We start from the raw sequence: 134546 nt of genomic DNA on the forward strand, positions 1-134546 counted from the left end.
AGGTGCAATAAATCTCTGAAGTAAGGGGAAAATTCCTACAAATAATAACTCTCTGAATGTACTTATTGCACACAATTGGTGCCCTTATAAAAGAAAGGGTAATAGGGTCGTTGGTTCAAAAATCGAAAAGGCACCACTCTTCGAATTCCGAAGAAGCACCACTTTCCACACGCAACATCAGCTCCTCGGGTACCACAGATAACTTTCCCAAAGATCTCTGACAAAGTTTAGACACATAAATTTTGAAGGTCCAGCTACCCTACTATTACTCACAAGGGTAAAGAAACAGCACCACTGCTTGATAACTAGAAAGTCCCAATGTGTGTCAACCTCAGTGCTCCGTGGTAAGGCAGACTGGCAAAAATGCCCAACCTTTACTCACATTCGAGAAAACACTCCCAACAAGATTGCTTGCTCAAAAATCGAAGAGGCACCGCTTTTCGAATCTTGAGAGCCAGACTCCCAACAGGATTACAAGCTCAAAAATCGAAGAGGCACTGCCCTCCGAATCTCAAGAGCCAGACTCCCAACATGATTACTTTCTCAAAAATCAAAGAGACAATGTTCTTCAAATCTCAAGAGTCAGACTCCTAACATGATTGCTTTCTCAAAAATCGAAGAGGCACCGCTCTCCAAATCTCAAAAGTCAGACTCCCAACAGGATTGCTTTTTCAAAAATCGAAGAGGCACCGTTCTCTGAATCTCGAGAGCCAGATCCCCAACATGATTGCTTGTTCGAAAACCGAAGAGGCACCGCTCTCCGAACTTCGAAAGTCAGATTTCCTTGGATAAAGCTTGTCTGCAATCTTCACACGCAACATCAGCTTTCCAGATACCACAGACCACTTTTTCAAAGTGCTATGACAAAGTTAAAACACGTGAAGCTTGCAGCTCCCACTACATTGCTATGACCAAGAAGGGTAAAGGAATAACACTACTACTTGTTGTTAGGGAGACTCCTATATATGTCGACCTCCATCCTCCACAACCAGGCAGACCTACAAATAAAAAAAAATTCTCAACTTTTCTTCACATTCGAGAGGGCACTCTCAGCAGAGTCTCTCGAAATACTCAGTTTCTTTTCTTCCCGATAATACCTCTGCAAACAAGCCACACCAGAGCAAAAGTATCTCATATCATCAGGGTTAAAAGCAAGAGTATCACATATCATGTTTTTTCCCTGTCTTTTCCTTTGGCCTTGTTCTTACTTGCAAGACAATGAGAAATAGAGCAATCAATCAACACTTGGAATCAAGCTTCCAGTCAGGAACTGATTGCCTGGAACCTTTTGCCTGATTACTTACCTGGCATTGCTCTCGAGTACTCATCTTCAACATCTTATGCTTCTAGAGAAGATACCACATATGTTTGAGGAACAGATAGGGCAAGTGAGAAGGATACAAGAAAGCATGTGGAGACAAACATAACAGAACACGTGCTGATACATCCACTATTTTGTCAACAGCAAAAGTATCACATATCATCAGGGTCGAACGTACTCTAGATTTGATGGACTTGTTTTGACCCTCAAATTCTTGAGTCGGCCTTATACTCTGGAGGAATCCAGAAAACCCTCCAGCCCAGTTCAATAATAAGCCTGTGGAAAGTTACTTCTTCAAAAGCAAAAGTATGTCATATCATCTCTTCTCCATTTGATTCTCCTTATCCTTGTTGCTTTCTTGGAAGTCGAACCTCCGATCTAGGTTGCTTTCTTGGTAGTTTGATTACTTACCTTGTCTGTTACCTCCTTCGGAAAATCTCCTAGCTCGGCGACTTGGGAAACTCATACTATAGGGTTTGTATCATACTTGACCAAGCCCGAAACTACAAGTAAGCTTCAAGTGAAATTGATACATTACCTTGTGCATCTTCATATGTTAAAGATACCACCCCTGGATGGAGGAAAAGTACTTCCAGAGAAGATACCACATCTACATATGAGACAGATAAGGCAAGTGAAAATGATACCACACTTCGGTACTTTGAAGTTTCGTGATTACTCAATGGCTTGGATCTTGCAAGTCCCTAACCGAGGAGCTTCCCTCACTCGGGAACTTAGAGGAGCACTGTTTGTACCATACTTGACCAATCCCGAAACTACTGAGCACCGGTCAAGGTTACACCATTAAGGACCCAGAAGAGTTTCCCTCCAACCAGAAGGCTAATCACAGCGCGACACGTGTCGACATCAGAAGCCAATCATAGCGTGACACGTGTCAACATCAGAAGCCAATCACAACACGACACGTGTCAATGTCAGAATGAAACTAGAAACTCTCTTCTATAAATAGAGATCATTCTCTCACAATATTTCCTAATGTCATTTGTACTAAATCATTCACTAGTACTCACTAAAGGAAAGCTTGAACCTATGTACTTGTGTAAACCCTTCACAATTAATGAGAACTCCTCTACTCCGTGGACGTAGCCAATCTGGGTGAACCACGTACATCTTGTGTTTGCTTCCATATCCCTATCCATTTACATATTTATCCACACTAGTGACCGGAGCAATCTAGCAAATGTCACAAACTTGACACTTTCTATTGTACCAAAGTTCTTACCGATTTTGTGCATCAACATATATAATCTTGAATAAATGATTTATTCAGTTGTTTGATAAATGACATGCTGCATAAATCAATAATATATTAAGCATATAATATATATATAGATATATATATATACACCAACGGTAATTTTTTAAAGTGGTAGGTAAGTGGCAACTCTAAACCCTATATATATATATAGACACACACATGGCAGTCAATTTTTTTTTAAGTGGCAGATAACATAATGGGATATTAAAGGAGAGCATCTTATCTTTCTTTTGAATTTGGTGGTCTATAGCTTTTGATAAACCTTTTTGCACGTTCTAGCCTTGAGAAGGTTGGGAAGGTTGCTTTTAGTAGCTAGTAGACGTCGAAGAATGGACTCACTATAGGACCGGACCACTTCTTTCCACTTTCCTCATCGGCTTTTCTCCATCTCCAGACATCATTTTCCTTTTTCTATTCTTTTCCTCCTTTTTTTTTTTTTTTTTTGCTGTATTGCAGGTTTACAACATGTTGCTTTGCCAGCTCATCAATTATGGGGTGGAACAATTGGAAATGATTTCTTTCCTTGCTTTTAGTGAAGGCTTTTTCAGCAAAGTAGGAACATGCACTCCCCCTCATCTGCACGCTAGCAATGGCATGTGAACGCCTTCCAAGTTCAAGACCCTATTGCAGGGTATGAAGTCCTTTAAAGCATCGGTGCCTTCCTCAACTGCCAGATCAGCTATACTGATCTCCTGCGCCTTCGTTTTTCCTTCTCCACTAATGCAGCGTCAGCACTCTCTATAGTAATTGCAGGAACCAGAAGGACGTAACGACTTTCTATTTATGTAACTGTTTCGCGGCTTTCAACAGACGGCAATAGCACCACTGCATTTTTAGACTCCTCATCTACCTTTGACTCTGTTTCTGGAAAAGACGGCATCTTCTCTGTTTCTAAACACACACCGCTATTATCTTCACCATTGGCGACGACGCTCCAGCAATACACTTTGTTGACGGCGAACTCCTCATATACATCCGGTGATCGGGGGATTCTTCGTCGTGTTGGCAGGCCAGAGCATAAATGGCTGCGAGGAACGCCATGATGAGCGAGAAAACGTAAAACTGGTTGTCAAAGACGGCGTGAACTTGGCAGGAAATGTTGGAGAGTTGGAAGGCGGATGGAAGAGAACAGAAGAAGGTGAAGATGAAAGGAGAGACGACGAAGCACGCCTTAGAACGGATTTGAACTTCTAATGGCGGTGATACTTACGCATGGCAATGGCTTTCTCGATCGCCACATAATCGAACGCCGCCTTGTATCCATGTTTTGGAGAGAAAAAAATGAAATGATCTAGGCGATGGTCGCGATGGTTATGCATTTTATGTGAACGCTTGATGGAGACCGGTGTGGCGATGGTCACGGTGCACATGGCGCTCACAGTACTTCTGACCCACCACCACATCTCTCGAGCACCGTCATTTCTTACCATCTGTCCTCCTGCACCTCGTCGGTTCCGGATCCATGGCAGCTCCCAATACCCTGAATATCAAAGCCTGCAGCTCCAGCTCCTGCCACTGTGACAAGCTAAAATAGCTTTCCATTTTGGGAAATCTGGAGGTGGCAGGTGAGGAATCAGAAAATGTTGACAGGATTTTGGTGTTGGGTTCAGATACAAACAGAAGGAGAAAGTAACGGTGTTTTCCTTCTGCTTATGTTTGTTCCTGTTTAAAATATGGAGATGAGAAAATAGAGAGCATATGAGGCTTCATTTCTGCATTTTTGAGAGATGGGTTTTGCAGTGACTCTGCATGTGTTTGGTTCTTGGGTTTCTGCAGATTCACGGTGGAGTGTGGTGAGGTTTCACAGTGGTGAGATGAAAAAAATGAAAGAGAACCGACATAGTTTTTCGTGTCGTTTCCCACAGACGGCGCCAAATGTTAATGCATAAAACCGGAAGGTTTTGGAACAACGTAAATCCAACCGTGAATCATGCAAACGCCCAAGAACACAAAGATGTATCGTGGTTCACCCCAATGTTTGGGCTACGTCCACATTGATGTTGATTGTATTTCTCTGTATGAATGTATGGATTGCAAGTGTGAGGGGGAGTCCCCTAGAGAAAGAGAGAGTTTGAGAGAGTTTCTCTATTTGTGAGCCTTGTGGCTTTTGTATGTGAGGATGTGACCTCTGGATTGTGAGGGTGATTAGGCCCTTTTATAGACTAAGGGCTCCTCCCCTTTTACATAAATCATAGGCTCAATGTCTGGAAGCCCAACTAACGAGGCCCAATATAATATGGTACCAACAAATTGCATAAACGGTTATACCCATACCCATTGTGAAATCCCATTCCCGGATTTCACTGTTATAATCTACGCATTGTTATTATTGAAATTTTATGTTATTTTCAGGAATTTATATTAATTTATTTAAATTTAGATTTTAATTAAACTAATTACGAAGTTTGAAGTTTGGAAATTAATTATTTAAAATTCATAGATCTTTCGAGGTCACAATTTATATTTCTGAATAGAGTTTGATCTCACGAACGCGTAGGCACAAACCGTTCGTGAAACGAAGTTATAATGAAAGAGTTATTAACGTTTGAAATTAGGGATATTTTTGTAATTTTGCCCTCATTTAAAAGGCTCTAGAAAATCTGGAGCAAAGGATGTGCCACGTGTGTGGCTAGGATGAAAGCAAAAGAAGAGATGGACGACCAGGATAGAAAGGAGAAAAGAGATTATGAGAGAAATGAGGGAAAGGATGGGGGAAGAAGGACCAATCGAAAACAGAAGCAAGGAAGGAAAAGGAGAGATGGGAGAATGAGGGGAACCAGACCCCCTTCGACCCGGTTCTATTTTTCCGACCGATCCGGCTTTCTTCACTTTCTCCGGTGGTTTTTCGTTGGTTTTTCCAGCGAACTATTTTAGTAAATCACCTCAAAAATGTTCCATGGCCTTCCCTCTACCTATTCCACCATAAATTAGATGAAAATTGGCCTTGAAATTGTGCAAATTGCACCGGTGGGTACGCGAGTTCATAGGTGTCGATCCACCAAATCTGAAACAAATTCCTTCGATCACCACCACCTATAGCATCCTCTTGAGACCTGGAACAAAGCCCAAACAAGTTTGGGGGCGGTGGAGTTGTTAAGGAGTCGAATTGAGGACACCCAAATTCTAGGGTTCCGGTGGGTTTATGGCGATTTGAGGCTTTTCCCAGCCAAATTAGACTTGGCCATAGGTATAAAACTTGTTCCCCTCATTGAGACCTACTTTCTTGTAAAATTTGGTAATTTTTGGAAATAGTTGAATTTTCCGACGAGTCGGGGCGGCCGACCGCCACCTGCAGAGGCGCGTGGCCAGTTGGCCAAATATGTCTTTCTAAATCCAATTAGATGCCCTGAATTCATAATTGATATCCGTATGAAGTGGTTTGATTGTTTGAACTTAGTTTCATTATGATACATCACTTGGTCAAAATTTGAATCGACAATCCGACTGTTGGATCGTCACCAAACTTTAATACATTGTAGAACGTAATATTTGAGGATAGCTGGAACTAATGGATCAGGAATCCGATGTATGGATCTTCCCGAATTAGATTTCTAAGTTAGTAAAATTAATTGTTAACCGCCACCTAATTCTAGCAATTAGTGGAGATCCGACCGTCGGATCGCGATGAGATTTTAATATGTTGTTCTTTGAGCATAATGTGGACCTTAGGAAGTTACAGATCTAGATTATGATGTGTAGATCTTTCAGATTAAATTGCTAGGGTGTGGACCCCACCAATGATTTTTGGTCAACAGGTCTTGAACCATTTAAATTACTAAAATTAGTATTACTAAAGACTCAGTGAAGTTTTGTGGACTTGTCTCGATGAGTGACTTTAATAAATGGGATATGGTGATTACCCGATTCTTTATATTAATATCCTTTGTGGATATGACATGGTTTTATAAATGTGTTTTCTGTTAAAATGTGATTCTTTTATAATTGGCCATAAATCTATTTTTATTAAATGTGATTTGATTCATGGATTGGTAATATTTGTGAAAAAGTGATTCGAATTGCATATTGAAATGTTTTGTAAATTAAGGGCTAGTAGGGTCTGTGAACCTGCTTGGTTAATCCGCATTGGGGGATCACTAGTGATCATGCTTGGTTAATCCGCACTGGGGGACCATACTATATATGGATCACACTTGGTTAATCTGCGTTGGGCGATCCTTATGGCCATTTATACTTAGGGGTGATCATGCTTGGTTAATCCGCATTGGTAATCATTGCCTAACAGTTCTGTAGGTGTGACTCTGCTTGGTTAATCCACGTTGGGGGGTCACTAATGGTCCTGCTTGGTTAATCCACATTGGGGGGTCACTAGTGGTCCTGCTTGGTTAATTCGCATTGAGGGACCATATTATATGTGGATCGTGCTTGGTTAATCCACGTTAGGCGATCCTTATGGCCATGTATGCTTAGAAGTGATCATGCTTGGTTAATCCGCATTAGGTGATCACTTCCTAAAAGTTGTAGGAGTGACTATGTTTGGTTAATCCGCATTGGGGGGGTCACTGCCTACTTGGTTACTTTCTCAGGGGTGGCTCTGCTTGGTTAATCCGCTTTGGGGGGCCACTTCGTGTTTGGTTACTTATGTAGGTTTCGGCCGAACTACGTCCCTCTAGCCCTAGTTTTTAATGCACATATGAACAATGGTTTTTGGGAATCTTGTGGTTTGAATTAGAAAAAGCATTGGATGTCTAGGTGACTTCTTCGGAGTTTTCAGCGACTTGATTATGATTTCATAAAGCATGATTCTATACTTAATGTTTATAAATTGTGATCGATGGTCTGTTTTTATTGAATATCACATACTTGTATTATTGTCACTCACCCAAGCCTCACAACTTATCTGAGTGCCTGATTTGCCCAGTGTACCATTCCTATAATATAGGCATCGATTTTACATGTGACAGGTCTAGGTAGATTACGAGAAACAACTTGATATTTTGGTTCCGTTAAGTGGTTCGGAACCCGATGTTGTTGGATTCCGTTGAGTGGTCCGGAATCCTTGCTCTTGCTCATTTCCATAAGGTTATCTTAGAATCCTAGATTCGAGTGAATGGGAATTACCACAATAGATCTTGTGAATACAAATTAGAATTACCATGTTATAATTCATAATCCAAGTAAGGAATTATATAGAGTTCCTTGGTTAAATTCGTGAAATGATAAGTTATCGCATTGTTTGATTAACGTAATTAAATGCTAAGATTGTGCATCTTTGATTCATGAATTGATTAATTGACGGAATTGTGGAATGACGCTGGATATGAGTGTTGTTATTATGATTATTTTAGTTGATAGAGAATAATATTGTGCATTGTTGATTCTTTAAGATGTTACACGCTATGAATTGTGATTTTATGTGGGAAACATGATGATTTATGTGATTGATGAAGTGGAAATGTCAATCGTCATGTGGGATTGTTACATTGGATATTATTGTTATTGTTATGATTAGACTTGTTGATAAATATGGCTAGAGAATATGATTGTGCTTCGTCGTTTGTTCTTTGAAATATTGCATGATATGCATTGTGGTATATTGTTAGGACATAACGATTTATGTGATGAATATTCAAGTGTAGTGAAATAATGAACTATGAATGGCTTGATCCCTATTTAGGGTACGTAGGCAGTCTAACGAGGATGTTAGATGCAACCATAAAGTCTACGAAGAATTATTGCGCTGTTGGATCTTAAGTTATGTTTTGCCATTTCCCGAAGTTAGGGTATGTTAGAGATACGGGTATTTGGTGACGTCACGTGTTGATCCTGGACATATGTCGGGATCGGGGCGTGACACCAATAACCGTTTATAAACGGTTAACCATAGTCATAACCGTGTACCCATTTAACCATAAACATTTACCCGTTTATCCTTTTTTTACCCATTTACCCCTTTTTTTCATCCGTCTACATGTTTTATTTTTTTAAACAACTTGAAAATTACAAAAGAATTTTTTTTTCATAATTTTTGTTTTCTAACAATTAAACACTGTTATAGGTACATTTTAGCATGCATTTCCCTATTTTAATCATTTAGGTCCTCATTCAATTCCAATAATTGAAATAATAGTTTACGAACGATATTTTTCTGCTACACCCAAGCAAGTCTTTAATTATAATCCATATGATTACAAAGTAAAGCTTCTAAAAACAAAAAGTAGTCATTATCTTGAATACTAGATTATTCAAAGCTCCAAAATTTTCTAAAACTAAACACTTTCGAACACTAATGCTTTAGCATGTTCAATCACAAAATCTCATCGACTCGTTGTCACCAAAAGAGGCCTACAAAAGAAATGTATAAATTGAATTAGTATCCCATTTAGTATAACTGTTATAACATTTCCGACAGCTTCCAAATGATCCCAACAAATGTTCTTGAAATCTACTTACACTTCCAAATGAACCCAACAAATGTTCTTTAAATCTACTTACATTTCCGACAGCTTTGTAAAGAAGCTAAAATTAAATGGGTAAATGGATACCCGTTATAACCGTAGGTAATACCCACAATCGTCCATTTAAATTTCACGGATAAACGGTTATACCCATAACCATTTGTTCGTCTAAACGGTTACCCATAACCGTAACCGTGAACTTTAAATGGGCGGGTAACCGCGATTACCCAAACCCATGGGTATTTTGCCCATCCCTATTTGTCACACCCATTGTGGCCCGTGCATGACACATGGTTTACAAACAACAACAAAAATTGTCACTTAATTGACATGACAAAACTAACATGCATGCAAAAGATGGTTCATATGGAATGTGTTTGTACCATACTTGATCAATCCCGAAACTACCAAGCGCCGGTCAACTTCATACCTTCAAGGACCCACTGAAGAGTTCATGTTGAGGCACCCATGCCGAAGCACAAGAGTTTCCCTCCACCCAGGAGGTCAATCACAATACGTGCGTGTCAACGTCAGAATAAAGCTCCTACAGTCCCACATCGAGTGCAGATGAAAGTCAGAGACTCTCCTCAAATATAAAAGAAGACAACTCTCCTACAATTAAGGGGGAATGCTATTACTGTACTTAAACTCATCATTAGAACTCATTAATGATGATTATGCTTGAACATATGTGTTGTGTAAATCTTTCACTATTAATGAGAACTCCTTTACTATGTGGACATAGCCAAATTTAGGGTGAACCACGTACATCTTGTGTTTGCTTCCCCATCTCTATCTCTTTACATATAATCATCACTAGGTGACCGGAGTAATCATGTCAAGGTCACAAACTTGACACTTTATGTTGTTCCAAAGTCTCACTAATTTTGTATATCAACAAAATGTTAAAGAGACGAAGATCTATGAGCTTGAAATCTCAAGTCTTTCTCTAGCTAGAGGACTTGTGTTTCCTAAAAGTGACATGAAAAAAACCGATTGAAATCGTTGGATAGATCATACGGGTCAAGGGTGGACCTGCCACAAGGGCTATATGGGACGTATCCCAACCAGCTTGTATGTTTTGCTATACTACACTAGCAATCTCATACATGCTATGCATAATATGAAAGATAGAGGAAGCTAGGAGAAGTAGGTGGAAGAATTTTATTCTATTTTTAAATCAGTACAATTATTTTTATGGGATTTTTTAGTTTAAATATCTTAAGAATTTTTTAGCTAAAATATTATATTTTAGTTTATGTACTAATGGAAAAGCCAACCAAAAATATTATCTTTTATTTGGATGTCGGATATCTAGACAACTTTGGAGGTGATTAGTATGTCAATTTGGTACCTTTTTGCTTCTTTTAGGTTCTTTGGCTGTTTTTTTTTTTTATGTTTATGTCCGTAAACCCTTTTTTCAAACAGTTGCACAATCTATGGATTTTTGCGAGTCTTTATACTATTTCAGCTATTTGGAAGGCTCAAAATAAGTTTATTTTTTTAGGGTCGTCCAATCTATTTTCATTGTCTTTGCATGTCTATTAATTCAGCAATTGTTCATGCTGGGCAGTTTATTCATGGTTATTCTCAGGGTTTTGACACTTGAATCATTTGGGGATCCGACCTATCCCTCGTAAGGCACCTACCATTCTTCTTGTATTTTCCCCTTGGTTTCCTTGGGTTAAGCTTAATACAGACGGTTTGTCTAAAAGAAATCCTGGTCTTGCTGCTTGTGGAAGAGTTTTCAGGAATTACCATGGTCGTTTTTCTTGGAGGTTTCAATCAATGGATTGGTCATCGCAACTTTTTTTTTTTTTTTGCATAGTTATCAACAATTATTATTGGTGTAGAGTTTGCGTATCAGCGGGGTTGGTATTGTCTTTGGTTGGAAAGTGATAGTTCTAGTGTTATTTCTGCTCTTCAATCTTCTAATTTTGATTCTCCTTGGCCTCTTTGTACACAATGATCTATTTGTTTGGATCGCATTTGGAAAATGACTTTCTATGCATTTCACATAAATCATGAAGGAAATCTTGTTGCGGACAATTTTGTTAACATGGGCTTGTCTTCTCCATCTATAACATGGCATGATTCTCCTCCAATGGTGGCTCGTACTACTTTGTTTTCAACTTTGTTGACTTGTTTGGCTACCGCTTCTCAAATTAATGTGCATGTCGGCATCCAAGTTTGTCTCACTCTTTTTTTTTTCTCCAAACTTTATGGTGGTGTTTGACTTGTTTTGCAGGTTTAGATTTTTAGGTTTGGTTTTAGAGGGGTTAGGTTTCATGCCCCCCCCTCATTTTTCTTTGTATCATTCTTGTTTTTAATTTTAAAAGGGTAAGAATTATGTCCCCCTTCTTTTTCGTGTATTCATTTTGTTGTTTTTGTTTTTTGAGGGGTAAGGTTTATGTCACCCCCTTCTTTTTCGTGTATTCCTTTTTGTTGTTTTTGTTTTTTGAGTGGTAAGGTTTATATCCTTCCTTGACTAGGTGTAACTTATTTTTTTCGTTATCAATAAATTTTCTCTCGTACCGTCACGGTTTCTATAAAAAAATTAAAAAAAAATACTAATAATTCAAAATAATTACTTTATTGTCACTCCATACCAACTTTTTTCGGCCACCGGTGATCTATTAGCCAATTTTTTTGGGCGACTAGCCACTTCATTTCATAGATAAATGATTTCAAAAATGTCTTCAATAGAGTATAAACCCAAAATCTCAAATTGAAAGTAACAACTACGCCAATAAATACCGCTTGTGATATGTATTACCTTAATTAATATTTATACCAAATAAACATATGATGCAAAATAAAAAATATCTTTCCCCTTAATATATTTTTCTTGTTTCAAAAAATAAAAATAAACATATGATGTAATTTGTTTGCTGAATATAGTCAACTCTCAGGTCACTGTCTAACATTGACTTCCAAAAGATCACGTAAGTGTAAAAGTTTTTTATTTTTTGGAGTTTTAACGAAACACTTTCGGTACTGTTTACTTTAACGAAAAATGATATTTTTACTCTAAAGTTACTCCTGGTACTATTCACTTACAACACATTTTGTTATTTTGATTAAAACTCAAAATTTTCAAACACTTTTAATTAGTTTTCCTTTTATTTTTTGGTGCATATACATGTGAAAAGCAAGAATTTGTACCCCTACACCAAACAACCACCTGTGATATGAATACCTTCATGAAGAAATAATATAAACTGAAAGATTGTAGTTAATTTGGTAAGTTGACATGGTTTCACTAGTGAGGTCACGGCCCACGGGTTCAATTCTCCCAACTGAGATGTTCATATACAAGCCACCGCCGATGCTGGTATCCGGAAATAAAAATGTCTTGGGTTGACGGTTGGTAGAAGAAAAAAAAGGCGAAATTTCGAATAGGAAAACTAATGAAAATGGTTTGAAAACTTTGAGTTTTAACGATAAGGACAAAATAAAGGGTAAAGTGAATAGTATCAGGATTGACTTTTTAGTGTAAAAATGTGGTTTTTTGTTAAATTGAACAGTAACGGAAGATTTTTGTTAAAGTTCCCAAAAATAATCGGTGACCATTCAGTGAACTTTCCGACGACTGTGCTGGTGGTTTATGGCTTATGTCCAATGAGGGAAAATGTGAATGTATTTATGCTTATCAATGTCTTGGCCCACAAAATGTGGCTTAACCCAATTAGAATGGGTTGTGCTTGGTAGTTTTCCTCAAAATTGATAATTTTTTTTTCTTAAAATTAATGTGCAACTTGGTATTCAATCTTAATTTACCTGTATTAAAATGAAAATAATATAAATATAAATATGAAATAAATTTCATAAAAATCTATGTGCGTGTTCAGATGCTAGCCATCTATACAGAAAAACCTTTATAAAATCATAAAGTTAGGGACATGTTATAAATAAGCCACCATCGATGCTGGTGACCGAAAGTAAAAATGTCTTGTGTTGACGGTTGGTGGAAAAAAAATATTCGACTAGATTTTGAACAACTAAAATTTTTTTGGTGACCGTTCGATGAAACTTTCTAGTGACTGTGCTTGTGGTCAATGGGTCATGTTATATGAATGTATTTATGCTTATCAATGTCTTGGCCCACAAAGTGTGGCTTAATCCAAATAGAATGGGTTGTGGTAAGGGTAGGTAAACGGGTATTAGAACCGCGAGTCGAGGCGGGTAATCACGGTTCAGGGCGGGTACAAGCTGGTTCCTAATATTTTAGAGAACAAACAGGGTAGGCCGGGCTGGGCCCTTTTCATTTATGGGGTGGGCCGAGTCCAGATACTTAGAAAAACGGGTACCCGAAACCCGTTTCTAATTATAATGAACAGCCGAGATTAAATGATAACCTATCATCCAATCTCAACCATACCCGAGTCCAAGGTTCCATAATTCAGTTCACTCTCTCAATCTCAACTGCCTTTCTATCTCCCACGGTTTCTCTTCTCTCTCTCCCTGAACCTTCTTCTTCTTCAAGATCTTAATCCCAGTTGGGTTTTCCACAAATCATGCATTTTTAGCTTTTAGCCCAAAACCCCAATCTGGGTTTTGCTAGTTTTCTCTGCATTTTCACTGCAAGGACTAGACCTGTGAGAGCGTCATTTTCTCGACGCTGAGGAGGTAAAGGCTTTTGTCGAGGATCGGTTTGGGTTTCGATCTCTGCATATCCTTGTTGTGTCTGCATAATTGAACCAAACGGAAAATGGTTTGGGTTTCGATGATGTTCTGTTTAGGAAATTTCTGCCAATTCAAGGGTTATTGTGTTCTTGTTTTTGAAATTCAATTGATTTCGCGGGCATGCATGAGTCAAAAAGGGATTCGATTTTTGGGTTTTAGTTTTCTGGATATAGGGAAAATTAACCCAGAAACAGATAAATCTCGGTTTTGGGTTTTGGTTTTCTGGTTTTCGAATTGCAACGATGAGGAAGTAAACGATCCCTTTCATTCTGCTTCTGCTCTACCTTCTCTCACTCTTCCCCGATCAAGGTACACCTAGGGTTTCTACAAATCTCAATTAGTTGATTGTGAATGATGCATTGTTATGAGTAAATATTTCTGAATTCGAAGTTTGTATCAGAGATTTAATATTGATTAGGGTTTTTTGGCGATCTGTGTTTGTTCATGTCGGAAATTACAGGCCAATGCGGAGGATAATTCCAATGAGTTTATGGAGGTTGAGGAGCAGATTGGCACCGTTCAAAACCGAAAAAAAAAAAGTAATTAGACTCGTGGACCCATCCCGAACCGGCCAATTTGAAACGGATCGGGCTAGGTCCGGTTCCCAAACTCAAAATCCTTATACATGGCCCGTTACATTTTAAAGCAAATAGGGCCAGGTTCTTCCAAATTTAGACCTGGCCTGGCCCGTGCCCAGCCCTAGGTTGTGGGGTTGTGCTTGGCAATTTTCCTTAAAAATTGATTTTTTTTCTTCTTAAAACTCATGTTCAACTTGGTATTTAATCTTAATTTACCTCTATTAAAATAAAATAATTTCATAAAAATCAATGTGTGTGTTGAGATGCTAGCCATCTATATTATTGTTGTAAAACCATTACAAAATCTTAAAGTTTGGACTAAACCAATTTTATAACTTTACGGAGGTTATTACTTAATAAAGATGTAGTTAAAAATATTATTCATTGACTTATTTACCCTTAATGAATGTTGTATTTCTTGGATTCCTTGGGCGCTAAGTATTTTACTTCTTGCTTAGATTTATCCACAAGCTCAAAAACATGACATCAATTCAAAAAATTAAAGCATTGTCCCAAATAACTTTTGAAAAATATTATAGTTTTTATCCTAAATTTTTATTTGTGATATTGCATATTTTTGTTCTCATTGATAATTATTATGTGGAGACGTGTTTCCTTAACATGAGACTAGGAAAAATTATAACTTATTATTGTGGAGTTTATTCTTATACATAACTAGTCCCAAGTTGGGGCTAGAATTTTTTATGACTGGAGGTTTTATAAAGTATTACTTTAGGGAGGTTTTACTGTGTCAAGAGAAAGGTTGTTTCTGAATTGGATCCAAATCCTTGTTCAAGACTTTTAAGTTTTGATAAATTCTATTTAAATTTACACTAAAATAAAAGATAAATTAATCATCTAAGGGAAAAATTGTAAGGTTATTTTGCAAAAGGTCAATAGAATCTTTACTAATTAGTCATAAGTCAATGAAGCACGTCACATGTGTTTAGGCTATTTAGAAAATAACTATTCTACCTTTCTCTCACTTCAATTTATTGTTTTTCTTCTCTCCTCCTCACTCTCTTTTTCTTATCTACTCTCTTCTATCTTGGCTTTCTCTGATATCTCTTTATCCCATTCTTTCCTTACTCTCTCTTGTCCTTCTCTCCTCCCATCTCTCCCATCTTCTCTCCAATGAAGAGGAAGAGGTTGTTGGCGACGACGAGTAGCACCAGTGTCACATCCCAGTCTCGGCTGGCCATAACACGATATTATCTGCTTTGGGCCGTGTGGTGCGAGTGTGCCGACGAGGACGTTGGGCCTCTAAGGGGGTGGATTGTAACATCCCACATTGACCAACGGAGAGAGGGCAATGTGCCTTATATGTACATACCCATCTCCATATAGCACGAGGCTTTTTGGGAACTCACTGGCTTCGGATTCCATTAGAACTCCGAAGTTAAGCGAGTTTGAGCGAGAGTATTCCCAAGATAGGTGACCCACTGGGAAGTTCTCGTGTGAGTTCCCAGAAACAAAACAGTGAGGGTGTGGCCGGGGCCCAAAGCGGACAATTTGTGCTACGACGGAGCCGAGACTAGGATGTGACAAAATGATTCCATCAGAACTCCGAAGTTAAGCAAGTTCGGGCGAGAGCATTCCCAGGATGGGTGACCCACTGGGAAGTTCTCATGTGAGTTCCAAGAAACAAAACCGTGAGGGTGTGGTCGGGGCCCAAAGCGGACAATATCGCGCAGGATGTGACATAATGGTATCAAAGCATCTGACAAGCCCCGACCCTGATTTTCTCCGTACACCAAGGTGGTTACGTGATAGCCGACACCCGTAGGTGACACAAACCATTTATGAATGCAAAAACCAAGAATATATGGCAACAAACATGCAAATTTTCATAGAAATACTAATATCATAAAATAATATTCAAAAGCCATCAACAATTAATATATATCAGTAACAGTATCAGAACCCTTCATTTGCCAAACAGGCACATCTATCACTTACCAAACAGGCATAACAGTATCATTTGCCAAATAGGCATGTATATCATTTGCCAAACAGGCATATCAGTATCATTTGCCAAACAGGCATATCTGTATCAATTGCCAAACAGGCATATAGTGACCACTAGGTACACACAAAAAGTTGAACATAATCTTTCTAAAACATAGGTACTGATATCTCAAAATCATCTTCATAGTATAAAGTCATCCATCATCTATACTATAAAGAAGTGTGTGAAAACATGTTCTAAATAATATATCGTCATCCATCAGATATTCTATAAAGAACATGGTTTTGATAGAAAATATGGTATTCCAAAATAAGTTCAGTATAGTATGATAATCAATTTCTCATAAAACGTAATCATTAAATCATGTTTTTCATGTATGCATTTCTACTATTAAAACATGCATTTTAGAAGGGGTCCACTCACAGTACTTTGCCATCGAAATGTTGTGCAACTAAAGAAAACAGGACTTAGAATCGAGGTGTACAAACCCGACGTCAAGGCATTTCCGCACCGGCATCTTCGAATCCTCTTGGCGTAGGATCTATTCTTTTTTTCATTCAATTTTATATTATTTTCTTTAGTGTTCTAGTTAGTCGTATGCTCTTAACATGTTCCTTACTTGCATAATATTTATAATTAAATTTCTATTATCTTATTCGTATTTTTAATTCTCACGTATCCAAAATGGCTTGCGTCACCTTTGGGTGTCAGCCAGCACGTGCCTACCCTGGTGTACGAAGAAAATCAGGGTCGGAGCGTGTCAACCAGATCCCAACACCTCAGTTGATCCGTTACCATGACATCATGATTAACACGATTCCTTCCAGAACCTTCAATGACCTTCACGAGATCATGAAGTGGATGGTGGCGGTGGGGTCTAGGAAGGACTAGTCACACATTGGTTGCTGAAGAGATTTTCTAGAAGAAAGCTTGTTGAGGCTAGGGTTATAGATATTAAACCTAAGTATCGATGAGGTTTAGAAGGAACTGAGCGGTTGATCAAATATGCAAAATTCGTGCTTTGAACTTTAGGCCCTTTTTGTTATTTAATTTTATAATTGAATTTGTGTTTAGAATGGTGGAAGGCAATGCTTGTATCTCTTGGAAACTAGAAGAAAATCCATAGGAAAATAGATTTACAAAAATAGACACGATATTACAGAGTATGAGTCCAAATGTAAAAGCAGAATAAAAAAAAAACAGACAGTACATTGCAATAATTTGAATCCAAATGTAAAAGCAGAACAACAAACAGAGAGTACTGCATCTCAGTCTGAATCCAAATGTAAAAGCATAACAAAAAACAGAGACTGCAACGCATAATCTGAATCCAAATGTAGAAGATAAATGAGAAAGAAATGGATTTTTTTTTCTTGCGCGGCTCAATCATCATTATACTTTAGAAGTCACAATAAATTAAAAGAATTGTTATTGATACTCCACAATACTCATTTTGCACTCTAAATTTTCTATATGTGGGAAGAAAAATACACTTATGAGGAGTGCAAAATGAAAATTTTGAAGTGCAAATAATAGTTCCATGAATTAAAATGTGACAAATGACAATTAAAAGTAGGTATTTTTTTTTTTGGAAGAGTACGCATGTTACATGAACTTGTTAGAAACGCCATAGGAAAAGTATATATAAAAGTATCTGCAAATTGGGTATCAGGTAAAGTATTTTCCATGAATACTAAAAGAACGAATCTATGCGTGTTAAACTAAAGCAACAAATCCGCGGGCGCACATCGACTAAATGATATTAATGTACGTAAGAACAAGTTGCAGGAGAATTTATGCTAAAATTTTCTGTCTATTTTCCCATTAATTAACATTGTGTACTTTAGAAAGAAGCCAACTAGCTACAGCCTTCAAGAACCTTCTTCTGTAGACTGTATCATCCACAGTAAAGGATCAATGCCCAAGTATTTATAGATAAGCCGGATTAACTCAAAGAAAGAAAGGTTAATTAGAGGAGAGAGAGAGATCTAGAGAGAGAAAGGAAGTTGAGATCGATGGGGAAGGCTCGCAGTGTAGGAGTTGGAATGGATTATTCAGCAACAAGCAAATTAGCCCTAAGATGGGCAGTCGATAATCTCATCGAACAAGGAGATCGCATCGTATTAATCCACGTTGAGCCAACCAAAGCAGCTACTACAAGCAGGAAACAGCTGTTTGAGAACACTGGATCACGTACGCATGTCTCTCTCTCTCTCTCTCTACATACATATACTTGTTAGTTATCATTAGTTACCTTAATAATTTAAATTTATGAATTACATATAATTTCTTTTGTTTTTTTTGTGTTTTTTATTGCAGCTTTGATTCCTCTAGAAGAACTTGTGGAGACTAATGTCTCAAAGCACTATGGACTTACTAATGATCCAGAGGTGCTTGATATTCTTGACAAAGTGTCAAAAACTAAAGGGGTATGATAATTTGTTATATATTAATCTCATCTCTAATATTAATTATTTTGTATATATACATAGAAGTATAGATTTATAGGATTTGCACAACTGCACAGATAGATGGTAGAACGGTCATGATATATATATATAGTTATCTATCTAGCGATCATCTAGCAACGAGTATCGATTTACAGAAGTTTAATATACTATCAATGCACTCAATATAATGTTGATATTAATACTGTATATCATACACTGTAGATTGGTAGTCGCCACTCTTCACAAATTAGTTTGTGTGCATAGAGACATGAATTATTAGATTATAAATTAGAGTATAATTAATGTGTGTTGATTCGATTATGAACAGGCTGAGGCTGTGGCAAAGGTGTACTGGGGGGATCCAAGAGAGAAGTTGTGTGATGCAGTGCAAGATCTTAAGCTTGATTCGCTTGTCGTCGGAAGCAGGGGCTTAGGCCCTATCAAAAGGTGACCATTATTCGACCAATATTTCCACTAATTCACCTTCTCATAAAAACACAAAAGAAACGAAAGAAAATAAAAGTTTTTGTGTTTGATTAAATATTTTTCCTGCAAAATGGTTGATTAATATGTGCGATGAATTTGCAGGGTGTTGCTGGGCAGTGTAAGCATCTATGTGGTGACAAATGCTTCATGTCCGGTTACTGTTGTCAAGGGCGCACACAATCATCCAAACCATAAAATCTCAAAGAAACTATCTTTCAAATGATAATTAGTACTTTGAATTATAATGTGTTGAAATTAAAGGAATCAGGCCTTGGGGATATTGTGGTTTTTCCTTTTTTTTTTCTTTTTCTAATTAGGATGGTATTATCCAGACGATTTTTGTCTCTTACACACCTCTTGTTAATTTATATCCTTTGAACTTATTCAATTCATTAGATCTAATAGTCGGATATTGACAGGCGGTGTGTAAGAAGTAAAAAATGGTGTGTAGATATCACTACCCTTCTAATTATTATTATTATTTTTATTACCATATGGAATCTTATTCTGCAGGCTTTGGTTTGATGGGTACTTGTACGGTTGTTGAAACTTATTATCATTAATATAATATGTGCTGTTTGGCAAATATATTCTTTGTTTTTGGGTAAAAGCAAAGATATTCAGTTTAATACTTTAATATCTATGGGAAAGTAAAATATCTCGACCAATAGAAATGTTTTGTGTATACAACTTTTCAAATATGATTACTTTGCCCTTAACGGAATATGTAGATCATTAGTCAAATTATAACGGGTTAAAAGGGCACATTCTTTAAGAAAGTCCTAGAAGCACACATCAATAGACCCTGAGCCCAATTCATTGCAAACAATTCTAGTCAATTGCCACACAACATATGCACAGATCACCCTAACATGCAGTGGGTTTGCGTATCAATTTCTTAGTATGATAAGACTTTTGAAAACATATTTTTGGAATTTCAGAGGGATATAGCTCAGTGTCGGTATCCTTATCGGATTCAACTTTTTCTTTTGAAAAATTATGAATGTAGCTCAGTTACTTAGTACTCACTAGTTTCAAAAATAAAAAATAAAAAAAATTGAATCCAATGAATGATAACAAATAGTTTCTTATGATTTTTTAGTACATCGATATTTTTACACTAAGGGGAGAGGGAGTTCGGTTAAGCCACACAATGGGCAGCCTAATTTGATATCGAATTCTTCATCCACGAGATTCAGAGTTAAGACCTTTAACTTTCAAGTGAAGAAGAATACAATCATATACACCGTAGTATTGAGTGAGAGAAGCCACCCGACGGGCTTTGTTTTCTAAACTAGAGTTCATGGGCTTACCTCTAATATTGGGCCTTAGGGTAACTATCACGCTACGGCGCCGTATTGTCATTACTTGGACCGCGCCTAAAACACCCGATGAAATTAGGGTTTCCAAGTGCAGGACGGGTGCCTATATAATTGAATCGCCTCCTTCAACTCTCCCACTCTATCTCCTCTCCTCCCCGACGCTTCACCTTCCTCGTCACAGTGTCTGGTTATTTTTAGGGTTCTAATTCGGGGCTCCATAGCCGTTCTTTTTCTGTCAACCGCAGATTTTATTCGTCTCTCTGTTTTTGATTTTCTGTGGTTGTGTTATGTGTTGTTTGAAATTAGGGTTTATGTTTTTGGAGGTGGATTTGGGATTGAAGTGATGCTACTTTCCCCATATGATCGAAGCTGATTCAAACTTGCGCTATTTTTAATTTCCAAGCCAGAACTCTGATCTTTCTCAAATCCCCAAAATCCACTGTCTTTATTTATTTTTTGTTTATTAATTTTTTTTTAAAAAATTTCTTCAGGGTGTTTGAATTTTATGTTTTGTTTTTATATTTCAATATTTATGTTTTTGAATTTTGGGGTTTTTTTTTAAAAAAAAAAAGAAAGAAAAGATGGAAGTGATGATTATTTCCCCAAATGATCGAAGCTGAAATAACTGAGCGAATTGTATCTCTGTATTACACAGAGACCACCAAGCCAGGTGTATCTGATCCATCTTTCTGCACAATATATCAAAAAAAAAATTTATGATTTTTATGTACGTTTTGGGTCTCAAATACTGATACATTATGAATTAGAATCATATCTTAATTCTGTTCGGCCTTCACCTTCGCCGCGGTTAATACCGCAGTGATCGGCGGTGACATAATGCTTCTTTACGGAACTCTCAAGCACCATAACCATTTATTTCAGAATTTATTTGGGACGTTCAGATGTCTACATTTACGAAAAACATTCAAAGACAATGCGGAAGCAAATTGCAATGACGAATTTTTACCTCGCCACCCACAAAAACCAATGTAAGTGCTTGAATTGCGCTTGAAACTGGATCGAATTTGGGATTTTAGGGTTTGCGATGAGAGTGCTTGTAATTGATTAGTCCCGTACGAAAACAGAACAACTTGAATGGGGTTTAACATTGCGATGGTCACGTGAGTTATTGACAACGAACGTTATGTAACGGTGTACCTGTGTAATAAAAAACCTTCTCATGGAACAGGGTGGTACATGGTAGGTGTCAAATAAAAGGCAAATTAAGAAAAATAAAAGGCAAATTAAGAAAAATAAAAGCCAACCTACTCTTCCTATCAGAGTTTTGGCGCCGCTGGGGATGACACAACTTCAGAAAAACATGTAGGGTGAAACATTTAGGTTCAACTAGAAATGTCAAAACTGTAGTGAGAGCTTTAACATATGCATGCGCATGTGGTGAAAGAAAAATTTACGATCGATGAAATCTTGTGACGTACTTGCTCTAAAAGCGTTTGTTTATACTCGATATTGCACTCTCGGCCCATACATTTTAATGATCAATAGGGCGTTGATATGAAAAAATCAAGTTACTCGTCAAACAGTTGGAGGAAGAGAATTGGTGTCCGTTGCATCTTAAAAAACACACTTACTTCAAAGGAAGACAGCAAACGCGAAGAAATTTTTGGAAAACCACGGCAATTCTAACTTTTGGAATGCTGAGAAATAAGAGAAATTTTCATCAATTTTCTTCAGTTCTTCGCATGCTTCCGCCAGTCCCATTGAAACTATGGTTTTTGGTCTGGTTTTTCGTATTGGTTGATCTAGAACGAGAGGGAGATGGAGTTTTAGATTAAGAAAGTTTTAGTGTATTCACGCGGAGAGAGTATTATTACTTACAGATTTTTGAATTTTATTTAGAAGTTTTCATATACGTGAGTTTATGTCTAAAGTTTTAAGACTTGTAGCGGTCAAACTCTAAAAGACACTAAGAGTATCTTCAAATGAGATGTCAAAATGTTCACATAAGCTATAACAGTAAAAAAACCACACTAATGTTCTCCAACTGAAATGTCAAATTCTATGTGGTGATGACATGGATTGGTAGCAAGAGAATTGCTGTCAAATTTGACAGCAGTTTCAAAATTAATTATTAATGCTTTTTATTAGTTTTTTGTTGGTTTAATCATCATTGCAATTAATGTTGTTGTTGACCCGTTTCCCTTTTGTTCAATCGAGATAAGTGAACGGTCCCCTTTTGTTAAAAAGAAATAGTGAACGGTCTGGATTTCATAATTATTAAATGCCTTTTATTAATTTAATCATTTATTTTATAATATAATAAAATAATAATTTAATTTGACATATCAGTTGGACAATAAAATTTTAAAAGATATCAAAATGCCATATAAGCAGTCAAATTTAAATTTTATGTTCAAAACCTTAATTGCTAACAAATAAACTTCAACATGCCACATAGACAATAAACCTTTGGAGATGCTGTAAAACATTTTGGTTATAATGATGATTGTGGCTTCTTTGCGCCCTAAAAACAGTTCAACTTCAATATTTGTCACATCATCAATTTTATAGATAATTAAACGGTCAAACAAACTGAATTCTTTCTAAAATATCTACTATTTTTTTGTGAAAAAAAAATCCAAATTAGTACCTAATCTAAACTTACTCCAAAATCTTTTGAATTCTAAATAGAATATACACCAATTTGATCTACTGTATAAAAAAATTAAAAAAAATAAAAACCAACTTACGTAAACAAATTCATCATAACTATAACGTTTCTATTTAATAATAGGGTTTTTATCTAAAATGGTTTTTGAGATCTGCATAACTCCTTACTTTGATCATGAGATTTAAAATCAATAAAATTGTTCCCTGAGTTTGTCCATATCAATAATTTTGATCATTCATTGAAAAATCTCCATTACATAAGAATAGAATGATCAAAATACCTTTAAGTTTTATTAAATCATTTTGGTCAATTGTTTATTAATTAAGAGTATATTTGTCATTTTGATCTTTATTTAACATAATTTTGCATTAAAAGATCAAAATAATTGATGATGAACAATCTCAAAAACGAATTATATTGATTTTAAATTTTAGAACCACAAAATAATGTATTATTCAAATCTCAACTATCATTTTCGTTAAGAAGCCTCAATAATATCATGAAATGTGAAGCGGAAACCGCTTCAATATAATTCACATGTGAATTTTCACCATTTAGATTGATCCTGAACTTGATTTCCGTTAGTCCGTGTCGGTCAGGTGGACATGCGGTTTTTGATGGTTGATTGAATAGCTGCGAGTCCAGAAACAAATTAAAGTCTCAAAAGAAATGCGGAGGGCCAAAACCCCTGTCCTCCTTGTCGCCGCAACTGGCCTCACCTTCCACGCCTTCAACTCTGATTTCCTCTCGTCCTCCTCCGCCGATATCCTCCCATCATTCCCAGAACACCTCCGCACACCAATTCACGGCGTCGTTCGGTCTTCCCGTGCAATCTCCACCGTCTGTTTCCTCCCTCCCTCACATTCTCCAGTTTATTTGTCTATCAATTGCATTTTGTTAGAAATATGTTTCCGGAAATTGCAGATTGCGTTGACTGCCGTTGACTACAAGCTTACTCTGCGTGGAATCCCAGAGGACTCCGATGAGTACCGTCAGAAGCTATCCCAGGTTATTATGTTATCTTGCTTTTCTTTTGATATGAATGTTCAATTAATTTGCAGAAGAAATGGAATTTTAATTAAATTGTTAAATTAATTTGCAGAAGAAATAGAATTTTATGTTTGCTTGTAGCCTGATAAGTGAGAATCATATGAAAGAGGTTCACTTCAGTTGTATTGTATGTCTTATGATGGTGGCATTTAGGTTCATAGTCGTTCCGCTTCGAGAATTCTGAAGCTGTGTGAGGCCAATAGAGGATTTTATGTGAAAGCCGGTCAATTTGTGGCCGCTCTGCGACAGGTTCCGAAAGAGTACTCATCAACCCTTTCCTCATTGCAGGATCAGGTATGAATGAACAATGTGGTTGTATCTATATTTTGATGCGTATACTTGTATGGTTGTATAGGTGGAAATTAATCTAACCCTTATGAAATGGTAACTATCTGGTAACTCATCGGCTTAGGCAGTTCCTTGTCATTTGAAAGCAATTAAAGAAGTGCTGATCCGCAATCTGGGACACAAGCTGTCAGATGTGTAAGTACTTCATCGTGTTACAAGCATTACATCACATTGCAGTAGTGGGAACCCAGATAAAATCATAAAATTAAAATAAAAATAAAACATAAACTCTTAAGACGGGTTCTTAATTACAGGTGAGTTTTTCTGTACCGTAAGGGATTATGAAGGATAGATATAAACTTTGGCATTATATTGGGGTTTCTTAGTTTGTAAACGGGGGGAGACGGAGGGTAAATGGCATATGGCTTCTTCCTTATTTGTTTTTCCTCATTTGTTATAGCATGTTTGCTGCTGCCATTTTCCTGGTTTGTATATTTCTTTAAAAATTACTGCACCTTCCTTGTGTGATTCTTCAATGGAACTCTAAACTTGAATAAAAATGCCAGGATGTATGATTTTGGGATCACAATGTTTGATGAACCACAATATTTGTCCTAAAGTCATACATCATGGCCCTTTTTTTGTCTTATTGTTACTGTTACTCCTTTTTCCTAACTTGGTGAACCACAATATTTGTCTAGGGTGTGCTATCTACACACCTCTTTTTACTTCTCACACATCATTTGTTAATTTCTGTCCGTTGATCTTCTTCAATTCATCTGATCCAACGACCAAAAATTAAAAGGGTGTGTGAGAAGTAAAAAGGGGTGTGTGGATATCACACCCCTATTTGTCTTATTGTTACTCCTTTTTCTCTCCCAACTGCTTATCAAGCATTGTCCTAGTCATTTATTTTTTTGTAACATGTACCTAAAAACCTTTTGCATCTTAATGTGTTGTGCCATGGAACTCTGTAATTCAATGTTGAAATACAATTATTTTACTGACTTCGGCATTTACCTCAGGTTTCTGTCACTTGATGAGCTTCCCATAGCCGCTGCATCTATTGCTCAAGTACACAGGGGAGTTCTTAAGGATCATCAAGAAGTAGCAGTTAAGGTTGGTGAGCAGAGAAACTTCTGTTTTAGTAATTTGCATTTGATTTCAAAACAAATTAACTTGTAATTGTAATTGTAATTGGTTAATGGACCAGAAACTCTTATGCAGTGCTATCTGTACTTTAATTTGAATTCATTAGGAGAATATAAAAAACAGAAAGGAATGTGTAGTGGTCTCTTGAGAATTCTGGATGGAACTTGTTAATTCTCAGGAAGTGAGAAAAGCTTGGTGGGTAGCTTGACCAAATTCCTGAAGTTTTAGTTCCTTTAGACATTCAAACTTCCTTGAAGCGTGGGAATATAACTTCAATCTCTAACATTAACATATGTGATTATCATTTAGTCGAATTACATTTATAATACCCAAATTTTCATGTATTTTACCAATATAAGAACATGACTTTATGATATCCCTTTTGGCATTTCCTATACAACACACTGTTGAGCACAAGTTTAAAACTACCCAAGTTGAGATATAAACTGTCCACCTAGATAAAGAAACTTGCAAAGACACCAAAATACCAAATAAAAAGGACACAAAAGTTGGCTGTACAGTAAGTTTAGCTCATTAGTGTCAAAAGGGAAAGCAAGGTAAGGAATCTAGTTGCAATGGTCAAGGCAGGCGGACAAGAAAGACAGGTCAAGTAAACTCTTTCAATCTTGAAATGCTGTGTTGAAGATCAAAGTATAAAAAATAACAGCATGCCACAAATATTGAAGCTTGCTTGTGAACAGTAAAACATAATCATCGTCAAGAAACAAGTATCCCATGACAATATACTCTCACCCTGAACCAGCCAAAACAAGGACGAGATGGATAAAATGGTTGGACAATAGCTTAATTTTATTTTTAAAGAGGAAACTTCTTGGAGGCAAAACAAAGGTGAGAAGTGATTTAAGTTTAAAATAGTTTCACAAAAAGATTATTTACCTGAATTTCATGACATCTGATAAAATTTTCCATTCCTCAACCATTTCTTATACTTGAAAAAATGAACATATGCTTGTCTTTTCTGTGATCACTACTACTTTTTTTGGCATCTGAAGTTTTTCCTTCTCAAGAAAACAGATTTATACGGCTGCAGTGATTATTAATTTGTTTTATCATTTGGATAATAGGTGCAGTACCCAGGTCTGGAGCAGCACATGAAAATAGATACAGCAACCATGTATTTCCTTTCAAAATCCCTTACATTGGTACACACTGAATCTCATGACACTTTTAAATTCATATTTGCTTGCAGATTGATATTGTAGTTGCAATGATTTTGTCGGTCCTAAAAAGTCGTTCAAGTTTCTAAATAGTAATACTTGACAGAGATGTGATTTGTGGAGTTTCTGTGCAATTGTAGTCAATCAAGAACCTTATGCTTGTTCAAGGATTGTTATTCCTTGACCTTCAATTTTGGAGTTGACAATTTGCATGTTTAAACAAACCAGTTTTGCAGGCCAAGCCAAACTAATTTGTTTGATCCCTCGAGTGTGTAGGCTTATTTGCAGCCTTGGTTTTATGATATTATGCCTAGTGCTATGTTCTGCTATCAATGTATGTCCCAAAATGTGCTTAATTATTAGTTCTTGAGTTGGATCTGTGTATAATGTATACTATGTAAATTCATTTATGCATGTATGTGAGTTTCCACTTTCCATACATGTATTGATTTGAAGCCTTTTTATTGCTTTTAACAATAAATTTAGAATTATATTCTCAGAAATTAAAAGAAGGCCCATTTGTCCTCCTAGTTCTTTCTTTTGGTGTAACTTGGAAAGTAACATTGTGGATATTTTTCTTTTGCTAATGTTTTTACTAGGGGAAATAAGTATATTATCAGGAATAGTGAATTTCAAAAGAAAATGAGTTTGTAATTATGAAACAAACACAATGATTTCCTCGTTGTAATTATGAAACAGACACCCCCAGTTACTTAATGACCTTTCTCTTATCCATTTTACAGTTTTTCCCGGAATACAGATTTGACTGGCTGGTATCGGAGTTCGTACTTGCTATATCTCTCGAACTTGGTGAGTTGTAAGATGACATCAATAATTAGACCACTGCCATTGGATTAGACTTCATTGATTGCCTACTATTTAAATAGTCTTACTCAAGGAAGGAGCACCATAGCTATTTTCTTCATAGCATTTTATTTCTTCTCAAATTGTTGTCGAATATACTCTAGACAATGATGGTTTTCTCCTCTCTGACGGTTGCACAGACTTTATTCAGGAGGCTAGGAATTCTGAGACAACTGCCACTAACTTTGCAAACAACAAATGGGTCAAGATTCCTCGTATATTTTGGGTAATATAGCTGGGATACTCCTCTTTAATATTTATTGGGCCATCTGAAATATCTTTCATTTGTGAATACAACAAGCTGACCGCCATATATGTATCCAGGACTTGACCACTACTCAAGTGCTAACAATGGAATTCTGTACGGGCCACAAGGTATAGCCCTTTGAACTTTCTTATGTAGTACGCATCTAGGTATGCTTGTCATATTCTGGAGTTTATCAAATTTGTTGACAATTTCCAGTTCTCTCTAATTTCTGAAACTTTTTTAGAAGGAAATGGTTGGTTAGCTAATATTGCAGGAAAAAGATTGAGTGCTTGTTTGGATGTGCTTTTAAAATGACTGAAAGCGCTTTTGGAACCAATCCTTGGTAAAAATGCAGGTAAATTCCGGAAAAGCACTTAAAGTGCTTCCTAGAAGAAGCACATAACTGGTGCTTCTTGCAGAAAGCACTTTAAGTGCTTTTGGAACCAAAAAACATTTTCTCTAAAAGTGCTTTTAGCCATTTTAAAAGTACATCCAAACGAGCTCTGAAATTTTCTCTCAATCGCCATGGGACAGCCCAGTGATGGTGGATAATAGGTTAGTAGTATGCCATGTAGGTGTAGGTAAGGAAACTGGTATAGGTGTTGACCTGTTAGTTTATAACACGATAACTTTAGAATGGGCTACATGTGTTATTTAATATATAAATATGGCAATCTACCATAAATTTTCTGCAAGTAGTTCATAAATTAGTTTCTATAATGTTGGTTGTAGTGGGCCATGAATATACTTGTTATTGCCATGGACTCTATGTGATAATACACAAGTATAAAAGGGCGTAATGTAGCACTGGTTAACTTAGAGCTTGCATTCTATGATATGTTATATTGAGGCTAAACCAAGTGACAAAAAAAGAAGTTGATATGGGGTTTATTTTTTAAATTGTGTCAATAAAGATTCGTTCTGATGCCTCTGAAGTTGCTGAAACTGCAGTGATCTTACTGCAGAAAATCAAATAATGGAATAAAACAATGTAGAGTTTAGGCTTCAAAACCAAGACCATAAGTTGTTTTTTACATATAGACATGTTCTCAAACACTTCTGCATTGAATTGATGCATTTTGTCTATATTTTTGGGCTACTAGTACTAGCTCTCTTAATTCTAATTCTAACAAGACTCGAGGCTCCAAAATAAAAAAGTGTAAAACAAAATTAAAAGCCCTTAAACTATCATGAATCCTTCGAGCAAATTTTGTTTATGTTATTTTGGCTAGTCAAAAGTTTAGGGGGAGGGGAGGCTACCCCATCCCAGGGCCAAGGCATACCACAAGCCTCCAGTCATAAGAAGGATGACTCCAGTCACTTAAAATTTTATTGAAGTCAAAGAAAAGTATAACAGTTAATTTTTAATAATATTGTTAATGACAGTAACTAGCCTAAAAAGCCATAGGAAGGATGATGAGCAGATCTTATTATGAATTTGAATCACTTTTTGGTATGGTTTTCATTATTTGTTTTTGTTTTGTAAGTCTGCCTTTCATGATATTTTTAATGAACTTGAACTTGTTGCCTGTATCATTATATTATATTCTGATATCTGTGCTGCTAATTCCGCTAATAATAATTTCTTTAGAACTCAGGTTGATGATGTACAGTTTCTGGAGGAAAGGAGTATAAACCCAATGAAGGTTAGTTTTCAGGTTTACCTGCAGATTTTCTGTATATTGTAACGCCAGCACAAACAAAAACTCTGAACTTCATTATATGTTTTAAAACTCAATTTGAGCTCAGCCTATCTGATATTAGGCTGTTTAAATCATCTGAGCTGGACCTTTTTGGGTGGCTGGCTTTATAGGCGGTTGAGGCAGCAGTCTTCTATGCTTTTATCTACGCATATAACTAAATCTGATGGCCAAGATTAAACAGCAATAGCAAATGAGAATGAGCCAAGTCAAAATACGGTCGGGCATGCTAGAACGTGTTTTTGTAATCCAACTGGGATTCAGAAACTGTAGTTTATGCTAAAAATCTTATTTAAAGTGTGCATGTGTGTGCATTGTCACGTAAGGTCATACATTTGCATGCATACACATTAATGAAGCCTTGTGTAGTTACGATAATGTTTCGTCAAGTGCTTCTCTTTAGTTTGTGTGTGCTAGGCGAAAGTATGGTGGAAGTGTCAGGCCGCTCTTCCTGTTTTCTTTTCTTGTTTGAATTGTCTGATAGGTCTTAACCAGTAAAGCCAATTGCAGTTAGGAAAACTACTCTTAATTATTTGTGTTTAATTTATTGTAGGTAGCAGAAGTATTATTGGAAGCGTTTGCTGAAATGATTTTTATCCATGGTTTCCTGCATGGAGATCCACACCCTGGTAACATATTAGTTTCACCAGAAGGTCCCAATGGTTTTTCTCTGGGTATGTGCTGAAAATAAGACCAGTACGTAGTTGTTTAAGTTAAAATTGATTTTATTTTTGGGCTTACAATATGATTTACTGTTTATAAATTTGCAATGCAGTTCTTCTAGACCATGGAATATACAAACAATTAGATGAAGGATTCAGGTTGGACTACTGTCAACTCTGGAAGGCTTTAATTCTTCTAGACTCTAAAAAATTGCATCATTTGGGTGAAAGGTTTGGTGTTGGGAAGTATTCTAGATACTTTCCTGTCATTTTTACGGGAAGAACTATTGACAGGTGATTTTTTTTTCCTCTTTTGTCAGTGACGAGCCAATTCTGCTCCCAAGAAATTTATAAATTGCATTCATCTTTTCATCCTCTCATATATGCATTTGTATATATGATTGTGTCTGTTTAGAAGTGACAAAAGATACTCAGATTGTGGTTCCAGTGATACTTTTACAAGGTGCACCTCTTTTATGTGTTGATCCTTGTATAGGATGCTGGTTTTAGTTAGCAAGGAGCTATCCCAATAAAGATTTCCGCTTGATGCTGAAAGCTGAATCTATATTTTCTTTTCCTTTTTCATATCATTAATATATATCCCTCAATAAAGCATTTATGATTACGCTAACAAACTTCAATATTGAGCTAATTGCACTTTTACCATGTCTTGCAGTAAATCGGCTCTTGGGAAGACAATGTCAGTTGAAGAAAAAAGTAATCTAAAGCAAGAGTTGAAGTCCCTAAAGATGGAGGACATATCTTCATTTATGGAATCCTTGCCATCTGACTTCCTCACAATATTGCGCACTGAGTAAGTAGAAGAACGAAACCTTTCCAGATTTGAAAGCTTTTGATGTACTTCGCATTCTTTTTGCCTCTATTTTTATCTCCATATCCAGTGTGCTACTGGGTTCTGCCGTTACGAATTTGTTTGTTCAAATCCCTTATTGCTGTATTCTTATCTCCGTATCCAGCGGGCTACTTAGGTCTATCGTTAGCAAGTTGGGTGCTCCACAAAGAGTGAGGTTACTAGCCTATGGAAAATATGCATTATATGGTCTTTCTCCAAAGTTGAATCCTGAATCTGGTAAATTTTGCATATCGTACGATTTATACCTTGACAATTGCATTTCATTTTAACTTTTTCGGGGGCACTTTTAAGTTTTAGCGTTAAGATGGAAACTCGGTTGCTGACATATAACTGAATTCTAATAATTTGAAGGAAAGCTCTTTGAAAAACAACAAATTTTGTTCACAGACAAATACTGAACTTCAACTTGGGAATTTTAAACACACATGCATCATGTTAACTAGTTGTTCTGAACATTTCATGCCTAGTCCGCTATTTTAGACCACGATTCTAGAGCGAGTTTCCGACCATATCATCGTTTGATTCTGATTTCTGATTTGCTTTCAGATTTTTCTATGGAAGTGAAGTTATCCCGATTGAAGGCAAAAGTGAGCTACCTTTGGTTAAGGCTTATTCTCGGTAAGAACATTTACTCTTCCAATGCTAACAATCTAGTCAAGAAAATCGAAATGACTCGAATACTGATCAAATTTCAGGGGTAATCGAGCTCCGTTTGCAGTTGGGAAAGGTCAAGCTTCTGCTGCACATTTTGTATGAAAAGTTGGGTGGTGCTACGAGGAGAATTTTGCTTATTTCCTCTTAGCGTTATTTCAACCTACATATGTTCAAATTGTTCCAACTTTTCGCAGTGCGTCCTTGTAAAGGGTTTTTTTTTTTTTGTTTCTTTTGGAATACCCGTTTAATTTACATCTGATTGTTTTGATATAATGATATGTTTACACATTAAAGGGTGGGGGAATAAATTGGTGGTGAACTCATCATTTTCAATATTTGAACCTAAGAGCTCTTACTTACAAGTGAAAATAAATATCTCTAGGCCGTAATATATTTGATCATTAGCATCGAAATTTCCATTCACCCTAAAATTAGGTTAGAGGGGAATTTATGGAGAAATGAAAGAAATATGTGAACAAAGGCTTGAAAACAAAATTTTTAAAAAACGAGTGTTACCAAATGGAAAAGAGAGTACCACTAAACTGAAAAATAATTGGAAGATGGTCCAAGCTAGAATTTACATCCATTCCCACTGAAAAAAAATTGGGGCATTTGGTGATCACAATGATTAAGGCCAATTGAAATTTTGTAAGCTAAACCGTTCCCTGATTTAATTTAGTGAATCAAAGCCACCTACTATTCTTTGGGGGGTGTGCTATCCATACACCCCATTTTATTTTTCACACACTCCTTGTTAATTTATGTTCGTTGATCCTCTTCAATTCATCTGATCCGATGGTCGAAAAATAAAAAGGTGTGGAAGAAGTAAAAAGAGGTGTGGATATCACATTGCTTCTTTAAAGGGTAATATTAGGGAGGTCAGATTTTTAAACCAAATTTTGTAAATAAAATGAAGTAGTTGTTGATGATTGATTTATTACTCGTGTTAATTAATGTGTTTACTTTCTATAGGTGACAAATTATTTGATTTGCAAATTTGGTTTAAAATGTTAGTTTGAAACTTTGGTCTCCCTTGCATTTTCCTTTATTTGGGAACTTTAATGAAAAGCTCCCGGTATTATTCACTTTAACGAAAAAGCATATTTTTACACTAAAAAGTCAATCCTGGTACTATTCACTTTACCCTTTATTTTGTCCTTATCATTAAAACTCAAATTTTTCAAGCTATTTTCATTAGTTTTCCTTTATTTTTATATAACAATATTGAGAATGTGAGGAATTCAAATATTTTGTGCCCAAAATTCTTTATGACCTATCTCATTTGTTGACACTTGATTATTTATTTAAAACCCACTTAATAATGTTAACTCTTCAACTTATCTCATTAATAAAAAAATAAAAACTAAATATAAATTAGGAAAAATTAGTATCCGATCCCTAGTTTCTAATATTCATTAACTGAGACATTATCAGTTTTTAGATTTTGATCAAAGTTCCTAGCATTAATATATTAATGAAGTAAATGTCAGTTACATAATTTTTTAAAATAAAAATTAGTAATTGATTTAGGGTTTTAATACTCACATCCTTATTAAACTCCTAATTAATTTTCAATTCAAAACATTTCCAAAATATAAAAAATAAAATTAGATTAAGTTTGTACCCATTAATTTTTTATATGTACCATTCATATAATTATTCAATTTTTTCTAATCTTAAATGTACCATTCTTAAATATATCATTTTATTATCTGTAAAATGTACCTATTTTTACATAAAATTCATTCAATCTTTTTTCTAATCCATTTTTTTAACTTATATAGGTACATTCTTTGATTTGAGAATGTATCCATATCAAGTTTAATAGAAGAAATTTAAAAATGCTACTAAGCCTAACACACACACACACACACAGACAATATATTGGAGAATATAATTTATCTTTAATATTTTTTTATCCCATAAATTATGGGTTTTATTTAAAATTTCATTAATATAAATAACTATAAATTTCATTTTTAATTTAAAAAATTAGAAATACATTATTACATTAATGTCAGAGACTTCGATAAAAAACTGAAAACCACAAAGGTTTCATTAAAAAAACATTGATAATTAAAGATCGCATCCAAAGTCTTCCTATAAATTAAGTCAAATGAGCGTGTGTCACTCAACTAGATCGGGCAAAAAAGGCCATAAAAAGTTTTAGATACAGAAGATTTAAACTCGAATGTGAGTATTCAAGCTAAACTTCACAAAAGTCTGCATAATTAGTGAAAAATAACAGTAGATCGTAATTTAAGGCAACTAAGAATTTAATCATGAAAAGATATGGCAATTGTGATTGATGAGTCACCGTGATTGACTATATATCTAAGCCCAGTAGGATCCTCGTCGAATCCTCTTTGTAAGGATCCTCCAATCACATTCGTTCATCGTACATTGTGTGATAAAAAATTATTGTAATTTTTTTATTTAAAATTGAATATAAACAGTACCTGATAAAAGCTGATCGTATGATATACGATAAACGAATGTGATTAGAGGATTTTTGGTATCCTCACGAAGAGAATCTCCTCGCCCATCTAAGCCAACTAACCGTCTGTGTGATTTGTCTCATGAGTCATCATCCAACTTTTTTTTTTTTTTTTTTAAATAGATAAATAAATAAAAGTATCAGATTCGTAGGGTTTCGCTTCCAACAAGTACGAGAGAGAGGGATAGAGACTATCTCCATCAAGAATAATGTAAATTTGAATGAAGCCTCCTCAAAATAAATATCATCATAAGAAAGGTAGGTGTGGTTGATTTTAACCTCACTAGGTTCAACAACCTCAACTAACACTAGCATTAAACCTCAACTCATTTTTATATATTTATATATGTTGAAAATGCTGGTGGGTAGTGAATGCCCACAGTACTTTGGTAGAAGTTTTCAATGTCCATGCAGAGTGAAATGGAATTTGGAGATGCAGGAGATGGTATTGTCAAATGGGTGATGTAAATTTCAAAGTGCAGTTAATGCATTAGTTTGGAGTTGCTTTATAAATAGAGCACTCCGTATGCTTTCAAAAGATATAGAGAGAATATACAGAAGGAAAGAAAGATCAATAATATCATCTCTTCCTCCATTTTTTATTTGTTATCTTCTTGTGCTATCGTTTTAGTGTGACATTTTACACATGCCTCGCTCCATTTACTAAAAGGTTATCTGTCTAACTTTGACATATTTATAACAATATATGGATAATACAGGAGATCAAATTTATAAATTAAATATGTAAACCTGATAATGTGTTACGAATAAGAAATAAACATATTAATCCACACTTGAGTAATAATCCAATCATCGACTTTCATGTTATTTGGTTTAAAGATTTGGTCTTCCTAGCATAGCTCTTTATAAATTCTACAATAGTCTAGGTGAGTCCAATACCTATACGTAAGAAAGGCACCATGAGTTTAATTCGTATTACACTATTGATATGGGTGAGTTTTATATATTAAATGTAAGACCCATCTACTTTCTATTTTTCTTTATTTTATGATTTAGTTACATATATTTTTTGGATATGGATTGTCTGCCCTCCCATCCCATACCCTCCCCATGCCCTCCTATTTTTGTGGTCACGGTTAAACCACGTCAACATTTTATATTCCAATTACTTTTTGTCTTATTATTTTTATAAAAAAATAAATATAAAATGTTAACATGGCTTAACCGTGACCACAAAATATAGAAGGGCATGGAGAGGATATGAGATGGGAAGGACAGACGATCCAAGTCCTGTTTTTTCTCTTGTTATTTATTGTATAGGTTTGACACTCGCGAGTGCAGTATATCGAACTAAAATTATAACAATCAATCTCATAGCACTAAAACTTTCCAGCCCATTATAAGAGTTTATTCTTATATTATTGATGCTATATTTACGACATCCGGCGTATCAGTCAGGAGGCGGTTTCAGCATATCAACCGGGTTTTACATCACCCGGCATATCAGCCAAGATGTGCCTCACTGTGATCATCCATACAAACGTACTGGTCAAGCATATGTCAAGTTATCGACATATCCTTGGCGGACAGAGATCAATGGGTACGAACCATTGGCCATTATTTTTTGAAATGCATTTGCCAATGTTTGTTCAAATACTTAAACCAAGACTCGAGATAGAAACCAGGAACGAAGAATAGAAACCGGACTCGACAGTCTCCGACTCTCCGGTTAACGGACTTCAGACACTGTCTGTCCAAAGACGAACCAAACAAAAGATTATTCCTCAGTTAACTATGAAAAAAGTAGAAATTGCCGAAGCTTAGCAACTGATGTGGAGGTAAGAACATGCAAATGGGTAAGAGTCGAGAATCCAAATAGTGCACAAGAAACTAATACACTCAAGAAACAGATGAGTGTAAAATAACACCAGAAGGGAAAGTTTCCACCGCTCGTCTTCCCTTTTCCACCTCCCTGCCTTCCCCTTTTTCCGCCCTCCATTATTTCTTTCAAAATACAAGTCCACAGTTGCCTGTGCCTGAAACACAAATTAGAATCCATTAACTTCAAAAAATGAAAGAAAATGTTTGCACTAAATGAGAAAACTATTTCAATAAAACCAAAAAACGACGAGGGTAAGAATAATTTGTCAAGAAAACATTGGAATCGCAAGGAAATGAAGCAAGAAATTTAGATTGTGTATTAAAAATTCCCCTACAAACAGGCATTAGGTGACGTTACTTTCAATAAGATTATGATTATGATGTTAACTTTTAGAAACGGTGGAAAAACAGAAAGGAACTCACCTCCAATGCAAGTCTGAAAAATGCAGTGCTTCCTAGCAAGCAAGCTTAGCTTTCAGTTCCTCGGCCACAGCATCAATGAACTCTTCAGTGTTCAAGTAGTGGTTCCTAGCCAGCCTGCAGCACACGTAAGCATGTTATAAGTAAAATCACTGCTCATATAGAGGCACAGGAAAACACAACTCACATGGGCACAGAGACATAAATTATGAAGATAAAATAATCTATTAGACACTTACTTGGATCCGTGAAGAATTAGTGCAAGATCCTTGGTCATTTTCCCTGATTCCACAGTTCCAATACAAGCTTCTTCGAGTTTTTGAGTGAATTCCAAAAGTCTTGCATTGTCATCCAACTTAGCCCTATTACACAGACACATTTAAATTCAGATTTAATAACCTTTCCACGGAACACTAAGATATCAAAAAGGAGTGCTAACTTGGAAAACAATCTTTCTAATATACCTGTGTGCAAGCCCTCTTGTCCAAGCAAAGATGGAAGCAATGCTGTTTGTACTTGTTTCACCTCCCTTCTGGTGAACCCTGTAATGCCGAGTAACTGTACCGTGTGCAGCTTCAGCTTCAATAGTCTTTCCATCTGGGCACACCTGTACCCATGAAATACTCCAGTAAGTGAAGGACAAGGATTCACATGACAAAATAGGGAGCGAGGGATGGAGGGATAAATGCAAATACACATGAAACAGGTATAACATACCAGTACGGATGTCATCAATCCAAGAGATCCAAACCCTAAAATAGAACCACAAGTTAAAAACTGCAATCTCTCAGTATGCAAATCATTGATGAGACGAGACAAAAATTAGCAAAAGGGCAGTTGTACGAACCTTGAGCTAACATATCACTTTGCACATCTCCATCATAATTCTTGCATGCCCAAACATACGCACCATCACTTTTAAGTGCATAAGCCACCATATCATCAATGAGACGATGCTCATACCTTCCAATCCAATAGTATATAGTCAATAAAACAACACCATCTGACCTCAGGATATAAAATAAAATTGCCAGGCGTTTCAGTCCCTACTCCTTACCATATGCCAGCAGCATCAAACTTTGATTTCCAGTTAGCTTCATAAACTTCTTGAAATATGTCCTTGAATCTTATATCATGAACAAACAAAAATATAGATAGGTCAGAGAATGATAAGTACAAATGTTAAATCCTATTTTTTCTTTGTCGATTACAAATGTTAAATACTTAAAAACAGGGAAATTAAGAATCTGCATACCTTCCATCATACTTCTTCAGAATAGTATTTTTTGTGCTAAGATAAAGAGGCCACTTTTTCTCATAAGCAGTGGTCATGGAAGCCTCTGCAAAAGCACGGATGGACTGCATACCCAAGACCGATATACAATAAAAGGAACAGTCACTCACAGCAATCAATAAATTCTTTCAACAGAAACACGAAAGGATTAACAAACAAACCTCATCGGTGTTGTACATGGCCAATGCTACTCCCCCCTCCCCTGTAAAGTCGTACACGTCTAGCTCTGTCTTCTCATCCTTTCCTTCTGGCACTGCAAGCATTTATCAAGTAAAAACAAAGGAATTTAAGAACTATCATTTATCAAGAGAAACTTTGTACATATAATCGTACTAATCTACAGTGATGTACACAAATCTAATACTATCAAGCAAAGATAAATGTTTACCAAACACCAATTTCAGTTTCCCCGGTCCCTTAATGACTGCATCAGTTGCTCGATACTGATCACCAAAAGCATGTCTTCCAATGCATATTGGCTTTGTCCAGCCTGAAAAACAGAAAAAAAATAAGCATAGTTCTAGACCTACAAAAATATAGAACCACCATATGACATTATAATACCTGGGATAAGGCGAGGGATGTTTTTGCAAAGAATTGGTTCTCTGAAAACAGTACCTGTAGGAAAAAAAAAAACAATCAGCCATTGTAATTGCCAAAAAAAATAAAAAATTTGTTCAAAAGATGAGAATGTGAAGTTGCCAGTTCACTAACCATTCAAAATATTCCTAATGGTCCCGTTGGGACTCCTCCACATACTCTTCAAGCTAAACTCCTTCATACGAGCTTCATCTGTCAATTATGACAACAATATCATGACTTTTGTCAATCTCTCAGTGAAGACTGAAAATATTAATACAGGATCTAGAGTTCGAAAACAAATGCATGTATGATTCTTCAGTAGTGTATACCTGGAGTAATAGTCGCACACTTGATTGCTACATTATACCTAAAATACCAAGTGTTAGAGATGCGAAATGAATAGCAACATAAAATTTCCAAGCAAAAAGAGACTCTAGGCACTCATTATTCTTCTGTTTTTCCCTGGTAAAACATATATAGACACATGACGAGCATTGAATGCTCTCACCCTCCACCTCGTATTTTATAATGCATAGGAAGGAGGTGTTCATAAGGACAACAGTGTGCCATAAACAACTTTGTTTACTGCCTAATTACAATCCTGACTCACCAATACCAATGTAAAGATAAAAATAATGAATTCAGAAATAAATAGCCATCATAAGAACTTCTAAGCAGAGATGTGATAAACATACTTGAGAGTAGCCTCAGCACTTTCAACAGTAACCTTGTCATCAGTGGCATCACGATGAGGAAGGCCAAGGTCAAAGTACTTGATGTCCAATTCCACAAATGGTAAAATAAGCTGCAGATACAACAAAGAGAAAGAATCGTGTACGCAATAACCATCTTGATCAGAACAGTACGTAGTTACAAAATATAGCATAGGTGAAGCACTTAAGAGTATGATGTAGATACCTTGTCTTTAATGGATTTCCAGAAAACTCTTGTCATTTCGTCTCCTGAAACCACATATCAAAAGACAGATAGTATGAGAAAGAGTAAGGTCAAACTTCTTCGAATCTTCAACCCACGTACACAAGCGTATTAGTTTTGTAAAGTTAGATTTAAATGAAATCAACAAGTGTTTCATGCAGTGTGAGTATGAGTGTATCGTGCATTACGAGTTCTTGTGAGTATGAGTGTATCGTGCATTACGAGTTCTTCACACTTTCATGAGTTGAAAATAATTTCTTCGAATCTTTGAAACTTTTAACATATTTTCTTTACGAAAAACACTTGAAGTCTGAATCATTTATGCATCATCATAGTTCAATTCTTAAAGGCTAAAGCAATTACAGAATCTGCTAATATATAGATCAAACAAAATTCAATTTATAATACATATAAAAATTCAGCAAACAACCCTCCCAATTGAAATCAAGATTATTTTTTGTACAGATCAAATAACAAGTTAGAGCCGATTTTTTCAATTTCATGTTTTTGGGGGAAAAACAAATCATTTCTGGCAAATGCGTTTTCTTTCTGTAGCCTCAAAACAAAAGGGTTTTCGTTCTACCAACTTTTGAAGGAATAGAAAATGGAAAACAAAGGATGACAAAAATAAAAGTCACCACTTTGCGGAAGACAAGCAAACAAACATTTGGGGACGTAAAAAATTCATCTCAGAAAGTTATCAAGAAGAACCAGAACCAGAACGAAACAGAATCAGCAGATCAATCAGTTCAGTTAATCGGCGACGGAAACAAACAGATCGGAGGAAATACAATATACATATAGATGGAAGGGAAATCTCACCGTCCATCTCGACGATGGGGTTGGCAACCTTGATCTTCTGGAAAGCCATTGCTGCTTCTGTTCGTCCGGGGGTGGTTGATTGGAGTTGGAAGGGGTAGATATGTAGATAGGGAGGGAATGGAATTGGGATCGGCGACTCTTTAAAGTCACAGAGTCGCCCGCTGAGAGAGAGAAAGTGCCTTTTTTTTTTGCAAGTCTTTGAAAGTGAAAGGCAGGCAAAAACACTAAAACGAAGAAGCGTACGACACTCTCCCTTGTTGTTTTATTTATACCGGGAGTTGTGAACCAATACTCAACTGACAACTCTTGTTTTTGTTTTTTCTTATTTATTATTATTTTTAATTCTTTTGGTCACTGGTGATTGGTGATTGGTCATTGGGCTGATCCACCTACCGGCTTGACCGACATATACTGGGAGTTTGAACCAATATTCAACTGGGAACTTTTGTTTTTGTTTTTTCTTATTTATTATTATTTTTAATTCTTTTGGTCATTGGTATCCACCTACCGGCTTTACAAGAGATTTTTTATACGATCGTCGCATGAGATAGTATATAACTCGTCTTTATATAAATAGTGGGTTATATGTGTTAAAATTTTAATAATTTAAAAATTAAAAATTTTCACCACTTGCATAAAAATACGTGATGTATCATCCGTGTCCCCGTCACAACTAAAAATTTCTCTAGCTTTACCCACATATTGTACCACAAATTTTATGCTGTTTTTAAAATAATTGAAAACGTTTTTACCGAAAATAATTTTAAAACCAATCATTAATGAAAATTCAAGTTGATTTGAAAAAAACTGATTGGAGCATTACAAACTGTCTATCTATTTCTTGACAAAATGATCTTAGTTTTAATTCAATTTTTTTGTAAAGATGATCTTTATCGAGTGATTTATAATATTAACAACTTCAATCATAAGCACGAAGTATTTTTGACCTTAAGAAGCCAAGCTCTTCTTCTTTCAAAATGCACTTCAAGTGCTTTTAAAACGCCCAAACACTTTTATCAAAAACACTTCCACCCATTTTAAGTGACATCGTGGTATTAAGACTTTATGTCACGAGTTAGAATCTTTACCTTTTGGTTTCATTTTTGCGCCTTTTCGCCTCTATCTTCGTTTTTGCTTCCCAAAAGCAGAAAAGTGCTTTTGAAGGGGCATCGGTGATTACTCACAAACACGAATGCAGAAAGACTAAAACTTTGAGCTAAAAGTAGATAAACTCTGATTACCAAAGTGCTTTTTATTTCAGCAAAAGGCACTGGAAGCAGCCATGAATGATATAAATGGCTCATTTGGGAAGGGAAGTGTTACAAGATTAGGAAGTGCTGGTGGAGCCTTGGTGTACGTGCTTCTTATCTCCTTGCCATATCATATCACTGCTAATGTAGATTATCTAAAACTCTGTTGGTTTTGCAGTGAAACTTTTCCCAGTGGCTGCTTGACATTAGACCTTGCCTTAGGTGGTGGCCTTCCAAAAGGGAGAATTGTGGAGGTATGTCCCCATTGTATGCTTTCATGCTTGCTAAGTTACACTTACACTTGCATCCGGTCGGGATTGGAATTGGATGCTGTTCTTCATGCTGTTCTACGTGTGGAGAGGTTTTGTTAGGCCCAAAGACCAATTTCTGATTTTCCTTCCTTTTGCTTTTCATGATCGAAGACGGGTTTGTTTCATTAGAAAAATTGATTAGCTAACTGCTGTGCGAGATGTTTATTTGATAATTTGATATAGAATATCTGGTAATGTTCTTGTCAAACTAGTCTGCCCCTGCAGTTACTGGATCCACAAGTGTAATCAATTGGTATGTAATGCAGACCATAGAATCCTGGAAATTCAGGATCCTGTGAAAGGATTCAAGAAAACAATAGAAAAGGAAAAACGAACAACGAACAACTGTAGACAAAAAATCTGGAGTGAGGAAAGAACTAGACAATCAACGAGAGCAGAATTAATTGCTAGTAGGTCCTATACTTATGACTTTAGCACTATAAAGCCAATCAAAGAGAAGTAAACAGCTCAAAGAATACATTCATAAGTCAAGTTTTAAAATTTTGTTTTATTTTTATTTTTGTGTAAGAGCCAAAAAGATGGTTAATTTATCGACAAGTGCAACCATCATGATTACTTATAGTTTTTAATAAAGACACAATCACCCAATAAACTGCTATTCTTTAGTTAGCAAAGTTTATTTCAACTATTAAAGCATCAAGTGGTTCGTCCATATTGCTTAAGCACTATTGCAGCTCAATACTTTGGCATGATATGCGGTGGTGGGTGATCTTGACATACTACTTAAGCTTTATGGTCATGTGAAAATTTCTCCTAATGACTTTCATTGTGTTAAACGGATTGGAGTAGTGTAGGAATAGTTTTCTCAACTTTCGTCTGGAATCTTTAGTTTCTGGTTACTTTTTTTTTTTTTTTTTTTTATTTTTTTTTATTTTTTTTTTTTATTTTAGAAGAAGCTTAATTTCATAGGAAGTATCAATCATGAAACAAGCTAAAACAGAAGTTGATAGATAAGACAGGTTAAAAAACAAAAGACGGTCTAAAGAACAACTAAGACCAACCGGTAATGCCACAAAACAGGAGACAAAGTGCTTAGTCTTCCTCCTCACCCTCGTTCTCAGCAATGTTGAAGTATCTCAATTCATAAACATTGCGGTCCTTGTTGGATGCAATCACGCGAAGCCAATCCCTCACGTTGTGCTTCTTCAAGTACTTCTTTGTCAAGTATTTAAGATACCTTTTGGAAAAGTTGGAGTCGGAGGTGACGGTGATCTTGTTCTTCTCGCGGGAGACGGTGACGGAGTCACCGAGAGCACCGGCCTTGCCGCCGACCTTGATGCGCTCCTGGAGGAACTTCTCCAGTGAGGCGATGTCCATGATCTTATCCTCCACCGGCTTCGCGCAGTCTATCGTGAACGAAGCTCCCTTCTTCTTCCCTCCCTTCGTCCCTGCTGCCGCCCCACGACTCATCTTTAGTTTCTGGTTACTGAATACTGGCTTCTTTCTTCTCTGGACCAACATTTAGCTTTTTAATGGTAATATGCAGAAACTTGGAGGAAATGCTATGCTTGTTGATGCAGAACATGCTTTTGATCCAGCATATTCAAAAGCACTGGGAGTAGATGTAGAAAATCTGATTGTCTGTCAGCCTGATCATGGAGAAATGGCACTTGAGAGTAATATTTCTTTTCTTGTCTGCATGTTTGTGGGCATTTTTTTCTTTCTTTTTCTTCTGGAAAATGCTTGTTTGCGGGAACTTATGCCATTATCTTATCTGTGTTGATTCTGTCTCGGCACTCACTCCACGAGCAGAGATTGAAGTAACCTTCTCTTTATCTTGTAGTTATAAATTTTAGATATGCAATTTCACATATCTCACTTTCTGATCTTGCTACGTATAGGGTGACTTAATATTTTTAAATCAAATAAGATATAAGGTAGTTTCAATTAATTTTGTTTATATCTTCTCTTTTGTGGATGGTACATACTTGAATTCATTGAAACAAGATTGAGTGCATATGTCTAAGGAACTGAGTTTGAGCATTAAAGTTTTGACATATTGATGATGACATATATCTGGATCCATTGCAATAAATGATATTGAGTACCTTGGTCTAAGCTGCTGAGCCTGCGTCAATCATTTTTCAAATGTATATGATTGTAATTGTTTCTCAGTTTGCTTTATTAGTTGTTATTTCCCTAATCACAATTATTTGACTTTTAATTGACTAATTCCTTCATTTTGCAAGATTGGTGTATATTATGGGAATCCAGAAGTGACATCTGGAGGAATTGCATTAAAATTCTTTGCCTCAGTTCGGCTTGAAATACGTTCTACAGGGAAGATAAAGTCTGTAAGCACAATAGCCACTTTTTTTTTCATTTCATAATAGTGATTTTATAGAGTTTGATCTATATTGTTTCTCATAGAACATACTTCTGTACTGAGTAGGTAAAGGGAGATGAAGAAATTGGGGTTCGGGTTCGTGTAAGAGTGCAAAAGAGTAAGGTAACTTTGAGTACATCAGAATCACTTCTGCATCCGTAAGGCTTGTGCACCATGCATAGAAGGAACGCTTCTATTGTTAACTTAATGATTACTTGAAGCTGTTGTTGCAGTTTTACTAGAACTTTTGAACTGGTTTAAAGTATGAAAATGTGACAGTTTCTTATATATTGTTTGAAATGGTACCAGGCATATTGTTTTTTGTTGATAAAGATTGAAACTTGAATAAAGGTTTGACGAAATTTTGTGTTTGTTTTGGCTCGAGAGAAAACAGAAGAGCAAGAGTCACTTTGTATATTTTCTTGATATCCAAAAAACAAATTACAAAGACTATATCTTTTTGTTTCACAGCCGGTCTAAAAACCAGAACCTACATCTAGAGGCCTAGTACTCTTCTCCGATCATAAATGGTTATCAGAGGATATCATCCATCCACTTGGAGGAAGATGAGAATGCTCAGTACAAATAAAAGATAAAACACCAGCTGTAATCTTTCTAAAAACAGGGGAAGAAACTAGCTGTTGAAAATTAAAAAGCTCCTTCTAATTTTAGTAAGGTCTTCATTTCTTCACACTTTCCTGCTTCCTTTTGACTTCATCTGCAGGATTACCTTCTGCAGGATACCTCTAAAGCAAGGAGGCAGCTTAATTCTCAACAGCCTCTCCTAAGCTGCTTACTGGCTTTACTCCTAACTTCATCCTCAAGTAATTGAATCGATCTTTAGGCAAGGCTTTAGTAAATATGTCTGCAAGTTGTTCTTCACTTCTGCAGAACTTCACATTAATCACACCTTCTTGTAGTGCTTCCCTTATAAAATGAAACTTCCTATTTATGTGTCTGGTTTTCTGGTGAAAGACAGGATTTTTCACCATGGAGATTGCAGACATGTTGTCACAGAATAAGGGTGTTGCATCAGCTTGCATTTCTCCAAAATCATCGAGTACAAATCTTAGCCAAATAGCCTGGGCCGTGGCTTCTGCTGCTGAGACATACTCGGCCTCTGCAGTTGATAAAGCAACTGTATTTTGCTTCACAGACGCCCAAGAGAAAATCCCACTACCAAAGCTAAAAGCATATCCTGAGGTGCTCCTGCAATCATCCTCACTCCCTGCCCAGTCTGCATCACAGAATCCTACAAGGATTGCATCACTATCTTTTGCATACTCAATTCCATAGCTCAGCGTGCCTTGCACATATCTCAGAACCCTCCTTGCAACTCCAAAATGTTTCTTTGTAGGACCATTCATGAACCTTGACAACAAACTAGCAGCATACATCAAATCTGGTCTAGTTGCTGTCAAATACAAAAGACTGCCCACAATTTTCCTGTACATGGTTTCATCTGCCAATTCACTTCCATCTACCTTCTTGAGCTTCTCACCAGTAGGCAGAGGAATGGAGACAGGTTTGCAGTCTTCAAGACCAAACCTCACAAGTAATGATTTTGCATACTTGCTTTGATGAATAAATACACCATTTTCAGTTTGTAGGATTCCCATTCCTAGAAAATGATGGAGTAAGCCTAAATCCGACATCTCATACTTCTGCATCATCTCCATTTTGAACTCACTGAGTAGTGTTTTGCTGCTTCCAGTATACACAATGTCATCAACATATATTGAGACAATAAGGATACCACCTTCTTCATCGGACTTGGTGTACAAAGTAGCTTCACTTGTGCTTCTGATGAAATTGCAGCTGGTGAGATATGCATCAATCTCACTATACCAGGCTCTAGGTGCCTGTTTTAAACCATACAAGGCCTTCCTTAATTTGTAGACCTTATGACAAGCATTTTTAACTTCAAAACCTTCAGGTTGTTCAATGTATACCTCTTCTTCAAGTATGCCATTTAAAAACGCAGATTTCACATCTAGTTGGAATAGTTTCCACCCTTTTTGTGCAGCCAAAGCTATAAGGGTCCTAATTGTATCCAACCTTGCCACTGGTGCAAAGGTCTCATTGTAATCGATTCCGGGCTTTTGTGCATACCCTTTTGCCACCAGTCTAGCCTTGTGCTTCTGAACTGTTCCATCTAGATTTAATTTAGTTTTGAACACCCATCTCACCCCAATAACAGGCTTATCCGTGGGTCTATCAACTAGCTGCCAAGTGTCATTCTTTTCAATCATATCGATTTCTGCATTCATAGCTTCTTGCCATGCTTGATCCTGTGCTGCTTCTTGATAATCTTCTGGTTCAACAAAACTCATGTGACATCTAGCATATATCTCTTCTAGACTCCTTAGTTTTACAGGTGTTGAACTAGGAGTTGAGTTTTGACTTAGTGATTCACTTCGGCTAGTTGATGCACTGGTTGGGCTCGAACTTGGTTGAGAGCTTTGAGCAGTCTCAACCTGAGTCTCATTTGGACTTTCCTGCACATCACCACCATGTGTTTGATTCTCAAATACTAGGGACATCACAGGTGTTTCAACTTGCCTGTATTCCCAACTCCAACACTGATCCTCATTGAATACAACACTCCTGGAGAGGATTATTTTCTTGGACTGCAGGTCATAAACTCTATACCCTTTTTCGCAGCTTCCATACCCCATAAAGATACCTTTTCTTGCCTTTTCATCAAACTTTTTTCTTAGCTGTGAAGGTATGTGTGTATAGCATATGCATCCGAACATTCTCAAATGTTTTATGCCTGGTTTTCTACCTGTGAAGGCTTCAAATGGAGTCTTGCCCTTCACTGAGGTTGTGGGACATCTATTCTGCAAGTATACTGCAGCTCCAACTGCTTCAGCCCAAAAAACTACAGGGATATTCTTCTCGGCCATCATTGACCTTGCCATTTCACCAATGGTTCTATTCCTTCTTTCAGCAACTCCATTTTGCTGAGGGGAATATGCAACTGTTAATTGCCTCTCCATTCCAGTGTTAGAACAGAAATCTAAGAATTCATGAGATGTATATTCACCTCCCATGTCACTTCGCAGCTTCTTAATCTTGAAACCACTTTGTAGCTCCACAAAGGCTTTAAATTTTTTAAATACATTGAACACATCAGATTTGTTTCTAAGAAAGTACACCCAGCACATTCTTGAATAGTCATCGATGAATGTGATGAAGTACCTGTTCCCACCAATGGATTCATTTTGCATTGGTCCACAGACATCAGTATGTACCAATTCTAGTGGATGGCTTGCTCTCCATGCTTTCTCCTTATCAAATGGTTCTCTGTGCATTTTTCCAGCAATACAACTCTCACAGATTTCATTCATTTCTGATAGCTCGGGTAAACCAAGTACCATTCCCTCTCTTTGCAATTTTTTTAGGTTGTCAAAACTCAAGTGACCCAGCCTTTTATGCCAGATCCATGACCCTTCTTCAATTGAAGCTCTTTTAGCTACTGGATTTATAGATTCCAAGGACAATGGAAAGCACCTATTTCCAGCCATAGTTACCTTGGCTACCACATTTTCAAGATTGCTGTCATCAAAGATTATAGCCATATTACCACCAAACAGGACATAGTAACCGTGTTCCATCATTTGACCAACACTCAAGAGATTTTCATCTAATCCTGGAACTAACAGAACTTCATTAATGTATCTCTTCCCATGCTTTGTATCTACTACAAGTGTTCCCTTGCCTGTAGCTTGAACCAGATCGCCAGTCCCCATTTTAACTTTGCAGGTAATTGATCTGTCAAGATTTAGTAGCAAAGACTCTTGAGAAGTCATGTGGTTGCTGCAGGCACTATCAACAAACCACACGGATCTGTCCTGAGATGTTGATGCTGCGTGACAGGCATAGAACATTGTGCCATTGGTCACACCTTCCTCTTTTGCATAGTTAGCAACCTGTTTGTCATTGTTACAATCCTTTGCAGTGTGTCCAAATCTGCCACACTTGCCACATTTTGGTTTTCCCTTATACCTACAAATGCCAAAATGATATTTATCACAAGTTTGACATTGTGGTTTCATGACACCTTGACTACTGCTTCCTTGTTTGCTTTGAAAAGTGCTTCTATTTCCCCAACTTCCACCATTTTGATTGTTCCAACTAGAGTTACCATTGCCATTCCAGTTACTGCTTTGTGACCAATTTCTTCCTTTCTTGTTTTGTTGCCATTTATGGTTCTGTTTACTCTGTGCACCTTTATAACTTCCACTAGTACTACCATGAACACTACCTCCAATCTTTAGACTACTAAATGCCCTCTCAGTACCAGTAACCTTGTCCCTTTCATCATGCAGGTCTTCCCTTTTATCATAGACTTTAACCGAGGCCAAGACTTCCTCAACCCTTATAACATCCAGATCTCTTGTCTCCTCTATTATAGACACTATGGATTTGTATCTTCTATTTAAGCTCATTAATAGCTTCTGCACAATCCTTTTCTCAGGCACATCCTCACCTAGTGATTTCAGATTATTCACTATCTCAAAAAACCTAGCCAAGTAGTCATCTAAGGGTTCACCATCATGCATTCTCAGATATTCAAACTCAGCTCTAATGGCTTGAAGTTTAACAGCTCTTACCTTTTTGTCTCCTCTGAACTCTCTTCTCAGAATTTCCCAAGCTCCTTTAGCAGTCTTCTCATTTCTGATGCGAGGGAAGAGCTCATCAGTTATGGCTCCCTGAATGAGGCTTAACGCCTTGGCGTTTTTTATTCTGTCTTCTTTGGAGATAGTGGGTGCTTCTACTGGAGTGTGCTCAGCCTCACTTCCTTCATCTACAGAACCTTCTTCCTCCTCGGGAGTCTGCTGCGGCTGTATTCCGAGTTCTATCACATCCCATAGATCATGTGCTATGAGGATTGTTTCCATTTTGACAGCCCAAAAATCGTAGTTTGCACCATCAAACTGTGGAGTTCGTAAATCTCCACCGGAAGAACTCGATCCCACCATTTCTTAGTGAGTATCAGTGAATCAACCAACAAAGGAACCACCTTTAAGATTTTCTGGGTTTCCTTCGGAGCTAGATCTCACCCACAGTATCACGCCCTTCTTCGGAATCAGACCAAGAGCTCTGATACCATGTTTGAAATGGTACCAGGCATATTGTTTTTTGTTGATAAAGATTGAAACTTGAATAAAGGTTTGACGAAATTTTGTGTTTGTTTTGGCTCGAGAGAAAACAGAAGAGCAAGAGTCACTTTGTATATTTTCTTGATATCCAAAAAACAAATTACAAAGACTATATCTTTTTGTTTCACAGCCGGTCTAAAAACCAGAGACTACATCTAGAGGCCTAGTACTCTTCTCCGATCATAAATGGTTATCAGAGGATATCATCCATCCACTTGGAGGAAGATGAGAATGCTCAGTACAAATAAAAGATTAAACACCAGCTGTAATCTTTCTAAAAACAGGGGAAGAAACTAGCTGTTGAAAATTAAAAAGCTCCTTCTAATTTTAGTAAGGTCTTCATTTCTTCACACTTTCCTGCTTCCTTTTGACTTCATCTGCAGGATTACCTTCTGCAGGATACCTCTAAAGCAAGGAGGCAGCTTAATTCTCAACATATATTTGGTCTAATTTCTCAGATTTTATTTTTTTATTTTTTATTTTTATCAAAAAGTTAGGACAAGGAAGAGACAAAGCATTGCAGTACTTAAGAGAGAACCCTCTTCTTCTTGATGAAATAGAGAAGGTGGTCTTTCTGATTTCTCATATTAACTGAAACTTGATGCTATACTCCAGATTTTTTACTTAATCAATACATTGTTTCTGGTTGTGTATTTCGAGTGGTCAAGTAACCTGCATTGTTTGGACGGTATACTTTGCTTCGTTTTCGTTCAGTATGTGAAAGGAATAAAATGAAAATGTGGTTATCATATGCCGTCAATACTGTGAATTATGAATTTATGAACATAATATGATGGTCGAGTTCAACATATTAATGTATGTAACAAGACAAGAGGCAAGTCCTATCCCTAATTCATCATACTATGTTTTCAAATAGTCACAAAAATTTATTGAGGAAAGTTGGTGCTATTATCTGTTTTGAGGGGAACTAGGAGTAAATGTACAAAACCTCAATGTTCATACGTTTTAATGAAATATTCAATGTTGTCTTTGCGTGAATTTCATAGTTATCTTTGAAGGTGGGATATGAAATGGAGTGTGCTGTCTTTTAGGAAGAAACTCAACAGTTCTTAAACGTACATGCAGATAGTTCGCTCCATGATGATAGATGGAACCGGACAAGTAGGCTCATTTCAGACAAGTAACTTGCCAATTCCCCAACACAAAGAAGAGGATTTCGAAGATATCCAATGAGGAGAAAGGGATTCGGTGTTTTCACTGTTTTCTGTTCTGGATCAAGGTAAAAGAAGTTTCGGATATTGCAAAGGAACAGCATCAATTTGCTCCACTCTCTCCGCATCAAATGCAAGACCGGGGATTTTGACAAGTTGACATCAGTTCAGTTCCAGACCAAAAATGTTGGCAGACATAAAGGAAGTATACTCCTTTTGTAATTTTGTGAGAACATAAATTTATGGGGTAGGAGGAGATGTGGGTCGGGCGATGGGTCGTCTTTCGAACTAACAGGCTTATTTGCCAATTTGAGTTGTTATTTCGTTGGTATGATATCATTCATCAAGTATTTGCTTTCACGTTCACATAAAGCATGCGTTTGATAGATGACGTGACAAATGTAGACTCCACATATTTGTTTACGTGGCTATCAAATTTGTCACATCATCATTTAACAGTTAAATTGACAGAAAATTTAATGCAGGTTTGAAATTTCAATGGATTTGTAAGTTGATGTATGACATTACAATATTCAAAAGATGAGATTTGAGTTTTTTGTATGACCTAAAGTTGAGGTGGTAAAATGTAATTTGCCCATCTTTTTTCTTAATCATTTTCAAACTTTCGATTTCCTTGACGCCTAATTAGGTATTGGTAATGACTCAAATCGTCATAAAACTGTCAAAGTATACAGTTCATCGAGTTCCAACGTTTCCATTAGCATTTGAATCGAGGTTCGACACTGATGAATAAATTTGTTTAATATAAAAATAAGCTTGGTAAATGATAGGAGCGGACTGTTCGCTAATTGCATGAGTTACTATAAGCAAGCAAGTTGCGGTTCAACCCCCTCTCCCCCTCATGCAAGTAGCGGACTGTCCAGTGTCCTGGTTGATATGGCCTTTCTTTTTAACCTACTACATCTCGGGTTCAACCCTCTCTTTCCCTCCTCCCTTAGCATAACTTAAAGTCGTAGTATCGAACAACTTTCAAAACAAAACAATTTGATTAGTGCTAAACAGCGGCCAACAGTTTTAGTTGTCGAACCTCGGTCACTAAATGATGAAGCTGCTTATAACTTATTATTGAGCGCGAGTTAGTACTTTGGATTCGGATTAGAGTTTTAATTTTAAGAATTACTGATGAAAATCAATAAGAAATTGATAAGCTTGGTGTCTGAAGAAAGGACGAGTACGTTGCTCCTTGGATTTGATTACGCTAAGAGAGGAATGAGGGAGATGACCGTTGCAACTCCACTCGCGTCTATTACATGAGTCAACTCACGTGTACATTTTAATCCACTAAGTTGCTATAACAGCGGGCATCAATCTAGCCTATGAGCTAGTTCTAATCCTAGCCGGCCATTACAACAAGAATAAAAACATGACGCACTGATAGGGAGCTCAAGGAAGGGAGCAGTTCCTGCTTGGAAACGTTGCATGAAATAAATAAAAACCATGAACAACAACAAGAAGAAAAAACCTCAATTCCGTAGCGTAGAAGAAATCTCCACAAAGCTTATATCTCAACACGTCATCCACTCAGAAAATTACTTTTTTATCAATTGTTATACACAACCATGTTTCTATCTTTGTCATTGCGTCTTTATAACGTGACACACTAGCATGTATATTTGGCGGCTCCGTAAACGGTTTCAAAATATATATATAACCTTGATTGACGCGTGTTTTTCGGCACTTATGTAACTAGTAATTCATAAGAAAATGATAATTTTGGGAAATATATCGAGTGAAACTATGAAATTTAATGATGTTTATCCTTATAAAAAAAAAGAAAAGAAAAAAAAATCCGTTTCTCCATAAAGGTTAAACTTGTTCATAATGGTGGTCTGAGGGGATCTGAACGTGCAGCCAAGACTCTACTGTCTTCGCCATTTGGCGGGAAAGTTAGGAAAGTAATGTGTCTTCTATATTTGTTTGAAATACCTTCTGCACTTTTGGTAATTTGCTTCATAGAGCACAGAGCCCCCTCGATTCTCGTGGATCTCATCTTCTAATTTAGCAGTGAATTGGGCTTAGTTCATTACTCATTTGGTAATTTGTGTCAATTTGGTATTAATTTCATATCCTTATTTGGATTTGACCAGCCTAAGAAATTCATGTATTTTATCTGCATATTGTTTGGATGGCATCTGTAAATTAATTTTCACACTATATATGTGTATGTATGTGTTTGGGTGTGTATCTCTTCTTTGCTCTCAGAAAGAAAAGCTTTTGCTTTGTGTGATTTTGTGTGTGCTTAGTGTGGTAGAGAATGGAGCTTCAGGGAAATGGTGGAGCTTCAGGTGATGGACGTGAAGCATCGAATTCCCGCAGAGGCAACAAGAATTATTATCGTCATACTACGGAGCAGATACGACGACTTGAAGAGTAAGAAACAACCTCCAATTAATTTATCTTCTGAATGTTGTTGAATGACCAATACATGATTGTTCCTTACGTCGATATCATCTGATCTGTTCCTCCGAAAACCAAAAAAAGAAGAAATACTTACGTCGATATCATCTTTTTCATGAATTAAATGCTCACTTCGAAATCAGTTAATTAGAGACTTTTCTTTTTCAAGCAGCCATAAAATTTGCTACAGATCCCAGATCAATGCTTGTTTGAAATGTCTTGGACTTGTTTTGTATATTTTAATTTTTCGTACATAGACTAATCTGCAAGTAAGAGGTCGCACTTGGTGCGATGACAAGTGTCTTCGTCCATGAGCGGTAGGTCTTGGGTTCGAGACTTGGGAGCAGCCTCTCCATAAATGAGGGTAAGGCTAGCCGACATTCACCTCTCCTAGACCCTGCGTAAAGCGGAAGCCTTGTGCACTGGGTACGACCTTTTTTTAGACTAATCTGCAAGTAATTCTTTGTCTTATACCTTTTGCTTCAAGCTGCCAAAAGTTGTAATTGACTGCATATTGTTCTTTTATGGTTAACAGTTCAATTATCCATTGAATTTTGATGTTTTTTGACAGTAGATATTACGCCTTGATCTTTGTTTTTCTCCAATTTGATGTGGCTTTTTCTCTGCAAAAATTAAAACACGGGGTTCTCTTGGATGTAGATTTTTCAAGTACTGCTCTCACCCAGATGACAACCAACGTCAACAGCTGAGCCGGGAGTTAAGGCTTGAGCCAAGACAAATCAAGTTCTGGTTCCAAAACAAAAGAACGCAGACCCAGGTCTTCCATTTTTCCTACTCTAACGACTTGGATGTTTAGATCTTATATTTTATATTGCATATATAACATGCTTGGTAATTTTTAGGCTCAAAATGAGAGCGCAGACAACACTGTTCTTCGTAAAGACAATGAAAGGATTCAATGGGAAAACTATGCAATCATAAAGGCCTTAAAGAGTGTCCTTTGCCCAACTTGCGGTGGTCCACCATTTGGAGAAGAAGCTCGGCAGCTAAGTCTGCAGAGACTTCAGCTGGAAAATGCCTATTTGAAAGAAGAGGCAAGTATTTGGAATGTACATAATCTCTCATCCGTAGATTCGATCATTCTTAAAGATCTCTATTGTTAATTATTGTTGATTGTGTTTATATATGGATTCGCTTTAATGATGTCTTGCAGCATGATAAGGTAGCCAGCCTTCTTTCCAAATACATAGGGAAACCACCATCACAAATTGAATCTCTGGCGTCTGTAGTTGGATCGACGCTGGATTTATCATGTTCCACCAACCAAGGGATTATCGGAAGTCCGCCCCTTAATCTCAATCTTACCAGCCCTGCATTAGCTTACCAAATACAAGAAATCCCTGAAAGGGAAAAGACACTCATGGCGAACATTGCTGCCAGTGCTATGGAAGAACTGGTCTCACTTTTTCAGATTGGCGAGCCTTTGTGGGTCAAATCCACAGCTGATGGGCGATATTTTCTCAACCGTGACGACTATGATAAGTTATTTCCTAAAGCCAATCAATTCAAAACCTCTGGTGCGTGTGTTGAGTCTTCGAAAGATTCAGGAGTAGTGGCCATTAATGCAGCAACCTTGGTTGACATGTTCTTAGACTCTGTTAGTTCTATAACTCATTCTTTCATTATTTCCCAATATATACTGAGAAAGTAATATTACATTGCTGGAATGATCAAAGAAGGTCAAGAAAAACGATTTATTTTTGCAGAATAAATGGGAAGAACTCTTTCCCACAATCGTTACGAAAGCAAAGACAATTGAAGTACTTGAAAGTGGAATGATGAAAAACCGGAGTGGTTGCCTACTGCTGGTACATATGAAAGCCAATGCGTTGTTGAGTTAATTAATTATTTTCCTATAGTTTGTCACAAATACTTATACGAATCAATTTCTTTAATGCAGATGTATGAACAAATGCACATTCTCTCACCTTTGGTGGCACCACGGGATTTCTACTTTCTTCGTTATTGTCAGCAGATTGAGCTAGGCACATGGGTCATTGTTGATGTTTCCCACAACTTCCCCAAAGGAAGTTCTTCAAATCAATCACAATCTTGGAGGCTTCCTTCGGGGTGTATGATCAAAGATATTTCATGCGGCTGCTCCAGGGTGAGTAGCTTCATCTCTTTAGCATAAGCATTTATAATTGGATCTGCAGGCTTACTATTACTGAGAATACGTTTGTCAAGCCAACGGGAAAAACCAAGAGAATACCTCACATTTCCAATTTCTTTAGTTTAATACATTTTTAACAATCTTGCTCTTGTCATGCAGCAACATTTATACTTTCCCATCAATTATCAATGTTGTTCAGGCTCCGTCGACATCACAATTATTTACTTTTCACAATCGCTATCTTCATGACATTACATGCTTCATCCGATACACATTCTTATATGATATTCCTAATTTTAAAGAATTGTTTCATAAATATTGACTGCAATAATCGTAGGTAACTTGGATTGAGCATGTGGAGGTTGATAAACAAGCCCATCGGCTCTACAGAGATCTTATATGTAGAAATGTTGCATATGGAGCTGAGAGATGGATCGTTACTCTTAAGAGGATGTGTGAGAGATTGGATTGCTTGATGGTCGAAGTTGAAACTACCTGTGAGTTTGGAGGAGGCAAGTCTTCCTTAATTCCCTTTTAGAAAATAATACATTGATATTTGCCAAAATGGAAAAGAAAACTCTCTAATGTTAAGTAATCCTTTATTGTTCCCTTTTTTTGTCCGGATCATTTTGTAACGCTTTTGGATTTTGATGAGCCTTATTTCCATTGTTTAGTGGTTATTTCGTCAGAAGGCAAGAGGAGTGTAATGAAGCTCTCTCAGAGAATGGTGAAGAACTTCTGTGGAATGCTGAGCATGGCAGGTAAAATTGACTTCCCTCAGTCGTCCGAAGTGAACAATAGTGGGGTTCGAGTCTCTGTTCGTAAGAGCACAGAAACAGGACAGCCCCATGGCATGATTGTCAGCATTGCTACTTCTCTTTGGCTTCCTCTACCGTCCCAAACCGTCTTTAGCTTCTTCAGAGATGAGAGAAATAGAGTTCAGGTTTTTACCTAACAAAAAGATCCCTACTCATTTTGTTTTTATCTTCATTCCAAATAATTAGAGGTTGAAATGTGATATGATTGATACCTTAATTTGATTTCTCTTTCAGTGGGATGTTCTGTCAAATGGAAATCCAGTGCATGAGATTGCAAACATTCCAACCGGAACGCATCCCGGAAACTGTATATCTGTCATTCGGGTAGTTTCATTTCCTTCTTCCATTTTTTCTTCTTTCCGAAATATATTATTCCGGAAATATGGGGAAACTAAAGTTGAACTGATGCTACTTCAAATGCTAGAAGGATGAGAAAAATATTTTTACCTATGCTTTTGGCTTTATAAAGAGTTCAGTTTGATTTATTTCAATGGTTTCTGTGGAGCAGCCTTTCACCCCTACCGAGAATAACATGCTGATGCTTCAAGAGAGCTACACGGACCCTTTGGGATCCTTAGTCGTATATGCTCCAGTCGACATGCCAGCTCTTAACGTAGCAGTAAGTGGCAAGGACTCTTCCAACATACCTATCCTCCCATCGGGGTTTGTGATATCGGGCGATGGTCGTGCTGAAATAACTGGGGATTCAGGACATTCCAAGGAAGGTGGTTCACTTCTTACAGTGGCCTTCCAGATATTGGTTTCCAGTCCCTCAACTTCAAAGCAGATGAACATGGAGTCGGTGGCAACTGTCAACGCTCTCATCAGTTCCACCGTTCAAAAAATCAAAGTTGCTCTCAACTGCTCGAGCTTGGATTAACCTATTTGCGGTGGAATTGTAATTCTTATGCTAAGAATAAAACTAGTTTCGTTGGAGAAGGTTGTGAATTCAATCTTTGTGACTGTTTTAAGACCCCGTTTGAATTTCTTGTTGAATAATTGGCTATGTATAAGCTCCTATTTTAGTTATTTTTTTTGCTTAAGGCTGCTATTTTAGTTATTTTTTTTGCATAAGCTTTGTCATCTAATGCATATTGACCGTGGGGTATATAATTTTTGTTGCCTGAGCTACAAGCCCGTTACAATTCGCCGCATACAAGGCTGCAACTCTAACCAAGAAAATTTCATATCAAACCGTTTCCATATTCAGAATATTGTGAACCTTTTGTATTGAAATTTCTTTTAAAACTTTTTAAGTAGTTTCTAAAATAGGTTTCTAGCCTTACAGCAACAAAGAGCATGACTAGAGTATAGATGCTTTTATTCAACAGTTACCAAAGGACATAGCAATTTTAAGTACAGCAATAGAGTTGGTGGGTGAGACCATTAGTTATTAAGGGGAATGGAAATTGACCTGGATTGAACATGCACCAAGGTGCATATGCATGATTACTTTTTGTTACTGCGATAAAACGTCATCTGCAACAAAGCAACAAGTTTGACAATAACGGTCAGTTTGGGATTGTTATGTTTTATTGTTTTTTACTGTGTTTAAGAGTAATTAGTTATAACATAAAGTTGTTGAGCTTTTGTTAAACCGTATTTTTAAAAGTGTCGTGAGTATAAAAAAAGTGTAAAAATGTTTGGTAAATTTTAATATAAAAGTGATATAATTGTATATAATGATAAAATGGACACGATAATGGAGTGTTGGTGACATGGACGGTGGAGGGGGTAGTGGTTTGTAACGATGATGGTAATGGCAACAATGGGTATGATAGTGGTTCCATTAATGGGGTGTGATGGTTGGGGTGTAGGGGAAATAATGGTGATAGGAGTAGTGGCAGCGACAGTGGTGGTGGTTGTGGTGTTGGCGGTTGTGGTTTTAGTGATACTTACGGTTGTGGTGGTGGCGTTAGTGACGATTGTGGTAGTCGTGACAGTAGCAACAATGGTTGTGATAATGGTTGTGGCTGTGTAAGGTAAGTGTTTGTAGTGGTAATGGTAGTGGTCATTTGTTCTCTAACGGAATAAATTGTGTGGAAATTTAATACTCTATCAACTAGGATATTAGACTATATACAAAAATATTGAGATAACCCGAGTAAAACTTTCAAATGTAACGATGTTTATCCATGCAAAAATAAATTGCGATCCTATTCTAGCCGATATGGTGTTGGGGATTTACCCATGCATCTCGAGTTCGATAATCTCTCTTTTTTTCTAAATTAATATAACAGTTTCGAATCCTCCCTTCTACTTTAATAATATAAATATTTAAAAAAAATCCAAGCAAAAATGAAAAGAAAAGATGAATTCATTTCTCAGTCAAAAAGGTCTTGTTCATGATTAATGCAGTCTCAGAGGAATGCGAGCTTGTATCCAAGACTTTTAGTAGCTCCGCCATTTTGACAGGGAAGTTGGGAAAGTAATGTGAATTCTATATTTTGTTTGAAAAGTATTTGGTATTTTGTTTGCACCTTCATTTTCCGTTTTAGTTGTGTGTAGTTAATTACTAATTAAGTACTCTAATGTGAAACAAAAATAAATTCAAAAATTTAAGTCACACAAATTAATAAGGAAGAAAATCTAGGACAACCGAGAACCATAAAATCCAAATAAGCATAGATATCTCTTTCTTAATTGGGTTCATTTGGTATTAATTTGGTGTCCTTATTTGAACTTAACATCATTTGGTATTAATTTGGTGTCCTTATTTGAACTTAACATAAATAGATATATACATTTTTATTAATTTGTATATTGTTTGGATGAAATATATGAACTAAATATCTTACTATATATATGTCTGTGAGTTTGTGTTGTCTTCCTATATCTCTTTTACGGTCTAAGAAAGAAAAACATTTATCTTGTGCGACTGTGTTTGCTTAGTGTGGTAGAGAATGGAGCTCCCGAGAAATTATCAATCTTCCGGTGATGGACATGAAGCATCGACTTCCCGCAAGGGGAACAAGAAGCGTCAACGCCATACTTCTGAGCAGATACAACGACTGGAAGAGTAAGAACTAACCTCTAATTAATTTATGTACTTTTTACTCAACTTTATTATGTTCATGTTCTAAATCTTCAATGACCAAAACATGCATGATTGGTAAAAAAATACATATGGATATATATTTCTTTCTTCCTCCATTGAGTATGAAATTAGATCATTTTCCTTAAAAACAGTTCTACTATATGTATTTGCATATATACGAACTAGTTTGATGAATTTATATGGGATGTTGTTTAATCTCTGATAATCTCTACATGAACTTGGTTGAATTTGATTTATGAGCTCTTAACCCCTGACCGGAATCACTAACCTAACGAAGGTTCTGTCGGGTGCAGATTTTTCATGAACTGCACCCATCCAGATGAGAATGAGCGTAAACAGCTATGTAGGGAACTGGGGCTGGAGCCAAACCAAATCATGTTTTGGTTTCAAAACAAAAGAACCCAAATCAAGGTTCTCTAGCTTTCTCTATTCAAACAATCTTTACCAATTTGTTTTTCATCTCTCTTACTTTATAATGAATCTGTTCCCCTGGATTTTCTTTACATGGTATTTCTCAGGCGCAAACTGAGACAGCAGAAACCACTGCTCTCCGTCAGTTGAATGAAAATATTCGACGTGAAAACTTTGTAATGAAAGAAGCCTTAAAGAATGTCGTTTGTCCAACCTGTTTGCAGAGACTTCAACTGGAGAATTCCTATTTGAAACAAGAGGTAAATATTTGAAACATAAACTATTTCTATGACTACAATCTACCATTCTATCACATCTTTGCTGTACATGTTTCTTCACTACAATGATGTCTGATTAGGCTTATATTTTTTATGCAGCATGATAAGTTAGCCAACCTTCTACCCAAGTATAATGCAACACCTGTAGTTGGATCATCGCTAAATTTATCGCCAGGATGTTCCATGAACCAAGTGATAGCCAGACCACCTCTTAATCTCAGTCCTACGAATCCCGCATTAGCTTACCAATTAAATGAAAATGCCGAAATGGAAAAGGCACTCATGAAAGACATTGCAGCCAGTGCCATGGAAGAACTGTTCAAGCTTTTCCAGATCGAAAAGCCCATATGGATCAAATCCCCAACTAATGGCAGATATCTCCTCAACCGTGATAACTATGATAAGATGTTTCCAAAAGCCAAACACTTCAAAAACTCTCGTGCTCGGGTCGAGTCTTCGAAAGATTCAGGAGTAGTGCACATAAGTGCAGCACACTTGGTTGACATGTTTTTAGATTCCGTAAGTTCTATAACTCGTATTTTCATTATTTATTATATATACTGACGAACTAAACTTAAAATTAATGATGCAAAGAAGTTTAAGAAAAACCAACTTGGTTTTGCAGAACAAATGGGAAGAACTCTTTCCAACAATCGTAACAACAGCAAAGACAATTGAAGTACTCGAAACTGGAATGTCAAGAAATCGGAATGGTTGCTTGCAGCTGGTGCATAAAAAGCAATTGTTTGGTTAAGTTGATTGATTATTTACCTATACATTTTATCACTCCTATTCATACATTTCAAATTTCTTTAATGCAGATGTATGAACAAATACACATTCTCTCACCTTTGGTGCTGCCACGGGATTTCTACTTTCTTCGCCATTGTCAACAAACTGAGCCAGGAACTTGGGTAATCGCTGATGTCTCATATAACTCCGCAAAAGGGAGTTTTGCCAGACAGCCTCAATCTTGGAGGCTACCATCTGGATGCATGATAGAAGACATGCATAACGGATACGCCACGGTTTGCTTCATCTCTTTAACCATATAATTAGGTCTACATGATACACTAGTGCTGAGATATGCTTGTTAATCTAGTGGGGAAAAGCCAAGAGAATACCTAGAGCTATATATACTTTAGCCTCAATAATCAATGGTTAATTACATAGAATACATACATATCAACAGCAGATAGTACACGATTATTATTTTCATGGCATTACATGCTTCATAAAAAAGCATTCATGTACAATAATTCTGGTTTGTTTATAGTTGGTAGAATCGTTTTTAAAGTATTAAGTTGGAAAATAATAGATTACTTGGATTGAGCATATGGAGGTTGACGACAAGACACAAACTCATCGGCTCTATAGAGATCTAATTTGTAGTAGTGCTGCATATGGAGCTGAGAGATGGGTTGTTACTCTTCAAAGGATGTGTGAGAGATTCGATTGTTTGATGGACGATGTTGGTTCTACTTGTGTGTTTGGAGGAGGTAAGTATCATCAATCACCTCCTATGTTATTCAAAACTAGAAAATAATAATACAAAGATGGCAAGAGGAGCCTACTTTTGAGTTTTGGTGAAACATGTTTTCCTTTGTCTAGTGGTTACTTTGCCTGAAGGCAAGAAGAGCCTAATGAAGCTTTCCCAAAGGATGGTGAAGAACTTTTGCGGAATGTTGAGCATGGAGGGAAAACTTGACTTCCCCCAATTGTCAGAAGTTGAAAGCAGTGGCGTTCGAGTCTCTGTTCATAAAAGCACAGAAATTGGACAACCGCATGGCACAATCGTCAGTGTTGCTACTTCTCTCTGGCTCCCTTTGTCGTCGCAAACTATCTTTAACTTCTTAAGAGATGAGAAAACAAGAATTCAGGTTTATATCTTGATTTATCAATAATTAAAGGTTGAAATGTGACCTTACTAATACCTAATTTGATTTTTCTCTCAGTGGGATGTTCTCTCTCATGGAAACCCAGTGCAAGAGATTGCCTACATTTCAACCGGAACTCATCCCGAAAACCATATATCCATCATTCGGGTAAAACATTTCAGTCTTATGATGTTTATTTTAACAATTTTCGTTTCAACAAAGTTTAGTTTTATTGAATTAATGGTTTGTGTATTGAGCAGCCTTTCATCCCGACGGAGGACAACATGTTGATGCTTCAAGAGTGCCACATAGACCCTCTTGGATCCTTTATCATATACGCTCCAGTTGACATACAAACTCTCAATGTAGCAGTAAGTGGGGAAGACTCATCGAACATAGCTATACTCCCATCGGGGTTTTTGATATCCGGCGATGGTCGTCCTGAGATGGGGGATGCATGTGATTCACTTGTTACAGTGGCTTTCCACATATTGGTTTCCAGCCCCACAACTTCAGAGCAGATGAACATGGAGTTAGTGGCAACTGTCAATACTCTTATCAGTTCCACCGTTACAAAAATAAAAGTTGCCCTCAAATGTTCTGGCTTGGATTAACACATGCTAGGAACAAAACTAGCCTCATAAGACTAAGAAATTTAATTTTCTGACTGTTTTAAGACTCGTTTTGAAAGTTCATTTGGATATATCAACCGGCATTTTTGTAAGGAAAGAGCTGTTTTTCCTCCAAAATTTGTTTTCATTTTGTTTATATTTTTGCTAAGGTTGCTATTTTGTTTTCATTTTCCTCCAAAGCGATATTGGTCATGAGATGAATGAAGGTCATGCATAATTCTACTCGAGCTACAACTCTGTATAATTGCTAATGATGGTTTTTTCAAAGATCAAATCAATGATACAGCCCCGTTATAATTCTTAGGGATAAGTATATCCCAAAGTGCAAAAAACAAACAATTCACACAAACAAAGAAATTGCATTTACTTGGCCTTTCCCATTAGCTTGACAAGCATGTACTCCGTATTACTTAGGATTTAGATCTAATTACATGGTTGAAGAGATGAACTCACCTTGGAGTATCCATTACGCATGTCTTCAATCATACACACAGATAGAAGGCTCCAAGTTCGAGATTGACAAGCAAACTCTCTCTTTTACGAAGTTATATGAAACATCCGTGATCACCGATCTTGAAGTAATGCTTTGAGTTATCAACCCTAGTAAACATTTACTTATTTTGTCATATGTAGGCTTTGATGATTGAATGAATCAAACCAAAATCGGTTGGTTCCAATACACCCAACAACCGCAAAGAAAACTACCATATACAGCCAATTCATGAGAGAAATACTCAAAGGAGTTACACTTCTGTATGAAAATACAATTGTTGTAAGTCTCCATTAAAAAACAGAAAAGCTAATGAAAATGACTTGAAAATTTTTAATTTTAATAAAATATCATGTTATAAGTTTTGTTTAATGATTAGTACAAGACCCATATTAAAGTAGTTCAACTAAAAATAACCCAACTATAATAAATTCTGATTTGTCAATTTTACCCCTAACTTTTTTAGGTTGAGTTCCAAATTTTCATCGTTAATGGAGTTCATCGTTGTTTTGCAGGCCTTCTTCTTTTTCTTTGAAACAAAAATATAGATCCTCATGCTATTTAATTAATATTTTGTATTCTTTCGTTGAAATGTGATCGTTGTTATTATTCATGGTGTATTGGAGGTACTGTTTTTCAATTTTTCTTCGTCAGTGGAGTTCATCGTTTGTTTCTCCATAAAATAAATTGAAGATCAGCATGCTATTAATAATAACAACGGGTCATTGTTTCTGGACTGTAAAAATAAACTGTTTCTGGATTTTAAGTGACACGCCCCGATCCCGATATCCTCGGGACATCAGGATGGTCACGTGCTGGCCGACACCCGAGGGTGACGAAAGCCATTTATTAAGTGCAATTACTGAAAACAAGGAATAATTAAGACTTATAAATATAAAAAAATAATGAATATGCATTTAAGGAACGTGTTCAGAGCATACAACTAACTAGAACACTAAAGGAAATAATATAAAATTAGATGAACAAAGGAATGGATCCTGCATCGAGAGGACTCGAAGATACCGATGCGGAAGTGCCTGGATTGCCGGGATTGTACGCCTCGATCCTAAATCCTGAAGGGGGCGCAAAACAAATATGAGTGGACCAATTTGATATAAATATAATAAAACAGTTATCAACATACTAACCCCCAGGTTTATGGAAACACATATATAATGATAAACATAGGTTTTCCGAAACCTAGCATGATGTGCAGTATCTCAAATCATAACTCATATATAATAATCACTAGTGAATTGTCCGATAACCCCCAGGCCCCATGCCGGCTCCCCGTCTCTGAGCAGACAGTCAGAGGAAAATACACTACAGGCCTCTTGCCGGCTCCCCGTCCCTGGTCTTAAATGCCAGAGGAAACACACTCCAGGCCCTATGCCAACACCAAACCGTTGCCCGGGACGGACCGGAATCTATCCCTACGTCCCGTAGCGGAAAGGACCACTAGGTAAGTACAAAACCATTGAACATATATATATATTGAAAAACAACTTCATAGTATAAAGTCATCCATCATCTATACTATAAAGAGGTGTTTGAAACATGTTCTAAATATCATATCGTCATCCATCAGATATTCTATAAGAACACGGGTTATAGGAAAAATAGTAATAATTCAAAGTAGCCTCAGTAAGCATGTTATCTCACAAAACGTTTCATAAAACGTAATCATCAAATCATGTTTTTCATGTATGCATTTCTACTATAAAACATGCATTTTAGAAGGGGTCCACTCACAGTACTTCGCCGTCGAAAACTCACGCAGCTAGCGAAGACAGAAACGCCACTATAATTGCCCCTCACACGACGTCTAACTCGCCGTGGTTTGTCCGGAAAACGCCTCGAAAGCCGCCGGACTCGCCGGAAACTTGCACGCCAGCCAACTCATTGTGGTTTGGCCGGAAATTCTCTCGAAAATCGCCGGAGATGGGTGTGCCTACACCCGTGGTGGTTTCGTCATAAAAACCTAACCGGAGATTGAAAAATCTCGCCGGAGTCCCTTTTCCGGTTTTCTGGGGTCGCGGGAACGAAAGGGAGAGAGAAAGAGAGAGAGCAGGACGAGATGGTGAATGGTGATGGTTCTTCCTCGCACACTCGTGTGCCTCTGTGCGTGTGTGTGCTTGCGGTGCAGAGAAGGGAGAGAAGTGAGAGCCGAGAGGGAGAGACAGGAAGACAGAAAACGAAAAAGAAGAAGGAAGAAATGAGGGGTTCACAAGGGGGGACAGAGAGAGAAGTGAGGTAAGTGAAGGGGGTGCTGCCACGTGGCAGCTTGAGGGAGAAAGAATCCAAGATCAAATTTCAGATTGGGTAGATAAAATAGGACCAAATAGATATATTGAAAACGTTGAGGGGTTAAATACATCAATATATTTTATAAATAGGGGGTGGGTGTTACAATCTACCCCCCTTATAAAAAATTTCGTCCCCGAAATTTAAAATCACTTGCTAAACTGAAAAACTCGAAAATAGTAAGAAGAATATATGTATAAAGAGAAATCAAGTCAGAGTGGGTGCATCAAAGAGAATATGCCACACCGTCGCGAACGGGTTGCAAAATCCTCTATCATGCCTCCAAACTCTTACTTTCATCCCCATTAGTGTAAAAGTAGAAAACATACTTTAATAAGATATAAGGTCAAAAACATATATTGACATAAGGTCAAAAATAAGTACGCAAAATACTATAGCGTCAAAAATAGATATGTACTAACATATAGGTCAAAAACTCGAGCTGAATTTAAAATTGAAAACAGAAAACACTTTCCTCAAAACATTTGTAACACCAAAAACAAATAACCAAAGTAAATGAAGTTAAAATACTTATACTGAAAACCAAAACTGAAAAAATGAGAGTGGGTCTCGCCCAAGAATTCGTAACTTCATGTGCTTCGAGAAAAGATGTGTCTTTGGGTCGAATCCCAAGAATAGCTAATCTGTAACAATTGTCGTAGACGGATCTTCCTGCCCACTTGCTTAACAAACCCAACGAATAAGTTATCGATACAACAGTCGGCCGCCCGTGATATCGATCACATATTTGTTGTCTCGATAAGCAAGCAATAATTTCCTGAGGGTGCACAATTTTTTTTTTCACGTCGTAAATTCGATCCTCCGAATACCAGTTCACAATACTCATCTGCTAACCAGTGTTGCATGTACCAACTCTCGTACCATGCCACAACAAGTGCCATACTCAAACCGAACAAAATAAGAACTGTCCTTGTAAAACTTTATCCATCACCAAGCATCCTATCCTCCTCAGTTCTTCCAAATGTGACCAACTACTCCAGTGCTTCACCAGTAAAGAACCCTTTTGAAAATTGTACATTGGGATTCAAGAGAAGTGGCTACCATGTTAGTAGTAGACCCAAAAGCTCGAACCAAGCAAGCAGAAAATGAGAAGTCATCTTCCTCAACACACAGTATCTCTTGGGAGTTGTTGTAATGCTCAATCCACCTCTCCATTTTTGCTTAGTTGCAGACTTCTAGTCAAACAAGGTCAAAGTTGGTGGAAAGAAGAAGGACTCTCAAGTGATCAACGTAAAAACCCCATGAGAGCACACCCCATTCAAGAGAAGTTTAAAGATCTTCCGATTCTCACCTCGACAGCGCGGTGGTGTCATTCCAGAGTGCACCAAACAGATCTGCTATAAGTGTTTCGACATCCACCTACTCACAACAATAAGGTTCAGAAGTGAAGCAGTGGAAATATGCGTTGAGATGAACACATATCGTTGGAAAATAACCGATGTGATGCCTATGAATTCTAGTAAGATGGTGATACAATATGCTGACCTTCTGCACTAAAACCTTCAATCAACTCTTACTAAAAGACCGCTTAAACCTCATGCCCACGTGCTCTCGAACTAAAGGATCCTGGTGAGAGGTAGTGGGAAAGCTACGTTGAGGTGCGTTGAGGCGAACACATCACATCATCGAAAAGATCTACCAGAGTACGATATGATGGTGATGAATTGCAACAAGATAATGAGTGGTGACCATTCAATTCAGCATGAAGATAGTGATGCAATATGCTAATCATCCGCACCACAATCTTCACCAGTCTCTTACCAAAAGACGACTCAAACTTCACACCCACAAGGAATTCTTTCTGGTACGCCTGGTAAGTTGTAAAAAGATTATGCTCCCAACATTCCTGTCCAAAACGATAAGAATTGGGCGCACACTTCCGCCGAATCGATCGATCGTGAATTCCTTACTGATTGAGCGAGAAACCATGTCGAGAAGGCTAAAAGAACACTCAAGAATTTGAGAGTCAAAACAAGTCCATTAAAACTAGAGCACAAGATATTGCGATTTGAATGAGAAACCACGCCGAGAACAAACGTTTTTTTTTTTGTTCCGGCATGATTCAGTTTACATTGAGAAACAAACTAGCAAAGGAAAATGAAGATGCAGAAATAGAAGTCACTGTTTATGATTGTTTGGCTAATCATCACAATAAGGTTGACGGGTTTCTTAGCCAAAAGGAACAGGTCTAATCTCAAGAATAGTTAAGAACTGTTAATAAGATTTGACGAGGCCAAAGACATTTCAAAATTCACAATACTTTGTGAGAGCTGTTTCAAAGTTCAAAAATTAAACATAGAACCTCTGAATCAACAGAATGACGATGAAGAAAGATACGAAGCAGCCCGCGTATGCATGCAGTGACACGATTGGCTACCTTAAAGTGATGCCTCTGAGCAAACCAAAGCTCAATGAGTCCAGAGAAGTTTAGAGTAAGGCTCGATCTTCATACAATGATGAATATGGTAGAGTCTCAAGCCATTACACTGAAAATTACAAGGCTAAACAGTTAACGGACAAGAGCACTGGTCAGTTGGGTTACAAGCAAGAGGTTAAGTTTACCTCTACCAAAAGTACGAGGACAAGGGGCATTTTACCACCGAGTACCAGACCTAGGTGAAATTCAAGGAATTTGTTTATCCAAACAAATCTGGATTTTCATCATCTAAGTCAAACTACAGCAACAACAAGAATCGCTACTTCTTTTGGATTTTGGTGAGAATAGCGTCTGTTACCAAGAAGTTCCCAAGAAAAAATTTAATCTCTAGACGAAGTCAATTCTTAAAGGATTTGATGTGAAGTTAACGATCAAAGGTTAGTGAACTTGTCTTCGTCATTGAGTAAACAAGAAGGTAATCGATAAAACAATTGCCGAGAATTGTTATAAAGATTCACCCAAATTTCTTCGGTGGTAATGAGTCCGAGAACATTGATTTGCTCCCACTAACTACCACCTACTAACTGTTGTCACCACTAGCACTTACTCGCTTACTTAGCACGCATTTCGAATATTTCAAGCAATTTCCAAGAGATATGACTCTGCCCGCCATTCCTAGGGAACGCATGTTGCAGAGTGATATCATCGCTTCAGATCTCCAGTTGGTCTTAACCAATTCGTACCACCAAGATTTTTCCGTTTCCCAAGATTTCAATGCAAAGCCGACTCTGCTCGCAATTCCTAGGGAACGCATGTTGCAGAGTGGCATCGCCATTTCGGATTTACAGCTGGTCTTGACCAGACTTCCTCAAACTGAGATTTCTAAAACACGCCGCTTCCAGGTAACACCGACTCTACCCGTCATTCCCAGGGAATGCACGTCGCAGAGCATCGATCTGAAGTTGAAAGTCGTCCAACAATTCAAACACGTCACCGATGAGGCACAATCCCGACACAAATTCTTCTATATCAACCCGAATGTGACAATTCAAACAGAGGAAGATTCGCACGACTGCGCCGAATGGCACCAAATCCAGAAGTCCTGACATCCAAATGATGTCAAAACCGACACACTACTTTAGTAAGAGAAGATCCTAAGTATGCTCTGAACAAACTAGGCTCTGATACCAATCTGACACGCCCCGATCCCGATATCCTTGGGACATCAGGATGGTCATGTGCTGGCCGACACCCGAGGGTGACGAAAGCCATTTATTAAGTGCAATTACTGAAAACAAGGAATAATTAAGACTTATAAATATAAAAGAATAAATATGCATTTAAGGAACGTGTTCAGAGCATACAACTAACTAGAACACTAAAGGAAATAATATAAAATTAGATGAACAAAGGAATGGATCCTACATCGAGAGGACTCGAAGATACCAATGCGGAAGTGCCTGGATTGCCGGGATTGTACGCCTCGATCCTAAATCCTGAAGGGGGCGCAAAACAAACATGAGTGGACCAATTTGATATAAATATAATAAAACAGTTATCAACATACTAACCCCCAGGTTTATGGAAACACATATATAATGATAAACATAGGTTTTCCGAAACCTAGCATGATGTGCAGTATCTCAAATCATAACTCATATATAATAATCACTAGTGAATTGTCCGATAACCCCCAGGCCCCATGCCGGCTCCCCGTCTCTGAGCAGACAGTCAGAGGAAAATACACTACATGCCCCTTGCCGGCTCCCCATCCCTGGTCTTAAATGCCAGAGGAAACACACTCCAGGCCCTATGCCAACACCAAACCGTTGCCCGGGACGGACCGGAATCTATCCCTATGTCCCGTAGCGGAAAGTACCACTAGGTAAGTACAAAACCATTGAACATATATATATATTGAAAAACAACTTCATAGTATAAAGTCATCCATCATCTATACTATAAAGAGGTGTTCGAAACATGTTCTAAATATCATATCGTCATCCATCAGATATTCTATAAGAACACGGGTTATAGGAAAAATAGTAATAATTCAAAGTAGCCTCAGTAAGCATGTTATCTCACAAAACGTTTCATAAAACGTAATCATCAAATCATGTTTTTCATGTATGCATTTCTACTATAAAACATGCATTTTAGAAGGGGTCCACTCACAGTACTTCGCCGTCGAAAACTCACGCAGCTAGTGAAGACAGAAACGCCACTATAATTGCCCCTCACATGACGTCTAACTCGCCGTGGTTTGTCCGGAAAACGCCTCGAAAGCCGTCGGACTCGCCGGAAACTTGCACGTCGGCCAACTCGCCGTGGTTTGGCTGGAAATTCTCTCGAAAGTCGCCGGAGATGGGTGTGCCTACACCCGTGGTGGTTTCGTCATAAAAACCTAACCGGAGATTGAAAAATCTCGCCGGAGTCCCTTTTCCGGTTTTCTGGGGTCGCGGGAACGAAAGGGAGAGAGAAAGTGAGAGAGCAGGACGAGATGGTGAAGGGTGATGGTTCTTCCTCGCACACTCGTGTGCCTCTGTGCGTGTGTGTGCTTGCGGTGCAGAGAATGGAGAGAAGTGATAGCCGAGAAGGAGAGACAGGAAGACAGAAAACGAAAAAGAAGAAGGAAGAAATGAGGGGTTCACAAGGGGGGACAGAGAGAGAAGTGAGGTGAGTGAATGGGGTGCTGCCACGTGGCAGCTTGAGGGAGAAAGAATCCAAGATCAAATTTCAGATTGGGTAGATAAAATAGGACCAAATAGATATATTGAAAACGTTGAGGGGTTAAATACATCAATATATTTTATAAATAGGGGGTGGGTGTTACATTAAGTAACATTATTTATGGAATCTAAGTTACTATTTTTGAAATCTAAGTTACTATTTCTGAAATCTAAGTTACTGTTTCTGGAATCTAAGTCACTGTTTCTGGATCCAAATGAAATAGACACACTGTTTCTTAAATATAAGCTAGAAAAAAAATAGTGGAATTCACTGTATTTGAATTCAAAGAAAAATAAGCTCCCTGTTTCTTAAATATAATCAACTGATGCATGAAAGAAAAGAAACAGTCAAAGGTTAAATATAGTCAATTGTTTTTAAAACATAGACTGTTTCTAAAATTTAAGTCACTGTTTCTAGATTTTGGTTCTTTTCTTAACAAACACTATATCTGATATTTTTTCTTTTTAGAAACAATGTTATGTTTTGAGTTCTCCAGAAACAGTTTTATATTTTGGTTATTTTTTTCCAGACACTTTTTTGCCAGTTTTTGCCATGAAACTTTTTTGAACTTGTTTCAGCGACTTTGTTCTGTTGAATGCTTCATTTTTCAACTTTTATTTGGTTGTTCTTGAAATGAGGGAATTCAATTTGATAGGAAGACATGAAGTTATTATGACGGTTTCGTGCTAGGTTAAGGTTGGTGAAGAGTCAGGACAATATCGAATCATTTAGGGATATTTACGAAAGTGTAGATTTGTAGCGGGTTGGGCTTGTAAGTTTGACCCGTGGACAATAGTTTTGGATGATTTTTTATTAAACTTTGAGCCATTTTGGTTAAATAACATTTTGGGATGATTTTTGATTAAATATTTGTTAGCCCAAACCCTTTTCGTTAAAGCTCCCTAACAAAGAATAATTCATACAATAACTCATTGAAACCATCAATTAATATTAGTTCATTTTTCAACGCAACATAAAAACAAATGCCAAACCAAATCTTGATAAAATCATAATAGGTATGACTTAATCAATTCATAACAAACGCTAAATCAACACATTAGAAATCGTGAAAGTTTTAACCTTAACTCAGAAACTACATGTAAAGCAATTTCCTAATTTTCCCAACAATATAAAGCAAAAACTAATTAAATAAAGAAAAAAAACTACCTCGTTCCATGATAATACTCAATGAAGAAGACGATTTGAGGTAGAATAATTTTGCTCTTCAGCGGCGGCCATAGATATGTTTTGCTCCCATTTCGAAGTTCAATATATATAAGCAAAGAAATGACCGCTTTCTTAGTAACCCCAACCACGATGCTAAAATAATATGTGGGCCTCACTAATCATATGTGGGCCTCAATATATTGACGTCACCGGAGCATTTTAGAACTCGTCACCAGAGCATTTTAGAACTCATTTGGATCCAAGAAGTACTTTTAAGTACTTTTTTAGAATTTACTTTGCACTGTTACTAAAGATTGGTTCTAAATCATTTTTACCAAAAACACTTTTAGTCATTTTAAAACCACATTTAAATAAGCTTTTAGTAATTTTACTGTGTAGGATGAAAAATGAAAGTAAATAGAACAACAAAACAGGGGCAAAAGAGTCATTCGCTGTTAATAAACAATGATCATGTGTTGAGTTTTTTTTTTTTTTGAACAAACGATATTATCTATAATAGTGGGGTGGAGAGTGGGCTAAGCCTCAAAATGGGCTAGCAATAATGTGATTCAAATTCTCTTTTAACGATAATCGAACCTAAGACCTCTTACTTACAAATAAAGAGAAATACCTTGTGCTGAGTTTTAGTATAGAAGAATGTGGTGATTTTTTAGTTCTATATGTAAATAGAATTAAGCCTATTGTGTTCTAAAAAAGTAAAGATATCGTAAATCTCTTATTTACTAAACACCTAAAACGGTGTGCTCTACTATCTGCACTCAAGTTTGAATTTCTCTCCCCCCTACTTTAGATAAATTTTGTGTAACTATTATAAAAGAAATTGATTTTGGCCCTCTCATAATCATATGCAAATGCAAATTTTGCTTTAATAAGATATTAATGGCCGTGTAATTCATTGGGTGTGAGCATCTGTTACCATTTTGCGCTAAACGCCCGAAGGAGATACTTTCCCAAAAATAAATATATTACAAGCTGCTGTTCTTACCACGCTGGCAGAAAGTTCCTTCACTTCCAAGTTTTAACAACCAACTGTTTTCATTTAAAATAACAAAAAAGGCATTCGCTTCTAGTCTTCCAGACGGTTTCTGACGGGGTTTGTTCATTTTTTGGTCCGATCATCACGTCGCTCATACACGCTTCGGCGGCACGTATTGCATCTGAGCATCTTCGCACATGTTCTGCAAATAGATGAACCAAATAAGAAGATTGACCAAAGAAAAACAATGGAGACAGAAAGTGTAAAGACCCAACAGCAATTCAATTAGCGCAAGAACTTCTAAACATGCCAATACAAGCGACCTCTACGGATTTGGAAAGTGCAATCGAGTGAACAAAGCACATGGAAATCATCCGTGAATATCCTCCACACCCAGTACAAGAACTTTTAGACGATTAGATCTGTTGCACGTCTCAGGGATTGGCAAATTAAAGAACCAGCACTGGGTTCTAGCAATCTTTCTTCTAAAGATGTGAGCATATGATAATCTAGTTCAACCATGCATACACAAAACACATACAAAAGCCATCCGTATCTGAGTGGACCGCTAAACACACTCCACAAGCTGGAACGTTTCACTCCTAATGTCTTACGGCAGCCTTTTCAGGTTACTTGCAAATTGGTCACAACCCAATCAACTGAAAATTGTATATCTTACAAGAAAAGAGCAAAAGCTTAATGTTACCTTCATGTCCTCGCTAAGAGTCTCCGAAACAGCGAGCGTGTAACAACCAGGAACAAATTTTGCTGCCAAATACCAAAATACATGGGCAAATTTCACAGCCAATTTGTAAATCAATGCCACATTGTACGAATAACGTAGAGCATTTATAAGTCCGAAAAGCAAACAATTCAAGCACGGTGGGTTTCAGAAACTACAGAGTAAGCCACTACAATATCAAGTGTTAAAAGAATGCATAGGCAACTCAACAACGAAATTCAAGTGAACAAATTCCCAAAGCAAACTGAAATTGCACAAATTACAGAAAATAAAAAATTGAAAATGGTTGTCGAAAATCACTGTATAATTCAGTGGATGCAAAATCATGAAATAAACAAAATTTGTACCAATTCGGAGCCACCTCGCAGCCCAACTCCTACTCGGATCCATTACCGAGATGATCCTGAAATCCAAGCAATGCAATTTCCGATAACCAAAGAAAAAGAAACAAAAGATTCATAAAAAAAATCAAAATCGTCTCTGAGAACGAAAGTATAGACGGCGAACCCGTTGAAGTTAGGAGTGGTGCAATCGACGATGCGCTCGTTGTCGTCGTTCATGTCGAAGAAAGGGCAGTTCTCGCATCCATGTTCTCTGAACTGCATTTGCATTTGAATAATGCAATCAGCAAAAACACTAAAACCTCTGTAAATTAAAACAAAAATTAAAGAGGAAAACGAAATGTAGAACCCTAAAACCTGATCGTAGGTCTTGACGAGGCGGCAACGGAGGCAAGCCCTAAGCTCGTGGCCGAAGCTCGTCGGAATCTGGGCCGGTTCCGGTTGCGCGTTCCTCATCTTCTTTCAGCAAAAGTAACAACCACCACTGCACTCTTTTTTCGGTCGTCCAAAATAAATAAATAAAGAGAGTCCTTATTTATATAATAGGGAAATTTGCAAAAAAGGCCACTGAAGTTTTTCAGTTTTGTGCATTTATCCTTCGCCTTAAATATGTTTTCAATTAACCACATAGACTTCAAACTAATTTTTTTTTTGGTGGAAAGTATTCCGGCTTCTTTGGTGGGTTGGTTGGGATAGGTTAGACCAATTAAAATGGATTGGAGTTCAGTCTTTTATTTGTTGTGTCAAATATGAGATGGATAAGATTGAACATGATATGTTATGAATCCGTAATAAAGTGAGTTATCTAACATATCCTTATACATGAGTTACAACTTACATGTCCATGTCAACACAATTCTATTCCCAAGGCTCAATTCCATCTACCTACAAAACGAGCTGTCCAACTAAATGGCACCTTCGTTCACTTTCCAATTTTTATCCATAATTCTTTTAAAATTACTAAACGTCCCTTTTCAAGTGTGTACTGATAAACTCACAATCTTAATCCTACGGTAGGTGCTTTCGTTATAAATTATCTTTCACTGTTAGATTAAGATCGAATGCTTGGTGATCACAATTTCTTAAACCGTAAAGTCTAGCAGAACGGAACTCTTATTTTATTGATATAGTTAAGGTGCAAAAGAGTAAATTGTAGTTATAGTCTTTTAACTTTAATTCAATTGGAGCAATGGTCACTCAACTAAAAATCCATTACCATTGGTCCCTCAACTCATCAAAACGTGCAGCTATGGTCCCTTAACTAAAAAATTCATTACTATTGATCCCTCAACTTTAATTCAACTAGAGAAATGGTCTTTTAACTTTAACCCAATTGTAGCAATGGTCCTTCCAACATAACTCGTTTTGACAAAAATTTTGACGTAGTTGACAAAAAAAACCATAATTACACACTTTGATGAGTTGAGAGACATTAATTATATAAATGATTATTCCAACCTAACTTATTTTGACAAAATTTTGACGAAATTGATGAAAATGATTATAGTAACACATTTTGATAAGTTGAGGGACCAATAGTAATGGATTTTTAGTTGAGGGACCATTGCTTCAATTTAATTAAAGTTAATGGATCATTGCTACAATTTACTCAGTGCAAAAATATTAAACTTGTCGTGCACCTATATATATATATTACAATGCTCAAATTAATTACATTTCTCCAGCGCAAGTGACTAAATTGGGGGTGGAAATTGGAGGCAAGTGCTCCCCACCCTTAACTTAAGTGATGACAATGCTCACCACCTTATTATTTACCGTTAAACAAGTATAAATCTCGAGACTTATACATGGATTAAAAAAAAGAATAATTTCTTTTCAATCATACATAACACTGTGTTACGAAAAAAAAACGACTGAGAATGAAAATAGAAAAATAAAACTAAAGTTTTATTCCTTCCTTCAAAAACCATAGAGCTTAACATGGTAACCTGCAAACACTACCAAACTCATGCAGCAAAAATTCAAAAAGCTTTTATTTCGCCATCGGAGTAAACAAGCACGGCACAACCATCCCTCCCTCGACTCCAACTTTAGCACGCTCTCCTGATGCGTAATGTCGAGATCCTCAGAGCCATTGATATCCTGCACCAACAGTTAGAGTACACAATTACCACGTATAAAACAGCGACGACCATCAACATATTTTGTAACATACGACGGTCTAGATTCATTGTCTTGTTTTACCTATTCTCTAAGCGTGATGTTATCAGGAATATTTAACATCTCTTCAGAACTTACTGAGCAATGTACGTTCCCCTACATTAAGTAAAAAAACAACGGCAGACAACGTTAGTAAGACCATACAGAACAATAGTAGATAATGTGTTCGGCGAAACATGCAACAGGATTTCAAAGGTTTCTGAAACAAATGAAAAGAGATAAGCGAGCACGGGATGGTAAATAATCGATGTTGCAGTCTTGTAGTAAGGAAGATAAGACGAGGTTAATTTACGCCATCGACAAGCCAACCAAAATTCAGATATCAATATCTCACACAAACATCGAAAGACAAGAAGCTGGTGATTGAAATTTTTGCTATAAGTGCGTACCTTGAGTTTAATGCCAGATCCAAACCATATGTCACCGTCAACCCGAAGGCCATCACACTCAAGGAGGCTGGGGATTGACTTGAATCGACTCAAGAAATCGTCAACCTATACGGAAAGAAAATTATCACACTCATCATCAGGTAGTAGGAACGATAAAGAAAAAGGCAATAGATCATCACTATATTAAATATTCACCTTCTTAAATTCAGGCCCCAATTGAATAACGGGATTTTGTGGATCTCTTCTCAATTTGTTCCGGATAACGAAGCCATCTCTTACGTTATAAAGGTCAGACTGCAAAAGAAGATAAATGCGTTAGACAAGCCTCGAGTCATTGTGAAATTCAAGATCTAGTAGCGGGAAAAGAAGGCTACCTTGACAAGAAGCAAATCGGAAGTTGCCTTCACAGGAAGGAATCGAGCTCTTGCTACATTGATACCAATAGCATGATCAAAGAACTGGTCGTAGGAACGGATCATTAAAATTAGTAATAAAATTATTAAAACATCAATCTCTATAGAAATATTGCATCAAGCTTCGACTTTTGATAACTTACTAAGATGAGTTTTAAAGATTTAAGTACCTTGATTGCTGCACCAGCTGCGGTTTCTAGCTGAAGAACTTTGACCCCATCCACTTCCTATAAACAAACCTAAGCATCAGAAAACCGGAACCTCGGAACAACCAAGCTTCATATGAAAAATATATACCTTTGGGTTTGGGATAATTTCCATCTTAAGTGCATCAGCATCCACTAGCCTTTTAATTGCATTCAAGTTCACCCACCTGAATGGTACTTTTGTTGGCACACAATCGTATTCCATGAGTGTTTACAAGATTTGGGGTAACATTACTTACAAATTATTCGTGTTGAAAATTTTGAACTTCTCTATTGACTTGAATTCATCGACCTGTTTCAAAGAAAGCACCCCAAATCGTCAACTATAAACTGTACAAAAAATTTATTTTCACTAGATCCTGGGCCACTATAAAAGTGGGATTTCTGGCTACATTTTACGTAGCTGCTATCAGCAGTGAGAACAAGATGACAGCTAAATATTAAAGCAGGGGGTTGGAGGAGTGAAATAATAGAAACATGACTTACATGTTCTTCAGGGACTTGAGCAATTTCCAAGAGCTGTACAAGTACATCAGATAAGAGAAAAATGGTCACGCATTGAAAAAGTTATCGAGGATTTTGCCTCATACGGGAAAGAAGATGCATTAACATTGAATTCATGCCGTTGAAGAGGTGTGATAAAGCACACATTGAAGAGGTGTGGAGTGCCCACCAAAGTTTAGAAAAAATACAAAGTTGTCAATATATCATAACCTTGTAACTGACAGAAAAGTACTAGCAATGGATAAAAATTTCATACCTGAACCTTTCCCTCATAAGAGATAAGAGTGCCACCCTTCACATCGGCCAATGTTTTCGGTGTCACCTGCACAAATAAGAAAGATATGTAGAAACAGGTTTAAAAGAGAAAAGGTAACTAAAACTCGTAACCTTTTCATACCTCCATGATGAATTCGTTCTTGTTCTTGATCAAATGATGTAGAATTTCTGTTGCAACCAGTCAGGGATACAACAACATCCAAAAGGACTTCTTTTCTCAAACAGTATCGCGGACGAGGCAATAATATATCTTAGAAACTAAAGAACTATAGTCTAGAAAGAGATGTGCCAATCAGACAAAAAATAGGATACTCAAGTCAACAATGGCACCCAAGTTGTCCGAGTTAGAAATAAACACGTACTCCTTACCCTGCAAAATGGAGCCGAATGCAGGAAAGAATTATACCTGGGCTATGAGAAACTAATAAAATGACCACAAACGGCATCAAGAGACCGACCTGTGACAATAACAGATCAAGTTTTCCACTGTTCTTGAGGGATGGAAACACGTCACCGTGGCCAGGAGGATACCTTCATGTGCATAAAATAACCATGAGTAGAAAGCGATGCAACTTTGCATGAAATTTCACTAGATAGAAATTGGATTCCACAAACTACAAAGTAGAGGGCTTAGGTGTTTTTTATCTAGACCTCTAAACCACAGTGCCAAGCCAACAGTCACTCCCACGCCTTATAGAACGTTAAAGAAAAAAGATTAAATTATATGAGTAGGATGTAAATTAAGTAATAGCACCAAATCATAAAGAAAAAACGAGTAATATCGAAGGAAGAGAAAGGGTATAAGTTATACCATCCATCCTTGCCAGTCTGTCCTTTGGATGGCAGTGGCGTAAAATCGTCAACAACCAGACGAGGATACTGACTCTGTACATCCAAAAAACATACAGGGAAAGGTATAAGTTCGTTGGTTTAAGTATTTAATACACACACGTATAAAGTAAATAAGGTGATCAAGAATCAAGAGAGGTGCCGCAGACCTGGTTAAAAGTATGAATCTGAACATTTGCCTTGGAGTACTTCTCTACAATCTAATGGAGACAAGACCTAGTTAGTCCACGGGTAAATTTAGAGGACAAAAACAAAAAAATACGGCATTAGATTCTCAAACCTTTTGTGTATCGTCATGAGTGTTGAATGAGTTCATCAAAAGCAAGGGAACACTGCTCCCAAATTTGTCATTGAGATGCTGCAAAAGAATTAGCAGGGTAAGTGGTATAAACACACACACACACACACAGAAGAAGAAGAAGAAGAAGACAAAAAGATAACCTCAATCTGCATGACAATCAAGTCCAGAAACGTCAACCCATCTCGAACTTCAATGACAGACCTACATGACAATAAAAATGGACCTTGAATCATTGACGTTATGGAAACGAGATGGACAGTCAGCGTATATTACATTGTATGTAGCAGTATCCACTACACAATCCAAATCAGGCGGATCTAATTGAATCGTAAGAAATGAATTAAAATTTGACAATTCTAATTAAATCTTTGATATGCAGCATTAACAACCCCATTATCCAGCAATAGAGCAGTTCATCTCGGAATTTGAATTATTCCATACATTTCTGATAAGAAGAACTATTGCACTACTTAAGCAGTATAAGTGTATAACAATAAAGCAAAACAGTTCATATATTACGTGATCGCCACGAGATTTAAATGCATACTTGGGACCGGTGCAACCCATAGTTGTTCCCAAGCCTCCATTAAGCTTAAGCACAACAAGTTTGTCCAAAAGCGCCTTGATCTCCGCAGTATCTGCATCGATCAAGAATCCAATAAATCATAACGATATGCATCTTACATTCAAAAATGCACAATCGAAATCACTGATTAACCAAACAACAAAAAAACCATAATTAAGATCAAAATTACCTTTAGGAGCAGGTTCCAAGCCAGCATGAGGAACGACTACTTCGTCAGTAGGAGTCTCGATCTTACTCCAGTCCACATGCTGTGCTTCTCCACTGAAACATGCATAGTCAGATCACATTCCATCAAAGTGCCACTCAAGATACACATATTTGAGTGCCAAATTTCTCATCATTTTCTAATCAACCAAACAGAAAAATAAAAAAAACAAGAAAATTCGATTTGATTCGGTTCGGTCCAGTTCAGTTCAGTTTACCTGACGGAGCGAGCGACGAGGTTGATGAATCCGTTCTTTTCATTCTCGCTGCAAAAAGGAAGAGCTAGATCAATCAAGCAAGCTCAGATCACGTAGAAATCATGAAAATCCAGAAAATTGGACTCCAACGGGAAACTCGACCGCCATTACCTGATTTGACTCAGAGTAGCGACGTGAGACTTGAGCTTGTCGATGACACCGGTAGCCATTAGTGAAGCAGCGCGAGAGCTTCAAAATTCTTTGAGAGAGAGAGATGAATGTGATATGCGCTGTGTGAACGTTGAGGAGTGAGAGTGACACCGATATTTGAAAATTTGCTGTCTGTATTTATAAGTGAGATTTAGGCAATGAAAAAATAAATTAAATTGACGTAAATAGTGGAAATTGGTAGTAATTTTTTGAAGGGTGGAACGAACATGCAGGCGAGCATAACGTTTTGGTTGTGCTTCGTCTAATCTCAGCAAATAGTGGCGCCTTTTTCCGGCAAAGGGGAAAGCGGACACCTCAATTCCCTTCCCCCACCGCACGAGTTTTGGGTTGACGTCCGATCCGCATCTGACCAACTGTCCGAACGTCGTTGCTAATGTTTAATCCTGAGAAATTTATTACCGCGACAAACACATCATCACGTTGCATTATAAATTTATATAAAACTATTGCGCATTAGCCCATTACAGTTGTAATATCCATTAGGCCCGTTAAACTCTAGCTCTTTTTACGTGTTTAAGCAATTTTGCTCGTATGAATGAAGAACTGGATGAAGAATATTGTTATTTTATTTCTTAGTTTCTTTGTGTTTCTTTTTTTCTCCTTTGTACAAAATGGGTTCCATCATGTGCAAGGATGTTTCAACTAATCCTATTGTTTAATTAGTTGTATTATTTTTCTCCAGTAAGTGAAAAGTTTCATATTCGACTCACATAAATGATGATGACATATATTTATGTTGAGTTCAATATCAGTTAATGGATGATCATTGAATGGCTTAGCCTAGTATTGTAAAATATCGTTGTATAAAAAAATTATCAGTGAATGACATTATTGTTATAACACGAATCTTTCATATGATATTAATACATAAAATTAGATGCTATAATATTGAGTTATTGATAATAGTAAAAATATTCTCTTAATCATCAAGTGATCAAAAAATGTATACTCAGTAACTTTGAATTCGATATCAAGAGAAACAAATCATGAATATTTAATTAGTAGCTGATCAGGAAAACAGAACTCCGACGGGAACTACGGTTCTTATTCTCTCACGAGGACTTTCAATTTCAAATCAATTTTGCCGCGCCTATAGTTTAACACCTTTACTTTTGTTTTAGTTTTTCTTCTTTTCTTTTTTTTTTTTAATTCTGGTGTCTTTTCTAAGTTCGTCTTTTTCTATTTCTTGGTTACATGTATTGTATTTATCAGATATTTGGAGGCCCAAGGGAGGGGAACTTGATATGTTTGGTGTTGTCCTACTACGTAGTTGTGTGCTTGGGTCTCATCTAAGTTTGGTCATTCTGTGCTACATAGTACTACGTATTAGTAATATTTATTTTCATTGATAAGTAAAAGGTCTTAGAATCGATTCTTGTCAAATGCGATTTTGAACTACATTATTTCTAGCTTATTATGAGGCAAATTGTATAATATTGTTTGTTAAAAAAAAAATTGATCATTCCCCTTTAATTAAAAATTTGCAAATGAAATTTAAAGTTACAGATCAATATTATAAATTGTGTGATCTTTATCATAATTTTCGAAATTTGAATTTTTTTTAAATTAAAATGCTCGTAAAATTTAATTGAGATAGTTTAAACAAAAAGTATTGGAATAAAAAAAAATTAACAAAAGAAGAAAGATTGAGGCCTAAATTCGTGGTTTTTGGCGGGTGGGTCCTCTTCTTGCTGCAGCTGTTATTGGACTGCCATGAGAGCGTGGGCCGGATCACTGGGCGCCCAACGGAGGGCCTCAGACTCAAAGGTAACATTTGGAACGTCTCGATGCAGGAAAATGCTGAAAAGTGATCAATATAAAATTTAATAATTAGTTTGCGTAGATAAGCCAACATGACGTCAGCTGATAGCGAAGTAGGTTTGACAAACGGATCATTTGTATTGTTTTTGTGTTATATTTGTTATCTTAATATGTCATGTCGTATCAAATCTATTATCTTAACGGTTCTTTAATTAGTGATCTAATAAAAACTTAATTCATTATTAAGTCGTGTCTTGTTATTTCGTGTTAGATTAACAAATCACGAAAAACATTAGCATCCATTTTGTGAGCGATTCCTCTATTGTCTCCGGGTGTAAAGTTTATAGCAATAAAAATTTAAAAGTTTGTTAACGTAGTGACATCATACAAATGCCGCACAAAAAAAATGGGCGCATAAATTTCCAACTCCGATTTCAGCCACAAAGTGAATATCTAATCGAAAGATCTTGAGCCTCTCGTTGAAAGCTTCACTGGAGCCTTCCACGTTCTGCGACACATGGCAGGTCCTTATCGAATTTACCAAAACACCCTCCAAAACTTGTGGACAGAAACGATTTACTGTTATTAGCCATGGGCATGGGGCCCAGCTACACAAGAGCGGCCTAGAAGCATCGCCGCGCTCCTGCACACATGCCGGCGGACAGTAGAATTTGGGGCGGTCAGTGGAGATGACGTGGACAAAAGCGCATATAGAAAGAGAAAGTGCACCAAAACTCCTCAGTTTCAACTTTCAACCTCATCTCTTTTATTTTTATATTACTTTATTTTATTTTATTTTTTTAATTATTAATTTGGATTTTTTACGTAATCCACAACTCTTGGCCTACCTTTTTGTTTCTCTGTCCCACTCGCTTGCTATTTTGGGTGCCGGATATTTTAGCGTTTATCCCACACCACAAAATATCATTCGCAACTTTTCTCTTTTTTTTAACAAGTATTATTGACATTTCAAAAATTTCGTTCTACATTTCTTACAAGTATATTTTTCCTTCTAAATATAGAAAGTTTGGAGTGTAAAATGAGAATTTTGAAGTATCAATAACAATTCCCCTTTTTTGTATTTCGTTTTTGGAACTATCTTATATTTTATTTTATTTTGGAATTTTTTTGCCTTTTCACATGGTGATTCATGGTTGCTCCACCTTCTTGGTGCCCGTAGTGAAGTAGGGTACTCGCTTCATACAATTTCACCCTTGAAATTCATCTTTAGGATCGAGATATATTTAGATTTATGTATCCAGAGCTTATGAAATGAGAAATCTGAACCACTCAATATCAGTCATAAAAACTTGAATAGCCTGAATCTCTTTATCTATCTCTTAACCATCCAAAATCCATTTTGTTTCTAGTAAGCTAGGCCTTAGTAAGCAAATCAAAGGAGTCGTCAAGCTGGGGCAAGTTAAGTTGGTTTTTAGCAACATCGATGAAGCGGAAAAAGCACCCTACTGTTGATAATTACTTTTTAAGTAATTTATATGTTGTCTAAGGTTTTAAGATCTCTCGGTTTCCGTGCTTTGAACACAAAAATTCAGACTGGATTTCAATCTATGTTATTATAGCATTCTTTTTAACCCACAACATTCTAACTTTAAACCGTTTTCCTTTATTTTAGTATAATTTAGTGTAAAAAATCGTTTGTACTTACCAAATAAAAATGGAAGAAAGATAAGGGAATGATGATTTGGAAATTTTCATTCTCCAACTTTATCTAAAAGCTGAGTGATGATTTGGAAACTTTTGGAGAAGGAAGTGAGTTGGCTGATAAAGAAAGTGACGTGTGAGCCGTAAAAGCGCGAGTACAATAGCTCAACGTTTTCGCTGCGAGTAGAGCTTCTGGTATCCAGTGGCGTAAGTGGCCATTGGTGGCTGAATTTTCTCGCACCAAGCGGAGGAAGTCAAGACAGACGCCCGCCACGTGCCGACGGCCTCCTTCATCGACAGCCACAAGATTCAATCGAATTCCATCGAATTCTGGAGCTTTCTATTTTCTCACCAAAACAAAAAAATAATTAAAATTAAAAATACATAAAACAAATCCAAAAAGAGAAAAAAAACAACGACGATTCTGACGTGGCACCTCCTGGTTTCTTCTATTTTTCTCATCACACACACTATTCACCACCATCTCTCTAAAGCACTCTCTCCCTCTAGAGCTTTCTCTCTCCTCCTCATTTGCCTTCTCCTTCTTTATTTCTCAGTATTTTTTCACTTGGGTTTTTGCCGTTTCTGCTATCCAAGTGAAACCCGGCTCTTGTTTTCTTCTCGGAAGCAAGAAATCGACTCCAATTTTTTAGGACCGGGTAGCTGTAGGAGACATGGAGGGCTTTTTGTGAGAGTCAGGTTTTAAGAAATGGACCGGAGAGCTCACAGAACCGGGTGGTTGAACCGAAAGAGTGTAGATTTATGAGTGTTTTCCTGCTGTATGAGTGTGGGGAAGACAGAGACAAGGTTTTGCTGTGGTTTTTGCAAGCTGAAGGAGTGAGGAGAAACGGTGTCGTATCGCGGAGAGTTGAGGGAGAGGTCAACTTTGCTTGGTGGGTTGCTTAATGGGGTCTTCAGACATGGCTGCTCGAGTATGTATCCATATATTACTGGATTTATCTTATATTATAACCTGCAGACCCTGTTTCGGTGAATTTTTCTATGGGTCATCGAATTCCGTAGGGATTTGTCCTTTTTATTAAAAGCGATATTACTACTTTAAGCTACAGCAGGCGCAGGATTTGAAATCCACCAACTGCTATTGGGATTTACTTTTAGTATGGACAGTTAATTATGTATGAACTTAGGATTTGAATTTATGAATTTATTTGAATTTGGAGAATTTCTGGTATTTCTGTGAAGGGGGAGATGAATTGAAAGAACCCTTTTTCTGAATCTGTACAGTTCTTTCAGAAAGTGTGGAAATTTTTAGTGTTGAATTTTTTAATATTTATGGTAGATTTTTAATTATGTATTGCTTTTATGTAGGATGAGTTTGGTAGTACTGGTTCAGATGGTGTTGTCTCAGCTAGCAATGGGATCTCAGTGAGTGCTGGTGGGGTCCAGTTGAAGGATGATCAGTTCTCTGGTGGAAACGACTTTACTCCCAAGGTTTCAATCTTTTGCATTCTCATTGTTTCTATTTATCTTCGTTTGTTTATTTATATTTGACGAAGCGATATTTTAAACTACTTTAATCTAATCTACGGAGATGGGGATTCAAACTCGTGCAAGGGCGGACCAATTGGCCTAACGTACATCTGCATGTTATTTTGTTGTTCAAAATCATGATTAATTGTTGTGAGGCCAACTCCAATAGAGGACTTAGAACCATGACTAATTGTTCTAAGACAAGCTTTATTCACTTGCCTTTTGTTTTTGATTTTTTTGATTTTAATAGGTGAGAAAACCATACACAATCACTAAACAGAGAGAGAGATGGACTGAGGAAGAGCATAAGAAATTCCTTGAAGCTTTAAAGCTCTACGGTCGTGCCTGGCGAAAGATTGAAGGTAAATTTTGTATGAAAAGCGTCAACAAGCAATTTATTAATTAGTCTTGGCGGTAAAAAGTTGGATGAGATTGCATCTCACTTGCTGGTTTGAGCAGATTTGATTTCTTGTTTTAAGGAACATCTATGATCTATCTGCTGTCTGCTGAAATATTCTGTTTTGATGACAGAGCATGTTGGCGCAAAGACTGCGGTTCAGATTCGAAGTCATGCTCAAAAATTCTTTTCTAAGGTTTAATGCTCATATACCATAATTATCTATATCCCCATCTATTAATGTAAGTTCAATTTCGTTGACTCCAGGCATGTAAACCGTACTTGAAGGGTTCATGCTTTCCTGCTTGATGTTTATTCTGACTCCTCGGTTCTGTCTTGTAGGTTGCTCGTGACCCAAATGGTGGAAACACAGCCTCAGAAGAGCCCATTGACATACCTCCTCCACGACCAAAAAGGAAGCCAATGCGTCCTTATCCCCGAAAACTTGTACACCCTCTTAATAAAGAGACCTCTACTGTAGAGCAGTCAGCAAGGTCCGCATCTCCAAATTTATCTGTTTCGGAGCAAGAAAACCAATCTCCAAAGTCAGTATTATCTGTGATTGGCTCAGATGCAATGGGCTCAACTGATTCAAATACACCTAGTGATGGTTTATCCCCTGATTCATCTGCTGCTGGTGTCAATAGTGGGAACTTAATTCCTTCTGAGCCCAATCCACCACTCGAGGAAAGCGGATCTACAATTAACAATTGTTCACTTCCTAACAAGCAATTAAAAATGGTATATGCTTGTTCTTTGGCATATCTTTCAAATTTTCAAAAGGAATAAGCCTTTTATTTGATGTTGATACTCTACTGGTTGTGTTTGCTGAAAATGTCCAGAAGCTCGAGTTATTTCCCACAGATGATGCTGATGCTGGTGGAGGTTCAGCTGAGGAGGCATCTGCCCGAACCCTTAAGCTCTTCGGAAGGACTGTATTAGTCACAGACTCCCACAGACCATCTTCTCGAGCTGCAGGGGATTCTAAATCACTGCCTTCTGATGTGCAAGAGGAGAAACCTGTGAAGACATCATTACCATGTAACCATACGGATATGGAATCTGCATCCGGGAGTGTAGAACACGTTTGGGATAATTTTCCCTATGGCAGACATCAAGGCATCTACTTTATGCAATTTCAGAATCAAAACTCAAATGTAGTAGAATCTGGTACTAATGCTTATCCTGTACCGTGGTGGAACATATGCCCGCCTTTTATTCCATTCCATATGCAGCAGCAGCCAGCGAATGAACATGTTGATTCTAAGAAAGTTGAGGGGGAAGGTTCCTGTACCGGTTCAGATGCGGGAACAGCCAGTGATGACGAAAATCGTGACAAAGAAGTTGAGACACAGGGCGATCGACATGTTTCTGACAAAGAACGAGAGCCTAACTCGGTTCTTCAATTCAAGGTGAGTGCAAACTCCGCCTTCTCGGTATTAAGAGCAAGCACCGGAAAGTATAGAAAAGGATTTGTCCCGTACAAAAGATGTGTGGCCGAGAGAGACGCCAAGTCCTCAACAATGGCAAGTGGGGACGGGGATGGGAAAAGACTCCGCCTTTCCTTTTAGTGCCCTCCTGCCGGTATTGAGGTTCCTTGTAGAGTTTTCCGGTGTTAATCAAGACTCGAGGCCCTGCCCTTTTCTTACAGAACAAGTTAGGAACTTGTTCGTGTACCGTTAGCGTATGGTTGACGACGACGTTTATCGTTTTTGAGCTGCCGCTGGTGGATGACTCAGATTGAATGCAGCCAGTAGTAGCTTTCATTTGGCCATGGAAATTCTAATATGATAAGTAGTGGTGGTTTTGACCTCCCACTGTTTTAAAAGGCTACTTTGCCATTACTTGTATCTCCTTGTTTTACTGTTTACACCCAGGACTTGGTACTAAAGCTTTCATATTATTAATTCTCATTCATTTCCTTGTTTGTAACTGTGAATTTCTTTAAACGAGATTTTACATGACGCCCTTATCATGCCTCCCAAAACGCCTAATTGACGTGGTAAGCAGAATAACGACTCAAATTAGTTAGTCACGGACATTAATGAATCATCTTCAAACTCATACTTGCCATATCACCATCTTCGATCATGAGAATGTTAATGTTCAAAAGTTTATGCATCAAAGAGCATTTGGCAATTCAATCTGTCAAAAGTAGGCCATTGGGCTTTTCTTGGGCCTTTTTAAGCCTCATTTCTCTTAGTCTCACACCTAGTGGGCTCGGGCTCAATGAGCCTGATTAAACCTGAAATAATTTTGAGACTCATTTTAAGCACCATGACAATTAATTAAATTAATTATAGATATTAGTTGCAATCCCTATTTTAATAATGACATTAACTATTTCATTATCGCATAACTCTTGATGGACACAAGGAAACAAAAATCTCGATTGAACTATGAAAGGAGAAGTCGTTGGTATTATAATCTACTAGCCTTCATGCACGCGCGTGAAAAATCTCGATTGAACTATGAAAGGAGAAGAGTCGTTGGTATTATAATCTACTAGCCTTCATGCACGCGCTCACGCACGTGCATAAGGCATTTTTTGAATCACGGCATGCTACGCGCGACTTACACATTTTAAATCATGTTAGAAGAAAAGTCAAATATTTGAAGTAAATGAATAATCTTAGATCATGCTAGAAGAAACCCCTCATAAACCAATTAAAGCAACTGAATTCACATAATAAAACCAGTCTCTATAGAATTTACATTAAGAATAGAGAAAATAATATTTAATAAACAATTGATTGAATCACATTATTGTTAGCCAATTGTGAGGCAAAACCCACCCCCTTTCCCTTAGCGTAGATAATATCGTTTGTTAAAAAAAATCATTTGATAACTAATTTAATCACATTATTATCCGCGTGTGAAAGACTTTTTTATAACCAGCATTACAGGTCTCTTAAGATGTTTTGAACGTGTTTAAAATAGAGAGAATAATATTTAATAAACAACTAATTGAATCACATTATTATTAGCTCATTATGAGACTAAACCCACATCATTTCCCCTTAGTATAGATAATATTGTTTGTTAAAAAAAATCATTTAACAACTAATTTAATCATATTATTATCCGCGTGCGAATTTATAACCGGCATTACACGCATCTTAAGATGTTTTGAACGTGTTTAAAAATAGATAAATTGAATTACATTATTGCTAACCTATTGTGAGGTATTAATTAAAAAAAACCACAAAATCATTAAAAAAATACTATTAAAATGATAAAAATGCCCTTGCCTTATTTGATGCATTATTTTGGGATGCCCTTGAAGTTTTTTGTTTTGGGGGCATTTTTGTCCAATTCTTTTTGGTAAAACATTATGACACCAAAACACTATTCACCTTTTTGTGTTCTCTTTATATATAATAGATTGGCACATTTACGTAACTGTAATGAAATAGGAAGAATTGAATTGAGGAGGAGTTGGAATAAGGAAAAGTCATAATCGGATTCCTGTTGAAACTGTTTACTTAAATGTTCTGGAAGTCAAACGCCTAATTGACCTGGTAAGCGGAATAACGACTCAAATTAGTTAGTCACTGACATTACGCTACTTTAATGAATCATCTTCAAGCTCATACTTGCCATTATAAAGTATCAATGTCTTCGATCATGAGAATGTAAATGTTCAAAAGTTTATGCATCAGAGAGCGCTTGGCAATTCACTCTGTCAATAGTACGTTATTGGGTTTTTCTTGGGCCTTTTAAGCCTCATTTCTTTTAGTCTCACGCCTAGTGGGCTCAGGCTCAATGAATTAAATACATTACGCACCATGTTGTAAAGGGATTCAAAGTGTACGATATGGAATTTGCATCCGAGAGTGTAGATGTGACAATGTTTTCATTCGGTAAGACCATTTTGTTCAGGTGTGTCGGGACATGAGACACAATGTACAATCCTTTTTGGTGACAGAAATTTTTAAATGAATGATTAACATATTCTGGCTTTTTAGCCAAAATAGTCTCTGAGATTTGTATAACTCTCACTTTGGTCCCTGAGATTTCAAATCAATAGAAGTGGTACCTGAGATTGTCCACCATCCATCATTTTGGTCATTCCGTTAAAAACTCCGTTAAGTGTCCTGGAGCTCTTGGCCAGAAGTTTGGGTAATTTTCAAAGCTTCGTAACTCAATCGTTTCTTAACCAAATGCGACCCATAATATATCAAAATGAAGATAGGAAAATGTAGAATAAGATTACCTATTTGGAAGCCCAATTGTTGCCGGAGATGGTCTGAAAATAGCCTCAAAGTTGGCTGGTCGGAGGGAAAACTGGAAAACTCGCCGGAAACTGGGTAAACTTTAAACATTCATAACTTCTTCAATACTCAACGAAATCAAGTGATTCAAAAACAAAAATCATACTTCTCAACGATACGAAGAGAATGGTATATTTTTTACGGCTAACTTGCCGTGGTTTGGCTGAAAAACGGCTCGAAAGTGGCTAACTTGAGACCAAGATAGTCACTTTCGAGCCATTTTCCAGCCAAAACACAGAGATTTAGCCGATGAAAAAGGTACCATTCTCTTCATCTCGTCGATAAGTATGATTTTCATTTTTGAATCACTTGATTTCGTTGAGTATTGAAAAAGTTATGAACATTTAAAGTTTTCCCAGTTTTCGGCAAGTTTTTCAGTTTTCCCTCAGACCAGTCAACTTTGAAGCTATTTTCCGACCATCTCAGGCAACCATTGGGCTTCCAAATGGGTATAATCTTATTCTACACTTTCCTATCTTCATTTTGATATATTATGGGTCGAATGTGGTTAAGAAACGATTGAGTTACGAAGCTTTGAAAATTGCCCAAACTTCCGGCCAAGAGCTCCTGGACAATTAACGGAATTTTTAACGGAAGAACTAAAATGATGGATAATGGACAATCTCAGAGACCACTTCTATTGATTTGAAATCTCAGGGGCCAAAGTGAGGAGTTATGCAAATCTCAGGGACCACTTTGGCTAAAAAGCCACATATTCTTTACCACCATCCATTTGGAGAAATTTAATAGATGAATTAAATACATTACGCACCATGTTGTAAAGGGATTCAAAGTGTATGAAAACTTCCAATTTAATCCGCATAGGAAAAAGTCTAAGAATAACGACTATAATCATCCGTAAATAAAACATAATAGTGAAAACTAGAATTAGACGGAGTAACGACATCCAGACATCAAAGTGAACTAAGTAAAACGAAAAAGGAGCAATAAGTTTATTAGAAGGAAAAGATAATTTATGAGGAAAGATTGTCCTGTCACAGATGGATCAACTTGGCGAGGTTCCATTGGTCAATGCATGTATGTATATATATATATATATATATAGAGGTTGAGTCATCACAGAATGCCAAAAACCAATACATAGATTTGCGATATATATATACTTAAATTGCACGTTTTTGAGTGGCAATATATTTCTTGGCTAGCTCTTTGTTATACAAGAAGATTGTTGTCAAAGTGTATGTTCCAGTCATGGCAGCCTGCCGCCGGCGGGTGATGTTTTGTCTTTTGGATATAGGAGTGAACTTTGAAATGGTAGATGTTGATCTTGAGGCAGGAGAGCACAAGCGATCCGATTTCCTCACCTGTTCAGGATAACATTATTTTATCTGACTAATTATGTGTCACACATTTGTTTACGTTTTTGAACTGAAATTATACATTTATAATATAAAAGCTAACGAGATATCAATGGTTTACATTCACGAAAACATAAAATGCACACATAACATACATAATCGTGAACTGTAATTCAACATCAAGCGTCAGCAACATTCTGTAAACTTACGTGCTAAGACAAAGCCCGGCCTTAAAAAGGAGGTGGAGTGATGATGGAATATGACTGTTTATATAGAACCTGCAGTAATATATATTCATGTATATTGATAGATGTTTAATTGTTTTGCAGCCGTTTGGGGAAGTTCAAGATGGTGATGTCAGGATCTTTGGTGAGAACCATATATACACTTTCATGACTAATCCACAAAATTTCATGTTTATAATCAGAACCGTTCATATTATATATCATTCTATAAAAATTATCTTTCTAAAAATGAATTAAAATTAAAATCTATAGTCAATCAATTGTAACAAATAATTGATGGTATTAATAAAAACTAAAACATATTTTAAGGAGAATTTCCTCCTCAATCCTTGAGGAGCCAAATCTTTCTCATATATAAATACACACACATGCATGGTCATACGCACAAAAGGTAATTATCAATTACCATGACATGTTCATTTATGGTCTGAACCTTTGTATCTTTTTCAGACTTGGCTTCTTTGCACTTTCAGTTCTCATACACTCCTATCTCCTCCTATATGTGTGGTCACGGTTAAGCCACGTCAATATTTTATATCATTATTACTTTTTATCTTATTATCTCTATAAAAAAATCAATATAAAATGTTGACGTGACTTAACCGTGACTGCACAAAATAAAAAGGGATGAGAGTGTATGGGAACTGAGAACTGAGAACTGGGAGAGCAGAGAAGCAGGATCCATCTTTTTCCGTGGGCCATCATAAGGTACTACGCAGTTGTCGACCAACTCTGGAGGAGAAGGCAGTTGTCGGCCAATGGCTGGAAGTGGAAGGTCCACAACTTCAACACCTGGTTTGCACTCTGGTGCTCCAGTTACTTCCTGTCACTTATGGGTCAACGTGACGACGTTCCATTGGTCAATGCATGCGAAAAGAACCTGGAGAAGGTGTTCGATGTTTATGAGGACAGATTGTAAAGAGCAAATATCTAGCCGGAGAAACTTTCACTTTGGCTGATCGGAGCCATCTTCCTGGGATTAGGTATCTGATTGCCAAAGCTAAATTGCGACATTTGGTTCACTGAGAGGAAGAAAGTGAATGCCTGGTGGGAAGACATATCCAACAGGCCTTCTTGGAAGAAACTAGTGCAGCTTGCTAGTGACTACTAGATAGTCGCACTCCGGGGTTATTTTAGGGCTTTGAATTGAATAAGTTAGATGATGAGAATCAAGGACAAATATACATGGGTGTGGATATATATGTAAGAATATTTTAATATTCTAAAGTGGTCCATATGACACGGTTCATATGATATGTAGGGTTTAACGGATATTATCATTTGTAAATAATCTTATTGGTCAAATTATGAGAAATGTTTCCTATCAAATTACTGTGATGTGTGGTAATTGATTATGGGCTTTAAATGGAAACGGGTCCTCTCCCTGCCTCACATATATATTGCATATACCCATCTAATATGCACTTGACAGAAAAACACGATTAGGGTTATCACGTGCAAATAGAGGCAAGAGAGAGAACACATTTTTCCTCCCCCGCTAACAGAATCCGTTTGGGATCTCATCGCGTTCGTTGTCATGGATCAATGTACGCTTGGTTGTTTAATGTATTTCCGTAAATTAATTTGTATATGAAAATCATGAAGTTCGATGATCTTGGCTTAATTGATTTATAATTTACAATATAATCTAAAAAAAGAGGTGTGTGAAAAGATTCTCATGATATATACGTGTCCTAGAAGAAAGATTTGAAAGAAGAAGAGAAAATACATAAGAACTTCCATACACCACCCTGAAAAACGATTTTGTTTTTCAATATTATATATAATGCTATATATATTCAAGTGAAACTTTAAAGTTAGAGTTTTTTATTTTTTTTTCTTCTTGTTTAGTTGTTTAAGATTGAACTGTTTTTTATTTAAGTTATTACTTTCTAGTATTAATACATTGTTCTACTTTTTGAAAACATTTTTACAAACGATTCTTTTATAAATTTCAGACAAAACTGTTAAAATCTCAGATACAGCCCTATCACTTAATGATGTAATAATTTGAAGGCCCCTTCACTTATAAAATCCAACACGACAATTTGAGGAGCTGATGGACTTCACCGTCTTCCCATGGTGGCGTCGTACATATTCAACCATTGTCTGCCTTTTCGTTCTCGTAGGGTCTTTTTCTTTCGAATTTGTTTCAGTTGTCTGCTTGCCTTGAACTTTGGTTGCTGAATCGGTCCGATTTGAACGGAAATGACGCGGGTTTGGGTATTTTTTATTTACTTTTAAAACGAGTCGGATATGTAGGAATAGTACTACCATACCTCAATCCGAACCCGACCCGATTGAAGGTCCTATGCTATTATATGGAATGATAAACATTCAACGGATTTGAAGTTGTTAGCTATGCTATTACAATATAGTGATTTTTTTTTAATATTATTTACTATTTTTTTTAGGTCTTCTTGTTTACATATTTATACTAGTTGATTAATTTATGTTCTATGGATATACCTATATTTTTTAGACGAAACATTAATTAAGTAAATTTTCTTTTGATATGCGGGTTTAACTAAATTTTTTTTAGATTCTCAATATAAGCATCGATGTAATGAAAGCTGTACAACATACGGGTTTCAGTACACAAAACTTCATTGGATGCAGGATCATATAAAATAAAAGTTGGCTTATGCACATTTAACCTCCCAAGTATATGAAGTCTATCATTTGTTCTAATCACCAAATGCCATGATACTGATACTTGTTCTAGAATACGAATCGTGCGCTCCATTTTCATCTTTTGGTTCAAAAGATGTTGAAGAAAATGTAAATGGGGAAAAAAAAAATCCACCAAACTAGTTTTGCAAAAACTAGACTATAACTCTTTACTGTCGATGTCTAATATTCAATTCCCTGCATCCAGAAAACAAAGTTTCAGTCATGCGCATGTAACTAATCACTGTTTTACATTGCTAACAACACTAAAACACTTTTTGCCTGGAAATATTAGTTAAAAAAGGGAGCTAACTATCAAATATAAAAAACAGATGTATCAAATACAAGAGATATCTCGGTCCTCAAATCAGACTGTTCATCATCCCCTAATGTATATTCAATTCGATCAAACATATCACTGTCGTAATTGATCTGTAACATCGAAAATAGATTCTATGACACACCCCGACCGAGATCAAGGCATGCTGGCCATCACGTGAGAGTGACGTAGCCATGTGCACAATGCGGAAGCGATAAAGATAAGAATTATACGAATAATTAAAAACCGAATTACTAGAGTGCACTACTAAACATGAAGTGATAGGAGTTAGTTACAACAGTAAACACTCCTAATCAGAGCATAATAAGTCTAGGAGCAGTCCAGTAGGACAAGTACTAGTTATACAGTACCAGGAATGTCCTACTATTATTTAGATAGGTCAGAACCGCCGACGTCCTCAAGCCACCAATAGCAAGCTTACTTAAAACCTAGAGGGGCACAAAATAGAAAACGTGAGTGGGCAAAAACAAATGTTTTACAAAACCATTTCATTTATCAACATATCTAACCCCTCGCTGTAAAACATGTATAATTTTTCCCAAAATCAGAATATAAGCATATACATAATATATATATATGAAATCATATCAATCCAATTCATCCTTCACATAATCATATTCAAATATATGCCATGCCAATATATAACAGAGTAAGCAATTCAGGTAAGAATAAATTCATAGAAATATGATATGTTAGCCGGAACCCCTGTGGTAGTCTGTACGGCTGAATTCATAGCTCTAAGTCAATCTAGCCGGAGTCACTACAATGACCTATACGACAATATACTGCACATAAGTCGGAACCACTAAAAAGGTTTGTACGACAAGATTGGGTGTAATATAGTTATGCTCAATTTTACTCTCTCATAATAGCCGGGCGATAAATCGCTAGTCACCTATGAGTCGGAACCATAATTAAGGCCTGTACGACAAGACCGTGCACTTAAGTTGGATCCAATATGAGCATATAGTGCGGGAGGTGACATAAATAAACAGGCATGTACTTCATATCTCTGGCTAAATCACAATCACCTTAGGTGCAGTTTTATGAGATCAACATCAATCCCTCACATACCACATCATCGATGATTCACATAGCCAAACATAACTTACTTGAACTTACCTGTGCCTCCACAGCACCACATTTATATATATATATATATGTAACCATGAAATGCATATTCAGAATATAAAAGCATTAACATATTATTTCAAAGCATATTTTCCTTTAAAAAAATGCATTTCTGGGAATAGTATATAAATATATACTAAAAACAAAAGCCCACTCACTGGTATGTTGACGGGTTGTAACCCCCGAGTCACCCGTGGATACGCTCGTCCTCAGGATAAGTCTCACCTATATGCGAATTAACTATAAAAACGTTATTTTCAAGCACATAGACAAGACTAGCTAATAACTTCTCATACATTACTCAAAATGGGTATATGAATACACCATAGTGACCTATATAACCTCAAGATCATCCCCAAATTTTGAGATAAAATTTTCGAGCTCCCACGTGCCGCCACGCGCCAGCAAGGGTACGGCAAAACGTGCCCCCCACGCACGGCCATGTGCCAGTCACATGTAACGGAACATGAACGACATTAGGAATAGTCCTCGGAATATTCCATTAAAACCCAACGGTAACGGTCCAAACTAACTGACGGCGTTAATATATTCCGTCAAAACTGACGGAAGATTCCCCTGTCTTCTCCTGCAAGTCGCCGGTTTCTGGAAAAATATTAAAATCGTCCTAACTTCTTCATTTTTGCACCATTTTTCATGAAATTTGAACCATTGGAAAGCTAACAACATGTAGAATCATGTTATACTATTTTTAAGCCTTGAAATCCACTAGAATTTACATGAGGAAACTCGATAATCCGGTCAACTTCGAAACTAGCTATCCTGACGTCCAAATTTATCTAATGAACCACCCCGAGCCTCCTTAGGACCTCTTAAAGCTCTCTATGAGCTTGAAATTCCCTGAAACCAACATATTTACGTCCATATGAATAGTGACCAAAATCGGGGCTAGGGTTTCCACATGAAATCGAAGGTTTCCTTACCTGAAATTGATACCTTTGAACTCGTAGGGTCTTCACGAACACAATGCTACCATTTTCTTCCTCGATCTGTGAAGTTTGGGGTGTTCTTGCCCTTGTCCGTACGTATAGCAAGGTGAAAGAAAGTGAAACCGAGAGAGAGAGAGTACGGGAGAGAAAAGAGAGAGGGTAAGGATGTGTGTGGGGTCCCAAAATGCACACCAATCACAACTAAGAGAACACTTAGTTCTAATTGGATCCAATAAAAGAGGAATATAATTAATTGGTCCAAAATCTTAAGTTTAAACCACCCCATCCCATAATAATTCTTAACATCCAAGAATATTTAGGTAATTTCACACCGTTGATAACATAATTAACGTACATCTTCGGGACGGGCTGTGACATTCTACTAGATATGTGTTGAAACTAATCTTCCAAATGACTTGTATAACACTGATTCTTCCAAAAATCTTGTATAACACCGAACTCATAAGTGGAAACTCAGTTGAGTGAAATTAGATTCTCAATATAAGCATTGATGGAATACAAGTTGTACAACACACAGATTTCAGTATTCAAAGCTTCCTTTGATTCAGAATAATATTAAAAAAAAAACGTTGGCTTCTGGACATTTAATCCCCCAAGTATATGAACTCTGTCATTTGTTCTGAACCCTAAAGGCCATGGTACATATACCTATTCTGAAATATGAATCATGCGCTCCATTTTCATCTTTTGGTTAAAAATGTTGATGAAAATGTAATGGGGAAAAAACAAACATCCACAAAACTAGTTATGCCAAAAATAGACTATAATTCTAAATTTTGATATCTAATATTCAATTCATCTAGAAAACATAATTTCAGTCCTTCACATTTAACTAACCACTGTTTTCCATTGCTAACAACACTACAACACTTTTTGCTTTAGATATCTTTGTTGAAAAAACGAGCTAACTGTTAAATATCAAAAACAGAAATATCAAACACAAGAGATATCTCGGTCCTCAAATCAAACTCTTCATCATCCCCTAATGTATATTCAATTCAATCAAACATCTCACTATCGTAATTGATCTGTAACATCGAAAACAGATTCTACTACATATATGTTGAAGATAATCTTCCAAATGACTTATATAACACTGATTCTTCAAAAAATCTTGTATAACATTGAACTCAAAAGTGGAAATTCAGTCGAGTGAAATTAGATTCTCAATATAAGCATCGATGTAATGAAAGTTGTACAACATACGGGTTTCAGTATTCAAAACCTCATTCGATGCAGGATCATATAAAATAAAAGTTGGCTTTTGCACATTTAACCTCCCAAGTATATGAACTCTGGCATTTGTTCTGATCCCCAAATACCATGATACTGATACTTGTTCTGGAATATGAATCGTGCGCTCCATTTTCATCTTTTGGTTCAAAAGATGTTGAAGAAAATGTAAATAGGAAAAAAATGTGAACCCTGTATATGAACCCTGTCATTTATTCTGATCCCCAATGGCCATGGTACATACCTGTTCTGAAATACGAATCATGAGCTCCATTTTCAACTTTTGGTTAAAAAGATGTTGAAGAATATGTAACGGGAAAAAAAATGAAACATCCACAAAACTAGTTTTGCAAAAAATAGACTATAATTCTGAAATTTTGATGTCTAATATTCAATTCATCCAGAAAACAGAATTTTAGACTTTCACATTTAACTAACCACTGCTTTCCATTGCTAGCAACACTACAATACCTTTTGCTTTAGATATCTTCGTTGAAAAAGGGAGCTAGCTGTTAAATATCAAAACCAAATGTATCAAATACAAGAGATATCTCTGTCCTCATATCAAACTCTTCATCATCCCCCAATGTATATTCAATTCAATCAAACATCTCACTGTTGTAATTGATCTGTAACATCGAAAACAGATTCTACTAGATATGTGATGAAGATAATTTTCCAAATGACTTGTATAACACTAATTCTTCCAAAAATCTTGTATAACACTGAACTTAGAAGTGGAAATTCAGTTAAGTGAAATTAGATTCTCAATATAAGCATCGATGTAATGAAAGTTGTACAACATACGAGTTTCAGTATTCAAAGCTTCTTTCAATGCAGGATCATATAAAAACAAAGTTGGCTTCCGAACATTTAACCTCCTAATCATATGAACTCTATCATTTGTTCTGATCCCCAAAGGCCATGATACTGATACTTGTTCTGGAATATGGATCGTGCGCTCCATTTTAATTTTTGGTTCAAAAGATGTTGAAGAAAATGTAAATGGGAAAAAAATGAAACATCCAACAAACTAGTTCTGCTAAAAATAGACTATAGTACTTTAATTTTGATGTCTAATATTCAATTCCCTACATCCAGAAAACAAAGTTTCAGTCATTCACATGTAACTAACCACTGTTTTAAATTGCTAACAACACTAAAACGCTTTGTGATTGGAAATCCTAGTTAAAAAAGGGAGCTAACTGTTAAATATAAAAAACAGATGTATCAAATACAAGAGATATCTCGGTCCTCAAATCAAATTGTTCATCATCCCCCAATGTATATTCAATTCGATCAAACATATCATTGTCGTAAATAATTTGTAACATCGAAAACAGATTCTACTAGATATGTGTTGAAAATAATCTACCAAATGACTTGTATAACACTAATTCTTCCAAAAATCTTGTATAACACCGAACTCAGAAGTGGAAATTCAATTGAGTGAAATTAGATTCTCAATATAAGCATCGATGTAATAAAGGCTATACAAATACGGATTTCAGTATTCAAAGCTTCCTTTGATTCAAACTAATATAAAATAAAAAACGTTGGCTTCTAAACATTTAACTAGGGCTGGTTCGGTATGGGATACCGAACCGAAACCCTTGTCCCGATTCCCAAACTGAAGTTTTCGGGAATCCCAATTTCAATACCGATCCCAAACCAAATTTTCGGGAATCCCGAAATAGTTTCAAGATTTCGGGACAAATTGGGAATCCCGAAATAATTTTGGACTTTTGGGCTATTGGACTAAAATTTGACATATTGAGTTTTTTGGCTAAAATTAAACTTTTATATTGAAAATATCATCCCAATTTCATGTGCACAATAGCCCATCTCCTATTAACATAATCAATATGCCAATCCTAGAATATGCTAATCCTTGCTTGTGTAAACAATAGCCAATCTGCCTATTTGTGCACTATTGCCAATCTGCCTATTTTCTACTACACATGCATGCAACAAAATAAATTAAGTAACAACTAGCAGCTAATATTAACTAATCTATGTCACAGAGTATGAAACCTTGAACCACAGAGTATTAACAGCTAGCAACTAATATTTTATGTAGCTCATTATTCTCTTACTGCCCTATGTAAAAGCCCACAGACTACCCATAACTAACAGCTAACAACTAATATTAACTAATTTATGTCACAGAGTATGAAACCTTGAACCATTAGATTAATCTATTGTCACAGTTCCCTATAGGACCAAGGAGTATCATTTATATTCTCTCGCTGCAATGCATATCATGCCAAATGGGACTACCATCTATATAAGAATCAACAACAATTCACAAGACAAATACTAATAGCAATTCACAGGACAAATCAATCATTTTGTCTAAGGAACATGCAAATTTAGAAACTGAAGGAACATACAAACTTAGAACATCCAATGTATATTTGTCAAAGCAGATCAATGGCACTGGATGGTAACTAAATCACTTCCATGAATACGACCAAATACAATATATATTTCAAACATTCTCTGAAACTCAAATTCCTTTTACACACTTTATATACTGAAGTTTGAATCTCTAATTTTCACAAGTTTCCTATTGTTTGTCAACTGAAGGAATCAAACCAGCACAAAGAATCATATGGATCTCCCTCTCCCTCCTAAATAGATAGGTCACCGCCATTTATACGTTTTAGGTCTGGATCATGAATCATGACAGATAACGAACAGAAGTAAAAGGAGATTTAGAACTTAAACGCACTATAATACTTACTAGAACAACAATGATCTCCTATTTATAAAACATAGACACTGAAAAATTGTTTATTGGAAGATATAAAATATACAGCTCCAAGTATGAAACATCATGCATGAAAAATTTCTTAACTCGGTGTACTTATGGTAATGGGCCAAATCTGTTGGAACAGTCCACTTCTTGAAATGGCTGAGAGCCATCTTGAGATGAAATAGTTTTGGTGCCAAGCTTAGATCCGCAGCAATGACCTTCTCCCCAGCAATGTAAGGACCCTGGTTTCATTCACAACATATTACCAGTAAGGTATATTTCAACCCCTAAATTAAGTTTCAACCCCTAAACCCTAATCTAGAATTCTAACCCTAAATTAAATTTCACAAAACCTAATCTAGAATTCCAACCCTAACTTCAATTTCAAACCCTAAATTAATTCCAAAATTTACCTGATTTGGGGGAGAAGAGAATCGGTGCACAGGCTTATCTACTGTCTGTGAGGGATGAGAAGTCGAGAGAGACTAAGAGAGAGATTAGAGAGGTGATAGTCGAGAAAGAGGTGAGTCGTGACTCAAGTGAGTCACTTGTATGGCCGGAATCAGCGACGAGGGTGGTGACAGTGAGCAAGGTTTGAGTCTAAGGTGAGCAAGGGTGAGTTCGTGAGTGTGAGTGGTGAATGTGTGAGTGAGTGAGTTTTCTGTTCTTATCAGTAAGCTGGAGGTTTGATAATATTCAATGGTTGAGATTAAATCTCAACCGAATCCGACGACTAGTAAAATTCTAAATAAATAAATAAATATATATATATATATATATATTAAATAATATAAATTTTTTTATTTCGGTTCGGATCAGGATTACTGAAATCCCGAAAGCTTGAGATCGATTCCCGTACCAAAATTTCGGGATCGGTTCGGTATTGGGTACCGAAATTTTCGGGATTTCCGATTTGGTTTTGGGAAATTTTCGGTCCGGTTTGGGATTTTTAGTTTTTTTTTCCAGCCCTACATTTAACCTCCCAAGTATATGAACTATGTCATTTGTTCTGATCCCCAAAGGCCATGATACATATACCTATTCTGAAATACGAATCATGCGCTCCATTTTCAAATTTTGGTTAAAAAATGTTGATGAAAATGTAATGGGGAAAAAAGAAGCATCCACAAAACTTGTTATGCCAAAAATAGACTATAATTCTAAATTTTGATCTAATATTCAATTCATCCAGATAACAGAATTTCAGTCCTTCACATTTAATTAACCACTGTTTTCCATTGCTAACAACACCACAACACTTTTTGCTTTAGATATCTTCGTTGAAAAAGGGAGCTAACTGTTAAATATTAAAAATAGATGTATCAAACACAAAAGATATCTTGGTCCTCAAATCAAACTCTTCATCATCCCCCAATGTATATTCAATTCAATCAAACATCTCACTATCGTAATTAATCTGTAACATCGAAAACAGATTCTACTACATATGTGTTGAAGATAATCTTCCAAATGACTTGTATATCACTGATTCTTCCAAAAATCTTGTATAACATTGAACTTAGAAGTGGAATTTTAGTCGAGTGAAATTAGATTCTCAATATAAGCATCGATGTAATGAAAGTTGTACAACATACAAGTTTCAGTATTCAAAACTTTATTCGATGCAGGATCATATAAAATAAAAGTTGGCTTCTGCACATATAACCTCCCAAGTATATGAACTCTGTCATTTGTTCTGATCCCCAAAGGCCATGATACTAATACTTGTTCTAGAATACGAATCGTGCACTCCATGTTCATCTTTTGCTTCAAAAGATGTTGAAGAAAATGTAAATGGGGAAAAAAATGAAACAATCGCCAAACTAGTTCTGCAAAAAATAGACTATAACTCTTTAATTTCGATGTCTAATATTCAATTTCCTACATCCAGAAAACAAAGTTTCAGTCATTCACATGTAACTAACCACTGTTTTACATTGCTAACAACACTAAAACACTTTTTGCTTAGAAACCTTATTTAAAAAGGGAGCTAACTGTCAAATATAAAAAACAGATGTATCAAATAGAAGAGATATCTTGGTCCTCAAATCAAACTGTTCATCAACCCCCAGTGTATATTCAATTCAATCAAACATCTCACTATCATAATTGATATGTAACACCAAAAATAGATTCTACTAGATATGTGTTGAAGATAATCTTCCAAATAACTTGTATAACAATGATTCTTCCAAAAATATTGTATAACACTGAACTTAGAAGTGGAATTTTAGTCGAGTGAAATTAGATTCTCAATATAAGCATCGATGTAATGAAAGTTGTACAACATACAGATTTCAGTATTCAAAGCTTCCTTTGATGCATTATTATAAAAAAATAAAGTTGGCTTCCAAACATTTAACCTCCCAAATATATGAACTATGTCATTTGTTTTGATCCCCAAAGGCCATGGTACATATATTTGTTCTGGAATAGAAATCGTGCGCTCCATTTTCATTTTTTGGTTCAAAAGGTGTTGAAGAAAATGTAAAGGGAAAAAAAAATGAAACATCCACAAAACTGGTTCTGCAAAAAAGTAGACTATATTTATGAAATTTTGATTTCTAATATTGAATTCCCTGCATCCAGAAAACAGAGTTTCAGTCATTCACATGTAACTAACCACTGTTTTACATTGCTAACAACACTAAAACTCTTTTTGCTTAGATATCTTAGTTACAAAAGGGAGCTAACTTTCAAATATCAAAAACAGATATATCAAATACAAGATATATCTCAGTCCTCAAATCAAACTCTTCATCATCCCCCAATGTTTATTCAATTCGATCAAAAATGTCACTATCGCAATTGATCTATAACACTGAAAACAAATTCTACTACATATGTGTTGAAGATAATCTTCCAAATGAATTGTATCACACTAATTCTTCCAAAAATCTTGTATAACACCGAACTTAGAAGTGGAAATTCAGTCAAGTGAAATTAGATTCTCAATATAAGCATCGATGTAATGAAGGATGTACAACATATGGATTTCAGTATTCAAAGCTTCACTTGATGCAAGATCATATAAAAACAAAGTTGGCTTCTGGACATTTAACCTCCCAAGTATATGAACTTTGTCACTTGTTCTGATCCCCAAATGCCGAGGTACAGATACTTGTTCCGGAATACGAATCGTGCGCTCCATTTTCATCTTTTGGTTCAAAAGATGTTGAAGAAAATGTAAAGGGAAAAAATAGACTCTAATTCTAAAATTTTGATGTCTACTATTCAATTCCATACATCTAGAAAACAGAGTTTCAGTCCTTCACGTGTAACTGACCACTATTTTACATTGGTAACAACACTAAAACATTTTTTTGTTAAATATCTTAGTTAAAAAAGGAAGCTAACTTTCAAATATAAAAAACAGATGTATCAAATACAAGAGACATCTCGGTCCTCAAATCAAACTCTTCATCATCCTCGAATGTATATTCAATTCGATCAAACATTTCATTGTCGTAATTGATTTGTAACACTGATAACAGATTCTACTAGATATTTGTTGAAGATAATCTTCCAAATGACTTGTATAACACTGATTCTTCCAAAAATTTTGTAGAACACCGAACTCATAAGTGGAAATTCAGTCGAGTGAAATTAGATTCTTAATATAAGCATCGATGTAATGGACGATATACAACATACATAATTCAGTATTCAAAGCTTCCTTTGATGCAGGATCATATAAAAACAAAGTTGGCTTCTGGACATTTAACCTCCCAAGTATATGAACTCTGTCATTTGTTCTGATTCCTAAAGGCCGAGGTACAGATACTTGTTCCGGAATACGAATCGTGCACTCCATTTTCATCTTTTGGTTCAAAAGTTGTTGAAGAAAATGTAAAGGGGAAAAAATGAAGCATCAACAAAACTAGTTCTACCAAAAGTAGACTATAATTATGAAATTTTGATGTCTACTATTCAATTCCCTACATCCAGAAAACAGAGTTTTAGTCCTTCACATGTAACTAACCACTGTTTTGCATTGCTAACAACACTAAAACACTTTTTTCTTAGATATCTTAGTTAAAAAAAAGGAAATTAACTGTCAAATATCAAAAATAAATGTATCAAATACAACATATATCTCGGTCCTCAAATCAAACTCTTCATCATCCTCCAATGTATATTCAATTCAATCAAACATCTCACTATCGTAATTGATTTGTAACACCGAAAACAAATTCTAATAGATATGTGTTGAAGGTAATTTTTCAAATGACTTGTATAACACTAATTCTTCCAAAAATCTTGGATAACACCGAACTCGGAAGTGAAAATTTAGTCGAGTGAAATTAGATTCTCAATATAAGCATCGATATGATGAAAGTTGTACAACATACGGATTTCAGTATTCAAAGCTTTCTTTGATGCAGGATCATATAAAAACAAAGTTGGCTTTCAGACATTTAACCTCCCAAGTATATGAACTTTGCCATTTGTTCTGATCCCCAAAGGCCATGGTACAGATACTTGTTTTGGAATATGAATCGTGCGCTCCATTTTCATCTTTTGGTTCAAAAGATCTTGAAGAAAATGTAAAGGGGAAAAATGAAACATCAACAAAACTAGTTCTGTAAAAAATACACTATAAGTTTGAAATTTTGATGAATAATATTCAATTCCCTGCATCCAGAATGCAGAGTTTCAGTCCTTCATATGTAACTAACCACTGTGTTACATTGCTAACAACACTGAAACAGTTTTTGCTTAGAAATCGTAGTTAAAAAATAGAGTTGACTAACCATTGTTTTACGTTGCTAACTGACCACTGTTTCAGTCCTTCACATTTAATTAATTTTGTAATTCAAGGATTAGGAATTTAGTTTATTTTGTTAAATTTGTGCATGTTAGGTTTAATTTGTTAATTTGTTAATTTGTTAATATGTTAATTTACGACTTTGACAGAAAAATGGGTAGGAATGGTTGGAGGAAAGAATAGGTGTGTGCTAGACAGAGGCTAGGAAATATTTGGACTATAATCAACAGAAAGGTTGGAGGAAGGAATGGGTGTGTGCTAGACCGAGGCGAGAAACGTTAATGGAGGAGAAAGAGACTTGGCAGTGTGATTTGGGGGTTTGACAGAAAATGAGGAAGAAGCGTGTTTGGATCGGAGGTCTCTGTGAAGCGGCAATAGGTGTGAGTAATGGGGTTTGCCCCGGGGGAAGGGGTAGGGAATATTGGGCCATAGATATGGAATTCGATGAAAATATAGGGTGGGGATCTTGGAAAGAGATCGGGGTGGCAAACTTGGGGATAGTAGGAAGATATATTATGAAAGGGTTGTCATTATTTTAAGGACATGCATGGTTTGAAAGAGATGATGAATGTCCAGGTTTTGCATTTTCTTTCATTTTTCCATTTATTTAAAGATATATAGAGTTATTTAAAAGAAAATATATTAGGGTTATTTTGGGAATAATAGTGGGCGGGAAAATAATATTTTACTTTTTTAGCTTTTTATGGTGGGTGAGATTATCATGTGGATGGAAATATAGGACACTGGGGGAGGGTCTAGTAGCACTCTTTGTCAAATTAGTTAAATTTGTTCATTTTAAAATCCTAGGTTTAGGAATTTAGTTTATTTTATAATTTTAGGATTAATATTTTAGTGTTGGGGTTAAGTTTAATTATTTAGAGTTAATTTTCTATTTTTAGGATTAATATATTACTTTTAGGGTTTATTTTATATTTTTAGGATTATGATATTACGTTTAGGATTAATTTTATAAGTTTTGGATTATGTATTACTTATTGAGAAATTTGGAAAAATAGCCAAAATTTAGACTATGAATTGAATTTTAACCAACTATTATTATTTGTTATAATCCTAACCAAAATTTGACATGAAAGTACTACAATATCCTTTTTAAACTAAATTAATTACAAAAATTTATGGATCTCGATGAGTAAAACCTCCAATCGTATGGATCTCGATGGGTAGGTGCAAATGTATGGATCTCGATGACTAAAACCTCCAATCATCTATGATGATGTGTGAGCCGCCCCAAGCCTATAACTATGTTCTAGTCATTTGCTGCTCCCACCCAGTCTAACCGCCAGCCTATGATTGTTCTAGACTAAAGCCATGAATAGATAGAAAAGATATAGGTTTGCAAATATTTTAGTTAATAAAGGGTATTGTAGTATTTTCATATCAAGTTTTGGTTAGATTTATAATAATTTGTAATAGTTGACTAGAGTTCTATTTCTGATCTAAATTTTGGCTATTTTTCTAAATTTCCCTTACTTATTAGGATTAATTTTTTTAATTGTACGGATCCAATTTTAGTATTAAGGTAATTTTGTAAATTTTAGAATTAGGGCGAGAAGCTTCTCTTTGCCGCCAAAATCAGCAACTCTCTGGTGGATCTCAATTCGACCCTCCTTCAATAATTCAAAGCGGCATTGCAAAATCCAACCGAATTTTCAAGCAATAGTTTGGCGATTGTGGCGAAAATCCTGAGCCTTTCTGACAAATTTGAACTTTCTAGTTCACCAGAGGCTGCTTAGGGTCGGAGGATCCGAGATGGGTTTTTGGGGTTGGGTTAGTCCGAGGTATAGGAGGCTACTGCATGTCAACAATGCCACGGCCACCATATAGTGGTGGCGACTGGCGAATGACGGGACCGAAGATGTGAAGACGATTCAGGAGGCGATGGATGGGGTGTCGAAGAAGAGAATCTGTTGATGGAGAAGATGAAGTGATTTTTAGATTTTTTTTATTTAATATTATTTTTGAAATTAACTTTTTAATATTTAGTTAATTTTATTTGCAACATCATCACACAAATTTTGGCCATAATGTGTCACGTCATCATTTAGCGGTAAACTTAACGGATCATTTAACGGATGTATGGTATTGAAATAAAGTGTAAGTAAATGTATGAGATTGAAATGTTTTAAAAATGTTATATGAGGTTGCAATTACACTCAAACCTAAGGGGGTGAACTGTAATTTATCATATATATATATTAAATTAGTTGTGCTCATTGTGTATAAATGATATTATTGTATTAAAAATCAATTAATATAGAAAATTATTTGTGCGAGCCTCATGGAATTCAGATTGTCTCTAGATCTCGCAATTTGGAGCCGCAAACTGAGAATTTCGGACTTCAAAAAAGGTATTCAGAGATCCAGACTCTTCATTTATATGAAGTGGGTTATTTAAGTTGATATAATTGATAATGAATGGTATAGATCTTCGATTCCGTGGGCTCCAGGCACAGGAATCCAAAAAATATCTTGATTCTATCCCATGAGCCTAATGACATGTTTACGTAAGGGAATGTAATAGAGGAATGGAAATTACACACATTTCAAGTGATTTAAGAGTTTACCAAGTTACTTAGTACTATGGTCTAGTGATATTCCTCTTCACTGGTAAGTGAGAGGTCTTAGGTTCGATTCTCACCAAAGACGAGTTTGAACCACATTATTGATATGATACCCTGTCCTTAATTTTTCATATTTTATATTATCAAACATATGAAATTACCAAATTGCCCTTGTGGCATAAATGTTGACTTTCGTTGACCGTCTCAACACAACGCTTGTGACTAATTTTTTTTATTTTATTCTTATCGTACTCATCGCCATGAACACGTGGCATGAACATATTCGAATTTGGAGCTATAACGAAGTTTTTACAAATTGCGAGACGTCGAACGTTTTTTCGGATATTTTATGTTTTGTCTTTAGTGACCTTATTTGTGAGCCATTGGAACCCATAAATTATCCTTGTTCCTTGCTTTTTCCCCTATTCCCTGAGACATCTCCCCTCCCTTTTTTGCTTTCTGTCACTCATCTTTTTCCCTTTAAACTCTCTGGTTTCTCTCTCTAAGCTCTCTCTTGGTTCTTTCTATCTCAGCCCTCCTTGATGGCACCACACACAACACAATAACGACATAAACCCCCCCCCCCACCACCACCCAACAACTCTAGTTTTGAACCCAGAATCGAACAAGAACCACCCCAAACTCCTCCTTCATCACTACACAGTGCACCGTCATTGTTCACAAAACTCTTCAGCTAGTTTCCACCTACACCAGCGATGGAAACTCAAGGGGAAAGCTTTCCCGGTTTTCCGACGATGACCACCACTTTTAGGCCTTTTTTCGACCAACTCAGGCCATCATTCGGTCCCAACTTAGTGTGTCGTTTGAGATGACCCCGTCCTCCCTATTGTTGAACGGCACGTTGGTAACAAAGTATCTGTGAGTGGACCCCTTCCAAAATGCATGATTTAATTACTAGAAATACATACATGAAAAGCATGATTTTATGACTACGTTTTATGAAACATTTATGAGTTATTGGATTTACACTTTATGAAATGTCATGCTTTATCGAATTTATATTTACCGATATATTTTCGAATCTGATTTATGATATGATGTTTGAGCTATTGAGCTCTGATGAGTTCTATTTTGGAAAGATTATGTTTATGATTTTATGTGCTTACTTAGTGGATATTCATTTATATATGTCTTCGAGAGGGCGATGTAGTGCCTTCGGGCGGAAGATATATATTTTGGAAAGATTATGTTTATGATTTTATGTGCTTACGTAGTGGATATTCATTTATATGTCTTCGGGCGGGCGATATAGTGCCTTCGAGCATAAGATATATATGCCTTCAGGCAGGCGATGTAGTGCCTTCGGGAGAAAGATATATATGCCTTCGGGCGGGCGATGTATATGCATTCCCATATCAATGAATTTGTGTCCTCATCTCTACGTAGGACATCTCTTGTAATTGCACTTTCTATTATTCCTTCGGCTTGTATTTCGAATTAATAGTATGCTATGAACATATCATGCATTATCACTTTTAAATTGTTGGCAATTGAGTTTTATATTTGGTTAAGGTTTGTACTTGAATATTATATTGCTTGGTTACGCGCAAAAATTATATGCATGTTTCACATGTTCTTGGTATATGCATTCATTAAATGGCTTGCATCATTCTTGAGTGTCGGCCAACACGTGATCATCTCATTATCCTTCGAACACCAAGATTGAAGCATGTCAATTGCAAGTCCATTATGAGGCCCACCTCCTTCCCACCTAAATGAAGAATCAAAATTCTTAAACTTGGGGAATCAGATTCTTGATATTAAGGTGGTATTCAGATTCCTCGTAAATGAAGCCCATCAGAAATTCAACTTTTGTACCAATATTACCCCCATTATTTTTTGCTAATTTCAAAACACTCCTTGCAGATTTACCTAGCCCAACTCCAACGGACAGCCTAAAACACCACTGTAAATAAATAAGAAGTTCATAATGTGTTTTCGTATTCCGTTTTATTTGCAAGTGATATTTTTGGTGATAATCAAATCATGTGATTGGTAGCACATTATGATATTATTAGCTTACTCTTTTACAGTACATAATATCGTTTGAAAAAAGAGAAAAAGTTTTATCTTTCTGTCTTTACCTACATACAGCTGCAGTCACCATGTCTCTCTTTCTCCTGATCACTCTCTCTCTCACTCACACTAATCCTTCCTCCAAGAGGAAAGCGAATTCATAACACCGACATCAAAAAGCCGACGACATTCAAACAAACAAGCCCAGAAATGTGGCCGCCAGCTCTCCCCCTGGTCCTCCTCCTCCCACTCGCGCTCGCCTCCACCGCCCTCACCCACTCCCACTCCTCCTCCTTCTTCCCCACCGCCTCACCCTCACTCTACGACTGGAGCTCCGCGCGCGCCACCTACTACGCCGCCTCAGACCCCCGCGACAAGGTCGGCGGCGCGTGCGGCTACGGAGACCTCGAGAAGGCCGGGTACGGGCTGGCGACGGTGGGGCTGAGCGAGGCGCTGTTCGAGCGGGGCCAGATCTGCGGCGCATGCTTCCAGGTCCGGTGCGTGGAGGACACGCGGTGGTGCATTTCGGGGACGTCGATCATCGTGACGGCGACCAACTTCTGCGCGCCGAATTACGGGCTCAGGCCGGAGGGTGGGGGCCACTGCAACTCTCCGAACAAGCACTTGGTGTTGCCCATCGAGGCCTTTGAGAAGATCGCTGTTTGGAAGGCTGGCAATACGGCCGTCGAGTATCGCAGGTTGGTCCTTCTGCTTTCAAGCTTGGGCGTCGATTTTTGTTGCCGTCTACTTTACTCTTTCGTATCTTTCTATTTTTTTCCTTTTTTTCTCTGTTGTCAAAATAGAATGCTTTTGGTGTCTTAAATGTGAATTATAATTGAAAATCATGTTTGAAAATTACAATTGAAAATGGTGCATTTGATTCAACACCAAGTTGTTGGCGCTTAAAAATCTATTTAAAACTATTGAAAATGGTAACCACCACCATGGGGTGATTCAGTTGTTGGCGCTTAAAAAATTTAATTAAAACTATTGAAAATGGTAACCACCACGGGGTGGTTTCAGTTGTTGGGACGAATTTCAAGCTGGTATTTCACACGGCACGTCTGGGTTTGTTTCTTGGCTTTGGTGAATCACACGATGGCGGCCAAAGGAGGCTGAAACGCCTCTGTGAGTCTTCTTGGTCTTGGAATGACAAATGCCGTGGTGAATCCGCCAGTTGGTCCTCTTCTTAGAGAAAAAAGAAAACGATTGAAAATGGTAGCATTAGAATAGCAACTTGTCTCTGCCATATTAAACAAGGTTTGTGCAAAGTGGTGGATAAAGTGTTCCTCGTTAACCCATTGCATCCTGGTTCAAACTCTTCCATATCCGTTAGTGTAGATTATAATAGTGATAACGCTTGTAATAAAAATTAAAAATTAAAAAAATTAAAGCAAGGTTTGTATCTAATTAAAACAGCTGAAAAGGTAATTTTGATTAACTGCTAGTAACACCGCCTCTGTGATAAAAATTTGGAATTACCCTATAGGATATGATGCGTCGTTTGAAAGTTCTTTGTTTAGTGTCTTTGTAGTGCATTTGTGGTGTTTTTTGGTAGTATCTTTGTAGTGCTTGAGTAGCTCATTGTTAGTGTTCTTGTAGCGCATTTTTAACAATTGAGTCTAAAGGTCCACGGAAAATTAAAGTTCCTTATCCAATTGTTAGTGTTCTTGTAGTCCTTTTGTAGAGTTTTGGTATTTGTTTTGTAGGAACGCAGATAAAATTTAAGAGGCGAAACTTGTGATGTTCAATCTCAATGAATAAACCAGTGTATGTGTTGTGTACAAGTGCATGCATGTGCATGTTTGGATCAGCATTTGGAGTTGTGATGCTTGGCATTTATGTTTGAATCTCTGACCTGACTTCCATCATTCTGAGATTTTTTTTCCGCTTGTTCATGATCATTTTGTTTTAAACAGGATCAAGTGTAGAAAGGAAGGAGGAATTCGTTTCACCATAGATGGTTCTAACATCTTTATATCAGTACTCATCAGCAATGTTGCTGGTGCTGGAGACATAGTTGCGGTGAAGGTCAAGGGTTCAAGAACCGGTTGGCTTCCAATGGGACGGAATTGGGGCCAAAACTGGCATGTAAGTGCTGATTTACTGAACCAACCTCTTTCTTTCGAGGTCACAAGCAGCGATGGCCACACAGTTACATCTTACAATGTTGCTCCCAAGGCTTGGAACTTTGGGCAGACCTTTGAAGGAAAGCAGTTTGAGTCTTAAAAGCACCATTTGACGAAATAGTGCAAGGGACCATTTTTGTGTATCTTACAAGGGTGTGTGAAGGAAAAATGCGTGTGAATAGCACTATCCTATGCTTATTCTACTTTCTTTCAGTAGGAAAATATAGTTAGATCGCAGATGATGTTTTTGTACAGAGATGTGTGTTGAAGCTTAACTATCAAAAGGTCCCGGGAAGTAAACCGAGATGCTTGAGGTATAGGTTCCTTCAGGATTATGGTGTCATGCTGATGCTCAGGGCATGCTATAGAATTATTATAGTTCAGTAAGTGTCGACTGGGTGTAATGACGCGAGACCAGCTAGGGACGGTGATAGGGGATTGGAACAGAACTGCTCCGGTTGCTAGGGTAGCGGCTTGGGGGTCGCCGGAGATGAATTCAGTGGTCTGATAGTGGCAGGGTGTGCAGGCAAGAGTATATGTTGCAATAGTGATAAATTTCTTCCTTCCGCTTATGGTCGATTGATCCATGGTTCAAATGTCTTGCGGAATTTCCCTCTTCGGGTTTAATCTAGTTTTGTTAGGCGTGTTTGCAATTGTGCCTGCTGGTGCACCCTTAACTAACTTGTTCTCGTCTTCACGACTACGTGCGATATTCGCAGAAATTTGCAGCAGCTAACTCCGACGAACGAACCTAATGACATGTTTACTTGCTAATCTGGAATTAGAGTGACACGAAGAGGGGTCGGAGTCGCTCCCATTTCCGGTCATCCCAAAACACATCAGTAATCATCAAACATTGAGTCGGTTCGAATATTAAGCACCTGTACTTTAGATTCATCCACAGAACAAGAATCTTACAGGGAGTTCAAAAGAACCAATTACATTATCTAACAGAGAAAACACCAGAAGCAGAACATATTAGCGCACACCAGAAAACACCACAGAATTTACTCAGCACAAGCTATGATGGACTCGTCAACAAAACTTTCGACAAAATCTACACGAACATGTTGCTCTCAATCGTAACAGACTTTACTTCAACCTGCTTCTCGTTCGCAAATTTCTATGGCAATCAGAGAACTTCAATTTCTTTGACATCTAATCGTCGACAGTTTTCTCTTACCGGTTTAAGAAAAAGACCCGCAATGCAAACATGTTAGGATTAACCCCTCCCCCACGCAACCCATTCTCAAAGTGAAGTCCAACTACTAGGTTTCAATACAAGAATTATTCTTCGGGATGAATAGTTTTCCCCTTTGTCTTTCTGCTCTTCTCTGGATCCCCAATATAAAAAGGAAAAACCAAACGCTTCCTGAATGGCATCATCATCTTTCTAACAGAAGTTAATTTCGTAAGTTCGTTTCAAGCTAGCCCGAAAAATGGGATAATATACGAGTTCCAAGGATACAGTCATACTTGCAGGCAAGCAATCTGTCATGTTGTAGTATTTTGGGAGGTATCACTAGTGTTCTATGTACTTATTTAGCTTGCTTACTTAGAGTACACTTTATCTAACAAGTTTCATAACTTTTCGTAAAGAAAGCAGCTACTTCTATGGATGCCTACTGCATAAACCTCGCATACAGGTAAACGCTACAAGCTTCATGCGCATTGGATTCCTTAAAAATAAGAGCAGAACACAACTAACAATCAGTAGCAAAAAGGTGAAAAGCCCATACATTCACAAGTATTCAAAACATGGTGCAAAACCATAAACTAGCTCCTGAGTTAAAGCTAGCAAAGAAAGCACAACAGACGCGAAACAACAAAATTTTTGTGTCCGCTATAATCTACAGAAGGTGTGAAAAGGAGCATGTATTTTCTATCCAGGAAGCTCTTTTTGAATGATTCATCAACAACGGATGTGTATTGTCTTGACTATAGACTACACAATACGTGTAAGTATATTCAATATTTATATAAATGCAATGAAGATACAAATGAATTTCAATCTCAATTACTATCTCACATAAACTATACTGGGTTAATCCGGGGCCAAGAGAGAAAACCTGGCGGAAACCGAAGATGCACGATAAAAGTAGGAAGCAAAGGAGCCAACTGACTTCCCTCATGAATCAAAAGCTCTCTCCATATGAAATCAAACCATCGAACCGGAACAGGACATATACCAAGAGAAAACAAAAAGAATCAAATCAAAGCTTCTGGTGAGACTCGATGAGCAATGCATTGAGCATGATGTGCAGCACTGCTTCGTAAACAGGCATATCATAATGCATTCCATCAACCGTACATCGAACCCCGCAATTCCAACTCAGGGACTCAATGTCCAGTAACCAAAGGGGACCACCGGATTGCTGCAAAAGCTTACTTTTTTGAAGCTCCTTATCATACCCACCACGCATTGCATCAGTCATCCTCTCCCTCTTCTCCTCCGTATTCAACATCGAGTTTATCAACGTGGGCATGCCAACCCAGAACAAGTGCGGCCTCCGGGCCGAACCAGAGCCTGAAGCCGAGCTGGTTTCCGGCTTATCGGAGCCGGTCTCCGGCGAAAGTGGCAACAAGGACGCCGCAGACCTCCTGAGTGATTGCAATTGAACACCGAAATCTGAAGCGTTGGTGAAGTGGAGCATGTGCCATAGCCCAGAACCCATCACCAACACATCCGGGAAGTTCCGATTTCGCTTGAATTTCGTCACCAGATTGGTCAAATTCAGAGTGTAAGGAGCCCAGATGAAATCCAATCGCATCCCAATCTCACCCACCACAATCTGATAATCACTGTGCCTCTTGAACATATCCTTGTTAACCATCTCCAGAGGCCCAGAATCCAGAACCAAACTCAGTAGCGAAAGCGCCACCAGCCTTGCCTGAGAATCTCCGGCCACCACGACCCACGAGCCGTTGAGCAGATCTGAGGCGTCGAAACGACCCAGCTTCTGAAACCCACATGCAGAAACGGCGGAGGAAGAAGCCCAAGCCCACGACTTGTCGTAATTGGCAGTGTTGTTATCGAGGGGGTTGAAATTGGGGGAAGGGGTTACCTCCCAAACGACGTCGTGGAGGTGGGAGAGGCAGGAGTCGCGGCGGTTCTCGAAGACGACGACGGAGGAGACGGTGGTGACGAAGTCGTTGACGGTGGGGAAGTAGGGGGTGAGGTGGACGCCGATGGCGAGAGTGATGAAGAGAGCGCCGCTGAAGAACAGCATCTTGTTGCGGCTAAGATGGTATCCGGCCATGGCCATTGGGACCAAAACGACGACGCACGCAGCCAACACCCCCAATTGCACAGCTCCTATCATACTACAGTTACTCTTCTCATCAGATCAAACATCTAATCGGACCAGAAAGTATTTGAATTTTCGGTGCCTTGCGAATTAATCAATCTTGTATTTTCCGCGTACTGCTGTACAAAATTGACTGTAAATTTATTGACCGACTCTGAGAGGAACGTTGCAGCGGCAACGAAACAGAGAGGAGGAAGAAGGAGGAGGAGAGCGGGTGTTGGGTTGTGTTCTGTGTGCATTTTACGGAAGAAGAATGATGAGATCTCGTGGGGACCAAATTGAAATATAGAAAGATTTGGTGCCTATTTCACATTTAGAGGTTTCTTAATTTTATGCTTAATTACAGGTGTGCCCACTAAAAATGTTTTTGAGTTCTACTTTACCTCGTGAAATTTATTTTATTTCAGCTTGCCCTCTACAACATATATATACAGAGAGCTTAAGGGGAGGGATCTCATTGAAAATGGGGATTAGGTGTGGGATCTACTTCACATCGAATTTCAATGATTCAAACTGTCTATTTTGTTAGTCTCGATTCATAGATCACCTTGCAAAATATTAGCTAAATTGGAAATATTTAAGACATCTAATTGGGTTCAAGGAAATGAACGAATGCTTTGTTATATAAGAAAAAAATGAAATTTGATCTTGATAATTAAATAGGCAAATGGTTTCGGATTGAATTGAATTTTTGCAAGGATGATCTATGAATTGAGACTAACAAAATAGACGGTTCAGATCGTTGAAATTTGATGTGAAGTGGGCCCCACAACTAATCCCCATTTTTTTCAAAAAATGGGAATCCCTCCCCCTTAAGCTCTGTGTGTGTATATATATATATACATATATACATATATATATATATATATATATATATATGTCTCACTTTATCCTCTGACGTTATCTTCGTTAATTTGTCTTCATGTCGCAAGTGTGGCACCAACGTGGCAAAATAACACATAACACTTTCGTCTTTTCACTTCTCCAAGTAGGTAATTTGTGAGGAATAAATTATGGGGTGTGTTATCCACGCATCTATTTTTACTTTTTACACATTCTTTATTAATTTATGTCTATTGATCTTCTTCAATTCATCCGATCTGATGACCGAAAATAAAAAAGATATGAGAGAAGTAAAAAGGGGTGTATGGATATCACACCCCTAAATCATAGAGGTGCACTTGGTTTTTAATTTTACTTATTTTAGATATTATTGTGTTTATTAAAATATATTTAAAAAAATAATAAAGGTAACCACTTACTGTTACAATATGCGAGTTTTTTTGAAATCTTAATGGAATAAGGATAATTTAGGTATTCTGAAATCTTCACTCGTTTTGCCTTATCCCTTTATATACTATCATATGACAACACACAAAGTGTGCGAGGGAACATTTTTTATTTTTGTTCTTAAAATGGAAGAAAAGAGGAAGAGAGTGAGAGAGAACTGGGAGTGGGGAGAGGGGAGATATGTTTATTTTTATTTTTAATTAGATATATGTTAGAATTACATGTAGGTGAGACTTTATAAAACAGGAAAAAATTTTGTTGTGTGAAATTATATTACTGTCCATGTTTTTTTATTATTTATATTCAGTTTTGATTAAAGGTAGAATGGTAATTTTATAAGATTTTGATTAACAATGAGAAATCTATTAATAGTGTGCATATATTAATAAATATTATATGTCATTTTTTTTTATGTTGGGCTACTTCAACTTTTGGGCCATGATGGGCTTTCCAATCCATTATCTTCTTCTTAATTTAGTGAATTTTTAGGTCATAACTGGCGTATCCGATATGCTTATTTTAAATACGGTCGAGATCATACATATCCCTCTTAGTTTGTGTGAACTTTTTACATATTTCATACTAGCCGACCTCTGAAAGAACTTTAGAGAAAAGAGAATTAGATTCGAAATCGAGTATAAAAGATAAATGTTTGTAATCAACTGAGTTTTAAACTTTCTACAACTCGTGAGAATATATAAATACAAGATATAACAGGCATGGAGCTATGTAGGGGCTGAAAGGCGGGGTAATGCACTATAACAAGAGAAAACTAGAAACCTTCTACAACTTGTGTTCATTTGTAACATCCATTCACATGAGTAGGGCCCAATAACAAGACAAATGCAGGCTAAGCCCAATAAACTATACTTCATGAAGGTAGAGCCCATGATTTTTCACTTTTCTTGATTTGTAAAACCACTTGAATTACGGGGACTAGCTGGATGGGTGATTGAAAATGGAAGCTTTTGTACGGAATGTCTCACAATTTGGTAAGAAACTAAAATGGGGTTTTCTTTATAAGAAAGAGATTCTCTTCGGATCTCTTTTATCAAATCCTCTCAATCATCTAATTCAGACATTTTAAAATTTGATCTAACAACTAAAGTTAAATAGGTCATCATGACTATGAATATATCAGCAGACTTATAGTCATTGTTTACATGGAACACAACGAGGTTTGCAATTTGTCAAATTTGTGTATAAATGTGTTTAGCAGGATATCATGGTCACATACATTATTTGAGTATATCATGTGCGTGCTTTAAGCAGTATTTGGGTACACTGCAAGGAATTCTATGATATTTTGTATGTAGACTGTATCGATCAAATCTCTTGTAGGCAAAAATCTACTTAATGTTTTTAATGTAAATAATATTAATCTCCTCTAACATAATTTTTTATATCTTTCATACAATTTTCAATTCTACAGCAATGCGCGGACAAAAATTTCTAGTTAAACGTGAGAACTTCCTATGAGCCGGCTTTCTAGCTACACTCCAAATTATAAGCGAAAGGATTTGGTGAAGCATAGTTAGCTCCAAATTGAAAGACGCTTGACGCTACTTAATATATTAAATTAACAAAATTACAACATTGTAGCCTCTCGTTGAAGGGCAAAACAAGAACACCTGATAGCTAGGCATTAAAAACATCGAAAATTTCATCTCCTAATTGACAAGTAATTAATTAAGAACACACACACCCTATAAATTCCTCCACCCACATTGTGTGATACCACAAACTCAAGACAATCATATACACAAGAGAGAGTCGATAAAGATGGCGACGGAAGATGTTGTTCTCTTGGACCTCTGGGCTAGCCCGTACTGCATGAGGGTGAAGATTGCCTTGGAGGAAAAGGGCATCAAATATGAAGAGAGAGCTGAGGATCTCTTTGGAGGCAAGAGTGAACTGCTGCTCACATCCAACCCGGTTTACGCCAAGGTGCCCGTGCTTCTTCACAAGGGAAAACCATTGTGTGAGTCAAGCATCATCGTCGGCTACATTGATGAGACCTGGGCTTCCCCACCATTGCTCCCATCTTGCCCTTATGCTCGTGCTCAGGCCAAGTTCTGGGTCGACTACGTTGACAAGAAGGTTAGTTTGTTTTTATGTACCTTTTTGTCATCAAATTTTAACTTTCAACTTTTGAGAGATTTGATTAGTCATCCCCTCAATCGATGCTCCTTTTGTGTTATCAAATTTGTTAACTAAATGAACTTGTGCATTTTTTATGTATTCAAAACCTACGTACGTACACTCACTTTGAATCTTCTTTATTTTTAGCAATTATAGTTACATGATGATGTTATATATACTGTTGGTATCAAAAATTAGATTTTTTATTCATTCAAATATGATCATACCTTAAACTTTCTCTATTTTTAACAAGTAACATAGTAGTATGTCATATCATTTGGTGACCAAAATTGAAGATCTTATAGTAGCTAGGCACGTATATAAGTACTAACTTCATGATATTCTTGTATATATACATGAAGCTGTTCGATGCAGGAGGCAATATATGGAGAACCAAAGGAGAAGCACAAGAGGTGGCTGTAAAAGACTTCATAGAAATCTTAAAGCAGCTAGAGAAAGTTCTTGGGGACAAAGATTTCTTCGGTGGCGATAGCTTTGGTTTCGTTGACATCATAACGATCGCTATAACAAGCTGGTTCCTTGCATTCGAAAAATTTGGAAACTTCAAGGTTGAAGACCACGCACCAAAGTTGTCAGCTTGGATTAAAAGGTCCATGCAGAGAGAGACAGTAGCCAAAGTCATCCCAGACCCAGAAAAAATCTATGAATTCGTCATCAACCTCAAAAAAATGATGGGGATGGAATAGAGATCGAAAATCGCTACATCATTGATGATCCGATTTACTAGTACATTGTGTACTTGGATCTCTTAATCTACGTTCCGATAATTTTAAAAATAAGGAACAAATAATAATTTTCCTTCTTCTTGATCAGTTGCTGTAATGTACGCGATAGAGTAGAGAATAGGAAAATGAGTCTTCTCAAGGGGATAGTTCTTGATCAATGTTCCAGTGTCTTTTCGTACAGCTTGTATTAAAAAAATGTTGCATTGTTTTTCTGTAGTTTTTTTTTCTTTTTTTTTAAACGTGCTACAATATTTGAAGTTAGATGAGTTTGCTGTATTATTTTGTTTCTTTATACTGACATGCATAGCTTAAACATTTTATTCTCCCTTCATTTTGTACTAGTCTCTTGGCAAACGTCTATGGGTATGGCGATTGGCCTTTTTTTATGATTTTATTGTTTTTAATTTTACTTATTTTAGATATTGTTGTTTTTTTATTAAAATATATCTTAAAAATAATGAACGTACACACCCATAATCTCACTAGGTAATTTTTTTTTTTTGGGTGATTTTTTTTATCTTTAAAATCCTAATGGAAGAAGGATAATTTGGATATTATGAAAGTTTCCTCTTTAGGGCTGGTTCGGGTTGGGATCCCGAACAGAAACTCTCAATCCAAATCCCAAACCAAAACACTTCGGAATGGGATTTTATATCCCAACATTGAACCAAAAATATGCAATTCCCGAAATTTGGGATACCCAAAACTGTTTCAGGATTTCGGGTCGAGATTGGGTGGGAGCTGCCATAGAGTTCCCAATCTCTTGTGCAAACCAAAACCATGGAAAAACCTACAGGTGGAGACTGAGGCGGCAGTGTTAAAGTTCAAGAGAGTTCTCTTTCTCATCAGCCATGGAAGAGGAAGAGTGAGAAAGTTGAATAAAAACCTAAATTATATACATCTACATACACTTACAGCACACATGCAATAATCAAATATAAAACAAACGGAATCCTTGCTGCCTATGATGCAGCTGTCATGCCCATGATGTGCATCCATCACGCAGAAAAAGTTTTTCTTGGAAACCCAGTTCCAGATGCTAATCTCAAGCTTCCCCTCCAAATTCCCAAAACAAAAACTTTGCAGCAACACCAAGAAGAGAGAGAAAAGTTGCAGTTTCACGGTGACTCAGATGGAGGAGCGACATGACTCGAATCGATGAAGGAGCGGTGGAACTAGCGTTCAGGAGAGTGGGAGTGAGCGACTGAGAGTCTGAGAGAAAGTCTGAGGAAGTGAGGAATGCAACAAAAGACCTAACTCACAATGGACGGTTGGATTAGATCTTAACCAATCCAACAGTCCAAGTGATTTCTAATTATGAATTAAAAAAAAAAAAAAATATATATATATATATATATAATATTCGGTTCAGTTCGGGATTACCGAACACTTTCAAAGATGTGGCTGAATCCCAAAACGAAACTTTCGGGATCAGTTCGGTTTCGGGTACCGAATTTTTTGGGAAATTCAGTTCAGGCATTTTTCGGTCAAATTTCGAGACTGGTTCAGGATTTTCGAGAAAAAATTCCACCTATTTTCCTCCCTCTCCATCAGACCTAACCTATCTCCTTCTCTCAAATGGCGCTCTCTCCTTTTCGGCGCTGAGACTGTTGATCGAGGCTTTCATTACTACCAAATCTTAGAATCTACAAGTTCCACAACTTCCCAATTACAATAGGGAAAGGTGGTGACACACCCCGACCCCGATATCCCCATATACCAGGGTAGGCACGTGCTGGCCGACACCTGAGGATGACGAAGCCATTTTAAACATGCAAACAAATAAAATATATAATTAGAAGGAAATATGCTAATGTGGAAACGTGTTCAGAGCATACAACTAATCAAGAACAATGTTAAGGAATTATTATAAAAATGTAAGGAAAAAGGAATGGGTTCTACACAGAGAAAACTCGAAGATACCTATCCGAAGTTGTCCTAACGCCAGGATTATGTGTCTCGACTCTAACACCTGAAGGGGGCGCAAAACCGGAGGGTGAGTGGACCAAAGTATAATACTAATAGTGAATAATAAGAATACCATTTTCTTTCTGAACATACTAACCTCCCCGTTTTGAAAACACATATATAGTACTACATAGTAGGTTTTCTGAAAACTCTAGCATGCCATAAAAAGCATTCGTAAAACATGTATGTATAAACCAGTACTCAGTAATCTAAATATAGCCGTCAGAAGGCAAATCCTTAAAACCTCCGTAAATCACATCCGTGATGTGCTCAACTAGGGGTATCATAGTGGCTCGAAGGCATAACCATCACCAAAGGTGAAGCTGTACGACACTGGGTTACGCAAGTGAAGGAAATAGGGGTCCATCACCCGAAAGTGAAGCTGTATGACTCTGGGTTACGCCAGAGAAGAAACATATATATATGTATACAGTGGGTCCATTATCCAAAGGTGAAGCTGTATGACTATGGATTACGCTATAGAAGAAAGATAAGGTCCATCACCCGAAGATGAAGCTGTACGACTCTGGGTTACGTCAGAGAAGAAACATATATATGTATACAATGGGTGTACAACTCTGGGAGTATGTCATAAATCTCATCAACTGTGTCCTATGGCCATAGACGTCTACATACTCGGTTGTGTGTATGTGGTGTATGATAACCCACTAGATAAACACCGAAAACATATCTCAAAATCTCATATCAAATCACCGGAGCTCAAAATCTCAAAGCATCATCTCATAAATCTATAATAAAAACATTTCATATACAAAAATTCAAGAATACATAACCTTTTGTAAAACGTAAATTCGATAAATCACAAATTATGCATAAAACGTTAAATCATGAAATCATGCTTTTCATGAATGCAAGCCTAATATTTTATAAAAACATGCAATTTAAGAAGGGGTCCACTCACTAATATTTTGTTGTCAAGGAGCCGCTCGAACTAGAGAGGACAATGTCACTTCCAATCGACGCACCTAAACGCAATTAGAGATCATTTAATAAAACTCTAGTAAAACGATAGAATTTGGAAAAATAGACAGTGGATTCGGATTCAGCATGTTGAAAAACCTAAGGAAGGTCATTGAGTTCCCCCACGCGCCGCTCGGATAGTTCGACGGAAAAGTTGCCATCACGGATGGCTGTGGAGCACAATACCTCTGGCCAAGGCACGTGTGCTCCACGCACCGGCCATGACGCGTAACCACGCTCGCCCACGCGTCGACCGTGGAACTAGGCTTGGGTCCAGGTTATTGGATTGGATCTGGGTCAGATTTGGGCTTGAGTTGCTGGGATGGGCCTAGGGTTAGGATTAATGGGTTATGGATTTGGGCCAGGTTATTGGATTGGGTTTGGGCCTGGTTTACACGACCCAAAGGTTTTGACTGGTTTTGGGCCAGGTTTTTGGGTTGTGGGTCGAGTCGACCCGATTTCAAGCTGCCAGATTCAGCCGGAATCTGGTCAGCAAACCAGAGCTCCGTTCGAGCTCAAAACTCAACCATTTCCTATGTTCTACCTACCAAAATGAAGATAAACAAGTGTAGATTAGGATTATACCTTTCCTCGGATCAGCCGTGGCCGGAGTTGGCCGGAAAATGGCTTGAAAACCATCGGGTTTCTGGTCGGAAACTGGGAAATATTTCTCGAGGTGATTTCTGGGTACAAACACCACTCATCACACCTAATTCGATACCAAATGATGTAAAACGAAGGAATAGGGATTTTCCCGAGACTTACCCTAAGTCGGAAAGTAAAGATTTCATCGATGGTTCGTCGGAGGAGAAACAAACAGTGGCATATGCCACTGCAGAGAGAGTGGGATCTTAGTCCAAGCTCAGGTTCGTGAACTCGCTGTCGTTCTAGGTATAGAGTGAGGAAGATGGTGGTGTGGTATGATGAAGGGCGGTGATGGAGCTCGCCAGAGTGGTGAGTTGATGACAGTGATGGTGGTCCGGCCACTCTCACGAAGAAATGGAGAGAATAATAAGAGGGAATGAGAGATCGAGAGAATCCCAAAGATTGGAAGAGGGGGACACATGGCAGAAGGAGAAGTAGGGTGTAGGCCCCACGTGCCAAAAATTGTTAAAATAATAAAAATATCTAATCCTAATATCTAGAATAGTGAAATGACTATTTTGTCTCTTAACTTTGTAGTTTTGTAAAATCCTCATCGTAGCTCCAATTTTGGATCCGCATGCACCCATGCGTTCGTAACAACGAGTACTACAAGGATACACCAAGAAAATGGATCTTACGTGAGACGACAAGGTGGTCCATAAAAGTCAACATTTTTACCTCAAAGGGCATTTTCGTAAAATCACGTAATAAAATTATAAAAACAAAATATTTGGGGATGGGTCGTTACAGGTGGTCTGATAATTATTTTATTTTGGGGTTTAAATGAAAAGGTCTTAATATACTGAAAACACCTAATAAGCTTTTATTAACAGTAAGAACAATAAAAAAGCAGTGACATATTCTCGTAATTAAATAAGTTTCTTTTGGTAGCACAGCCGCAAGTAAATAAGTCTCTAGCAAGGGATGAAGCGGCTACATGTAAGGCAGCAAAGGAGGTTATAAAAGCTTAAATTGGCGTTAAGGGAAAATTTGGGTAATACTAGGAAGATCAAAATTTTAAACCAAATTTGTATACCAAATAATGTGTCACCAATATATAGGAAATAAACACGTTAATCAACGCTTATGTAATAACTCAATCATTAATGTTGATGCACAAAATCAGCGAAGACTTTGGTACAACAGAAAGTGTCAGGTTTTATGACCTTCGCTTGGTTGCTTCAGTCACTAGTGAGGATAAGTACGTAAATGAATAGAGACAGAGAAGCAAACACAGGATGTACGTGGTTCACCCAGATTGGCTACGTCCACGGAGTAGAGGAGTTCTTATTAGTAGTGAAGGGCTTACACAAGTACAAAGGATCAAGCTCTCAATTTAGTGAGTTCTTGTGAATGATTTAACACAAAATGGCATTAGGCAATATTGTGGGGGAATGACCCCTATTTATAGAAAAACTTGTAGCTTTGTCACATTGACATGTGTCATGTTGTGATTGGTTCTTGATGTCGACACGTGCTGCGCTCTGATTGGCTTCTAATCTTGACACGTGTCGAGTAGTGATTGGCCTCCTGGTCGGAGGGGAACTCTTCTGGGTCCTTGACAGTATAGCGTTGGCCGGTGCTCGGTAGTTTCGGGATTGGTCAAGTATGGTACAAACAGTGCTCCCCTAAGTTCCCGAGTGAGGGAAACTCCTCGGTTGGGGACTTGCAAGATCCGATCCCTTGAGTAATCACGAAACTTCTAAGTACCGAAGTGTGGTCTGATCTTCATCTGCCCTTCTCTGGAAGTACCTTTCCTCCATCCGGGAATGGTGTATTTAGCTGATGTTGACGCACAAAGTAATGTATCAATTTCACTTGAAGCTTAGTTGTAGTTTCGGGCTTAGTCAAGTGTGATACAAACCCTATAGTAGGAGTCCCCCAAGTCGCCGAGCTAGGAGATCTGCCGAAAGAGGTGACAGACAAGGTAAGCAGTCAAACTTCCAAGTAAGCAACCCAGGATCAGAGATTTGACTTCGGCTTCCGGTTGATTGTTCTTCTTCTCCTTGTCTCTCATTCAACTGTCAGGATAAGGAGAAGCAAATGGATAAGAGATGATATGAGATACTTTTGCTTTTGAAGAAGTAACTTTCCACAGGCTTATTCTTGAACTGTGCTGGAGGGTTTTCTGGTGCCCTTCAGAGTATAAGGCCGACTCAAAAATTTGAGGGTCAAAACAAGTCCATCAAATCTAGAGTACGTTCGACCTTGATGATATGGGATACTTTTGCTGTTGACGGAATAATGAATGTGGTCTGGAAAGGTGTCGTGCTGTAGTGATCTATTTCAGCCCACCGTTGAACCTTCTGCTTCAATCTTTTGCATGGCAGAAGTGGTGTGCAACCTTTGCATTTAAATGGTCCTTCAGAACATTCCTTCATAGTGACTCATCCCCGCTTGGCAGCTTCAGTGTAAAGAGCCAATATCTGATCAACTGTCATGAGGTATTTGCCGGTGGAATTCGTGACCTTGACATCAGTTGAGGATGGGTACTCGAGAGCAATGCTAAGTAAGCAACCAGGCAAAGGCTCCAGGCAGTCAGTTCCAAATTGGAGGTTTGATTTCAGGTTCCGACTGACTGCTCTCTTTCTCCTTGTCCTGCAGGTGTGGACAAGGACAAAGACAAAGACAGGGAGAAAGCATGATATGGGATACTCTTGCTTTCGACCCTGATGATATGAGATACTCTTGTTCTTGGTGTGGCTTATTTGCTGAGGTATTATCGGGGGGAAATAAAGCTGAGTATTTCGAGAGGTTATGTTGAGGGTGCCTTTTCGAATGCGAGAAAGGGTTGAGCATTTTTGCAGGTTTGCCTGTCCGTTGAGGAGGGAGGTCAATGTATATAGGGATTTCCCAATAACAAGTAGTAATGCTATTCCTTTACCCTTCTTGGTCACAGCAATGTAGTGGGAGCTGCCAGCTTCACGTGTTTTAATTTTGTCAGAGCACTTTGAAAAAGTGGTATGTGGTATCTGGAAAGCTGATATTACGTGTGAAGATTACAGACAAGCTTTATCTAAGGAAATCTGGCTTTCGAAGTTCTGAGAGTTGTGCCTCTTCGGTTTTCGAACAAGCAATCCCGTCGAGGATCTGACTCTCCAGATTCAGAAAGCGGTGCTACTCCGGTTTTTGAGAAAGTAATTATGTTGGGAGTCTTTTCTCGAATGTGAGTAAAGGTTGGACGTTCTTGCCAACCTGTCTTGCCGCAAAACACGGAGGTCGACACACATAGGGACTTTCCAGTTGTCAAGCAGTGGTGCTGTTCCTTTACCCTTATGGGTAATAGTAGGGTAGCTGGAACTTCGAAATTCTCGTGCCTAAACTTTGTCAGAGATCTTTGACAAAGTTATATGTGGTACCCGAGGAGTTGATGGTGCATATGGAGAGCGGTGATTGAACAGTAAGATTCACGTGCTTTCTACTTCACCAGAAATCTTCGACAGAGTGCCCGTAATTTCCGCAAAGCTGATTGTGCATGTGACAGGTGCTGACGAGGCTGAAAAAGCAGGTGCTTCTTCGATTTCTGAGATCGGCCCTCGTGGTCTCTGAGCAGCCCAGCTTTTGAGAAAGCAAACGCCTCTTCGATTTCTGAGATCGGCCCTCGTGGTCTCTGAGCAGCCCAGCTTTTGAGAAAGCAAACGCCTCTTCGATTTCTGAAGCTCCGTCGAGTGCAGATTTTTATAGAGGCTGGCATTAAGTTCCACAGCACACTTGAATCTCTACCAGTGGAAGCTCATTTCTTGCACTTCTAAGATCTTGATTTGTCTGACCTCTTCCTTCTTCAACACATTTGAAAATGTCTGGACCATCCGACCGTCGTTTTGACTTGAACCTTGGAGAAGAGACAGCCACGCCTTCTCCAGACAACATATGGCGCCCATCCTTCATATCCCCTACTGGTCCTCTTACCGTTGGGGATTCTGTGATGAAGAATGATATGACCGCTGCAGTGGTGGCCAGGAACCTTCTCACTCCCAAAGATAACAGACTACTTTCCAAACGGTCTGATGAGTTGGCTGTTAAGGACTCTCTGGCTCTTAGTGTTCAGTGTGCAGGTTCTGTGTCTAATATGGCCCAACGCCTATTTGCTAGAACCCGCCAAGTTGAATCATTGGCTGCTGAAGTGATGAGTCTCAAACAGGAGATTAGAGGGCTCAAGCATGAGAATAAGTAGTTGCACCGGCTCGCCCATGACTATGCTACAAACATGAAGAGGAAGCTTGACCAGATGAAGGAATCTGATGGTAAGGTTTTACTTGATCATCAGCGGTTTGTGGGTTTGTTCCAAAGGCATTTATTGCCTTCGTCCTCTGGGGCTGTACCTGGTAATGAAGCTTCAAATGATGAACCTCCAATGCCTCCCCCTTCTGGGGTTTTGTCAAGTACTGAGGCTCCGGATAACCACCCTCCGGTGCTTTCTCTTTCTGGGGCTCTACCGACTGCTGAGACTTCCCCTAAGCAACTTTTGTGAAGGCTCCCTTTTGTTTGTTTATTTTGACTCATGTATATGTACATATTTGTGGCTTATCGAAAATATTAATAAATAAGCTTTGCTTCATTTCAACATATTGTGTTAAATACACCAAAGCCTTCTTCATAAAGTTCTTTGAATTTTTGCTTTTGTTGAAACCTGTATTGTTGAAGCTTTGTGAGTGAAGCATGTAGTTTGAGGTAGTGTTCCCTTAATTTCCCGAGTGAGGAAAACTTCTCGGTTGGAGACTTGAAAAATCCAAGTCACTGAGTGGTTGTGAGACTGCCGAGTATCAAGGTGCAGTAGCATATGGTGGGAGTCCCCCAAGTCTTCAGGCGAAGAGAGTTGCCGAATGAGGTGTCTCGCGTGTTACTAATTTGTCAAAGTAACGAATCCTTATTTCAATGTCACACATTCGTATATGCTTTATCTAAAAATATTTCCAACTTTTGTGTGTTTGATGCTGCATGCTATTGACTAGACAAGATCAAGTGCAATTAGTAGCTTTTCTCTCTTTTTCATCTTTTCTTTGGTGGAATTGCTTTTCGTTTCCACTAATCAGCCTGAGTGGATGCAAGATAACACCTTTCTCTATAGCTCAGATTGCAAAGTCGTCTTCATGAAAGTTTTTCCTTATCTTGTGAACTACAACATATCCAAATTTGAGATCCATCGGAGTAGTACAACTTCAGAAATTCAAGTATGATGAGTAACTGTTCATCAATGTTCTGTTAATCCGTCAGACTTGTTGTGAGCTTCGAAACTCCATTTTCTCTTGTTCAGATCAACATACTTTCTTCATCGAAGTTGTTCCTTAACTTGTGAACTACAACATATCCAAATTTGAGGTCCCTCGGAGCAGTATAACTCGAGAAATCCAGGTATGATGAGTGACTGTTTATCATTTGTCTGTCAACCCGTCAGATTTGTTGTGAGCTTTGAAACTCTATTTTCTCTTGCTCAGATCAGCATGCTTTCTTCATTGAAGTTGTTCCTCAGCTTGTGAACTACAACATATCCAAATTTGAGATCCCTCGGAGCAGTATAACTCCAGAAATCCAGGTATGATGAATGACTGGTTATTATTTTTCTGTCAACCCGTCAGATTTGTTGTGAGCTTCGAAACTCCATTTTCTCTTGTTCAGATCGGTATGCTTTCTTCATTGAAGTTGTTCCTCAGCTCGTGAACTACAACATATCCAAATTTGAGATCCCTCGGAGCAGTATAACTCCAGAAATCCAGGTATGATGAATGACTGGTTATTATTTTTCTGTCAACCCGTCAGATTTGTTGTGAGCTTCGAAACTCCATTTTCTATTGTGCAGATCGGCATGCTTTCTTCATTGAAGTTGTTCCTCATCAACTCTTTCATAACATATCAAAAATTCAGGATGAACTAACGGTTAAATATTTCCAGATCTTCGAAACATCACAACAGCTTCGAAATCTGCAAGAAGCCGACTATCATGTTTGGAGCTTCAACACTGTAATTTCCGTTGCTCAAACAGAAATGGTTCCTTCTTGAAAGTTGTTCATATGCTCAAGAACTATAGGGTGTCTAAAATTCAGCTCCATTGGAGAAGAGCAGAGGTTGCAGAAATTTGATAGATGAAAGGAGGCGGAAGAGGGAGAGAGAGAAAAAGTCTCTTGGGTTGGATTTCTATTTTGGGGCAGATTCCAATTTTTGTAGCACCTTCATTATTGATGAATTGCTTGTACTTTTGTCCATTATGAAACTTGGGACTTTGGCTTGTTGTTGGATCTATTATAATATGTTTGGGAACATATATAAGTGAATAAATAAGAAGGAAAATTTTGGGCCCTTGTGGGTGTAAAACAAAAAATGTTTATGTTTACCCAAGTGTTTTTGTACAAGTTCAAGGGCATCTTGGGTTTTGTGAACAAAATTTGTTTATTTGGAGCAAGGTTTTATGTTGAAGCTTTGTAGGTGAAGCTTTGGTGTTGAAGCTTTGTAGGTGAAGCTTTGATGGTGAAGCTTTGTAGATGAAGCTTTGTAGATGAAGCTTTCTAGGTGAAGCTTTGATGGCGAAGCTTTGATGGTGAAAGTATGTAGAGGGAGCTTTCTAGGTGAAGCTTTTTTAGGTGAAGCTTTGTAGGTGAAGCTTTTTTAAGTGAAGCTTTTCGGGTGAAGTTTTTTTTTTGGGTGAAGCTTTATGGGTGAAGCTTTTTAGGTGAAGCTTTTTAGGTGAAGCTTTGTGGGTGAAGCTTTGGAGGTGAAGCTTTTCGGGTGAAGCTTTTTGGGTGAAGCTTTTTAGGTGAAGCTTTGTGGGTGAAGCTTTGGAGGTGAAGCTTTTCGGGTGAAGCTTTTTGGATGAAGCTGTTTTTTTTTTTTTTTTTTTTTTTTTTTTTGGCGCTTGACACGGTCTTCATTTGCTTGTTTTGTAGTGACTGTGGAAGACGGATTGCTTTCTGATTGAGAAGGGTTCCGGCATCGCTTGCTATGAATGTAAAAGAGTGAGGGCTGAGTTGGCTAAATTACCTCTTTATTGAATTCATTGCCAAATGGCCTTCATTACATAGGATGCTGAACGGCTATAGCTCAACACTTGTACATCGTGAGTCTATTTGTAGTAGTACTTCAAGTGATCAGCGTTCCATGGATGGCCAAGGGTCTTGCCATCTGAGCTTCTAAGTGTGTAAGAGCCAGGGCGACTGATGCCAATGACTTCATACGGTCCATCCCAGTTTGGACTAAGTGTGCCTTCACTCGGGACTCTGTCGCAGAGTAATCTTTTCTTTAAGACCCAGTCTCCTATTTTGAAAGAACGAGGCTTGACCCTAGAGTCATAATAGTTGGAGATGCGCTGCTTGTAGGCGACATTCCTCAAGTGAGCTTGGTTTCTGTGTTCCTCGACTAAATCCAAGTTGAGGGTGAGTTGTTTGTCATTTTCACTTTGAATGTAGTTCTGGACTCGGAATGTTGCTTGCTCGAGCTCAACAGGGACAACCGCCTCTGTGCCAAAGGCAAGTGAGAATGGAGTTTCTCCTGTTGAAGTCCGATATGAAGTGCGATATGACCAAAGAACTTGGGGTACAAATTCTGGCCAACAGCCTTTAGCTTTGTCCAAGCTGGTTTTCAAAGTGCGCTTGATTATTTTGTTGATGGCCTCAACTTGTCCATTAGACTGGGGATGAGCTGGAGAGGCAAAGCATAAGTTGATGTTGAACTTAGAGCAGAACAACCTGAACTTCTTGTTGTCAAACTGTCGCCCATTGTCAGTGACTATCGCATTGGGAATGCCGAATCTACAAAGGATGTTCTTCCACACGAAGTCTTCTATCTTTGCCTCAGTAATGGTTGCCAAGGGTTCTACTTCGGCCCACTTTGTGAAGTAGTCCACTGCAACGACTGCGTAACAGACTTTGCCCTTCCCTGCCGGCATTGGGCCGATCAAATCAAGTCCCCACTGGGCGAAGGGCCAAGGGCTGATCATAGGAGTAAGAGGCTCTGGAGGGGAATGAGGAATAGTTGCATATCGTTGACATTTGTCACATGAGCGGGATACTTTGATGGCATCCTGGTGGAGTGTTGGCCAGTAATATCCTTGGCGAAAAGTCTTGTGTGCTAGGGACCGAGATCCAGCATGATCTCCACAGACTCCCTCATGTATTTCCCGAAGGACGATTTCCGCCTCGGCAGGCGTAAGACACCTTAAGTATGGCAGGCTAAAACCTCGCTTATAGAGTTGATCATTGATGATCAGGTAGCGGGTAGACTTGTATCGAATTTGCTTAGCCTGGACTTTATCATTTGGGAGGGTGCCATGAGCAAGGAAATTATAGATCGGGGTGATCCAACTATCCCCCTGTTGTAAGTTGCATACTTCTGCGGCCATGGTGCTTGGTGTTGCCAACAGTTCGACATGAATTTTTCTTCCAATCTTGTCCTCCACAGCTGAGGCGAGGCGAGCCAGGGCGTCTGCATGACTGTTTGCCGCTCGAGGAACTTGGGTGATCTGGTAGTGGAAGTGCTTGAGCAAAAGTTGTGTTTGCGCAAGATATGCTGCCATGGAGCTGTCCTTAGCATCAAAGTTGTTGGTAACCTGGTTGACCACTAATTGGGAGTCACTGAAAATATCAATTTGTTTAACCCCGATGTGTTTGGCCAAACGTAATCCTGCTAGAAGGGCTTCATACTCGGCCTCATTGTTTGATGCCTTGAATTTGAAACGAAGAGCATACTCCATTGCTACTTTGTCGGGCGTAGTCAAGACTAGTCCCGCTCCACAGCCCTGTTGGTTGGATGAGCCATCAACATACAGACTCCATGCTGAGGTCGTTGATTCTACTTTCTGAGCTTCTGATGGTAATGAAGCTACTGCTTCAGGTGTAGAAGCAATGTCAATAGGATATGTGAAGTCGGCGATGAAATCTGCTACTGCTTGACCTTTTTCGGCTGGTTTTGGTTGGTAGGAGATGTCAAACTCACCCAATGCTATTGCCCATTTGATCATTCGCCCTGAAGTGTCAGGACTTTGGAGTATCTGTCGAAGAGGATAATTGGTAAGCACGATGATGGAGTGCGCTTGGAAGTAAGGGCGGAGTTTTCGAGCAGACATGACCAATGCCAGAGCCAATTTCTCAATGTTAGAGTACCGTGTCTCCGCATCTTGTAAGGCTTTGCTAGCGTAGTAGACAGGTCGCTCAATATTCCCATCCTTTCGAATGAGAACGGAACTTACGGCTGAAGCTGATACCGATAGGTAGATAATGAGAATGTCTCCTACCTCGGGCTTGGAGAGTAGAGGGGCTTTACTCATGTACTCCTTGAGGTTTTTGAATGCCTCGGCACATTCATCAGTCCATGTAATGTACTTCCTACTTCCCTTAAGTGCTTTAAAAAAGGGAGCACATTTGTCTGTGGCCTTAGAAATGAACCTGGTTAAGGCTGCCACCTTGCCAGTAAGGCTCTGGATGTCCTTTGAAGTTACCGGTTCCTTCATGTCGAGGATTGCTTTGATCTTCTCGGGATTAGCTTCAATGCCTCGTTGGCTAATCATGAAACCTAAGAATTTGCCAGAGCCTACGCCGAAGGCACATTTGTTGGGGTTTAACCTCATTCGATACCTCTTCAAAATAGTGAAAGTTTCAGATAGGTTGGTGATGTGTTGGTCAGCATGTTTGCTCTTGACTAACATATCATCAACGTAAACTTCCATGCTCTTCCCAATCTGCTCGGCGAACATTGAGTTGACTAGTCTCTGATAAGTCGCTCCTGCATTCTTTAGGCCGAAAGGCATGACTTTATAGCAGTATAGTCCTCTGTCGGTAGTGAAGGCTGTGTGTTCTTGATCCGAAGGGTTCATGAGGATTTGGTTGTATCCTGAGTAAGCATCCATGAAGCTCAGGAGTTCACACCCGGCCGTAGAGTCTATAAGTCTGTCAATAAGAGGAAGAGGGAAGCTATCTTTCGGACACCCTTTGTTTAGGTCGGTGTAGTCAACACACATTCTCCACAAGACCTTTTGAAGCAAAAGACTTTCTTTGGTCGGATTTTTCTTAACAAGGACCACATTTGCTACCCATGTCGGGTAATTGACTTCGCGGACAAAGCCTATGCCTTTGAGTTTTTCAACTTCTGCTTTCATTGCCTCGTATCGTTCAGCGTCATAAGATCTTCGCTTCTGTCTCACCGGCTTGATCTTGGGGTCAATACTCAAACGATGACAGATGACATTGGGAGAGATGCCTGGCATGTCCTCGTATGACCAGGCGAAGACTTCAGTGTTCTCTTTCAAAAAAGATATCAATGCTAACCGAAGGGGTGGTGACAATGTGGTGCCAATCTTCACCATGCGATCTGGATAATCTCTTGAGATAGGTACCTTCTCCAACTCTTCAGCAGGTTGGGCTTGCTGGGTGAAAGAGTCATCTCGAGGATCATCGGGTTGATTGTTGCTATCAGGAAGATCCAAGTTCGCTTCATCTAGGCTGGTCTTTGTGACTTGGTCATGTACAGACAGGGTTTCCTTGGGTCCGGGCAAGTGTTGTTGCTTAACTGAAGTGTTGTAACATGATCGTGCACTAAGCTGATCTCCTCTGATATAGCCGTTGCCATGGAGGGTTGGAAATTTCATCAACAGCATATGCGTGGATACCATAGCCTTGAGATCATTGATGCCTGTGCGCCCAAAGATGACATTGTATGCCGTTGGGCAGTCAACCACTAGGAAGTTAGTGGTAATGGTAGCCGTGTAAGGGCATGTACCAATAGTAAAGGGTAAATGTATGCTCCCTAAGGGTTGCACGATATCACCGGAGAAGCTTATCAGAGGAGAAATCGAGCGATCGAGCAAGTGTTCAGCTACACTGAGTGCCCTGAAAGCTTCGGCAAACATGATATTGACCGAAGCCCCTGTGTCTACGAGGATTCGTCGAACATCAAAGTTGGCTATGTGAGCCTCCACGATCAATGGGTCGTTATGAGGGTAGATGATGCCTCTTTCTTCCTCAGGGTAGAAACATATCGGATCCCAGTTAGGCTTTTGATACTTCCCTCCCCTGATGTCTTCCACGTGAAACACTTGGTGACCAGGCCTCAGAATTCGTTCACTGTTTTTCATGGCCCTATTGGAAGATTCAGATATGGGTGTGCCGCCGCTTATGGAATATATGACATTCACCTAGCGTTGGTTACGGTTATCCCTTTGAGGGTGAAGGAGGAATTGATCAATTTTTCCTTCTCGTGCCAAAGCTTCAATACGATCACGGAGGATGATACATTTCTCGCTATCATGGCCGTTATGCTCATGGTAGCAACAAAACATGCCCGCGTTATTCGGGGGCGTGTAATCTGGGTGCCTCGGCTTTGGCTTTGGTATCAGGTGAGCTATGCTGGGGTAAATGGCCGCGCATGTGGCATTCAAGGGCGTGTATGTCTCATACCTTGGGGTAGGGGGTATCTTGACGCGGGTTTGACCCACTGCATTGACTGCCTGGGGGCGAGCGTTATTGTGGCGATACCCTTGGTTATCGGGATAGTGTCCCTTACTCTTTTTACTGAAATGAGAGTGGTGAGGATGGAAATCCTTCCTCTTGCCTTGAAATTGATATGTCTGTTGATTCGGCGAAGCATTATGCAAGGCATGGGGAGGTGCCACTGCTGTTTGGAAAGTCGAGGTCTTCTCATTTAGGTGAGTCTGGCTTCCACCTCCCACTTGTTGATAAAGGATGGTTGTAGGGGGTTTCTCCTGATATGTCTTTGCCTCGGCGGAGGCATGGTTATAAGCCTGCGCCATCACCTCAGAGTAAGTCTTCCAAGTATTGGCATTGATCATGTATTTAAAGAAACAATCACGTAGGCCTGCCGTGAAGGCTTTGAGGGCAGTCTTGTCGTCTGCCTCGGCACACCGGGAGTATTCATGGCTGAAGCGGCCAGCATACATACGTAATGACTCGTCTGGCTTCTGGCGGATAGTGTACAGGTCATCTGCAGAGTGCAAGCGATCGGTTTGGAAAATGTGTTGGGAAACAAATAGTTTCCTCAATTCCTCAAATGAGTCTACCGTCTCAGGTGTAAGACGACAATACCAATTTAGAGCTCCGCCAGAGAGGGTGGAGGGGAAGAGAAGACATCGCTCTTCGTCGGTGTGCATCCGGTATGCCATGGTGGACTCAAAGAGGTTAA

The 134546-nt window shown here is 37.6% G+C and overlaps 13 protein-coding genes, 2 long non-coding RNA genes, 1 other non-coding gene and 2 pseudogenes across 23 annotated transcripts; 13 read left to right on the forward strand and 5 right to left on the reverse strand.

Annotated features, from left to right (window-relative positions):
- Positions 1–13467: 13467 nt before the first annotated feature.
- Positions 13468–14664, forward strand: LOC139193516 (uncharacterized). Its single transcript, XR_011577714.1, has 2 exons — positions 13468–14011; positions 14163–14664. It is a non-coding gene; the product is annotated as an uncharacterized lncRNA (long non-coding RNA).
- Positions 14665–18075: 3411 nt separating this feature from the next.
- Positions 18076–19771, forward strand: LOC114822622 (universal stress protein PHOS32-like). The gene is made up of 4 exons (XM_029097403.2): positions 18076–18442; positions 18569–18678; positions 19028–19146; positions 19288–19771. Exons 1-4 carry the CDS (start codon positions 18265–18267, stop codon positions 19406–19408), a joined length of 528 nt encoding a protein of 175 aa, XP_028953236.1. The 5' UTR covers positions 18076–18264; the 3' UTR covers positions 19409–19771.
- A 1070-nt stretch (positions 19772–20841) lies between these two features.
- Positions 20842–20927, forward strand: LOC114822829 (small nucleolar RNA Z103; annotated as a pseudogene).
- Positions 20928–21088: 161 nt separating this feature from the next.
- On the forward strand, positions 21089–21192 carry LOC114822827 (small nucleolar RNA Z103). The gene has a single exon (XR_003771018.1). It is a non-coding gene; the product is annotated as a small nucleolar RNA Z103 (small nucleolar RNA).
- A 2467-nt stretch (positions 21193–23659) lies between these two features.
- LOC103405887 (uncharacterized) lies at positions 23660–32143 on the forward strand. The gene is made up of 16 exons (XM_008344910.4): positions 23660–23979; positions 24064–24147; positions 24343–24483; positions 24602–24672; positions 25503–25596; positions 26715–26792; positions 27551–27617; positions 27812–27897; positions 27996–28046; positions 29517–29564; positions 30172–30292; positions 30394–30574; positions 30957–31094; positions 31258–31370; positions 31701–31772; positions 31850–32143. The coding sequence occupies exons 1-16, from the start codon at positions 23809–23811 to the stop codon at positions 31954–31956; spliced, it is 1623 nt and encodes a 540-aa protein (XP_008343132.2). The 5' UTR covers positions 23660–23808; the 3' UTR covers positions 31957–32143.
- A 3800-nt stretch (positions 32144–35943) lies between these two features.
- On the reverse strand, positions 35944–40514 carry LOC103426212 (isocitrate dehydrogenase [NADP]). Its single transcript, XM_029097074.2, has 16 exons — positions 40202–40514; positions 39362–39405; positions 39139–39248; positions 38773–38810; positions 38576–38653; positions 38426–38479; positions 38250–38351; positions 38023–38114; positions 37823–37926; positions 37625–37693; positions 37415–37530; positions 37285–37319; positions 37032–37174; positions 36807–36929; positions 36571–36684; positions 35944–36302 (listed from the first exon to the last, which is right to left on the reverse strand). The coding sequence occupies exons 1-15, from the start codon at positions 40248–40250 to the stop codon at positions 36603–36605; spliced, it is 1239 nt and encodes a 412-aa protein (XP_028952907.1). The 5' UTR covers positions 40251–40514; the 3' UTR covers positions 35944–36302; positions 36571–36602.
- A 783-nt stretch (positions 40515–41297) lies between these two features.
- Positions 41298–50799, forward strand: LOC103426249 (DNA repair protein recA homolog 1, chloroplastic-like). 8 transcript variants are annotated; one of them, XR_011577938.1, is made up of 7 exons: positions 41298–41554; positions 41630–41705; positions 43270–43399; positions 43973–44077; positions 44176–44232; positions 49771–49842; positions 50364–50799. XR_011577938.1 is itself a non-coding variant. In XM_029097657.2 (5 exons), exons 1-4 carry the CDS (start codon positions 41484–41486, stop codon positions 44047–44049), a joined length of 354 nt encoding a protein of 117 aa, XP_028953490.1. In that variant the 5' UTR covers positions 41298–41483; the 3' UTR covers positions 44050–44077; positions 44176–44480. The 8 variants fall into 8 exon arrangements, 2 of the variants coding, with proteins under 2 accessions (XP_028953490.1, XP_028953491.1); XR_011577939.1 differs by having other exon boundaries at positions 49775–49842; XR_011577940.1 differs by having other exon boundaries at positions 43973–44073.
- On the reverse strand, positions 42685–43198 carry LOC103405890 (large ribosomal subunit protein eL22z-like). The gene has a single exon (XM_070816992.1). It carries the CDS (start codon positions 43191–43193, stop codon positions 42816–42818), a length of 378 nt encoding a protein of 125 aa, XP_070673093.1. The 5' UTR covers positions 43194–43198; the 3' UTR covers positions 42685–42815.
- A 1925-nt stretch (positions 50800–52724) lies between the features above and the next one.
- On the forward strand, positions 52725–56848 carry LOC103405892 (homeobox-leucine zipper protein ROC8-like). The gene is made up of 10 exons (XM_070816517.1): positions 52725–52840; positions 53528–53645; positions 53731–53922; positions 54042–54485; positions 54595–54696; positions 54789–54995; positions 55339–55513; positions 55676–55944; positions 56054–56143; positions 56328–56848. The coding sequence occupies exons 1-10, from the start codon at positions 52725–52727 to the stop codon at positions 56697–56699; spliced, it is 2085 nt and encodes a 694-aa protein (XP_070672618.1). The 3' UTR covers positions 56700–56848.
- A 673-nt stretch (positions 56849–57521) lies between these two features.
- On the forward strand, positions 57522–62172 carry LOC139193492 (homeobox-leucine zipper protein HDG11-like). The gene is made up of 11 exons (XM_070816518.1): positions 57522–57532; positions 57637–57801; positions 59171–59288; positions 59396–59548; positions 59666–60085; positions 60192–60293; positions 60388–60594; positions 60885–61065; positions 61178–61446; positions 61522–61611; positions 61704–62172. Exons 1-11 carry the CDS (start codon positions 57522–57524, stop codon positions 62055–62057), a joined length of 2070 nt encoding a protein of 689 aa, XP_070672619.1. The 3' UTR covers positions 62058–62172.
- Positions 62173–72103: 9931 nt separating this feature from the next.
- Positions 72104–73804, reverse strand: LOC103432312 (transcription elongation factor SPT4 homolog 1-like). The gene is made up of 5 exons (XM_008370501.4): positions 73602–73804; positions 73411–73502; positions 73251–73306; positions 72868–72929; positions 72104–72363 (listed from the first exon to the last, which is right to left on the reverse strand). The coding sequence occupies exons 1-5, from the start codon at positions 73698–73700 to the stop codon at positions 72313–72315; spliced, it is 360 nt and encodes a 119-aa protein (XP_008368723.1). The 5' UTR covers positions 73701–73804; the 3' UTR covers positions 72104–72312.
- Positions 73805–75131: 1327 nt separating this feature from the next.
- Positions 75132–79683, reverse strand: LOC103432313 (UTP--glucose-1-phosphate uridylyltransferase-like). The gene is made up of 21 exons (XM_008370502.3): positions 79522–79683; positions 79372–79419; positions 79119–79210; positions 78911–79001; positions 78504–78564; positions 78343–78420; positions 78212–78262; positions 78025–78098; positions 77672–77744; positions 77526–77583; positions 77335–77381; positions 77194–77259; positions 76920–76952; positions 76673–76725; positions 76525–76600; positions 76398–76454; positions 76189–76272; positions 76010–76108; positions 75815–75919; positions 75450–75521; positions 75132–75347 (listed from the first exon to the last, which is right to left on the reverse strand). The coding sequence occupies exons 1-20, from the start codon at positions 79578–79580 to the stop codon at positions 75450–75452; spliced, it is 1377 nt and encodes a 458-aa protein (XP_008368724.2). The 5' UTR covers positions 79581–79683; the 3' UTR covers positions 75132–75347.
- Positions 79684–83486: 3803 nt separating this feature from the next.
- LOC103432338 (protein REVEILLE 1-like) lies at positions 83487–86824 on the forward strand. The gene is made up of 6 exons (XM_029097332.2): positions 83487–83936; positions 84334–84456; positions 84746–84857; positions 85027–85088; positions 85235–85633; positions 85735–86824. The coding sequence occupies exons 1-6, from the start codon at positions 83910–83912 to the stop codon at positions 86461–86463; spliced, it is 1452 nt and encodes a 483-aa protein (XP_028953165.1). The 5' UTR covers positions 83487–83909; the 3' UTR covers positions 86464–86824.
- A 1885-nt stretch (positions 86825–88709) lies between these two features.
- On the forward strand, positions 88710–91841 carry LOC114822508 (glutathione S-transferase F11-like; annotated as a pseudogene).
- Positions 91842–109266: 17425 nt separating this feature from the next.
- LOC103405893 (expansin-A13) lies at positions 109267–111999 on the forward strand. The gene is made up of 2 exons (XM_008344916.4): positions 109267–109915; positions 111137–111999. Exons 1-2 carry the CDS (start codon positions 109428–109430, stop codon positions 111444–111446), a joined length of 798 nt encoding a protein of 265 aa, XP_008343138.2. The 5' UTR covers positions 109267–109427; the 3' UTR covers positions 111447–111999.
- A 1207-nt stretch (positions 112000–113206) lies between these two features.
- Positions 113207–115053, reverse strand: LOC103405894 (protein ALTERED XYLOGLUCAN 9). The gene has a single exon (XM_008344917.4). It carries the CDS (start codon positions 114667–114669, stop codon positions 113560–113562), a length of 1110 nt encoding a protein of 369 aa, XP_008343139.2. The 5' UTR covers positions 114670–115053; the 3' UTR covers positions 113207–113559.
- A 2673-nt stretch (positions 115054–117726) lies between these two features.
- On the forward strand, positions 117727–118793 carry LOC103405895 (probable glutathione S-transferase). The gene is made up of 2 exons (XM_029097790.2): positions 117727–118044; positions 118449–118793. The coding sequence occupies exons 1-2, from the start codon at positions 117727–117729 to the stop codon at positions 118791–118793; spliced, it is 663 nt and encodes a 220-aa protein (XP_028953623.1).
- A 9032-nt stretch (positions 118794–127825) lies between these two features.
- LOC139193517 (uncharacterized) lies at positions 127826–128447 on the forward strand. Its single transcript, XR_011577715.1, has 3 exons — positions 127826–127959; positions 128043–128140; positions 128316–128447. It is a non-coding gene; the product is annotated as an uncharacterized lncRNA (long non-coding RNA).
- Positions 128448–134546: the final 6099 nt, after the last annotated feature.

This window comes from Malus domestica, chromosome 17, assembly GCF_042453785.1.
Source record: "Malus domestica chromosome 17, GDT2T_hap1".
In the NCBI taxonomy this organism is placed as follows: domain Eukaryota; kingdom Viridiplantae; phylum Streptophyta; class Magnoliopsida; order Rosales; family Rosaceae; genus Malus; species Malus domestica.

Coding starts and splice junctions, on each gene's coding strand:
- LOC114822622 (XM_029097403.2), top strand. CDS start 18,265: ATGGGGAAGGCTCGCAGTGTAGGAGTTGGAATGGATTATTCAGCAACA. Junction 18,443..18,568: donor GTTTGAGAACACTGGATCAC/GTACGCATGTCT, acceptor TTTTTATTGCAG/CTTTGATTCCTCTAGAAGAA. Junction 18,679..19,027: donor AAGTGTCAAAAACTAAAGGG/GTATGATAATTT, acceptor GATTATGAACAG/GCTGAGGCTGTGGCAAAGGT.
- LOC103405887 (XM_008344910.4), top strand. CDS start 23,809: ATGCGGAGGGCCAAAACCCCTGTCCTCCTTGTCGCCGCAACTGGCCTC. Junction 24,484..24,601: donor TTTCCTCATTGCAGGATCAG/GTATGAATGAAC, acceptor TCATCGGCTTAG/GCAGTTCCTTGTCATTTGAA. Junction 24,673..25,502: donor GGACACAAGCTGTCAGATGT/GTAAGTACTTCA, acceptor CATTTACCTCAG/GTTTCTGTCACTTGATGAGC.
- LOC103426212 (XM_029097074.2), bottom strand. CDS start 40,250: ATGGCTTTCCAGAAGATCAAGGTTGCCAACCCCATCGTCGAGATGGAC. Junction 38,811..39,138: donor AGTGCTGAGGCTACTCTCAA/GTATGTTTATCA, acceptor TTGGTATTTTAG/GTATAATGTAGCAATCAAGT. Junction 37,927..38,022: donor CCATGTACAACACCGATGAG/GTTTGTTTGTTA, acceptor TTGGGTATGCAG/TCCATCCGTGCTTTTGCAGA.
- LOC103426249 (XM_029097657.2), top strand. CDS start 41,484: ATGAATGATATAAATGGCTCATTTGGGAAGGGAAGTGTTACAAGATTA. Junction 41,555..41,629: donor AGTGCTGGTGGAGCCTTGGT/GTACGTGCTTCT, acceptor TTGGTTTTGCAG/TGAAACTTTTCCCAGTGGCT. Junction 41,706..43,269: donor CAAAAGGGAGAATTGTGGAG/GTATGTCCCCAT, acceptor GGTAATATGCAG/AAACTTGGAGGAAATGCTAT.
- LOC103405890 (XM_070816992.1), bottom strand. CDS start 43,193: ATGAGTCGTGGGGCGGCAGCAGGGACGAAGGGAGGGAAGAAGAAGGGA.
- LOC103405892 (XM_070816517.1), top strand. CDS start 52,725: ATGGAGCTTCAGGGAAATGGTGGAGCTTCAGGTGATGGACGTGAAGCA. Junction 52,841..53,527: donor CAGATACGACGACTTGAAGA/GTAAGAAACAAC, acceptor TCTTGGATGTAG/ATTTTTCAAGTACTGCTCTC. Junction 55,945..56,053: donor ATGAGAGAAATAGAGTTCAG/GTTTTTACCTAA, acceptor TTTCTCTTTCAG/TGGGATGTTCTGTCAAATGG.
- LOC139193492 (XM_070816518.1), top strand. Junction 60,086..60,191: donor TTGACATGTTTTTAGATTCC/GTAAGTTCTATA, acceptor TTGGTTTTGCAG/AACAAATGGGAAGAACTCTT. Junction 60,294..60,387: donor GGAATGGTTGCTTGCAGCTG/GTGCATAAAAAG, acceptor TCTTTAATGCAG/ATGTATGAACAAATACACAT.
- LOC103432312 (XM_008370501.4), bottom strand. CDS start 73,700: ATGAGGAACGCGCAACCGGAACCGGCCCAGATTCCGACGAGCTTCGGC. Junction 73,307..73,410: donor ACCACTCCTAACTTCAACGG/GTTCGCCGTCTA, acceptor CTTGGATTTCAG/GATCATCTCGGTAATGGATC. Junction 72,364..72,867: donor CTCTTAGCGAGGACATGAAG/GTAACATTAAGC, acceptor ATCTATTTGCAG/AACATGTGCGAAGATGCTCA.
- LOC103432313 (XM_008370502.3), bottom strand. CDS start 79,580: ATGGCTACCGGTGTCATCGACAAGCTCAAGTCTCACGTCGCTACTCTG. Junction 79,211..79,371: donor CTCGTCGCTCGCTCCGTCAG/GTAAACTGAACT, acceptor TGCATGTTTCAG/TGGAGAAGCACAGCATGTGG. Junction 76,455..76,524: donor AAATTATCCCAAACCCAAAG/GTATATATTTTT, acceptor GTTTGTTTATAG/GAAGTGGATGGGGTCAAAGT.
- LOC103432338 (XM_029097332.2), top strand. CDS start 83,910: ATGGGGTCTTCAGACATGGCTGCTCGA. Junction 84,457..84,745: donor GAAACGACTTTACTCCCAAG/GTTTCAATCTTT, acceptor TGATTTTAATAG/GTGAGAAAACCATACACAAT. Junction 85,634..85,734: donor CTAACAAGCAATTAAAAATG/GTATATGCTTGT, acceptor GAAAATGTCCAG/AAGCTCGAGTTATTTCCCAC.
- LOC103405893 (XM_008344916.4), top strand. CDS start 109,428: ATGTGGCCGCCAGCTCTCCCCCTGGTCCTCCTCCTCCCACTCGCGCTC. Junction 109,916..111,136: donor ACGGCCGTCGAGTATCGCAG/GTTGGTCCTTCT, acceptor TGTTTTAAACAG/GATCAAGTGTAGAAAGGAAG.
- LOC103405894 (XM_008344917.4), bottom strand. CDS start 114,669: ATGATAGGAGCTGTGCAATTGGGGGTGTTGGCTGCGTGCGTCGTCGTT.
- LOC103405895 (XM_029097790.2), top strand. CDS start 117,727: ATGGCGACGGAAGATGTTGTTCTCTTGGACCTCTGGGCTAGCCCGTAC. Junction 118,045..118,448: donor TCGACTACGTTGACAAGAAG/GTTAGTTTGTTT, acceptor ATATACATGAAG/CTGTTCGATGCAGGAGGCAA.